The 144,179-nt window shown below is 39.4% G+C and overlaps 2 protein-coding genes across 5 annotated transcripts; one reads left to right on the top strand and one right to left on the bottom strand.

The window, feature by feature from the left end:
• The first annotated feature begins 29,931 nt into the window (after positions 1-29,931).
• On the top strand, positions 29,932-48,505 carry B3GAT2 (beta-1,3-glucuronyltransferase 2). Its single transcript, XM_079330850.1, has 4 exons — positions 29,932-30,555; positions 41,414-41,558; positions 47,926-48,074; positions 48,154-48,505. The coding sequence occupies exons 1-4, from the start codon at positions 30,016-30,018 to the stop codon at positions 48,238-48,240; spliced, it is 921 nt and encodes a 306-aa protein (XP_079186976.1). The 5' UTR covers positions 29,932-30,015; the 3' UTR covers positions 48,241-48,505.
• Positions 48,506-48,703: 198 nt separating this feature from the next.
• On the bottom strand, positions 48,704-133,980 carry SMAP1 (small ArfGAP 1). 4 transcript variants are annotated; one of them, XM_079330809.1, is made up of 11 exons: positions 133,501-133,980; positions 108,295-108,428; positions 107,538-107,623; positions 104,411-104,486; positions 92,234-92,308; positions 88,035-88,115; positions 68,825-68,909; positions 59,585-59,712; positions 52,945-53,113; positions 51,962-52,293; positions 48,704-49,688 (listed from the first exon to the last, which is right to left on the bottom strand). In XM_079330809.1, exons 1-11 carry the CDS (start codon positions 133,616-133,618, stop codon positions 49,554-49,556), a joined length of 1,419 nt encoding a protein of 472 aa, XP_079186935.1. In that variant the 5' UTR covers positions 133,619-133,980; the 3' UTR covers positions 48,704-49,553. The 4 variants fall into 4 exon arrangements, with proteins under 4 accessions (XP_079186935.1, XP_079186936.1, XP_079186938.1 ...); XM_079330810.1 differs by having other exon boundaries at positions 68,825-68,903; positions 133,501-133,846; XM_079330812.1 differs by lacking the exon at positions 92,234-92,308 and having other exon boundaries at positions 68,825-68,903; positions 133,501-133,841.
• Positions 133,981-144,179: the final 10,199 nt, after the last annotated feature.

Raw genomic sequence — 144,179 nt, 5'->3', positions numbered from 1 at the left:
GCTCCCTTCTTTTCCAAGTTAAAATTCTTATCATTGCTTATGTCAGCTTTGAGCCAAGAGGATAGTGTCCCAACTGACAGGCTTTCTACTTCTTACAGTGATACACAGAATCAGACACTCAGCAGATTTTTGTGAATAAAAGACATAAAAATGCACCCAAGTGGGGCTTTTTTTGTTTTCTTGGTTTTGAGTTATTTTTTAAATTCTGGGCACATACCCTAGGAGGACTCTGAAGTCTGTACCATTTCCCTGTGCACCTCTGTAAACATGACCACAATATAGTATTTCATTTGCCTGTGGAATCAAGTGACTCTCAGTCCTGATGAGACTTTTTATGCAACAGCATCAAAGGGAGTTAAAGGGGATGCAAGAAGAGAGGAGCAGTATTTTTAATGCTTATATAATCCAAAGAAATCCTTTAAATTTTTAGACAGATGAATAAAACTCCTGTGAAACTCTAGGGATGCCCATGTGTGTGGTGGGGCTGGCCCAGGCTGACACTTCCAGGTAAAACGGGTGTGAATGTGGAGGGCAAAGAGCAGAGAGACAGTCTTGGGTGACAGCATCGAGTCCTGCACACCTGCATGTTCCAGGGCCTAAGAGGTTCTGGCCAAACCTGGTGGGTGGAAGCAAAACAGCATTTTTGTCTCTGTTATTTGCCTTGAGTAGCTACCATGCTATCCCATCACTGTGACTATTAAGAGAAGAGAGAGAATATGTGAAAGAACTATAAACCCAGCATGCTGTGCTGCAGACACAACTGCCTTTTGTTTGTACATATAGCCACTGTTACTCTTCAGCTAACAAATTTGATTTGTGGCCCTTAATATCTTCAAAGTAATGCTCTTGCTAATGGTAGTCATGTTATTGATTTTCATAGGGGCATTTTACTCCATATGAATCCATTGCTTTTAAGACAATTAATCATGCATCGCTAACTTAACTGCAATGGTGGTTTTAATGTGAATATTTAAGCTGTGCTTCACTTCAGGGTTTGTCAACAGCCACCATCTGAAGGCAATTTCAAAGCCTTAAGAAACTGCTTAATATAGCTATTGGATGCTTACCAGTTCATAAGACCCTGCCCCAGCTGCCTCATATATTTTATGCAGAACAAAATCTTCTAATTAAGTAGATGAAAGAAAAGAATTAACATACCACCTAGGGGACTGAGCATACATGATTATTAAGCACTATAAAAAAAATTAAAAAGACTTGCACAGCTCAAAAAAAAGGGATTAAAAATGAGCTGACTGGGGAAGCAAACCTTCATTACACTGCAACAGTGAAATGAAAGAGTTCAAACACACCTAATATCATAACTGATGTGCTGAAAGTAAGGTACAAGATTTTTTTGAACCAGCTGTATGTGTTTTTAAATTTCCTGAATCCACTTTCATTTCCCTTATTGGGATACCATTATGGAGATTTTCTCAAAGGGCCCCACACAGTTCCCCATGGGTGCAGGGATCCTCCCCACCTGGTGAGATCCTGCATCCCACCCCTGATCTGATTGCTGTAATCCACATTAGAAATGAAAGCCTCCATTTTCAGTCCAGGTCCAACAGCAAAACAAGGCAAAGATGTTCCCCTGACCTTTCACAAAGAGTCTGAACACCTTCTGTTCCTGCTCTGAGCCTAAATACTCCTACTGCTTCAGCAGCAATGTTTGCTACTGCATCAGTGGTAGTCGTGTTGCCTGCACCATCACACCAACCTCCATCCTTCTCCCACGCCGTGTGCACAGGCTGTATGCCTGGGAAGCAGAGGGGTGATGAACAGAGCCAGAGCACTGGTTGCCACCAAACATAGGCAGAGTTATAAAAGAGCTACCTGCCAACTCCTTTGGGATGGGGACCATGGGGAAGAGATATTTTCATTTCAGGTTTAATGTGACAAACTTGACAATAATTACAGGTGTGGTTTGTCCATACCAACTTTCACTACCTCCAGCTTTCATTGTCTGCCTGTAGAAACAATTACCATCATCAGGGCTTTTTCCAGCTTCTCCACAAACAAATAGAAGTCTTTGACTACATCAAGAGACTTGCTTGTTCTTTAATGAGCAACAGGCGCATTAGGGATATGCTTTTGCATACTGGAACTCACATACAGAGAGGGAAGTAGCCATCATCTCAGCATCAGAAGGATAGTCAGAACCAGAGTTAGTCCATGCTAGACTGGGCTCATAGTCACAAGTTTGAGAGTAGAGACCTTAAGCAAACTTAAACAAAAGAGTTGAGAACTTGGAATAATTTTCAAAGAAAAAATAATTAAATGTGCAAAGATGGATGGAAGAGCAATGCAACATATGTCAGATGAACCTAACATCTTTCTCAGAAACTAATTGATATTTTAAACTATAATTGCTATGCAGTACTGAGACCAAAATTTCATTTATCTAAACATCTGCGAAACATCTGCTATACAGCCACAGATGAGATAATTTTATTTTGAGCAGAATGAGTACAAGCTATATAGTGTAAGTATGCTTGAAGGGAGAATGTCAACATGATGGGCTGGAAGATGAGCAAAGTTTTTCAAGAACTGGATCTGGTTTAGTTTTAGCAATATTAATAGTATGAGAAGTGGACAAATGGTAACAAAACTTGCCAAGTACTCTATCCTCAGTATGGAGGAGACTGTCACACAGGGAGAAGGAGTCATAAGGACAGGAGGAATCCCAATGGAGTACCATAATATACAAGGACATGAACTTCAGCAATAGTAATGAAAAAGTGCACTGCAATCTGAGAGTTTCTCAGCTGGTAACAAACACATAAAACAATGTGTGGATGTGTGTGGGTGCACAGGAGTACCTACATGAACATGTACACTTGTATATACACAAAAGCACATGTATATTCACAGATATCTCCACAGCCACCTACATACAAGAAAGCTGAATCTAAACTGGACTAGGCTCAGGAGAGAGCTTTTAGGATGAACAGAGATACTGACTGTGTTTAGTAGAGAGGACTAGGACAGCTTGGTTTGCCTCGCTGAGCAAGACCTGTGGGAAGGACAAGGCTCCTCTACCTCAGATGAGTAAACTCTGGAAAGGGAAAAGCTATTTCAGATAAAATACAACATTGGTACAACAACAACAAAAGGTACGAACCAACCAGGAAAAATGAGATTGGAAAGCAGGAGGTTGTTTCTGACCACTGGAGCCAGCAAAAACCACAAAGTGAGGCCAAGGCTGTCCCAAGGGAGGAGACAATGCAGAGAACCTTTCTGGATTGCACACACAGGAATGTCACAGGCTCAGCAGCCCACTGCACATAATTTAGTGATTACAGGTGGTGATGTCTAGGTGAAGGGTGCTTCGTTATGTGATGATACCAAGGTAAATTTTAAGTGACCCCAACTCCATTGCAAACATCTCATGCAGCTCCATTATGCATAAATCAGTTAGCATACTAAAATATATTACAGGAAGAAATCTGTTTTCTAGGGCCCTTAATAAGGCTTTTAAATGTGCCCTCTTTAGTCCTGTTGCTGCCTGTTTGAAATATAAATATATAAATAAATAATCAGTGCATTATTATTTCTATTTTATAGTCAAAATGTAAAATACCTCTGTCAAATGCCCTCGTTAATTACTTTCTATGTGATGTCTAGAAGGAAATTAGACAACTAATAAAAACTATACTTACTATTTAACAATTATATTGAAGAAAAGTCTTGAGGACTCCACAGCAAACACAAAAAATTACAAAGAGATAAAGGAAGCATAAATAGCACTCTGTTGCAAGGGGCAGTAGTGTTTTCTTCAATACTTGGGAAATAATTAGGGAATCTTACTGAACTCTTTATCAATGGATAATAATACAATATCCATGTTGTATTTGAGGCACATAAATTTAATGTTATCCAGAAATTCTTCTTTCAGATCCACCTTCTTGGACAAAAAGAGGTGTACAAGAATAACTAAGAACTGTTTATCACCACTGACCGTGTCTAGCCCTCTAAAATATTTTTCTTCTGTTGCGAGCATGAGTGACCTAATTCTTTCAGCATTTCTTATTTATTATAATTTAGAATTGTTTTAGCAAGGTTGGTGAGGAAGCTCTAGTTTTACATCCAAGAATGAGAATATAATCAGAATCACTATTTTAAACAGGAAATAATTAAATTAAGGGCATTTCCTTCATGTGAGTTTTCTGTTAATGGATTTAAATGTCCCCCTTTCAGCTTTATTCAAAATTTTCTAGGGATTTTAGTAGATCTGTTTCAAATCAAGGAATTCTGAGTGGTAATTCACCTCTTTCATGGGGGTGTGCAGACACAAAATAATGGCAATATTCTTCTGCAGGCAGAAGAATAAATGGTACCTTCTAAATCCACAAGGAGTGCCTGCAAAGTCTTAATTCCAAGAGAAGTCTAACACACTTATTTAACTATTTCTTCCTAAATTACATTATTATTATTATTATTATTATTATTATTATTATTATTATTATTATTATATTCAAAGACAGTAGAACATTTTTAAAAGAGGAAATTATTTTCACTGAAATGAATTACTACACTTCGATATATATTTCTATGTATATATACATAGATATGTGTGTGTTTTTCTGTTCAGTATCTTCTCAGTGTGAGCAGAGATGGGTGATTCAGTGGAGTCAATTTTTCCTGGAGAGGTAAAATTCTGGCTGTGGGACAGCTAGTAACAATACTGTGCTCTGGAGTGTTATTACAATTACAGGTCTGAAGACGTCATGATAACAAAAGTTAAGATTTTTGTATATATTTATGAAATTCTACTTATCTCTGTGGGTAGTAACATATCCTCAGGTATAGAAGAAAATGTCTTCAGTGCATTAATATTGATGGTATTATTTGTGTCTTAGAATTATGAATGCAGGGTGTTAAAAAAAAATCTTTAGTACTAAGAAGTGGTATGTTGCTTCAAAGATAATCCTCCAGGGATAAATCCCAAATGTCAGCTTTATAAAGCTTCACACAGAGCATCAATGAAGGAGCAGGGGGTCTGCAGTGAATGAGGTAAAGAAGTTGCATTGTAGATACAACTTTGCAAACATGATTCTTATCTAATTTCATTGATTTATTCAGGCTTTGCATTTTGCATCTCTCAAAGGGTGGAAGAAGCTGACACAAGATTTGGTTCCATCTGGCTCAGTCTGTAAAACTGGAGATGTGAGTGCAGATGAAATACAAGGAGGGACCCAAAAGAGATTCTTTTCTATCCTTTGTCTTTTTATTTTTCTCTCTAAAGGGCAATTCAGTGCTGTCTGAGCTGGAGGAGAGTGAACCCCCACAGACATAAGGATCTTCTCACATCTGAAAATACCACTACTTCTACTTATTTTTCTCTACAATTCCCTGTTTTCCTGTTGATCAAGTTGTGCCACAGAGCCGCCAGAGAGAAATGCCACAGCTGGCTAAATTTGGACCACTTGCTGTTCTTCAGATGGAAAAAAAAAATGGGAAAAAATGTGCTCCCAAATTACTGTTTCTTTTTCCATGTGCTGGTCAAATGCAAACAGCTGCACACTGAGAGTCACAACATTATTGTGCACTATTATAGACTAGCAGGAGATGCTGAGATCAGCTCTGGCAGAGCCCCGAGGAGCACACAGGGTGTGACTGCACAAAGCTCTCCATCACCCCAGCACCACTGGGAACACTCTGGGCTGCTTTTGGGCAATGACTGAGACCCAATGGCTGAAATCTCTAAGAAAGAATGAAAAAATAAATGAATAATATCAAGCTGAAAAGGCACTGACACAATTTGGAAAGCAGCAGAGAAGAAAGCATTTCAGAGAAACTGCATGGAAAAGGAATGATTCACATAAAAGCAGAGCACTCTCCTGAAAACAAGTTTAAGGAAAAAAAAATACAAAAATAAGAAAAGGCACAGAAATATTGGATTGAAAACAAATAATCATATCTAGAAATATAGATTACTACTATCTAAACAGGAAGTATATCACTATAAGGGACAGAGAGAAACAGTCATAACAGATCCCCAGTTCTCTAGGAAGCTGCATTCAGAGAGGATCTGAAGCTTATACAGCCTTCCAGGCCAGGGCCATATAACCAACCACCAGTAAACTTGGACCTTTTTAGCTGTAATGCAAACTCTTCTAACAGAGCAAAACGAAGGGTTCATGTCTCCAAAGGTTTTGCCATGGGGAAGTCAGCTGGCAGGAGCCTGGAGTGGACCAGGAGCAGACAGGGAGACCCCCTGCCAGAAGTAAGGGCCCTTCCCAGAGAGGCAGCACACCCGGAGAGCAAGGAGTATGAGCTGATGAACCCTCAGCAGCCAGAAACATGGGCAGTGTCAGCTGTGAGCTTGTCTAGCTCACACAGGGACAGGTAGCCATGGAAACCCAGGAGCACAGCACCCCCATTTAAGCAGCTTTTTGGGACACCCAAAACCACCTGAAGTGAGTACTACCTGATAGTGGTAGCACTAACCAGGGAGATGTCCATCCTGATTAATCAATAACCAGGGAATGGCAAAGAGACTCCAGGCAGATGCCTTGTAGCAGGGGGAGGAGGAGTCACCTTGTTGGGGCACTGCCAGGCATCACCCCAGAGCATCCCCAGAGCATGGGGTGACACAGGGGTGTGCACTCCTCAGGGTGCTCAGGGGGCTGTGAGGGACACTGCCCTGGGCAGGGTGAGGCAGCAGCTCTGCTGTGGGCACGGGGGGTGCACCCTCTGCTCCACAGGAGGGGCTGCACATGGGCACCTGCACCACACACAAAGCATGGGGGTGCAATCCACACTGCCTGGGAGGGGGGCTCTTAAATGCTGGGGCTGTAAGGGCATGCTTAGAAATCTGCAGGCATTGATTAACATTTTTCAAGGGTCTAGTGCTGTGGTTTATGGTGTGTTACTGACAACGGGTTAAATACGCACTGCTAATAAATCAATCGATTGTTTTAATTTCAGTTGCACTCACACCATGTAAGCTGGCCAGTTTTCCCATGCGGTAGGGCTGCATGTGCCATTGATGCTATATGAAGCCAGGACTGCTCACACCACAGTGGCAGTACTAATTGTGACTCTGGGAATATTAACTTCCACAAGCAATTTTAGCATCTAACCTGCCTGAGCTGTGCACAGTGCTCTTCGTGTCAAGCTCCAGGGTCATTCTTTCACAGCTCAGGTTACAAAAAGACATTTTGTCTCTTTCCAGTTTTCTGAAGCAGTTGCACAGTATTGGATTATTTCAGATAAAAGTTTCAGTAGTGAGTAAATGAACTTGTGATTCTTAATGACAGCTGTGAGAGCTCAGATCTTTGCTACTGTCATTGTGTTGCTGGACCATGACTGAAGAAACAACCACAATTTGATCTGTTTGAGAAATGCAGTGAAATGCAGAGTAACAGGGACTGTGTGCACATTGTCAAGGTGCCTAAAACAGACACGAGCCAACCTTCACTCTCTGCTGACTGCTGGACAGCTAAAACTCTGATCCAAAGCAGAACATCTTCTAGATCATTAAAATTATAATTTTCATACTAAAAAGTGTGAAAGAACACTGCCCTGTTTCTATTATGCTGATGCTGACACTCTCCTGGGTAAATGTCAGCATAAGCTCTGCATTGTGGACATATTTCAATTATGTTTTTGAGTATATTACTCAGGGAATTTAGAAAAAATACTACAAAAGAAGAATTTCAGGTCTCACAATGTTGTGTTTCTGGTCAGGTTTCATAAAAAGAATCCCAAATCCCAGTAGCTGGTGATAAAAATCTCCATTACAGACCCAACTAAAATAAATAGGCAGATCTGTATGATCCAGATCAGCACGTTTGCCTGAGTGAACCATCATAATAGATCTATACATAGAAGAAAAACAATCAGAAGACAATATCTCACTCAACACCTTATGAATATTTCTACTGCATTACAAAAAAAAAAAAAAAAAAAAAAAAAAAAAAAAAAAAAAAAAAAAAAAGAAAAGCTTGTTTTCCTAACTGAATTCTATCAGAGGAAAAGGATGCATTTCTCAGGGACACTATGAATTGACTGGAAAACTACCAACATCCACCAAAAATACGTTTTCACATGGAGTTGAAGAGTGTGCCACATCTTCCATTCTCCTGCCCAGTTCAACAGTGAATTTGTTGCCCTAATTTGTTAACTACAAACACAGAATGTACTTCCATGCCCCCTGCAAGCTGGGAGCTGCTCTATTTGAGCAGTGACCCCAGAACACCCTGTAGCTCCCAACATGGATCGAGTCTCTCCTTTGGGCCAGAGGTGCTCCCGGTGGCACTTCACAGTTCAGTGCCTGCCAGCTGCAATGGCTGACTTCCTATTCCATGGAAAGAGCCGCTGGAAAATCAATAGTTCTTTGTTGATTAATAACTGATTTTTCCACTGACCAAAATGTAGCATCGGCCCCACTGTAGCAGGCAGCACAGGTCATGCATGGGGGAAGCTCCATTCTTAATGTGACAGAACTGACAATCCTTCCTTCCTTCCTTCCTTCCTTCCTTCCTTCCTTCCTTCCTTCCTTCCTTCCTTCCTCCTTCCTTCCTTCCTTCCTTCCTTCCTTCCTTCCTTCCTTCCTTCCTCCCTTCCTCCCTTCCTCCCTTCCTCCCTTCCTCCCTTCCTCCCTTCCTCCCTTCCTCCCTTCCTCCCTTCCTCCCTTCCTCCCTTCCTCCCTTCCTCCCTTCCTTCCTTCCTTCCTTCCTTCCTTCTTTCTTTCTTTCCTTCCTTCCTCTCTCTCATTTTCCCTCTCTCCTCACCACTTCCATTCCCACAGCAGAGTTCCAGGAGCGCGGGATTTGCAGGGATTGCAGGCACTAAATGGAGCTGTAGGATTTGCAGAGACGGCAGAAATTGCACAAGGTGCAGGCATTGCAGGGATTGCAGGAGCCGCAGGGATTGCAGGGATTGCAGGAGCCGCAGGGATTGCAGGGATTGCAGGATTTGCAGGGATTGCAGGGATTGCAGGAGCCGCAGGGATTGCAGGGATTGCAGGAGCCGCAGGGATTGCAGGGATTGTAGGAGCCGCAGGGATTGCAGGGATTGCAGGAGCCGCAGGGATTGCAGGGATTGTAGGAGCCGCAGGGATTGCAGGGATTGCAGGAGCCGCAGGGATTGCAGGGATTGCAGGAGCCGCAGGGATTGCAGGGATTGCAGGAGCCGCAGGGATTGCAGGGATTGTAGGAGCCGCAGGGATTGCAGGGATTGCAGGAGCCGCAGGGATCGCAGGGATTGCAGGAGCCGCAGGGATTGCAGGAGCGGCGCCGCTCCCCCGCCCCGCGGCTCCATCGCGGCCGCCAGGTGGCGCTGCAGCCCGCCCTTCGCTCCTCGCCCCGGCCGGGGCTGAGCGCTGAGGGCCGAGGGACGCGAGGCCCTTGCGGACACGGCTCTATTTCGAGCCATCTTATTTACGTTCCCTCCTGTTTCATCTCGCTGTGGCCGTGAGGAAGGGACTGTCAGTAACTCCAGGAAGCTGCAGGGCATCTCCCGGTCAGGCTTCCCGGGGAGATGGTCAAGAGAAGAGGATGGTGCGCCGGAAAATGCCGAAGACCTCTGGTCAGGCGATCTGGGCTCTGGCGCTCCATGCACCCTCGGAAAAATGAGAACTGGTGCTTCTCTTCCATCACAGCAGCGCCCAGGGCCTGGCGAGAATGCTGCCAAGTGCTCTGGCGCCCTGCAGCCCTGAGCAGCCGCAGCGGGTTTGGGCAGGTAACCCTGTGGAGCTCGGCCCTTTGCAGAGCTCTGTGGCAGGATCCTCCCCATTAGGAAGGGCCTGCACACGGTCACACAGCGAGGCTGGAGGCTGCAGGCGGCACCGCTCCCCGCCTGGCGCTAGAGCCTCCCGGAGTGATGGACAGCCAGGGTTAAAGTCAAGGCTGTTAGACCATCCAATCTAATATTTTTAAATATGAGCCCTTTAATTTAATTGCTGAAGGCTTCCTCTTCTGAGCTCTAAATATGTCCATTGCTCAAGTACGTTTTCTTTGAAGGTATCGAGCATAGATAACCAGAAATGGAGAGTTCACAACCCACATCTATCAACCCACATCAACACAAGGTTATTCGCCTTTGCCATTTCAAACATGCTTCAATTTCCATTTGATTTTGTTACATTTTATCCACCTGCCTGTGATTCCTATAATTCCTTTCTCCAGTATTTCAAAGAGCTCTTTAGCACCCAGAATTTTCTCCTCATGAAGGTATTTATGAAACAACTCTGAATCTTTCTCATAACCCCATCAGCAGGAAAGCTTGTCCTGTGCCACAGGGCAATCCCTTGGAGACTTGTTTCTGCTTCATGAAGCTTTCTGCACTGCTTATAATTTTTCAGCAAATGAACGTGACTGCCCTCACTTCTTGCAAACAGTGTTAGTGTGTTACATGCCAAATGGAAACATGCACCGAGATGTAAAATCAAAGGTCTTGATTCCTGTCCACATTGGAGACCTTTAACTAACTCTGGCAAATTACTTTTCATTTAGATCCAATGTACAGCTCCCCTAAAATGTTGGTGTTGGAAAGGAGCCAGACTGTAGATAAGAGATGACTCTGTTATTTTTATTGACTGAATACCAAACCACAGACCGTACCTCTAGGGTTAGGGCACTTTTGCTCCTTTGCATTATTAGACTGGCGCTTGCACACCACGAGTCATCTGTGCACACATCCAAAGTATTTATAGTGAAATACATAGATTTATTTCCATCCTGTCTTATTTAGTGAGAGCAAAGGTGCAGCTCCTGAGGAGGCTGCTGCTCTGTGTTAGATTGGATATGGGAGACCTGACTGACTTCACCCCTACCTTGGCATAACTTCTTTCACTCCTTTAGTGGATACACATGTCTGATTTATGTCCGCATTAATAAAATAAGAATCAGATCTGCTGCTTGTGCCCTAAATTTCCATTGCCCCGGACCACCTGCTAAGGCATCCTTGCTTCTGCATTCAGAAATTTCCTTTGTTCCCTTTCAATACGCCATTAGTAACCGCTAAATAGGGGGGCTGAAAGGCGATAAATACATCTGCATTTCTAAGCATGGCTGATGCTTTCTTTCCTTAGAATTACTTACATGCGGCATCCAGTTGCCTGAGTCATTAATTCCCGTTTTACGGAGACTGCCTCTGTTATTTTTATGCTTTGTCCTTGATGTTTGCTTACACTGTCCCTGTTTTCCATGTCAGAGAGCACAAGGTGCTGTACCCCATTAAGGATGACTAATACACAGAGAGAGAAGAAAAAAGAGAAAGATTAAACCAGAAAGAAATGCATACTAAAACCATCACAGAGTACTTAACTGAAAAACCCTGCTGCTCACATGAAAGCAGTCTGGGAAAGGAGACTATTAGAAAATGAATACACATGACTGAGGTGGAAATACAATTAAACCACCAGAGTAAAATAACAGAAAATGTAGTAGTAAGGTTAATAATAAGCTCCTGTCATGAAAGCACAAAGTGTAGAAGGGAAATTACACTGCCAGTCATCATCTCTTTATTAGGAAACTCGTTAAAAGCAGAGCAGTACCACTCCTTTTAATGGAAAATTTAAATAGGCATGAGCAACATCCAATTGGTAAGAGGCAGCCATGTCCAGGAGAGCTGTACACAAGTGTAAAGAAGGGATGATCCTGCTAATACTGCTAATGCAGTATTTTCATTAATTGGTTTATGCACTTATGGTGCATGTGCCTCACAAGCACAGCTTATTGCTCACTACTACTCCCTTGGCTTCTTTTTATCTCATTCTGCCTCACCTACCTTGCAATTTAAAGTGCTATATTTCAATCATGACAGGACAATCTGTAGCAAAATCTTTGCTCATCTCTGCTTCAATCATCCCGGCTCATCTGATTCCTGCTTCACCAGTATTCAGCTCTCTTCATATTGCCTGTCCCAGTTTCATGCTTTGCGCTCCCAAATCCTCTCCTAGAGTTTATTTTCCCCTGCCTCTACCTTTACTCAGAACCTAACCCAATGCACTTGGCTCCTTGTGCAGATGGATCACGTTGTGTCAGGAGCTGGGGATGTTAATGGACTGGAGAAATCAGGAGCCTTGTGGTGGGCAAGAAGGGGACTAGGGATGGGGATGTGCATAAATGTGGCTGCCTGCACATCTTTTCCCCAATATAAAATTCGATAACAGTGAAATAAAAATTTTGATGAAAACAACACATTTACAAAAGCATTTCAGGTCTGGTTTTTATTGAAAGCGAAAGCTCTGTCAATACAATTTGCTGAGGCTCAGAGACCTTTAAATAATTAGAATAACTCTTCTGCATCTAATTTGAAAAGTGCAAGGGTTGCCAAAATAGATGTTGTTTCCATGTATTCCTCTGTGGGTATATATTATAAGCACACACTCAAATATGCATTCATATTAGGAGCTAGTAATCCTTAGCTGTAATTCTCAAACTACAAATTTCCAAGGTAAGGATATCAGTGCAAAATTTCACAATAATTTTTTTCATTTTTTACCATTACAATAATGTTTTAGAACAATATAGCTACAGTGCCAAATGACAAGTCATCTTCAAATTGCTTTAAACCCTAATGTTAAATATTCAGGGAGACTTAAAAATACAGAGTTGGGGCTGAGTGCACTGAGTCATTCCCAATGACCTTCATAACCCTTCCAAAACCTTGTTCAATGCTGTGAAAAGTGCATCTGCTTTGAGTAGATTCTCACATTCTTTGCACTTTCTAGATGTAGAAAACTACTGCCTCCATGTTTATCTACTGTACCATTCTGTACATTCAGGTGGTGAATAATGTAATTGGCTGTTCCATGTCCACATGCTTTGAGGTGTTCAAGCATGATCTCACTGGTCACAACCAGCAATACTCCCGAGGTGTAGCTTCTCCAGAGTGACATCATCTTCAGCCACCTCCCTTCAGAGGTACAACTACTACAGCACAGATATTTCTGGTGTCCTGCACCCACACTGACTCATCCACTGGTCAGAGTCTCTTCAACTCCAGCTGTCACCAGAATTCCAGCCTGTCCAGTACAGCAGCACAGAAACAGCAGCGATGCCCTGGCCATCAGCCAGCCCAGGCTGTTATCAAAATGTTCCCCAGCACAGCAGAATAAGATGATAAGCAGCACAGCAAGCAGCGAGAGCAGAAACAGCCACTAACGAGCCCTCGGCTCTGATACACAGTCAGGCAAGCGAGTCTGATGGCAAGCACAGAAGCCTGCCCATTAATAGCTAAACAGCAAAAACAGCTACAAATTCAATCCAGCACATTCTAATCAAATCTGTCATTATCATAGACACTTTGAACCCCATGATGGGCACCAAAAAGAAATGTTGTGGTTTAAGCCCAGCCATCAACTAAGTTCCACACAGGTCTGCCCTCTCACCTCAGTGGGATAGGGAAACAATTGGAAGAGTAAAAGTGAGAAAACTCAAGAGTTGAGATAAAGACAGTTTAACGGGTAAAGCAAAAGTCACACATGCAAGCAAAGCAAAACCAGGAATTCATCCACCACTTCCCATGGGCAGGCAGGTGTTCAGACATCCCCAGGAAATCAGGGCTCCATCACACATAACAGTGACTTGGGGAAATAAACCTCATCCCTCTAAAAGTCCTCCTTTGCCTTTTTCTTCCCTTTGCTTTATATACTACTTTATATATAGCATGACATCATATTCAGGGTATGGAATATCCCTTTGGTAGATGGGGTCACCTGTCCTGGCCATATCCCTTCTCACTCTTTGTGGACCTCCAGCCTCCTCACTGGTGGGGTCAGAAAAGGCCTTGACAATGTGCAAGCTCTGCTTGGCAGTAATGAAAATATCCCTATGTTATCAACCCTGTTTCCAGCACAAATCCAAAACACAGCCTTATACTGGCTATTGTAAAGAAAATTAACTCTACCCCAGCCAAAACCAGTACAATGCTTTGAAGAGGGGTCCCATTTATATAAATACATATATATAAATATCATATATGTATATGAACGGAATACTGCATTCAATATGAAAATGGGTAACTTAAGGCATGGACAGTGGTGTTGAATGCCCCCTCAGCAAGTTTGAAGATGATGCCATGTTGAGTGGTGCAGTTGACTCAGTGCAGGTAAGGGATGGCACCCAGAGGGACCTTGACAGGCTTGAGAAGCAGCCCATGCAAACCTCATGAAGTTCAACAAGATCAAGTACAAGGATGATTCATCACTGGAATTGCTCAAAAACAGACTGCATGGGGCTTTGAGCAACACAGTCTAGTGGAAGGTGTCCCTGCCCATTGCAGGAGGGTAGGATCCTTGAAGATCCCTTCCAACACAAATCATTTTATGAACACCAGGGGTGTAATACTCTCTCTCCAGTTGCCTTTCAAATCCTGAAGAGAGAAAGAAATCTGAGTATAAGGATGTGGAAAGCCAGATGGAGCTGTGACCTCCCTAGTGCTTTCACCTCCATTCCTGTCCAGGCTGCTGAGGGAGCATGGACTGGCACATTCCACTGGTGTCCCAGCACAGCAGATCTGATGAGGAGGCTGATAAAGGTTAAAAAAACAGTCAGAGCCAAGAGAAAAGCGAGGGAGAGATTCATGGGAGCAGAACTGTCTAATGTTTCATGGTATCTTGTTTCTCATGTTTCTCAGGAGGGGTGAGGGTAAGCAGCAGCTTTGTTTCTAAGAGCTGCCTTTTGCTCCAGCTGTTTGTTGGACTTGCCTCTGGCAGGATTTGGTCTTGAATGCTGTTTTCTCTTTTGATTTTAGCTCACTGTGCCCTGGGGGAGCCTTGGAGATCTGCATCCCTTCCCCCTGTCTGCCTTTATTGCTGGTGTTCTCTGTTTTCCTGCAAATTGTTTTCCCTGCTGCTGCAATGGGTTTCACTCTTTGAATTTCTTTCTAAGGTTTTCAAGTCTGCGATGGCCCCTAGTAAGAGATCCCTGGAAGCAAATGAGTTTGTATCAAGCAAATGAGTTTGTATCAATCAAACCTGGACAAAGGAAGTGTAACTAGTACTTAAAGACATCAACACACAGCTCATAGCAGTGTGGTGATAAAGCCAGGCCTTTAGTCTCCAGATCACAGGGCTTTGCTCTAGGGCTGACCTAACTGAGCCCCCTCATAGAGTACAAGGATGCCGTCGAGTTGTGCTGACCACGGGGGTCCTGGTACTAGCAGTGGGCCTTGCAGCCAGTGCTGTGGTCACCCTCCTCCTCTGCTGTGCTCCTGGCCAGCCCAGCCCCTCAAATGGCTGGTCATAGAGAAATGGGCAGGGATGTGAAGACACAGGGTGCAAGGCAATGATGCCTCCTTTTAAACAAATTGTAGACATGTGGGCTCCCAAGACAAACACTATTTACTCGTTCATAAACTAAGGGAAAGAACTAAAATGGCTGGAGAAAGCAGGCCCTGTATTTTATTTAATACCCTGGTGGTCAGTGAAACTTCATCTTTAGAAAGAGAGAAATGCAGGGTCAGCACCTCCACAACCTGGAAGAGCTCTGAACAACACTTCCCATCATACCAAGTGGGACCACCAGGTGATAGGAAATTCCTTTCTCCTCTCTCTGGCCCTGTGATTCCTGCCCTCACTGCCTGGCATCACTTCAGTCAGTCAGTCTATAGAAACCACAATTTCTTTCCTTCCCTTCATTTCTGGCATATATCCTCATGGAGAAGACATGCTTCTGGGAGGTGACAAAGGCAGGCTTAAGGCATCTCAGCTGGGTTAGGACTGAGCTACTCAGTCAAAGAGATGCAAGAGCAAAACAGGTTCATTGAATCCTGGAACTGGCACATGGGAACGCATCCTCACTCTAGGTGTCAGCAAGATGGTGCTGAAGCTCAAAAGAAAGGTTTGTGGGTGGCACTGGGTAACAAAATTGAGGTTAGGAGAATCAGCTCTTTCATAACTGCTAGTCCTAATAGTGGAAAAAGGGAAAGTATTTCTGTTGCACATTTCAACTGAGTGTATGGTACGTAGCCTCTACATTTACTTCTCCTTCACTTAAGCTTAAGCTTTAGGAGAAACACTTAAAAACATGTAAATAAGAAGTGACAGAATGCAGAACTTAAACATCTACCCTGATAGCCTGAAAGAAGCTTTTAATAAGGGGAAAATAATCCTCTGACAGAAAATAAACCTTAAGGAGCAAAAATATGCAAAACTTCAATTCAAAGGAGACGAAAAAGGGTATTCCTTTGGGATTGAAATAGGATCCAGAAATCATACTTACAAAAAACCAAACCAAAACAAAAAAACCCCAAAAACTGTCAAACCTAAATTGTGCTAATATTTGCAGTTCCTGAACAGCTCCGTCTTCCCTCTCCTGCCATGGGTGAAGCTCTCACTTCATGGCCTTCTTCTCTATGAAATTTAAATTACTTAACTATAAATTGCTTTCCAAACAGTAGCACCTTGTATTTTAGTCAAAGTCACTGGCGATATTTCTGTGTTTCCTAGAAATGCATTCAGAAAGACTTCTATTGATTTAGACCTCCACACAGATCTATTATTCTCAGCAAAATTCTCCAGGGGGTGAAGTTTGTTTTTCAGACCATGCTCATGCCAAGCAATCCTGCACCAATCAGATAGGGCATTTGACAAAAGTGGCTTGGGGAAGATAGAGGCATGGAGAAAATAATGGAAGAAAATTGTATTATTCTGGATGTTTAATGTGATTTTTTTCCTCCTAGTTTTCCCCTAGACCTTTTTCTGGTGTGAGGATGGAATGAGTAACTGAACCTGACTATGGCACATAGTGGAGATGTGAATTATTTTGGCATCAGCCTTGCAGTGAACCTTGTGCAGGTGTAGAAGTCTGTCTGCATTTATGGACTAATGAGTCCACATAAGGTCAAACCCTCTGCAAGTTGATGCAGGAAGCCTCTCATTTACCTGGGAGAGTCCTCAGCTGCTGGAGAAAAACTGCAGGGTATAGAGGAGCTGTCCAAGGAGCTGCTGGGTATGGAAGTACCTACAGAGGAGGGAGCTCTTTGCCAGCCTCTGCTGCACCTGGAGGAGAAGAAAAGAAGAAGGACTCACTTGCCTGTTTTTTTTATAAGACTCTTGCTTAAGTGCAGATGCATTTTAAATTTGAGGTTAATAAAAGTCTATTTTTCTTTTATGCTCTGCATTAGACAAGAGCACTGAGTTCAACTCTGTTTCGGGAAGGTTTGATAGTGAGACCTCAGGAAAAAAAGAATAGGGAATTGCAAAGGATGAAGCTTCTCATTGGGAAGGTGTGCCTTAGGCAGGGCTGTGTGTGACACAATATGACACAATGACACAATGACACAATAGTAATGTTACATGGAAGGCTTTGCACAAACAGTGTCTGGTGGTCTGACACTATTAAAGTCAGTGGCAATGCCTCCACCAAGCTACCAAATGACAAAAATTTCATTTAGAATTTAAAATTACTCTTGGCACATGACCTGAGATTGTGAATATTCACCTATATGGAGAGCCTGTGTGTGAGCAAAAGGAGCATTCCTATGATGTTTTTCATCTGTCAGAGAAAACAGAAGGAGCTTTGTTTAAAAACTAAAAAAACAGCATAAAAAATGTAGAAGAGTAAAATTTGCATCAGTCACAAAACACCTCACAAGAACATGAGGAATCAAAAAATAGGAATGATCATTGCTATTTGATGCATCCAAGCAGAGATATTAAGTGATTTTCAAAAGTATTTCAATCTTGCTTTCAAATTTAATTCCTCCACACTGTAAATACAGGTAGAAGTGAAGGCAATAAATTATGAGGAGAGAAAGGACTAGCAAACCCAGCTCTTAAAATAACATATATAATTTAATACTTAATCCTTTAAAGGATTCTGAGTAATAATTCAAACTTTAAATAGTGATCTAAAAAGGACTAGTCTCATGGAATTAATTTGGTGACTGTGACTCCATCTCTACATTGTAATCCAGTTATAATAGTGAAATTAACATATCTATCAGACAGAGCTCAGGGTGGAATTTGAAAACAATGAATTGTGTTTGTCCATGGGTGTCTGCATCATAGATGAAGTTTTCTGAAAAATCTACTTAAATATGAATAGTATTTTAAAAGCAATATGATTGATAGACACTCCATGGAGCTCCTTTTTTCCTTTTTTAATCAGAAAATAAAGTTAATTTTGACCAGGTACATCCATGAAATTAATTTCAACAAGAGCACAAGATAGATTATCTAGACAGGCTAGCTGTATTCATGTGAGCTGGTTCTGAGGAAATTTCTCCAAGAGTATTTTAGGATTTATGCTGAACAACGTCTCAACTGTTAATGATCATTTGTGAAAATCACAGGTGGACAAGGAGCTTTTTTACTGTGAAAAGTGAAAAAAAGTCTATATTTAGAGCAAGGTTAGAAAGAAATCCTTGGGATATGCAGTGATGAATGAGTTTAACTTCAGTACCTGGAAATGCTCTCACTGAGCAGTCACTTAGTAGAAAACAAAAACAGAAAATATACAGGTTTTTAAAGAGCAAATCACATGATACCATCCTAGAAAAAAAAATCTGAAACATGGATAGAAACCTAGCAAAACCTTGAGGAACCACAGACAGAATTTATATTGACTGTACCATAGCTTTTTTTAATCCCACACAATGTTTTCAGAAGCAAGCTCAAGAAAAATTATTCAGATAAAATTGTGAGGTGTATGTACAACTGATTGCAAATTACTGTTTGAGTTTGTCATTCAGGGTGTTCTTTTAAATGTGATGAGTCAAGAATTAGGGCCCTGTAGAAGTTCAACCTGATGTACTCATTCTTTTCTGCTGCAGAAAAGGATTCAGAAGATGACAATGCATTGCAATTGGTGCTAAATATAGTGCTGCTGTGAGATATTCAAATGCCCTTCTGGGATGCATAACAGGTATAAAATATAGGAACTTGTTCTTTTACTCAGCTTGGCATTAGTGACCTCAGCTGGAAAATTGTGTCCATTTTTGGGCTAGGTATTTTTAGAAGAATGCAGCTGCATGAATCACAGAGCTCAGAGGTGAGCAACACGTATCGTAAGACATGTGACTTCTTGGGAATGGCTGAAATAATTGACCATGTAGTCTAGAAAGAGAAGGATGCTGTGGATCTTGACGTGTATTAAATATGTACTCTTTCTCCAAAATCATCATGAAAACAGGTAATCTCATTACCTGAGGGAAGGTAATATAGATTAGATGTTTTCCTTTTAATTGAAAGGGCAGCTGAGCACCAGTTACCGCAGAGGTGACCAGCAATGTCATCTTCCCTCACCTAGGAAGGACCAGAGCCATTTAAGAAGGGTGTTGGTTGGAAGCAGGCTGTAGTCAGTGCTATTTGTCTGCTTAGAGCTCATTCTCTCCTCAAGGATCACCTTGAAAATGAAGGAGCCAAGAACAAGTTGCACAAATTACAAAGGTGGCAGCATATACCTAAATCTGCAAGAAGAGGTTATAAGCAGATGTTCCTGGCCTCAAGATACCTGTATTGAGATCTTAGTATACCTGGTGGCCCATGAGCCTGGAGTTCAGTTGCCCATAACTGCCTATAAAACTGTGATGAAGTTATCCCCTACTACTAAAAACGTGGTAATCACTAGATGAAATTATTTCAACTTTACGCTGCAGAGATTTCTATGAAGTAGTGGAACAATTTCACTCCTCTTTGTAATAACAGCAGGACTAAATATAGAAGAACAAAAAATAGATTAAAAAATGATGCAGTTCCAGTATCCAGTATTGATAGTGCAAGTTCATGAGACTTCTCTTTTTATACTATGCATAACAGAATATCAATGCAGATTTGGAAGAGCTGGAGTGCTAAACTGTGCTATTTGAGAATTATACTGTATCTCATCTTTAGGGGAAAATTCAGGCAAATAGCTGAACTATGTTAAGCTGGATTACTTGAGAATTACAAACAGTAATTTGAGAGGAAGGTAGTGACGAATAAAATTTTGCCTTGTTTTCACTAAGGGATGAAATGCTTTTTTCTTCTCAAATGGTAAACCTGGTTAAGGATTTCTGAAGGAATAATATTCCTTAAAACACAAAGACCCACCTGCCAGGGAAGAAAAGACCCTCAAAATTTCTGCATATAGTATCTCAGTGATAACTACTGAAATGCAAGCTTCAGGGCAAGTCTGTAATACCTAATGAAATACCTAATGTTCATGCTTTGAGACTTCACATCTCTGAAAGGTTTGGTATCATTACACTGGCACATGGAGTTGGATGAGGGTATATTTTTATTTGGGACCTGCTGTGTGTGCCTATCAGAGAAGTCCCCGAGCATTCCAGTATCTAGCACAGACCTGTGCTCTGAAGGAGGCACTGATCTGTCTCACAATACGCCCCAAATGCCATCTAAAGTTACAGCCCTACGTGCAAGTCCTGCAGAGCACAGCAGGGGTGGCCCATCCTCAGTGCAGGACTGTGCTTTCATCCAGCCTGCAATAAATTGCAGTAAGTGCTACCACATTTCTGTATACACTCCTCACCCTTAAAAAGATAAGAAATCAAAGTGTTGGAACATGGTGAACGGGAGTGTAAGCTGTTTACATAATCTCTGTTAGCATTCTGTTAGAGGTGACAAAATCATCATGAAAAATCTGTCAGTGTTGATAAAGACCATATCAGTAAACAGCAGATTAAGCAGGACACAGAGAGCCTTACAGACCAATTATACATAATTTGCCATGGACATGGTTTGAGAAAGAAATGCACACAATGACTTAGAGAAAATTGCTTAGCTTGGCTGCATCCTTATTAACAAAACAAAAGTGCCTGAGGGCAAGTTGTCCTTGGAAAAATAACTCCTGGGAATAATAGCATGTCCTCATTCTTTGCCTAGTGATGAAGAAGAGCCTTTTCCTCCCATTCCCCATCCCCTGAAGCTACCCTAAGCCTTTTCACATCTACCTGACTCACGTTTGCCCACAGCTTCTGAGACACCCTCTCACCTTTGGAAAGCCAGAATCTGCATCACTAATCTCACAGGCCTTTGGCAGCTCTTTTGGGGAGATCTGTGCAGGAATTTCCTCCTGCATGACATCCCAGGTACCACAGATTTGGGGGATTGTGGGAGGTCACCCATCCCTGGTCTGCTGTTTCATCCAATGGGCATTCCTGCATCCTGACTAAAGTATTACTCCCACTTTTCCTGCACTCATGTATCAACTGCAAGCCCAAAGTCAAATCAAACCACCAGGGAAGTGAGTGTATGAGCCTATCAGCAGCCTACAGAAAATGTCTCTGCTGCTGTATTTTATCCCAGCTTTTCATGAAAAATGTTCCACCACGCCTTCTGTGATGATCCTGTTGGGAATTTGTTGAACATATTTCAGAGTGACAGTCAGCTTACTACAAGTTTTCAAAATCAGAACTTTTTGAGGAGGAGAAAGTTGATGACTTGTTTTCCACAATTTGCAGGTACTGAAAAGGAGAATTTAGGAAACCTTTAAAATTCCATTAAATTCACACAAGTATTAGATTTTCAAATATAATGGCCTAAATAAGACTGAATTAATCTTTCCTTAAAATATTAACTATGATCCACTGGCTACAAATCTTTAAAATTAATAAGAAAAAAGCTAGGGATAAGAAAATAATCTTTTAAGGAATACTTGGATGAGCTGAAATTACTTTTCCTGTGAAAAAAAAATCACAGAAATCACTGAACATTTTGTGAGTTTGTGAGGAAAGGGGAAAAGTCTAAGGAAAAAGGACATGAACAAGAACAATCCTGAGGAGCACAGCCATATGGTCACCTTGGAAAGGAGGGAGTAGAATTATGTACAGAACACCTGGTTATGGAAGAGTACCGTAGAAATGGACCTATAACAGATAACAAAAAGAATCTAACTCTTCCAGTTATCATATGAAAGGCATGTATGCTAAATATTGTCCTTGATATGGCACTGATTAGATCTTGATCAGAGCAATACTTATTGTATGGAAGTTCACATTTTAAGAAACACACAGATGTAGCAAAAAAACCTTTATTTATTATGAATTTTTATAACAATTTATAGGAAAAAAATGTTTTTTGTAGGGAAGCAGATAGAGGTATTGGTGCTAGTTTTATAAAATGTTGCTATAAATGGGAAAGTGGTCAGCTATTTTTGATTTGCAAGGAGACAGTAACCAGTGAGCATACAGTAGCAGTAAGGCTTGTGTAAAATAGGAGAACTTTCTTACCATCAGCATGGTAGGTACTGCATCAGGAGACTGCTTGATTATTACCATGGGAAGTTTAGACATTTGCTCCTGGCTTGAGACCAGGTTGTCTACATTTCCTTTTGAGTCTGGCATCTTTACGATTTGTTTCTTCCTAGCAACATACCTTAATTTTTTAAGCAATTCAGTTTGTGCTACATTCAAATTCCAGCTGCAAGCTCTTTGTTTTGTTGGCCATATGCTTTCAAGCACCGTGCAGTGTGCTGTGCTTGACAAGCTGGAAGGCTCCAGGGACGTCCTGCTGGGACAGAGAAGAAATACTGGGAAGGTGAGTGAAAGGGGAAAGAACAATATATTGTCTCTGTGGCTCGGTGGCAGTGCTGCAAATACCACCAACACAGAGCTTGTTCCTCAGTGCTGCTGAGCCCAGCTAATCTTGAGATGAGTGTGCAAGCTCAGTGCAAGGGTACTGTGTAACTTTTAGATTTACAGTATCATGGCCACTGCTAGGGTTCAATGAGAATTTCTGTGTGGGAGAAGATGCCATGAACAGATGGAAAGGCAGCAGTAATCCGCAGACATATTGACAAGGCGTATGGGCCAACTGGGTGCTGACCAAGACCAGCTGTCCCCTCTTTTCCATCTAGAGTATTTGAGAGGAAAAAAGAGTCAGAGTTTCAAGTAACACTCCCAGCTCATGAGTTTCAGCTTGGTGTTAATATATTGTGACCCTTTTTTCATGGCCTGTCTTATCCAAGACAAGGATGCCATCTTCACTGCCTTAGAAGCACCACCATTCACAATCTGCACCAGGAGGCAGCAAACTCTTCTTTCCTATTTGTATTTTGTACAGGCAAGCCTGTGTAGAGGAGAAAAATGGGAGCTTAGGGAGGAGATGATTTGAAAAGGTGCCTGCTCTTCCCTAGCCATAATAAATCCTTGGCTGTTTTGGGACTGTAGGGTTATTGGACAGAGATTGCACTTTCATATGTACCTTTTCACATTGCTTAATGTCTCCCAGAATCTGATACAATTACTTGTACCACACACATAAGAGTATAAGGTAAAGAGATACCCCAGTTTTGTCAGCTAGCTCCCCAAACTTCAGGTTTGGGGAGGCAGGTGTATGCCCTGGGTCTCTGAAATGATGTGACAGTGTCCAACTGCTCAAACACTACAGTGCCATAAATCACTCAGAGATGCCATAAACCACTTTTCACCTCCGAGATACATTCTTGACACACATTTTCAAAACACATCTTTATAAAACACAGAGCAGTGTCAGCCAGTTGTTTCCTTATGGTGAGGGCCAACCCAGAAATAAATATTATGTCATGAAATCTGGCCAAGACAAGAAACTTTCCTATCTGTGGGTTCACAATCCGAGGTTTCACCCGGCTGCTTTGCAAGAGAGTTTGCAAGTCTTGTCATATAATACCCACTTACCATGGTGATTGCAAGCTGTCTCAGTGTCACTGCTGTCAGCCCAGATCCGGTTTTGAACAGCGAGATAGAAGATAACAGATTCATGCAGCACTGATTTAGTCCTCAGGCAGGGAGAATCATGCTTGTCAAGAAGTTTGCTTGCATCTGGCAGTGCTGGTTTAAGTCTGTGAATGGTTATGCCAAAACTATTCATTCTGTCAATAAAGCCTCAAGTAGGTCTAAAACACAAAGATGTGGGAGGTTCCTTTGTGATTTCAAGAGAAACTGGAGCAGAATCCTTGACTTCTCAAGGACAAAAAAACTCTATCAAGCCAAACCATGCCAAAACACAAATCATCAGCTTGAGGTCCTTAGAAAAAATCACAACACGGTGAAGGAAAACATTTTCTTCATGAGGAGTAATTCCATTGAGTTTACTGAAACTGTTCCTCTTTAATGGGCTTTTTTCTTTTTTTTTCTTTTTTTTTCTTTTTTTTTTTTTCTTTTTTTTTTTTTTTTTGAGGGTCTTTTGAAACCCAAAGAAAAATTTGTATGCCTGAACACTCATCTGCTTGGGGTTTTTTTACTGTATCATGCAGTCTACTAGATGTCTCCTTAAAAGCTCGCTTGCCATTCGCTAGGACACTGGTGCTACAACAACATGATCTCATTAATATAACATTATATTACAAAAAAACCATGGAATAAAATATTCAGCCCTCTTCTTAGGAAGACCAAAGGTCAAGCAGCATTTTTAAATCATACAGCTTTTACCTTTCATCTCTTCATACCAGGACCTACTCAAAATATGAGCAAACTGAGTTGGTAGCAAAACATGAGGAGAGCTCAGGGGCTCATGATATGAGTTATGTGAACACAGAGGACAGGCAGGCAAACAGTATAAGAATGGCCCTCTTCAATATTATCTAAAAAGGCAGATTTAAAAGAAGATTAAGAGTTTGCATTTCTGCTAATATTCTTGTAACTGGGGGCTGGGGGGGCGGGGGGGTGGGAAAGAGAGGGAAAGTTGGGGGGATGGTTTGTGCATGAATTTTGAATTTTTCTAGGTTGAAAAGTAAAGAAACACTTTAATTTTCATGTAACTATGTTGCCCCTGAGGGTTGTTTCTGGACATCACATTTTGCTCAGCCCCACAAACCTTTGCCACTTGAACAAATGCTGTAGTTGTGAGATGTTACCTGGAATGTGGCTCAGCAGCAGCACGAAGGTCACTGGCACAGGTTTCAGACGTGTTTGCTGTCAGCAGAAGTTTGGTGAGAGTGTTGATTTCCATCCACACCTGTGCCTGCAGAACCTTCTCTGAGCAGGTTATTTGTACATCCATTTCCCACCTCGTCCATTCCTCATCACCAGAGCTCATGTCACAGAAGGATAATTGAATCTTTCCAGGTCAGGATTCAGCTCTGCACTTCAAACTTACTTTGCCTTATGTATAACAGGTTTGTTTTCATTTAAACCAGAAATGTTTAGTTTTGTGATGGCTTCCATCAAGCTGTGCTTAGCCCTGTTTGCTCTGCTCATCCCTTTCACACTGTCACACCCTGTCATGCCTGCCTCACCCTGCTCTTTCCCTGCATGGCATTTCAGAGCTTTGGGGGGCAAGTGTGATACCTTGCTCCTACCAACCACCACAGAGGTCCAAATGGGCATTTGCAGCTCTTCTATCCAGGAATCTGCCACTGGTTGCTATAGTGATAAACAAGTTGACTTATTAGGAAAAGGACTAGAGAAAATTATTTCAAAATGGCCTACATGCATAGGTAAACATGCAATCTCACTTCTCATTGTCAGCTTGGGCAGGTGGTTTCCTGTTTCTGGAGCAGTAAAGATTCCTTATATGTTATTTTAGCAAGTCCAGCCCAGTCTCCACTGCCTGTTTTTTCTGACACACTGTGTCCTATGTGAGGGTGTGGGGCTTTCTCTTCTGAGCTGGATAATTAAACTTCTCAGGGGCTCCCATAACTGGATGGTATAGGAAAATGTGCTTTCTTAGAAAAACTGTTAGGTGGTCTAATGAGGCTGAAATAAGTGTAAAGGAGCAGAAGAGGACAGAGGAAATAATGCTTTTGCTGTATCCTGTGCTGTGGCTTCATTTTTTCTGTACCTTTTTTGCCCCTTGCTGATGCCAAGGTAGCTCTGTGCAGACACTTTGAGTGGTGATCTGTGCCTGTCAGATGGCAGAACATCACCTTCTCTGTAGGATGCCTGGCTTGCACATTGATGTTTTGGGCCTTCACTAATGTGTGATGAATCTGTTCTCATTTGAATCCCTGGATACACTGCGACTCCACTGAGATCAGACTTGTGCCCTTGAGTGTGTGGTACACAGAGGATGTTCTCTGACACTCCTGTGGGATGCAGCCTCAATGCCTTTTTTTTTGGCTAATTACACATTTTGATTGACTGAACAATGCCAAAAGGTGTAAATGCAAACACTAGAAACTAATCTGCCTATATTTCATTCAGACAGGCTGGCTACTCTTTTGCCTGCTGTGATTTGAGTCACCTGGCATCTGGATTTACTCATCACAGAAACCAGGTTGATGAGCCCCCTTTGCATGCCAGAGCTAATTACCCACCTCCAGTCACCACTAGTCATTGCTTTTGAAAGAAAAATATGAAACAGCCCAAAGAAATGAACCATCCTTGGGTTTAATCTATTCAATTACAGCCATGTGAAATAGAAACTATTTCTCTGCAGTGTTTCATCCACTAGTTAAAAATAATTGCACATTTTTATATGTTTATCCAACTGATTTTGCTTCTGCTTCCCATGAGACTGTAATAGTTCTATCAGCTGCAGAACCTATGAAACAATAAATTTTAATAGCTTTATTTCAAATGCTATCTTATAACTCAGACCAACTTTCCAATAACTGGGGGGAAAACCCCAAACAACATAGTTCTTAGTGTACCTAGCTGTAGCAAATCCTGATGTTCAGAAACAGGGGAAATTCAAATGGAGCAAGCAAAAGGTTTGGCCAGCTTGTCCCTTTCCAGGCATAGCCAGCTGAGAGGCTGGATGGGAGTGCTGGGCTGCAGCAGAAGTCTCTACACAGAGCTGCCTGATGGGTGGGTGACCCTGAGTCAGGAGGGGGAGAAAGGCAAAACGAGCTGAATTGTTTTAAGAATGGTGGAACAGTACATCTATTGCACAGCTAAGGCCACTCTCCTGCCTTTTCTTTCTCTCTATCCTTTTCTACAGACATTGTAAAGACTGAAAGCAATGAAGAAAGGAGCCAGGGCACACAATTGCTGGCTAGCATTGCACAACACCTTGTGGCTGCATCCAGCCAACATCTGCTGTGTGTTCCTGTTTGAAACAGGAGGCCTGTAGAGAGTGTTCCTAGGGGTGGGATTTCTTTTGTATGGGTGTGCATATGCACACTTGCACAAACAGGCTGCTTTCTGGGGCTGTGTCAAGCATTCTCCTGCCGGAGTCAGGCCTCCTGTCTTGGGAAGAAGCACCAGAAACTGAGGTAGAGGTAGCTGTTTTTGAAAACAAATGAAAAATTGGATGCCAAGTCCTGACACCTCTCTGAAAAAAATCTTTGGAGAACAGGGGCAGCAATCACAACACCATAATAGATGAGCCAAGCCATAAACTACTGCAAACAAACAATTCTGGACCAGATCCTAAAGAGAAATGCCTGCCCACGCACTCAGATACTACTCAGAATATGCACTGTGCTGCATACTATGTGTGAAACCATAGGAACAGCCTGAGTCACACAGTGATTGGTACCATCCATCACAAGTTAGAAACTCATCCTTTGTTTCAGAGTTGCACCTGAGGCCTCAAATCAAATGTGACAATTTTTATAATAACCAGTGCTAAGGTGTTCAGCTGAAAAAACTATCTCTGTAGATAGTTTGCCCCCACAAATGGAGTGGTAATTTGACTGGGTTCTTCCAATTTCCAGAGGAAAAATGTTCTGCTTTGCTTATCAAGAAGCAACAATTTAATAAATAGCAGTTGGCTTGTATGTAGTGCCTTCATTATGATTTACCATTCCATCTAAAATAATCTGCACGCGAAGCCAACAGAAAATGCTGTTGCATTATTTGATATCACGCCTGATGTACCTGGCTCATGACCTCCCTGCCTGTTCTGCAGCGCCTGAAAACGTTACAGTGGTTCTAAGGGGAAAATATAGTCGTTGCAATTTGTAATCAAATAACCACCACGTGTCTCCTATTGCTCTTACAGCAGCCGTGATAGTAGTAAAGGCAGTAAGTATTTGTTAGCAAGCACAGAGATACAGAGTTACTAGCTTTCAGGAACACAATTAAAGAGATGGAAGATCACCTCAGTTCATCGGGATACCTCCCTGGTGCTGTTTGTGCTCCTTCCTAAACTGCTGCAATTACATTCAGCTATTCCTGTTGCTGCCTTTACTAAGGTCTTATAGGCATAAACTATCAAGTATCCTCTATAGGCTCTGAACACAAGACTCAAGTTAGCTAAAGATAATATTTTGGGAGGAAAGGTAATATAAATGGGAAAAAAAAACAGTATTTAAAAACATTTTAATATGTTTGGCTATAAAGAATGCCAATTAAACATCCATTTGTAACCCTTAGTTTCTAGGTTTAAGAGCCCTGACATGGTATCATAGAGTATCTAGAAGCAGAAAGCTTAGAATTAACTTCTCCAAATGATTGCTGACTTGCAAATGAGAACAAGCAGTATCTACTTGGTATGTTGCTTTGATACACATGTTTACATTATTTGAAAGAATTATCTCTGTAAATAGAACTGTACTGGAAATGAGAAAACAATGGTGTGCTCAGTCACTGGAGAAACACAGTTTAGGTGATCGTCCTCTAGATAAACTGTATCAGCATAAAACTGGCAACCGTAATTTTGTGTCTGAGACGTTCTTGATTTGAATGTATTGACCTAGTTGTGCTTGCTCCATTCCTCTATATTATTTCATTAATCACATAACAACTCTTCCACTCCTCCACTAGACATGCTAACTCTAATTAGCTCTCTGTTACACAGATGTTTCTTCATTCAGATGTTCAGTGCCTGGTCAGGTGTCACCCTCACTTTCTCATGAATTTCAGCTTACATTACATCAGTTCGATGTCCTCTGTGTGCGTGTCCTTCTGAATAACAAATCGATTTGGGATAGATATGAATGATAGATAGACCCAGTGTCCCCGTTATCTACATTTGTTATACACATGCAAATGTGAAGGATGACATCCCCGATTTCTGCTAGCCATGCTATTCCTACCAAAAATCAAAGTATCAGTGACGAATCATTCCATTTCTTATCCCAAATAAGCCAGTGAGAACTTCATTCGATCTCTACGTTTTAATCAGAGAATCGTGGAGAATTCAGTAATTTGCAGACTCTACTGCTGTGCTTCTGTGTCCCTATGCAGCGTGAAGTTCTAAAAGCATAATTCGAGCTGTAAGGAAGTGTTTAGTTATGACAGCAGGGAGTGTTGAAAAATGCATCGGAAACTTCCCTGTGAGGAAAGGATTTGTAAGACGTTTTAGATTGTGCATTTCATGCGTGTAGCAGCAGCACCTGATGAACGTCTTTTTCTCAAAATAAAGACAGGTGGATTATTATGAGATTCTGATAAACGTATACTTTTTACGAAGGAGCTTTCAAGTCGATATGATCTCCGGGAAAGCTGCACTCCCGAACAAGGCGGAGATGCGGTCCAGGGAGCGCGGGCGGTGCGGGAGACGACACCGACTGACGGGCACCGAGGGGAGCTGCGGAAAACCGCCGCCTTATTTACAACTTCTTACTTCGGCCGAGGTAGGGAAAAACCCCCAAACCCAAACCGAAGCAGAAATGAAGCGAGCGGCTCGCCGTCGCTCCGCGGGGTAAGTACCTGTCGGGCTCGGACCGTCCGCCTGCCCCAGCCCTGCCCGGCCCGTCGGTGCTGTCCCGGGGAAGGCGTCCCGGCCACCGGCCGGAGTTGTCGCCCGCCGCGGAGAGGAGCAGCGCCCCGCGGCCACCCGAGTCCCCGAGGGCGCCGAGCCCGGGGGCCGCAGCCGGAGCGGGGCGGGGCGGGAGCACCCCCGGCCCCCGCCCGCGGGGACCCTCCCTCCGCCTCCCGCCCTTCCCTCCCCGCCCCCGCGCACCGCCAGAGCCGCCCGGGGAAGCGCAGGAGAAGCAGCGTCTCCCCAGAGCCCCCGCCGAGCCCCGGTCCGGCGATGCCGAGGGTGAAGCGGGAGGAGGAAGAGGAGGACGAAGGGCGGCCGCTAGCGGAATAGAGGCGCGGCGGGAGCGGGGCCGGCAGCTGCCCCGCTGGGCTGTCGCAGGCACCGCGGGGCTCCCGCCCCGACCCGCGGAGGGGAGCGCCCGGCGCCCGCCCCGGCCGCCGCCCCGGCCGCCCGGGCTGCCCGCGGAGCAGCGCCGTGGGGCAGCCCCGCAGCGCCCGTCTATGGGGCGGCGCTGAGCGGCGGCGCGGCGGGAGGGCGCCGGGGGCAGCATGAAGTCCCTGCTCTTCAGCCGCTTCCTCCTGCTGCTGCCCTGGGTGCTCATCGTCATCATCGTGCTGGACATCGACAGCAGCCGGGCGCCGCTGCCCGCGCTGTCCCCCCGCGGCGGGGCCGAGGGCGGTAGCGGCGGGGCGCGGCCGCCCCCCCCGCGGCGGCGGCCCGAGGCCGCGCTGCCCACCATCTATGCCATCACGCCCACCTACAGCCGCCCGGTGCAGAAGGCCGAGCTCACCCGCCTGGCCAACACCTTCCGGCAGGTGTCGCGGCTCCACTGGATCCTGGTGGAGGACGCGGCGGCGCGCAGCGAGCTGGTGACCCGCTTCGTGGCGGGCGCGGGGCTGCCCTGCACGCACCTGCACGTCCCCACGCCGCGCCGCTACAAGCGCCCGGGGCTGCCCCGCGCCACCGAGCAGCGCAACGCCGGCCTGGCCTGGCTGCGGCAGCGGCACCAGCACCTGCCGCCCCCCCAGCCCGGGGTGCTCTTCTTCGCCGACGACGACAACACCTACAGCCTGGAGCTGTTCCAGGAGGTGCGTGCGGGACGGGAGGGTGTGCTCGGCCGCCGCGCTCCGCCGCTCCCCGCACCGCCCACCGCGTCCCCATCCCCGCTCCCCCTCCTCAGGCTCCCTCGGGGCTGTGTCCCATCCCCGCTTTGCGCCGCTCTTTGTGGCCTTACCCAAAAACTCCGGGTGCGGGGGAGCCAAGCGCGCTCCCCTCCCGTCCCTCCCCTGGGTTCCCCGGGGCTGCCTCCGTGTGACCGCCGCTCTCTTCATTTTACGTTTCTTGTCCCTCCTGTCCATACTCTCCCAACTTTTTACTGCTGTTTTCTCACTTTGCTGCCGAGCGAGGCAAGTTTAAGGTTTATGTTAGGGACCCTCTGTTTTTGTTAGAACTGGGTTGAAAAGTGCTCTTTAGTTTGTTTTTTTTCAAGCTGCATCCCTCCCCCTGTAGGGCAAACTCGCATCAGGAGTCGCCATCCCTCACAGTTTTTTACTTGGCGCTAATGAATTAAGCCAGAGACGGCTTCTTCACGTGGAGTTGCCTTTTTGAAGCCTTTCGCTCTTAAAAGCACAAATTGCTTGTGTAACAACTGAGCGCCTTTCAGGAGTCTCTTTTGTGAAGGGACCTGGTTTTGTCTTCATTGCCTCGCCGTGGTGAAGGACTTTGTTTCATTCTGGTGGGAACTGGCAAGCGCTCGGGACAGAGGGTATCCAGCTTTCTTTCTGGGTTCCCCCTGGCAGGAAGGCGGATGTTTAATAAGTGGACATAAAACAGTAGCAGAAAGATTATGTACATCTTCTGTGACAGCTAGAAGAGTAACCTTGGCAGGGAAATGAGGGAGTGAAACTGGAAAGTGAGTTGGCAGCACGGGACTTGGGACATGCTGCTCTGTGTCCTCCCCGTGGGCAGAGCTGCAGCTCGAGGTGAGCACCCATCCCCTGCCCTGGCTGCCGTGCTCTTGCTCGCCTGCTTCAGTCAGCGAGTTAAAGGGAACGTGATGCACAGAAACGCGAAGCACATGCCATTCCCTAGAGAAAGCTGGTTCAGAAATGCTTAGGTTCGTTTGTGTTTAGGTTCATAATGCCTCCCTTTCCATTTCCAGCGTGTGGGCAGTTGCAGGGTGCCCGTTCAGCAGCGATGTCCTACTTCTTTTGCCCACTTGGCATTCAGCTTTGAAGCCGCTAATTTAAGGACCTCTGCCTAGAGGCTAAACCTTTGTTGCAATTGATTTTTTAAAATTCTCAAAGCTGTGCTCAGTGCATTATAATACAGAGTAATTTCACATACACGTCTTTGATGTTATTGGGAGTGCTCTTGTGTTTTTGTAGAAATAAGGCTAATTTGACCGAATCTTAGAGAGTCTGTTAATTGAAACAGAAAATACAGTTTGGCACAATGAGTAATGGGGGACAAAAGACATTTGGAGACAAATATCTACTGTTTGTTTGGGGGGGGGTTTTGTTTTTTGTTGTTGAGTGCCAACATTAGGGACATGCTAAAGGGACAGTGTTGGCTGGCATTTCTCTTGAGTGCTCCACAGCTGTTGGAAAAAAAATAGCCACATTTGGTCACATTTATTGTTTTAAAATTTCTATTATTATTCTACTAATTGCTGTGAATTATGGAACAGAAAGGTACAAATTACCTCTCTAACTAACTAGGAAATGCAGGAAAGTGAAGGGATAAAGCTGCCTGAAGGGTTAACATTGAAAATAACAAACACAACAGGCAACCTGTGCTTCCTCTTGCTAAAAAGAATTGTAACCTCCAGCATGAACCTCTGCAGCCCTAAGGCTCCCCTTCCCCTGCGTTCAGCTGCTGGGAAAGAGCTGTTTGTTCTGAGCCTGGTGTTTGCAGGCAGACACACATGCATGAATGAGTTTTCCCTGAGAAATGGGGAGCTTGGAAAGCTCAGTTACAGGAGCAGAGAAGGAGCTTTTGCTGTTGCAAGTTCCTGTGGCTGTTTTTTGGGGTCACTAAGGAGCTGCTGGCAGGGTCTCTGGGATGCCGCTGGTGGTTCCACGGGGAATGCCTTGCCGACCTGGCAAAGTGAACGGAAGTGCATTGGCAGGCTCTGCCGGCGGGATGTGCATTTACGTGTGGGAGGTTACATTTAGAGTGAGCCAGGAGCCTGGTTTTTCAGTCAAGAAAAGGGCTGCTAGAGGGCTGGCTGCTTTTTGACTCGATAAAAGAAAATCTATGTATTCATGGATTCTGGCTTGACAGCTCCATGGTAAATCCTGATCTCTCCTTCAGGAACTGATTGATTTATGAGCATAAATTATACTTGTCTTCTCCAAGCATTAAGAGAACAGCTTCAGGATGCATTGTTTGCAGATAAAATCTGGTAGTAATTTCTGTTCTGAAAATCGTGGCAACTATACTTGAGAAGTAGTTTTTTTTTCAGTTTGTTGCCCTGTCAGGAACAATTCTCCAGACCAGCAGTTGCTTTCCCAAGGAAGGTGTGATTAACTGTAGTCTGCTCACCAGCAGGGAATAGTTTAAATGTTGGAGGATGAGACAGGATCTCTGAATGCTCATCCTAGCACTGTGTGCAGGCAGGTGTGTACATTTGCTGGTTTGTGAGGCAGCAGGTCTGCCCCCTCTGTCATGGCTTGCTGCCGAGTCAAAGCTGGCTCAGTATCAGCAGTGAGGCCTCGGGGAGGTGGGAACCAAGGCTAGACAGGGCTGTAAAGCCAGCATGAGAGGAGCATTTGCCTTAGGGATCTGTTTTGCTCAGAGGTCAAACAAGCAGAAGGCGAGCCAGGGAACTGCACATCGTGAAGGATTGTGTTTAAGGCAGCTCTTTTGCTGTGGGTCTCCCTGGTGTCCTTACAGGAGATGGAGCCTTTTAACAAAGCAAGATCAGGAAAGGCTGTGCTGTAAGTTGTAGTGTATAAACCATGAGGTCAAAAAGGAGCATGGTTTGACATGGAATGCCATGGGATACTTCTGAGAGCTTTTGATGAAGAAATTCTAATCTCTGTCTGAAGTACTTCTGCTCAGTGCTTATAGGAATGAGTACTTTATATTTGATGTGGAATGAGCTGGGCCCAATAGACCAGTTTATTTCATGGAAATCAGGAAAAAATGCCCCAGCTTACAGTAGTCTGGAAAACATCACCTTCTGTAGTAAATCTTGAGCCCTTGGGTGCTGTTTATAATTATCTTTTTCCTAAGACATACGATGGCATGTGGATGGATAGGTCAGCTTTCAACTGGTGAAACTACGTCCCCAAAGTCAAACTGGGCAGGGTCTAAACAGTTTTAGTTGTCCTCTCTAGAATAAGGTGGAAAGCCTGGTTTGTCTTTCTGCTGCTACAGCATTGGCTCAGTTTAGTATTTTGTTAGGAAAGGTTTACCTTCTGTTAAAGGCTGCAGGGAAGGAACCAACCTGTGGTTGTGAAATTCTTTAGAGTACTAAATGAGGCTGCATGATGATGAATGGTGAAGAAATATTACCAGGAGTGCAGGTGTGGCTTTTAAGTCCATCTGAACACTTTCTGCTTGAGACTGTAGTGGTGGTGAAAAATCATGCTTTTGCTTTAATGCTTGTAGTTCTGGCATATTGTATTTTGTCATTTATTATTTTGGGATCCAGATCTCAGAAATACTTTATGTATTTTCTGCTCAGGTATGATCTCTTCATCTGGAGGTGCCCTTGTGCATCTCTCCATCCAAAACAAGTCTGCTTTCCAAAAATACCTGTTGAGTTAAAAGTTAGCCTGCATTTGTAAAAAAGCCACTGAGAAGGCTGAAATTCCAACTATTATATTTAAGATGTTTTACAAATGTTTCTACATGACTCACCATAGCTTCTATTTTTTACCACAGGCTGTTCATTTTGGAGTGACTCTTATAGTTTCTGGTGCATTTATGCTTCATCTTATTTTTGAATGCAAGTTATTGTAATATTGTGACTGATGCCTAGCAACTGCTGATATTACACTTTTAAACTTCCAGAGGAAAAGACCTTAGATAATACTGGCATTCCACCTTCACAGAGAGATTTTAAAAACAGGATTAACCTAAGCACTGGAAACTGAAGATAGACAGCTAAGCTCCACTTCCCTTAACTCTTCACAGAATTCCTGTTTCTGTGTCTCCAGCATTTTCTCTGATCTTTCCATATTTTGAGTAGTTGGCCAAAGGCCATCACTTCCATGTCCATGTTTAGCTATGTATGAAAATTGGAGTTGTTGTGTTGGAGATTGTCTCTGCAGTTGATTTCAGACTGCTCTGAAGCCTTTGAAGGTGAGGGGTGAGCAGCATGAGGAGTACAAGAACAAGAGCAAAGGTCTTCAGTATCTGTCTGAAAGTGAGCTTGCTGTGTTCAAAAATGCACTGAGTTTTAGAGATTCTTGTCTAGGTTATTTCTGCCACTTTTGTTTGTGTTTTGTTCAGGCACCTTAACTGAGATTTGAAATCAAAATGCTCTTATCTAAAATGATGTTCTCCCTCCCTGCCACCCCCCGGCCTCTGGTCATCAATGTCCAGAATTTCATAGCAATGTTTGTTGGGTTCCCAGAGCATGCAAGTGTGGCACATTCCACTGTCTTGTCTGAGTGCAAGGAGAGGATTTGCAGACTGGGTCTCCATAGAGAAATCCACACACTAAGGTATGATGTGGATACAGCCTTACTCTGAGCTCAACTGCTCTTGAATTCAGAGTAGCTCACAGCCCTAATTGCCATTTCTAAGGGGTAAAAAAACCCAGCCCAAACTTCAGTAGCTTAGCAGTTAGTCCTTGCCCACTGAGTTGTGGACCAGAATTCAATTTGCTGTAGCTGTTGCCTGCACAAGAGTGCCCTGAATATGATGGTAGAGCTGAAGCTGCAAAGGAGGTATGAGAGGACAGAGCTCATCCTGCTCTCCCTAAGTTGAGGTAGTCTTTACAGGTAGCTTAAGATACAAAGAGCCACAGATTAGGACTGAAAGAATTTTCTTATGTCCCTGCCCTTCTCTATCAAAAGGTGTGTATGGAGGTGGCAGATATTCTAATGGCTTTTAACAGCCATTTCAGTACCCTACAAAAATAATTCCTTGTTATTAAAAATAGAACAGAAATACTTGCAGGCATTGCATATCACACAGGCTTCAGTTTTCCTGTGATCATCTTTGTAAAATATTTTGAGGGGAACTCAGAAAATGTATTATAGAAGAGGAGAATATTCACTATTTATTCCAGCTTCGACTAGGGAAGGGTTAGTGTTCCTTCAATAACACTTACATAACTGTCCTAATCTTTATACACTGTATTAAGCTAACTTCTGTGTTTTTTAAATGGATATATTTATGCAAAAGAATTAAAAGTAGTATAAGTGAGTTGCTTTATGTTTGATAACATGAAGATATTTTGTTGCATCTCTTGGACCTGTTTGGAAAAATCAGATTTTTTTTTTTGTAATAGTCTTAAAAATAATATTCGGCAGTCTAGACAGAATTAAATATTAGCTGGCAGTCATTAGTTATTTTCTTCAGACTAGAAAGTGAACCAAATATGAGTTAGTAGTGCATTAAATACCTTTCTAGTATATAAATGATTTAGGAGTACATGACAGATTTTAAATGCACACTGACATTTTTCTTCCACATAGACATGTAATACCTATGCTAAAGAGCCTGGATTAGAAAAGAGTGGCAGAGAATGAAATAGCTTAAAAATTAGAGGAAGCAGTGACAAAAAAAAAGAAAAAAAAAAAGGCTATTTGAAACAGGTCTATGCTTGGTTACTAAGTACTCTCTGTTTCTGCACTGGCAGCAGCAGCTTTACCTGTGAAACTGATACTGGTACTGTGAAATTAATTACACAGGGTCAGCAGCTCTTCAGAGATACCAGGAACACAACCCTGTAGAATGATACAGAGTAGAATGAGACAATCAGTAAACAGAAGGGTCCAGAAGTAAAGTGAGTAGCAAGTCTTTTGGAAGTTGTCCCAATCCACAGAAATTGGCTGCTAACTGCTTTAGTTAAATTTGGTACAGTTTTCTTCAGCAGGGAAGCAATACTGACATTTGCGCTGGTAAAATTTAGAAACATTAATCATTATACCTTATATACAAAATGTTGCTGGAGAAAAGGGGGAATTAATCCATCCTCCCTCTGCAATGTAGATTGTGTACAAATCAGCAGAAGCAGATGCTTGTAAAGAAAGCTTTCTAGCAGGGAGGATGATGAAGCAGATCACCCTCAGTGAGAGCTGCAGAGGAAGCTGCATCAATGAATGACAATTTTTTTGACTTGTAGATCTCATCTACAAGTGTTCCCATGAAAAATACCCTTCACAGTCAAATTTGCCAACAACAAACCTGCCTTTTGCAGTTCCTAACCCCTAAGCATCCCAGTCCCTGAGCACAAAAGCCACTGGCACAGGTTTTCTTTGCCTCGGTACCTCCTTTGGAAGGATGGTGAGTGGGGGCAGGAGCTCTGTCCAAAGGCTCAGTAAACAGGCACAGCATTGCTCCTGCCCTGTCTGTCTGAGCTGTAGAGCTCTCACATAAGTTTTGTTGAATCAGGATTTGGCTTTAAATGGCCTATGAGTAATGCAGAGAACTGTGTGAGAACTGACAGGGAACCTGGCCATGCTTATGCTTTAACCCATAGAATTTTGTGTGATTGTAGTGAAGGAGCTCTAGATCCTGACTTTTGGTAATAATAAACCAAAATTTTGCATAGAAATCTGCTGGAGTATCACTGTGATGAGCAGGGGTGTGAGATAGGATGGTGAGTTTGGATGTGAACCTGTAGGCTGGCCAGGACAGATCACAAATCACACAGGGGTTGAAATGATGGGGAGAAAAAAGCTCTCAAGGTGTGTCAGATGGTTTGCCCTTGCAGAGGGATTTGGATCCCAAACAAACACATTGACATCATGCTGCAAAAACACCAGGATGGTTGCTCCAGTCTGGAAGCCTTCTTGCTGTAGGAAGTACAGCCACATTTCCTTTCCTCTGTCATTTGCCTTCATTCCCCTTGGGCTTTTTATATTTTGTTACTGGCTTGGTATCTTCCCTATCCATCAGTCCAGTGCATCCCATTAAGCAGCTTTTCTTGATTGACTAATGAGATGCTAAATTTAGCAATGCTTTTATCATGTCTTTTATTGCTCAGCTCCATTTCCTGCATTTTGCTTGCTATTCTTTGGTGATTACTCTGCTGTCACTGTATTTACTGTTCTATGCCCATTACCGCGCTGGCATTTCTTTGGTCAATTGTTACTCATCTCTCCTGTCACTTCCTTGCCCACTCCTTCCCAATTCTCCTCCTCCTCCTACTTCATTCAGGTTTGTTCTGCTATCTTCCCCACCCAGTACATCACTCTCCTATGCCCTAGACTCCCTTCCAAAAAGTAAATAGAGGACAAAAGCATTTCTACCTTAAGAGGCTGTCCAAGCCAGGCTGGATGAATCCTGCCAGTGGGGCCCTGTCTCTGCTCCTTAACTACAGAAGTCTAACTAGGACAGAGCAGATGCTTAACTTGCAGAGAGTGAAGTGTAAGTAAGATAAATACCATTCATGTAAGCTATGAGGACTTAAAATGCTGAGTGTTAACACAGCTTGTGCTACCGTTGTCATTACAATCACAGATAGAAGAGTAATTTAGGAAGCTGTTTGTAAGTCCTAGCATTTTTGGCAGTTGTTTAACCCATGGCACTAAAGCTATTCAGAATTAACGCATTTTTGAATCACTTTTTTGTGCCGTGATGATTAACAGCATAAAATTCCAGGTGCAAGCTGGCCTTTTAATCCAAATAATAGCTTTTCCCCATCACACATAAATACAGCCTTCACATATCAGTATGTTAACTGCAGTAAAGTTATTCTCAAAAGATTAAAAGAAATATTTCAACTTTCATCTGCCTAGCATTTCCCAAGGCTGTGAGGAATTTCAGAATTAGCATAAATACCAGGCTAGATGTGTTCTTTCAGCTTTTACTTAAAGGAATTGCTGTATTCTTGACACCTGCTTATTTCACTCTTCAAAAATGTAACCTGTGAGAGGAAAAAGTCATCCAAGGACAAAAGCAGGAGCTCTGGAAGGAATTACTTGTTTCTGATGTGGGGTGGCTTTACTGATATAACCCACAGACACTGAGATTGACCCAAGATTATTAATTTTAAAATTCTTGGGTCATTTTATGCTGGTTTTATGAGGTGAGATACTTTTCATTGATAAGGTTTTCCAACACATTGTGTATCATAGAATATTAATGGAAATCCATCTAGTTCTGCCAGTGTAGGTGCTGAGGCCACTATTGACCCAGTTCAGAAGTCCTGTGTGATCTGGCTTATTTTGCAGTACAACTTGCCCAAACTTTTACTGTGCACACAGGCAGGGCATGGGTGCACTGTGCTCTGGCTACTCTCTTACAGTCAGAGTCTGCCTGCTCTTGTCCTAGGGCATTTTGAGTTTGGATACAGACAGCTGGCACAGGATGGCCAAAGTACTGCAATTCTGAACATTAATAATTTGTTCATGTGTCCACACTCTCCAAGAGGTATTAATGGCACCATGTCTGTTTATCCTGTGGTATTTACTGGTGTAGCACAGTTGGGTGAATGCAGCTTGATGGTGCTGGGTAGACATGCCCAACAGGATGATTCCCTGTGTCCATGTCTGGTATGTTTGGGTGTTAATATAAATATGCTGTTAGCAAAATAAGCAAAAGAGATGTCATTAAAACCAGAGCTAAAAGATCTCCATGAGAAGGTTTGAGGTCTGTATCCAAATAGCTAACCACTAACTCTGCATTTGCCACACAGAGGAGTGGGAGAGATTGGAAAGCTAAACCTAAGCAGGGAGAACAGTTGCAGGTAAATATGTTTATCAATAACCTTAGATTCATGGCAGTCTCTCACTCCTAATTAACCAGGCCATGGCTTGGACAGAATCCTTATCACAAGAATTCCCTGTATTGCCAGCTGAATACACACCCTGCTCTTATGTGCTATGGGCTGCTGCTACTGTGTGAGCTGTTCCAGCTTGCTGCAACAGTTATTGGGGGGAAGAGAGGAATTTTTGATAAACAAATCTGAAGATATACAAATAATTGGAGGGAGAAGGTGCATGTCGCTCTTCTGTGTGTGTGTCTACATTTTTGTGGATTTTTAAATACGTATTTATACTTTATGTGAAAATTCTACAAAACTGCTAATGTTTCTAGCTTAGAAATGTGAACCAGATGTGACGTCTTTGTTTTTTCTGGTGCAACTCCTGTGAGTCTTGATGATATGCATGATAAATCTTTCACCTTGGCAGAGAGAGAGGAAAATGTTTAATATTTAACCAAGGTTGTCTTTTACTTCAGCATCCATCGATAGGGGACTGCAGTTACAAATATGTAAAACTGTGTTTGTTTTTGCTGAGAGCAGTGCTTGGAAGGAAAAAGGGATAACCTTTCCCCAAGGAGTAAGTTTCAATTACAATAAAAGACGAGACTGTTTTTAGAGTAGATCAAATTAAGCCCACATTACACTGAAATAGTTTAATACTTTAAATAGAATCATATTTAAAGCACAGTAGTTACAGCAGTGGCTTTTGAAGCAGTGAGGTTAAGTTGTGCAAGTAGCTGTGTTGGTGCACTTGCTCGAATTCTCATGCCAGACTGTCTGATTTTCCCACGGGGACCAGTGTGTCAAGATTTGTGTCATATGATCTCTTGTTTACTGAAGAAAATAGACCACTGAACCAGTTAGCTGAAGTCACTGAATCAGATTCATACTCTTTCTTTACGGTTAGAAAAGCCCTCCAGGATCGAGTCCAGCTTTTGCCTGAACACCAATCAATTAAACCATAGCACTAAGTGCCATATCCAGGTCACTGAACACTTCCAGGGATGGTCACTCCATCACTTCTCTGGGCAGCCCATTCCAATGGCTGACAAACCTTTCAGTAAAGAATTTTTTCTTGATGCCAACCTGAACCTTCTCTGTCACAGCCTGTGGCTGTTTCCTAATATTACCTGGGAGAAGAGGCTGACCCCACCTGGCTCCACCCTGCTTTCAGACAGTTGTATCTTGCTTTCCTCCAGGTTAAACACCACCAGCTCCCTCAGCTGCTCCTTTCTAGACCCTTCCCCAGTTAGGCTGCCCTTCTTTGAACATGCCCTAGCATCTCAATGCCCTTCTTAAAGTGACTTTCAGTCACAGACACACTTGCTACAGTAATTTTTTTCATACCTATGGCTTCTTCTATGCTAGATAAGGATCACATTTCCAGTTTTGCATTTAGTTAATTTACACCACTGGGAAAAATTGCTGTTGGTGATAATAAGCATCCTGCCTGGCCTGCTTTTTGTCCTTCTCAGAAATTTAGCAGAGCTTTTAAAGGGAAAATACAGAAGTCAAAAAGAATTAGCCCTAACAATAATTTTTCATGAATCCTTAATAGAGCTGAACTGCATCTCAGGTCGGCTGCAGGTAGGAAAGAGTTGTGTGTCATAATTTTCTCTATGCAATGCATCTTTAACAAGTCCCAAACTAATTGTACTTGTCCTAGTGAAGTGTGTATTAATCATTATTATAACGTTTTCTATCACTGGGTTTCTACAGTATCTCAGCAATCTATAGACATAAGCCCACTACCAGAATGCTGTAGTCTTGCAGATAAAAAAGATCTACTGTGCTTTTGAAAACCTAAACAAGAAAAAACCCTGTTTTCTCACAGCTTTCTCTTGGTATAAAAGGTATTATAGGATATTTAAAGCAGAATTGAGATGTCTATGGACTGAAGAGCTGGAGATTCCACGGAAAATGCTGGGCAGATGCAGCTCTTGGGCTGCAGTCCGTAGGCTGGGATTGCCTCGGAGTTGGTGGTTGGTGATTCGGGTGGTTTCCAGCACTGGGGGAGGGCTGTGCTCCGGGGTGACGCTGTGCTCCTCTTGCAGATGCGGACGACGCGCAAGGTGTCGGTGTGGCCCGTGGGGCTGGTGGGCGGCCGGCGCTACGAGCGGCCGCTCGTGGAGAACGGCAAGGTGGTGGGCTGGTACACGGGCTGGAGAGCTGACAGGCCCTTTGCTATTGACATGGCAGGTGAGGACCTCTTACAAGAGTGCTTCCATTTCTCTGTTTAAGCAGCTTCTTACACTTCCAAAGAGCTGGCAGCGTGTGCAGCCCGTTGGCACTAACTATCCTGCAAGTCTAAGCTTGTACCTCTTGTCTAATTAATTTGCTGCTTGGTGGTATCTGAATTTACTTTAATTTGTTTTTATTTTTATGTGGCAACTTGGCTTTTATGTTGCATGAATTGTCTGTCTGAAACAAGTTAATTGTAAATTAGTTCATCCTAGCAATTCTTGCAAGGAGTCCCTGTCTGTCATTTTGTCATCAATCTAAACCAGGCAGCATAAATGCAGACCTTCTTAGACCTCATGTTGCAAAATGCTATAAAATTATTCATGTTGCATTGGTTATTTGGAATGACAGTGATAACCTTAGATAGATATGGTTTGAAACACTAGGCTTAGGGGAAAAATCACTGACAGCTGTTGCCCAGTAGATGAAGGCAGAAAAGCTTCAATGGATCTAATCAATCTTCTGCAGTGAAGTTTGCACACCAAACAGCTCTGTCTTGCTGACAGTCTATGCTCAGACAATCTTTTGTACACATTCACAGCTGCCACATGAATCACCACTATGCACAGGTCCAATTTCTGATATAGCAGAAGCTGGTTTCCCAGCAAATGATAGGATATTTGCACTTAGAGTGTACTCAGGAGGAAAAGGAGGAATACAAGGGCAAGAATGGGATAGAAATAGACACTTTTTTTTCACTCTGATACCCTTATTTTTTCACTCTGATACCCCCTGTTTTGGGAGAGAGAAAAGGACCATGTACAGTTTTTTCTCATCTTCACAGAGTACTGTATATTAATTGAAATGATTGATAAAATTATGTATGGTATTTGCAGGTGAACTGGGTAAAAAGAGTAAATAAAGGAGGACTAAGAGTTGTTAACACCTCAAAGACAGAAAGGTTACCAGGTGAATTTTTCTGCACTGTAGAGGCATTTCAAGTCAATAGTACCACCTGGCATAAAAATAAGTACTTGGGTACTCAGATGAAGGCATTCCTCAGGGGTGAAGCAGGTATTCAATGCCCAAAAGCATGCAGCGTGTCGAGGATTGCAGCTGTGAAGCTAACAGTCCCTGTGGATTTGCAGATACATATTGATATTGTACTCTAGAAGGGATTACTGATGGCATTATAAAGGTGAGAGCGTGGTTCATAATTCATTAGGAGCAGGCAGAAAGCCATTACACAACATCAGCCAAGGGACTCTAACCCAGACATGAAGATATACATGGAAAGTTCTTAAGCTGTTTACCTTGCAGATGCTGGCTGAATCACTGGCATGAGGGAAAAGCAGCTCCTCCACTAGGAGCATTAGTTGCTTGTGGTTTGACCAAAATCATGTAAGGGATAGAGACAAAAAACACCAAAACTTTTAGAGTACAGTGCACAACCACAAACCAGGAGTTACTACGTTGTGAGAGAACTTTTATTAGTCTTCAAGAAATACTGAAGAAATTTAATTTCATTTTTAATTTCAGCAAGGAGAGAAATGGACCCTGTGTAGACTGCTAAAAATGATGTAAAATTTGCATCTTCATTCCCACCAGGACTATAGTGGCAGGACACAAACAGAACAGAACTGCAAATCCAGAACTCCACAGGTGTCTGAGCAAGTTACAGGATGTGTCAACATGCAGTTTTCCTGCACTTTCCCTTCTCTCCTGACTTCTCAACACACCTCCAGGGACTTGCTACCAAACCTAAGTTCATGCTGTAGTCCATCACTGGCATTTTTCCATTTTCCCATAGACAAGCAACTTAAGTTATATCGAATGCCACACATAAGGAAGATCAAGGATCTCTTTTAAAAATATTGCCATGCAAACAGTATAGGTGCATACAGTAATACTGATATGGAGACCTATCAGCTGTTCATCTTCTGTGCTCATGTCCCAATGCACTGGTAAGGAAGCTTCCTTTGGTTTAGTGAACAATCTTTCACAGTGATTTTCACAAGAATTTGTTCATGAGGCTGGGTATGAACAGAGTGATGGCTTAAAACATGTCTGATTTAACTTGTGGCTGTTCAGAGGAAGCACATCCTTAACTTTAAGCACATAAACTTCTTGTTCTAGACAGCAAAAAAACAAGGCCAAATTCAAATTACTGCAAGTGGAGACAGGTGCTGCTGATTTCATGGGGCTCAGCTGGCCAACCTACCCAGATTCTTTGAAACACACTTGCACATGGCAATCACATCAGGTCAGTTCATTCAACACTGGTTACTTAGCTTGAGAAATTTGTGTCTGACACTGTTATCCTCCAATGCTAAACTGGACTCAGAAAGCAAAGCATCTGTTACCTGTGTTGCTTCTTGGCTGGCAACCAACACACCATACGAATTAGTTATTTCCGATGTTCTGCTTCAGTTCTTACTTGAGGTGGGTTCTAGAGTCTGACACAGACTTGCTTACTGCCTTCAGGGAAGAAAAGTGAGAGACAAGGTGGAAAGCAAAAAGGTGACACTAAGGTAGGCACTGTGTTATTTAGTATGGATCTGATTTCAAGTCTTCTGTATGAAATGTTTATTTCTGGCCTATTCCTAGTGCCAGAATTTTGGATCACTCAAGAAAAAAGTTAGATTGCAATTCTCCTAATGTGAAGGTTGTTCAAGAAGGCAGATGCTTGCATTAGCATTCCAGGAGCTACTTTAGTTACAGAGATGTGACTGTAACTCAAGTCTGTGGCCAGCAGATTTCTGGACTTGGGGTCCAGAACTCACTGTGCCCTAGGACCTCTGTTAGGGCATGAGCATCCACCTTTTTTACGATAATTTAAAAAAAATTTTGCCATAGCCATGAGATTTTCAGTACATCTCATTTTTCTTAGCTTCCCTGAGCAAAATGGCAGTCTATTCATGGCACTGCAAACATGGCATATTTTGACAGAATCTGAGAGAGCCACTGCTGAAAGTCACAAACAAAAAAAAATAATTTAAGTGGCTATGGCAGCCAGCACTCAAAACACCCACAAAACACCAACCTTTCCTCTCATCCAAGGATAAATACTATTTTAAACCTTGAGTTTATAATCAAGTGCCTCCTTCATGATGAATTAATGTCAGCAGCTGCCTTTGTTCCTAACTACAAAACCTCCTGGTTAGACATCTCTGCCTTATTGCAACCCAAAATGTACACCACAGGGAGAACAGAACTTGAAAGCTGCAGAGCCCAAGCCAAAGGTGGGATCTTGATCTATGTGGAAACCAGCACATCTGTTTCAACATCAGCACTGAGCATTAGCATTTATACACTCCAGAAATGATAAACACTCAAGTTTCCAGCTTGCCTTCAGCTACTATCCTATCTAGAACATCCAGGAAGCAATGGCATTAACCATGGCAACAAACCTTTAAACCCTGACTCAAGTTTAACTGGATGAAGAAAAATAGTTCTGCCTCTCAACAGAAGCCATAGATCTAACACAAGTCAAGGTGTGAATTAACAGAAACAGCTTACATTGAAAGAACAGATGTAATATCTGCTATGTCTCCCAGGTATCTTGTCCTCCAACAAATTAATTCCTATCTAGGTGGCTCTTCAGCCAATTAGATTTAATTTACAATCTTGCATTAAACACCAAAAAAACCCCCAAAACACCTCTTCACACTCCAGCTATGAAACCGTCTTGTGGCACTTCAGGTGAAATCATGCCCAGTATGACCTTGGAGGAATAATGACTAAGTACAATAACTGTATGCATGTAACCACTGCTCAGTTATGCTACACTGGAGACAGTAATCCCAAATAAATCCTTGTTTAGTGATAGAATTCAAAACAACTGTGTCTTCTCATCTATTACCACAGGGTCATTATCTACCAAGAGAAATAATTAGTGCCAATCAGGTCAAAACCTGTCTCCTGACACCAAAAAGATACATTTGATAAAGTCAAAGTTGCCACTAGAAAGTGGTTTTCTCCCAAGTCTATCATACAAAATGTCATACATGTGAAAATAAAGCTTTTATAAAGCACAGCTGAAGAACTAGGGAGCCAGGAGATAAGTCTCCTTAAATTATTTTATCTCTTCAAGTTGCAGCTTTTAAAGACTGCCTGGACCCTGACCAAGGAAACAAACCTCAGGCCAGTCAGTGCACATGCTTGTCACCTGCAAGACTTTGTTTATAATTTAACTTTTACATGTTGGCTGAGTTTTGACAGCATCCTCAAATGACAATTTGCAGCAGCATGGTAGCAAGGCCACGTGTCACATGCAGGGGCCATGGCCCACTTGAACATCTGTGTGTAGGAGAAATCCACCCTCAGAACTCAATGCAATTTTCTCAAGAGAGGAGCAAGCCTTGCAACAAGAGGAATTATGAGAAATTAATGTATGGATAAGTATAGCCTATGGGTCCAGGGAGCCACACTGACACCACAAAGATAAACAGTGGAAAATCTATGTCTCTTCTGCTTAGGATTCTTCCTGTGCACTAAAATCTAGGACACTGATTTTGGTGTTTACTTCATTTTCTTCTTTATGCATGAGCAGCTTGAATCTTAAATGTATTTAAAAAGAAAGAGCAGCTCACACAGCTGATCAGGGTTTCAAAAATGCCTTCCCATGCAAAAGAATTATTTTTTTTGTGCCCAAAATTATCAAAGTCCAGTTGCATCCAAAATTTATAGGTTTGGGTTTTTGGTTGTTTTTTTTTTTTTTTTTTTTTTTTTTTTTGTTTGTTTTTTTGACGAAAAAAGGCCAACAAAGCCTAACTAAAACCACTATGCAGACCATTTTGTTCATCAGTAAGTCTCTGGTCCCCTTTTGAGGTGCAGCAAGCTGGCAGTACATACTGTCTGTAGCTGAGGGAGTTAAAACTCTCACCCTCAGCTCTTCCCAAATGATTACACTTGGCTACCAAGAGCATGGGATAGAGCCCACCTTGTGCTCCATCATGCCAAGCAGTAAGAAGCAAGACTGCACTGCAGGGTGTGGGGAAACCCTGTCCATGCAGACACCTATTCTCTACCTCAAGCAGGACAGGATGCATAAAGCTACACAAAAGGTATAATGTATAAAAGTTTTCTGTGTCCATCAGTGAACTGGGACTTCAGTTTACATCCAACCTGTAGCCTTCATAAGGTTCCAAATCCTTATTGAAAACAAAACAAACTTTCTGGTGTCTTCCTTTGCTTTTCTACAAGCAAGAGCAGGATAAAGTGGTTTCAGTGTGCCTTTTTTTTACATGTGATGTAGTAATTACTTCCTTATATTTTCCTCTTCAAGAGGCTCCCCTAAGTCACAGATACTTTCAAGGAAAATACAGTAGGAAGACATTTCTACTAAAAAGGGGGCAGAATTACATTAAGTTTAGAAAGTTATGCTCAATTTTAAACTGATAAAATTTTAACACTGGCTTTAGAATTAAATGTTTTTGGAGTTTTCCAGGACTGATTCAAAACTACTTGTGTGATAAAGGGACAGCTGGAACCACTCTGAACTGATGAAAAAGGATTTCTTTGGTAGGCTTAGCAATCAGACAAAAGGAGTTAGTTACAAACATAATTTTTCTTTACAAGTCTATCAGTGTAGTTTTTGAGTCATAGTTAAAGTAGCATACATATGACTGAGATTGCTGAAAGAAAATGGGAGAGTTCTATAAATAATAGCAAATTAGAGATTCATGGGAGCTTCTTCAGAGAGGGTGAGTTTGTTCAAACCAGTGATTTCTCAGTTTGCAGTCTCCCTTCAAGGAACCTGATGCATGTTAGTAGAGAGAAGAACGGCAGAGAGGTGTGTACACTGAATAAATCCTTTGAGCCATGCTGTGCCAGGCTCAGACCTGCTGAGACTGCCTGGCAGATCACTGGTGCTAAAAGCCTTTCTCAAGGCAGAGCATTAGTATGACTTGTCTTTCCTCAACAAGGATGTTAAAAATCTACAGGCTAAAGCTATATAAATATCACAGTTGTAACATATTTTAACTTTTTTTCCCAACTGTCACCTTGAATTGTAGAACAGTATACATTTAATACATTTTGTTTTACTTATAATTGAGTTTCATTTCTTAATTAAAAGTAGAAAGGAAGAATAACCCCAGATTTTAGCAATACCTGATTTTTCAGGCAAGAAAGCATATTACATGATGGGAAATAGATTAAACATGTTGAAAATATGGTGCAATTAAAAAAATCTGACTGTATCTTAAGGGCAAAACAAAACAAAACAATACAATATAGGATATACAAACCTACCAATTACTGTCTATCCACATAATCAAATGTACACATTTTTAAAAAGAACATGGGAGATTTCTAGGCATAAGTGTTACTGCACAAAAATATAAGGCCTAAAGGTTTTTCTCAAACTTTTTCCCTCTCCAAGGATTTGCAGTGAGTCTCCAAGTGATCCTGTCGCATCCCAAAGCCGTATTCAAGCGTCGTGGCTCTCAACCAGGAATGCAAGAATCTGATTTTCTGAAACAGATAACAACAGTGGAGGAACTGGAGCCAAAAGCAAACAACTGCACAAAGGTACTGATCACCACACTATGTGAAAATCGTTTGTGTCATCTCTGCAGATGACTTTACTGACACACATGGTATTTTCTAGGTTCTTGTATGGCACACCCGAACAGAGAAAGTGAATCTAGCTAACGAGCCAAAGTACCACCTGGACACAGTCAATATTGAGGTATGACATGGGGGGACAGTCCCACGGCAAGGGCAGGACAATGACGCACAGCGCGTGCTCCAGTCCAGACAGCTAAAATCATCTGCTGCTGCCTGAGACCTGACAGACTTCTGTGCAAACAAAAGGAAGATTTCAGACTCTAATAAGCAAATCAAGTGGGTGTGCTTTGTTCTAACTTGTCTGCATGCATTTCTGAACTCTCAGCTTAATAAACTGACACTTACCTTTGTTTTAACGCTGTTTCCACATTAAGAAACATGGCTGCCATGGAGTATTTTCAAAGTCATTATTTATGTATATACTTTTTGTATTTATCCAGCTTAATGGTGTAATTATAAACTGATTTTAACTCACGAACTGTTGGTCTAAATATCTGTATAAATGGATCCCCCAAACTGAACATGTTTCACGTCATGAAAAGTAGCAGTCAAATAGGTCATACAATAATGAAATAAAAAACCCACAATCATTTACGGATTTATCCTTTTAATATAGGGAAATAACATTTTATCATTACGAGGCACCATAAAATGTAAACACAATCACTGTCATAAACCTGGATCTCTCTGCAAGCCAAAATATATCTGTTCACACTGAGTTACCTTGAATGCATATTGTGCTGTCAGTTCTCAGCTTTAACACTGTGCGCCTGCCTCCTGAGCCAGGTTGGAGACCTTACCACAGGAAACTCAAATGCATCAAATGCTTATCTTTAAAAGAATAAACTATTGATTTGTAGAACTACAGTAACATCCAGGTTTATCTTTCTTTCAATAACCACATTCCCTGTTATGCACACCATAACAACATCACAGTGAAATGTATGATGAAACAAAATTTTTTTGATACACTAGAAAACATTGCTCAGTGATACATTTACATTCTATTTATATATGATTAAACATTTGTTCATACAGTACCTTCTACAGGATTACTGGGTAATTTTGGGGGGTTGGGGTTCATATTTTTGGATATTACTAACATGATAGCTACATCCCTTATATGCAAACATTTGATCTAGAATTTTGAGGGAAAAAAATCAGTATGTGGTTAAGCAGCTTCTTAATATGGTCTATGAAATCATACGCATTGTATGAAAATGCTTCCAATGATGTATAAATATATTCTTGATCTGCTTTTCACTACATCAAATTTAAATCAATATAGACCACAACACGGTCAGTCAGTTATATTCTTAATCTGAACAGCTGGGGAAAAAGAAAAAGAATATATATGTACATGGAAGGAACAGCAAAAGTAAATGTATTTGAACAAGGAATGTTAGGTGGCTGTTTGGGGAAAGATTTCTATTGCAACTTTCATTTCCACAGTTGTGTGCTGAGAGTCTGGCCAGAGGAGCTTCCAGTCCATCCTGCAGCTGTGCTGGGGGGCTGGCCAAAGCCCATCACGTTGCTGGAACTGCTGAGGTTCATTCCAGCCATTTGCTGATTCATCTGCAAAGCACACACACAAGCCTGGTTAGCACTGGCACTGAAACACAGCATGCTACTAGCCAAAAGGAGTCCTACCTTCAACCAACTACCCAGTTATATTTCCCTAGAAATACTTCTCATTAAATAAAAAGGACTCCATCTAAGTTTTGAAGCATTTTCTCACATTATCAGCTTTTCTGGCATTTTCCAACCACCAACATATATCACTTGATGGGCTGCAGGACTTGGTGTATGTGTCACATGAAAATTGACAGCATGAGAAGGAGGTGGCCAGTGTGGCTGGTTGATAAAAGTTTATTTTCACAGTTTTAAAGCTAACAAACAAAACTGTAACAACTGTGATAAAGAAACACCAAAGCCAGTAATATAGTCTTGTCTGCACTTGAAGCTCCAGATTTATTTTTTTTTCCAGCAACATTTCTTTGGAGACTTCATAATCTTGATGACACCAGTTTTTACAGAAATTGTCCATTTTGGTGAAAATCAACAAAGGATGATGTGGATTTATAAAATTGAGTATTATCTAACCATTCTTGCTAAAAATCTACTCATGACACTGTAATTCCTTAAAAAATGAGTAAAATAATACACTTGAAATTAAATTCACAGGGATTTAACACCTAGTTAAAGATGGGAAAGAATTCAAAATTCAGCACATTCATTTCATGGATGTTGCAAAATTATTTGTAGTCTTTACAACTATCTAGTTACTGTAATTTTAAGTGCTCAATGTCAAAATGAGTTTGAGAACAAAAGAGCATTTGGAGCAATTAATAATCAGAGCCAATTAATAGAGATGTTGGATAAGTAACATTTGATTCAACCTAAAGGAAGCACTAGGTTAAAGTCAGAGTTCATTTAAACATGAGCAAACAATACCAGGTTGCAAAATGAAACTGAAACACTGGTGAAAAATCTAAGTAAATTGCAAACTAGCGCAAATTAAGTTCTGTGTACTTTCACACAGTGTGTATCTGCAAAAAACAAGCCACCACTGAACTTGGAAGTATAAAAAAGGCTGATGAAAACATGCTTTACCCAGTGGTTCATCCCTTCTGGAGTAGAATTCTTAAGCAGCAGACTATATAAAACACGTTAGTCTGGTAAAGCAAGCTCTCCCCCTTTCAACTAGAGTCAGAGTTCTGCAGACCGTGGAATGTCATCATACTGACAACATCTGATGTGCAAGGGGTACAGGAACATGTGAAGAGCTTGTTCTAGGAGCCAACTTTTAGCATGTAATTGATAAGAGGCAATATTTTAATTTCAAAGCTGGTAAGGTCTTTTCAAAGCTAGCTACCTAGGAAAAGACTGCCACCAGTATAACCACAGGTTTTTTGATCTGACATTTTGAAATTCTCACCTTTAAGAATTACTTTTCAAAGCAGAATGACAGCCTGTATTTTCAACCAGGGGCTGTTTTATCCATGTAGCAAATGCTGTTTACCTTCATAAATGTTCACAGCATAAGATGGAGCAGAACAGTAAATTCATATCATCCAATTTAAGTCAGTCACTAAGGTTCTCTTCCTGCATTACTAAGTGAGCAGCATGGAATTATTATATGGTTATCATAATGCAAACAATAGCATGAAAAAAATAGTTGCTATCATCCATGCCAAACTCCAAGGGAATAACTAAGTTCTGATCCTTCTTCCTCACCCTGCCCCAATAAATGCTCAAATACCCGATTTCAAGATGTTTCCTTGGAAAATACACAAATATGGTACTACATGTACATTAACCCTTCTAGAGAACCTTTTAAACATTTTCAAAAAATATGGTGGAAATGCTACAGATAAATAACAGATGCACCTAAGCAAATAATCTACAGGAAAATGTTAAGAGCACAAAGCACTTCACATTCCACCAAAATTTATCCTGAAATCTGTGAATGAAAGTATTCATTGTTAATAGCTATTCTCAAGCAATTAAATTCCGCTTTTAGCTAAAAGGCTGTGTTTACATTTCAGAACTTTGTAGCTCTAGCTAAACTAAGCTTTTTACCTGGCTGGCTCAAATGACAGGATGAGAAGAGCTATGAAAGAAGAGAACTGAGTTTCGTCTACCTTGGCAAAATTATTCTCTGCTTTTGTAGTAGTTATCTTTCATTGAACTATTTACTGGTTTGTTAACGTGTGTTTCTGAGCAGCTCACAGTCAAGTAGTCTTTAACTTGGCTACATTTGACCTTCCTCCTACAGCCACGCATTTTGTATCTGAAAAACATCATCCTTCCTAAAGCACTCTTGTCTGGGAATGGCCAGTCTTTACCTGAGAGAGGTTCCATTGAGCTTGTTGGTTTTGTTGCAATCCATACTTATTTTGTGGTGGTGTGACCATCTGTCCCACCATTCCACCTTGAGGTCCGACGACAGTTTGAGGAAGTCCCATCACACCAGTAGGTGCAGTACCAGTAAATCCATTGGGCATCCCGACTCCTACCATCACGCCTGTGCTTTGTCCCATGACTGGCACTGATTGTCCCATCATATTTCCCATCATCCCAGTTGCTGCTGGCACAGGAACTCCCATGGCTGGAAAGCCTTGAAAGTGAGTTGATGGTTGTGTGGTAAATGGCATAGAAGACGACCCCATGAACATACCTGTACCAGAGAAGGCAAGATTTTAGTAGAAGTGTCTTGTGATTTTCCTCCCCCATCCCGTAAGTCAGAAGTACACGAAAATCATTGTAAAGATAACTCTGTATACCTGTATGTCAGTGCTGCCAATTTAGCTTTTGGTAAAAGCAAAAAACTGCTTTAAAATTCTTGAAGGAAAGGGCAAGATTAATAAGCACGAGATTAACTGCCAAGAAATGTTTGGCATCCCTGTGGTGGACCAGAACCTTTCAACTGATGTATTGGAGGTCTTTGTATTCACACAAACACAGCTAAACCAAAGCTCTGACAGTTCTGTAGGGATCCTGACAGCCTGCTGGATGCACACTCAGATGTTGCACACTGAAACCCTCACTGATGAATTACATGGCAGAAGCAGACTTCACAAATCTTTCAGTAAATTGTACACTTGATAATTTGAACAGCTATAAATAAATTAAAATCACATACATGTTTTTCTTTAGCATCCATATTACACTTCAGTAATTTTTTTCAATTTTATAAAAGCTGAAAATAAAAACCTTCATTTGTATATAGTTAGCAGGTATCCAACCTTAGCTTTACACTTGTAGAAGATAACTTTTCTAGATAAAGACTAAAATAGGACTGCACAGAAACCTTCACAACATTATTTACCTGGAGCATTTTGCTGCTGCATTGTTCCTGTGCCATACAGTGATAAAATGGAGTCTTTAGAGAGTTGTTTCTTTGCTGACTCTTCGGATTTTGTTGTTTGCTCAGTAAATAGATCAAGATCCCCGGCTGCTCCAGACAAGGTGGCAGCTGCTGGTTTAGTGGAAGTGCTCTGGGAAATAAAAGACAAGACAGACTATTGAAAGAAACCAGCAAAAGATGATGTTAAATATTTACTGCACAGCCTTGCCCCTCAACTTAATAAAACCTCATTAATTTACAGAAACTAAATTTAAATGAATGAAAATTTAAAAATACGTGGTACGACTAAAGACAGAAAAAGGCAGTACAGGCAATATGGAAAGACCCTCAGCCCAGATGGAGGCTACAAAACAAAGAAAACTAAATTGTCAACCAGCTTCAGGGTGTACACATACAGATTATTCATTCCTGTTGCTTCTACATTCTTCATCAGTGAGAAGCATAAATCAAGAGCTGGAGTTAGATTATGAAAAATAATTAGGAAATCAATAAGGAGATTAAAATTCACATCTCATTAATCCTCTCATAGGCAGAAAAGATTAAAGAAGAGCTAAAACAAAAGATTTAGTGATTTGAAATGTATCTTTGGAGAAAAGGCAAATTTTTGGTTATCTGCTTCAAGTAATGAAATTTCTAAAATACATTGTTTATAATTGGCTTAGAGTTCTTTAAGCACGTTTCACTTATTGAGAAAGCATAATTATCTAAAACTTACTGCAATCTACAACTGAAAAACTAAAAGGCAGGCTGGCAGGCTTTGTACTGCTCTTGCAATAGAATGTTTTGTAAACAAATTACATCCAGGTGTCTCTTAGCGCTGTCAGGTTGCTGCTCATACCCATACAGTTCCATATGGGAGCCTTCTCAGGGAGCCAGGCAATACACAGGTTCTTGTTATATTCCTTAAAATACACAACTTATCCTGTTACCAGTGGGAACTTTCAATGCAAATCAACTGCATGCACAGAGAAAAAGAGCCAGGACTACAAATCATACTTGAACTATGGCCTTATTTTAGTCCAGATAAATGATCCCCAACTGCTTAGCATATACCTACTGCACCCACATCTTATGTGAGTTTCAACTCTTTTCCACACTAAAGCAAAATCTTCCTTGCAGTACCACTGTCAATGAACTCAACACATAATCAGGTTTGTTTATTGAGATCCCTTATCCTAGTTTATCAGACAGACAAGAGGACAGTACAAAATACACAGATATGGAATACCCCTGTAATCTTCCTTAAAGCAACTATCTCTGCTGCTTTCGCTGGTGTGCTGCTGACTAAGCCCTGAAAAGTCCACTATGGTCATACTGGATTTGTTACAAACACCACAATACAAATGTTCAATATCCAGCTTCAAAAAACACAAACTCTGTGATTTCTGAAGTGCTAAAACCTCTAGCATGGAGCAATGCCATCGATTAGGAGTAAAAAAAACCCAACAAAGAACAATTCTGTTACCAGCTAAATTTGCCAGAAACCAGAAAGAGAAAGGACTGCATTCACACTGTTGATGGTGAAAAATTTCCAAAACTTCTGTAGAAAGGGAAGAGAAAAAACCAGCAGACAGCAAGGAAGGTGTTTGCTTTTCTCTAGAAGGCAGAGCTGGAAACTGGGAGGTCTGATCATGCTATGCTTACAACCTAAGATTAAATGTTCATTTAATGTCTCTTCATTCGGTTTGGTTTTGGAAGATCCTCAAAGGAGCCAAAGCACCAGAAAAGCACTCCCTGAAGGGCTCATCAGCTGAATAAATGAAAGGTAATGCAAAATACTTGGCAAGAAAACAGCAAGTGGCATCCAAGTTAAAAAACAACCAACATTGACATGATTTTTGTATCTCTAACATTGTCATGCTACCCAAGACCTCTGTAAAAACACACCTGGCATTCATATAATCATTTTCCTACACACAGTACTCTCAGACAGTCATTATGCTAAACCTAAATGCTTATCAGGTGCTTAAGTATCATACTGATAAGCAGTTTCATTATATCAGTGCAACAAATTTTTTCCTACAAATTAAAAGAGAGGTGGTAACAGAGGAAATGAAAGAGGGAAGTAAACAGCGGGACACATGGAGTTGAGAGGACTGCAAGCACATGTGCACTTTTCTACTACCTGCATGTCTCTGCCTGGTATTTAGAAAAGCAGGGATGACCTGTAGAAAAGCCAGGCCTCTACTGCTTTCCATTTGTATGGTGATAAATAATGGCCCCACACAACATTTTCTATTTCCCCCTCCTGACTGGAAGAGTTACCTGCATAAGGAAAATACAACCTAGCACAAAATTATTCTTATGTAAGCAAGGTACTAAGTACACTATTAAGGTCTTAAATCCTGTATACAATGCTTACTCTTTTATCTTTGCACTGTAAATTGACTTGATGTTTATTTCAAGTCTTCCTGGTTTTGATTTTGCGTATTTTGTTTTCTAGACATCTACACAGTTCCATTAAAAATAATCAACTGTTATTTCCTGGTATGTAAGTGATGAGGAAATGAGCACTCAACTATATTCAGTTCACTAAGAAAAACACTAAGATCTCATCTGCTCCCTCGCTTTTTGGAATTATCAGCAACATCTGAAAAAGTCAAGATTAAGATTTCCATCACTTTCTCAAATCACATCCAAGAACATAATTAACCTTACAATACGATTAAAAATTCAACTTTATTTTTTGATGCATGTCCAGTACTCACAACAAGCAACACAGTGTTTCCATTGCAATTATTCTATCTAGGCTTGAAAAATATTTATGTTCCTTGCAGTCCCACCTCTAACTCTTTCAGATTTCTCTTCTCTAGAACTCAAAATAAATTTCTGTTCATCTAGACTCTGTTTAGCTGACTCCTTTTGATTCTAGAGTACGATGCCAGCTCTTCCACTGTGCTCCACCTAAAGCATTTGAAGAACCAAAGAGAGTATAATCATGGGTTCATAAATGGTTTGGGTTGGAAGGGACCTTAGAGGTCACCAAGTTCTAACCCCCTGACATGGGCAGGTCACCTTTCACCAGATCAGGCTGCTCAGAGTCCTGTCCAATCTGGCCTTGAACACTGCCAAGGATGGGGGCATCCATAACTTCTCTGGGCAACCTGTTTCAGAGTCTCACCACCCAAACAGTAAAGAACTTATTCCTAATACTTAAAATAAAACTACCCTTGTTCAGTTGGAAGCCATTTTCCCTTGTCCTGTCACTAGAATCCCAGAAAAAGAGTCCCTCCTCATCTTTCCTGTAGTCCACCTTCAAACACTGCAAGTCACTATATTGTGTCTCCAGAACCTTCCCTCTTCTCCAAGTTAAACAATCCCAGCTGTCTCAGCCTCACTTCACAGGATCAGTGCTCCATCCCTCTGAGCATCTTTGTGGCCCCCTCTGGACCTGCTCCAACAGGTCCATGTCCTTCCTATGTTGGGAACCCCAGAGCTGGATTCAGCACTGCAGGTGGGGGTCTCATGAGAGTGGAACAGAGGTGGGGAATCACCTTCCTTGACCTGCTGGTCACAATTCTCCTGATGCAGCCCAGGATTCTGCTGGGTTTCCAGGCTGAAAGTGCACATTGCCAGCTCATATTCAGATCTGCATCCACCAATTCCCCCAAGTCCTTCTGTGCACTTCCTTCAACCCACTTACTGCCCAGCCTGTAGTCACTTTTGGAATTGCTCTAGCTCCATTTGAAGGAGTGAAACTTTTGCTTTCACATACCTGAAAATACAGACAGGGGTAAAATAAACATAAGCAGAAGCTACAACCATTTAAAGTGATCATATTGGAATAGCTCTCCAGTAAGACCCTGCTTAAACAATACTCATGATAAAGCATATTTCTGAAATAATACATTTTTACATAAAATCTGAGGACTTTGACATATTAACATCACCAAAACTGATTAATAAGTTGAAGCTTGTTGGCCAATCTATGGCAACCATATGACCTCAGGGAAAAATGAATATTTATGAACATCTCTATCTAAAATACGCCATCGAAGTTTTTCAGATATGAATCATGAAAAACATACACCCTTTCTATGAAACCATACTTTTGTAGCCACAGAATTGATTCTCAGCTCCCAACGCATTACAATTCAAATCAGGCCCACACAGACACATATACACACAAAAAAATCTAAAAAAGTTTAAGTTGACTGATTTTAGTATCCTCCTTGGAAAAAGACTTGTAATAAACATTTCACTGAATCAATACTTCCAAACTTAATACCTCCCAGTTCTTTCCTTCTCTTCCTCCCTACAAATTTCATGGAAGAATGAAGATCACACTTTTGCTGGAATAAAATATAATATAATACAAAAAATATAATATAATACAAAAATTTGAAATTAACATCTGGCTAAAACAATTTAGGAAATCATTTTAAGTATAGGTAAAAATTATAGACCTAAAATTGTAGACCTAAAACTAATAGACCAGTTCCTATACAATGTCTGACAACAAACCCTATTCTAATATCTATAATTTAGCTATGCCCACTTCACATGAAAAAACATCATTAAACATATGAAATGTTCTTCCTCCCTTTCTGTGTCCATGAATGATGCATAATTTATAACACATGCCTTTTATCTAGTTCTACCACAGGAGCTGCTTCAGGTAACGCTTCTTAAACCCTCCTGAGTTTGCTAATAGGCATAATTCTATTTAAAAAATTACTCTGTCACATATGATTCTTTACCAGCCCTTTACAAATTCAACAGTTTGCATTAGCATCCAGCTATGCAGAACAGTGGGAAGAAACATTTAAAATGCTTTTGAAAATTGTGATAAAGACACATATCTGAAAGCAGTGTCAAAGTGCTCATGATCATCAATGTTCGAGTCACATTTCAAAAAGGAGAAACAAATGCTTTTTTTTGACTTGAAAAACATGTCTTGGCTATGACAATGGACATAAATCCTAAATTTTGCAGACATCATGATGTTTCAGTTGCATAATAAAACATTCAAACAGACATTTCTGTCCTCCACAGTGCCATAAAATAGAGTGCATTTAGCATTAAATGCTGCCTTTCTGGTTAAAATGGAGAAGAGAAGTAGTCTTGTGAAAACTCAAGGGTCATACAGATCAGTTTGAGGAGCACCAATAAACTCCCTTCTTTTTCAGAAGGAAAGCTCTCAAATCCCACTATGGCACTTCAGACAGACCTACAATGCAGAACATAATAGTAAATATCTCAGTGAGAATGCAAGCTATGCTATTCCACATTTGATCCCCTTCTTCTACTTTATTTTGAAAAAATTTTGTGAATAGATATTCAAACAAGTTCAAGTTAAGGTTTGGTCATGGACTTCTACTTTGAATTTTCCAATTTCAAGCACAGGAACTGAATGTCAGGGTTACTCAACTGCTGATCTGAGTTTATGCCCACTTGATCAATTGCAGCCTCACACAAAATAATTCCACATTATAATCACACCTCTTATTTACTTCAAGAAATTTAAACAAACCAAGACCTTAAACCCTCTCTTAGTAAGCCACCCTATATTCTGTTACCTCTTCTCTGAATCCCATACAACTTTTATCCATGTTGCAAGGTGAAAAATCTTACAAAATACTCATAGCACTGCCAAATGAGAGGCAACTCTTGCCCAGCCTCAGTTCCCAGACTAGACACCACCATCCTGAAACAGAACACGTGCAAGGTCTTGGTAATCCTGAAGAAAAATAGAATAATATTCTTTGTGCCACTTGCTAAAGCAAGCATCCCACATAATCACCATCAGAAACCTGTCTTCTGCTACCTACCCATGTTCCTGTCTGTTACCTGTAGAGATTATCTCATTACATTTTCTTTGAGATTACTGATTAAAAATGGAAGATAACCAAGAAATATATCTTGCAGTACACCATAGGGATCATGTGCTTGATAAAAAAATACTTGATAAGAGTTCTGCTTGTTTCTCCTGATTACAGCATTCAGAAGAAAGAAAAATGTCACAACAAATCTGGACAGGTTTGTTTACAGCAAGTGAATATAGTCATGCTTTCTAGTATAAAAACAAGATGATACCAGATATTGAGAACAGTATTTTCCTTTCTACCATTTTAAAATCAATTTAGTAAGTACCATACTTAGTCTAGAAACTAGCACAAACCTGAACATGTCAAAAAACTCCTCTCACAAAAGGTCCAACTCCTCTCACAAAAGGTCCAGTGACCAAATCTTTATCATAGAAAGGCATTTAAAATGTTATCTATACATACAATTCAGTACACTTTAGCAGCTACTCCATTATTTAACCAATCACTAGTCATCATCACCTATGGCATCACCCTTTACTTTGCTTTTTTTCCCCTCTTAAATATTTAGCCTTCTTTTGGATTTTCTGCATGCTACAGCTAAATAATTCTTTAACCAGCAGGTCACATCACATATCCATGGAATAAAAGCAAAAGAAGGCTTTCTTTTCTCTTCTTTCTCTTCTCCTGAGCACACAGAATCTACATTCAGAGGTCATCATTTCCAGCTTCAGAATAGCTGGAAAGGGGGGAAAACCAGAATTCAGTGCTACCTGTTATGTATGGGTGCACATATTTATACATAGATACAACTAAATACACTTATTAAATTTTACCTGAGCAGGAGGTACTGCAGCTGCTGGTAAAGGATTAGAGATCATTGGGCCAAAGATATCCAGGTCATCATTCAGTGCTGTGACAGCAGCAGTGCCTCCATTTGTAACAGATGCTTCAGCTGGACCATCTAAAAAAGCAACAGAATCACTTTTAAAGTGAAAATTATTAATATCTTAACACCATGAGAAAAATTAAAGCTGTCTATTCCCTCCTACCCTGCCCCCATCAAAGATGTACTCTATTTCTGAGATATTTTTCAGACTGTTCAGATTTTGTGAAGACTTCTTTCCAGAAAAAGATGGCACATTAATGTCCTTCAGAAAACAAACGCAAAACAACCAATGACAAAAAACCCACTTAAAAGTTCTCTAAGGACAATCACACCAATTTAGAAGTACACACTACCCATTTCTCAGGATTCTCTGCACACCAACATTTTTAGTCAGAATTTAAATAGATGTCTTACTGAGAAGGCCCAAATTTGGCAGCTGTGTATCAGATAAAATACACTCATCTGTGCTCTGGAATTAAAATTTGCATTTTAGAATCCATGAAGTTATTCTTGATATGCTAATTCACTCAAGAGTACATAAACAGACTTGGCATTAGGGAAGAAGTCCATTCTTTCCCATTTTCAAAAGTACTTTGCACAGACTTAATTCTATCCATATGAACACACCTGCCAGGCACACTGAGCTAATTATTCATAAGAACCTATGGCTCTTGCCCTGAGCCTTGGTGTCTGTATGAACAAGAACAAATTTACCCATCTAGGTGAAAGTGGATGACACAAAAAGAATTATGCTTTAAAGAGAATTTGCAAAAAAACACTTTAAAAGGTACAAGGACAAAAATATCACAAAAGTGTTTTTAAGGAACAGAGCAATCCCTTCTCTTTTGATTTTAAGCTGCTCAGGAAAAAGTGGTAAAAATTGGCTAATAAATTTATACCTAAGCATATCACAAGTGGGTTGCCATTACTTAGAGCCTGACAAATACAAAGGTGACTCTAGATTCTGCTGAACTTTCTAATGAATGGTTTCAGCAGCAAGTTTAAGAAAGTTTTTACAGGCAATAGAAGATGTTAAGTCTAAAATTAACCAATCTCAGCACAGAAGTCAGACATCTCTGGTAAAATAAACTAGCTGAATTAAGTAAAAATTTTCTCTGCAAAAGAAACACTGCCATGACTGGTACAGCTGTTCATACATGGCAGGAGGGTCAATATTCCAAAATCCCTAGATTACAGTACACTGAAAACAGTACACTGCTACTAACATCATAAGACTGCATTCTGAAACCATCTACTCAGAAGACCATTATCCACAGATGCTGTGCTGGTTTCGGCTGGGATAGAGTTAATGTTCCTCTCAGTAGACAGCATAGGGCTGTGCTTTGGATTTGTGCTGCAAACAGAGTTGATAACACAGGGATATTTTCATTATCACCAAGCAGAGCTTGCATAGTGTCAAAGACTTTTCTGACTCCATCCCACCAGTGAGGAGGCTGGGGGTGCACAAGAAGTTATGAGGGGACACAGCCAGGACAGGACAGGTGACCCCAGCTACAAAAGGATAATCCATATCCTGAATATGATGCCATGCTCAGTATATAAAGCAGTGGGAAGAAGGAAGAGGAAGACTTTTGGAGTAATGGTGTTTGTCTTCCCAAATCACTGTTACATGGGATGAAGCCCTGATTTCCTGGGGATGTCTGAACACCTGCCTGCCCATGGGAAGTGGTGGATGAATTCCTAGTTTTCCTTTCTTACATGCACAGCTTTTGCTTTACCTGTTGAACTATTTTTATCTCACCAACAAGTTTTCTCATCATTTTTGCCCTCCTGATTCTCTTCCTCATCCCACGGAGGGAGTGAGCAAGTGGCTGTGTGGGGCTTAGCTGCCAGCTGGGGTCAAACCATGACAGATGCCTTATTTCTGCCTGCCTTCCATGAAGGCCCAGTGGCAATAGAAATGAGCTGACACTACTAGATCTTCTATGCTGAGTAAAAAGTGAATGGCTTGAGGAATGTGAAGTAGCCACCTCAGTCAGTTTTATTACACTGCTGTGATTTGACTTTGCTGGGGGACTGCTGTTGCAATGATTCTGGAAAACAAAGTTAGAAACGCAGCTAGGATTATGACAGAGCTACTTATACCTTAATGCAAAGGTCTCCTTCTTCCCTTACTTCTGATGAATGGAAGCCATGGACAGCAAAATGACCATATCTATAATCTGCTGCACCATTTGATGCACACTAGTGCTTTAAGGTGTGTGTAAATAAATGTACTGGTCATTTAAGCATAAGCTTCTTTTGAGGTCATTCTGCAGACTGGCAGTTCCAAAAACATCTCCCCAAAGGTTCACTGTTTCAGATAAATTTAGGAATGAACTGTGCATAATTTTCAAGCAAAAGTACTGTCAGGAATTAATAATTTAATGTTCTCATTTTCTCAGTCAGGCACATGTATTAAAAAAAAGAAAAAAAAAAAAATCTATCTTGTTATATTCCAAAGTAGTTTAGATTCCCTGAATGTAAAGACGTTTAACATAGAAGACTGAAAATTTAAATGCAATCATTTACTGAAACAAGCATTTCACATATTTAGAACATTCATGATAGAACCTATTTGCAAAAATATAATATTTTTCAAGTATTTAATACGCTGCTTGTGAACTAATATTATGAAAACACAGATTTTTTTGGTAAGAAAAAAACTAGATTTGTTCTGTAAGAATGTTGTTTGGTAATGCACATGCCTTACGTCTCTTACTGAATAAATACTTCCCTATCTCCACTAGTGCAGAAACCAAGCATTCTGAATTACTGTTTAAAATAGTGTTTTAAGCCTGTATAAATAGTATTAATAGACGATCCTGTTATACTGATCTCTCAAAATGTAATAGTTGGAATATATATAGCTATTAAAAAAAGACTCCAAAAACCTTCCCTCTTCCCTAACGAAAGAACTAAGTTTCAGAATATAGAAAAAAACTAACAGTGTTTACACTCCAGTTTACTTGTAGCAATATTAGTGTTTCCATTTAAACATATTTCCATGCAGGCATGCACAGTCTTGTTCTTCAATATAATTTACAGTTCTTATACAGAGATTATAGACAGTCTCAACTTCAACACACAAGGTCATGGATTAGGATGTATTTCCTCCTTTCCCTTCTCATCTTAAAATATTTCTGTAATATAAGAAAGATACTCAGCAGAGTTCTCAGTTCTAATTTATTCTAAGTATATCACTATTCATTCAGCTTGTGCCACCTACTATTCAAACCCAATTAGAAGAGGTGTTGTGTATGTGATAGAAGGAAACATATCTCCAGGGAGCAGGTAAACACCAGATTAAGTTACATGCGCCTGTCTGAGTATTTTGAGAAATTTATAGCTTCAACCATCATAGGATTACTTAGCTAGGAATGAAATGTTAGATGTAGCAAAAATCACTGCAATGACAGCAGATGCAAAGCAGAGCTTCCATGCTCAGTCAGAGAAGGGAACGTGAAGAATCAGTAGATGTTGTTCTTCACCCTTGCTCCTAGGTGTGGATCCAAAACTTCTCTTCTTACAGTTTATGACAATATGAGTTTATTAGTTTAAAACAATACAGTTTATGACAATTATAGATAATATCTGACTGCTGTATGCCACACTGTTACAGCAGATGATGCTTCTGGTTTCAGATTAGGCAATCTTGTTTCAGTTTGATAGCCGAAACAAAAACTATTTACTAGGATGTATTTAATAATATACTGAAGGGTTCAGTGCTGCTTTCTATTATTCATATATATTGTAGCTTTCATATACATCATCAATCCTTGGTATATTTATCTGCACCAATAGTGAGAAAGACCAGCAGAAGGGCTTCAAAGGGACAGCAGGAGAGGAGCAGCAAAAAAGCAGATGTGGTCTTTAACTCTGCACTTCTGAAACTCAATTTTTATGGACAAAACTGTTTACAAGAACCTTGTTACTACACAGCCATATATTTTTACATATACAATCATTTATGACAGTCATACCAAGACTTTCAATAAAGGGAACATGCATATGCTTATTTTTTACACCAAATTACTAGAAAGGCAGAACTGAGAGAAATAGGTCAATAGTTCCAACAAAAATCTGGGGCAAAGATTCAAACAAGGTTTGCCTGGATAAAATTATTGCAGAATTATTTAATGCACTAGTAAAATTTTATTTACTACTGAAATCTTTGCAGAAGGGAAAAAGCATTCACAGGGAGGCGATTTCTATCTAATGCTTCTGCAGATAAGATGTGGAAAGCCAGAAAGCTAGCAATGCCTCAAGTGGTTATAAATGTTTTCCTTTTGGGTAGATATATTGCTTACCTAAGCATAATCTGGACATTGCAGCAATACTATAAATGTTAACATAGTTACAAGTTCAATAAATGGGGCCATGCAAACCTCATGAGGTTCAAGCAGGCCAAGTGCACAGTCCTGCACTAGGTCAGGGCAATCCATAGTATAAATACAGGCTTGAGGACGAATGGATTGAGAATAGTCCTGCAGAGTAGGACCTATGGATCCTGGAGGATGAAAATCTGGACATGAGCAGGCAATGTGCACTTGCAGCCCAGAAACTCAACTGCTTTCTGGGCTGCATCCAAAGCAGCATGGGCAGTGTGTTGAGGGAAGGGATTCTATTTCTCCACTCAACTCTGCTGAGACCCCACCTGGAGTGCTACATCCATCTCAGTGACCCCCAGCATAGGAAAGACATGGACCTATTGCAGTAGGTCCAGAGAAAGGCTATGAAGGTGATCAGAGGGATTGTTCCTATATGGAAAGTCTGAGATAGTTGGGACTGTTCAGCCTAGAGAAGAGAAGGTTCCAGAGAGACCTTATTGTGGCCTTCCAGTACTTCAAAATCTACAGGAAAGATCAGGACAGACTTTTTTTTAGGGTCTGTAGTGATTCAACAAGGGGTGATGGTTCTAAACTGACAAAGAATAGATTCAGACTAGATATAAGAAAGAATTTTGTCACAGCGAGGGCTGTGAAAGGTTGCCCTGAGAGGTGGTAGCTGCCCCTTCCCTACACCTACTTAAGGCTGGGTTGGATGGGGCTCTGAGTAACCTGATCTAGTTGAAGATGCCACTACTTATGGCAGGGGAGTTGGACTAGATGACCTATAAAGGTCCCCCCTTAACCCTAACTATTCTATGATTCTAGGAGTCTTTGATCTATATTTGCATACATGATATTCATGTACTTATGAAAGTATCTTTACCATTTCTTAAATGAAACTTTCCGACTTGGGACCAACCATGCTTCTTTGCTGCTTACCCAACAGTCCTGACAAAAGTATATTTCTCAGTTATGCAACGGTGATATTTCATATAATGATCTCAAAACTTCAGAGAACTCTTTCAGAGAATATTTCCCATGCAGAAGCAGATAAGCAGCTTTTAGCATATTATATTTTACCTCCAACCATGCCAGATGAATGCCTCACACATCAAATTCAGTAAATAACAACATAACGAATCAGTTTTCTTCTAGTTATTCATTGTAGCCACAGTGGTTAATCCAGGATATGCAATTGTTTATTTTATGAAGGGTGCATCTAAACAAGGCAAATGATGCAGAATATGTAAAATGCACTTTTCTTCTTTCTGGTAATTCTGTAAGTTAATATGATTTTAAAATACTGTTTTTTCCTTTATATGTCAAGGCAATTTTTAAGTGGCATACCTTGGCAAACACAGTATCACAAACTGCCTGTGTAACATTCCAATATACCATTTGTACACAGCTATCACACCATTTTTTACTAAATATTAAGAAATCATTCACATCAACCAACCTGGCATAAGTGGAGACAGCTACCTTGTAAGAACAAAAAAGAACACAGAGCACAAGGTTAACATCAGAGAGATGAAAATACAGCGTTGCCAATCACTTAAGTGCTGAAGAACTGTGGTTTACACACTGTGACTTTCAAACAAAGGACTGTTTCCCATAATTACCCTATTAAAAATTAATTTTATAAAATCCTGCATTATTGATTTTAGTGTCAATTTTAGGTCTCCACATTTTCAACAGGGCACTCTTCCTGCATGAGTAACATCCAAATAATTGTAGAGATGACTAAAAAAGCAAGTTCAGGCTTGGCCTACAGAAACAGGCTGTTATTTCCCACTTCTTGGGAAGAGAAGGAAGGAATCTGGGATTGCACAGCAAGAACACTAACACTACTGCTTGTAGAGACCATAACAATATTTACCTTGTACATGCCCATTTCTCCACATTTCTGGATGTGGAGTTCTGAAGTAAAATCTATCCTGAATCAAAAAGCCAAAGCCCACAAATGTTTTTGCATCATCAAAAAGTGAGTATCTAAACAGCATCTCAATTATAACCTCTGACTAGGAGGTCAAGGGAAACACATGAATCTATTTAAAAGGGCTCAGAACAAACACAAATGTAATAGTACTTTCACTGAGGATATTATGCCTTTTCTCCTATTACAAGATTTAAAGGTACAATTTGCCAAGGCATGTTTTCTTGAAAATTCTGCAATTTTTAAAGAAAAGTGAAAGAGTTTCCTTTTAGAAAATTACCTAGCTACAGCTTTCATAGCATAAGTCCTATCTAAGGAAGTTTACCTTCTGATGAGGTTGTTACTACAAAACCAACCGAGACAAAAAGAACAATGATCCAGAGACTAACACCATTCCTAAAGCTGGCAGTGAAGGTTACTCAAGAAAATACATTGCAAAGAAGCTGGGCTGCTCTAAAAGCCAAAATTACCCTAGCATGAATTCTGATCCGTTAAAATTACTTAACCTGCTATCACAGTGATTTTGAGCTGCCCTACTAAAAGCTAGTACTATTCTTCACTTGCAGAAATGAAGTCCTAAGAGAATGAATCCTCATTAGAAAAATGTCTGCTCAGTAAGAAGAACGAGCTAAGCAATCATATTCATTTTAATAATATTTGATATGACATATCAAACATTTTAATCAGCAGTGCATCACTGCAGCAAAAAAGGTGAGTGAAATTCTGGAATGTATCCACAGAGGTGCTACTTGCTGAGGCAAAGGCTTCACCTGGAGTTTGAGTTCAGTTCTGGCTCCTGCAATTCAAGACAAATATAGACTGGAGCGGGTCCAAAGGAGAGGCATGAAGAGGCCAAAGGGCTGCAGGACCTGCTCTATGAGCAAAGAGTGAAGGAGGTCAGTCTTGACTCCCTGGAGAAGGGAAGGCTCAGCACGACTCTCATCGCAGTATGCCAGTACTTTCAGGGCAGCTATGAAGAGGACACAGCCTCTCTTCACAACACACAGAGCCACACAGGGGGCAACAGGTACAAGTTTGTCAACATAAGAAAGAAATCTTTTACCATGAGATCAATTACAGAACAACTCCACAGATGTGGCAGAGCTCCCAGCACTGGAGGTCTGCAGGCTGTGCCCAGACAGGATGCTAGATAATCTCTACCCTCCCCTTCCCATGGACTCCCTGGACCAGAAGGTCATTTGAGGTGCCTTCTACCCTTGACTACTCCATGGTTCTGTGATAGATTGGGTTGGCATGACCTCTGTTTTAATACTATTTGAAGTCTTCTCTTGTAGGTGCTAATTAAAAGACAACTCTTCAAATGAAATATGCAGGTCTGTTCTCATTAACACATATCTCATTTGCAGCTCAGTGGATTCCAAGTGCTACTGGCTTATTATACTGCTTTCTAATTTGTTATTTAAAAAATCTTTAAGCACTCCCTCCTCTAAAATGATGGTGTTTTAACATACGTATTATAAACTTTGCCCTTTTTATATCTCACTGAACAAGCAGAGCTGTTGAACACCAATTATAATATTATTTTCATTGCATATTACACCTCAAGTTAGCCAATGTAATCTGAGTTCATTATTGTATCATAAGACAGTGTTACCAAGATTCTTTTCAAATCATGACCAAAAGAATATAGAAGCTTAGCAATCTCAAAACCACATATTGATTAAATTCTAGTTTTACTTAGGTTGTTGTTCTGCTAAAGGATAATAAAGGAGAATCAGCATTCCATTAAGTCTAAATACCTTTTTCCTTTTTTTTTTTTTTTCTAAATAGGCTCATTCTACATTCATTCTACAGTGTTAATTAAGATTTGCATGCCTATAGTAGCAATTACTTGGAATGAGATATGGACAACATACACATAACCCATGCAAAAATGGTACTTTACAGTTAGCTCTACATCAGAGGGAAAAAACCATGCATTTTGGATGAGAGCGTGAATTTTAAAACAGAGAAAACATTCACTGTTTTGTCACATAATTTATATATACCTTGAAACAAAAAAATAAAAAAACCTCAACATTCTTCCAAAATGAAATTTTTAGAATTGCATTTAAAAGACTTATTAGCCCACTCCAATATAATGTAGAAATTATGTAGAAAATTAAGAGTAACTATTATTACACTGATAGAAAGTGAATACTCTTAATACCCACTCACAATTTGTAGAAGATTTTCATAACACTGAATTTCAAAAGGAAATAAAAATACTGAAATATTTTACTCTCCTATTTCCATGTTAAGATTACATCAAATGGAAAAAGCACATTTAGAGCAACACTAGATAAATAAAAGACACATTTTATAAGACTGGCCTGTACACAACAGTACAAGTAGACAGTGTCAATTAAATTATTTTACTATGAACTATTTTATTTACAGGACAAACACAGTTGCCTGCCAGTCAGAAAACAAAACAGTACATTAGATAAAAATGAATGATGTTTGCAGTCGGTACAGAATACTGAAATGCCATTATGTTAAGTTTTACAAGGTATTAGTCAGGTGTGGTCTGACAGTTTACCATTCTTTTAACTAATATAAGAATGGTGTGATATAATGCATTTTACATATACATAATCCAGATGACCTCAGCATTTTCATTAAAAAGTACACTTGCACCATAAACAATGAAATATTACAATCCACAAGCCTTTGAAGATCACTTTGATAACTTCCCCTTCCCACAGGATCTCATTACTCTTACTAGCAAAACATTAGTATTGATATACCCACATTCCAATGGCATTTTCCTTTATAGTTTTAAATTGATGCATGCAATCTTATGATTTTCAAATTAATCTTCAGTAATCACAGAAAAAATAAAAGTATATAATCTATTGATAATATAAAATTACACATCTATGTGTGATTTAAAACCAAGTAATTATGTATTGCTTACCAAGTCCTAAAAGGTCGATTGTAGGCTCTGATGACTTTTTTGGACTTGCTTTAGCTTCTGATTGCTGATCCTCTTTCTTCTGTGGCTTGTAAGGGAAAAAAATAAACACAAGTAAACACATCTGAAAAGACTCAGTGCTTAAAAAATTCTCATTAAAGACGCTGATTCAGTATCAGAAGTAAAAGTCCTTTTCCATATTTGTTTATCATAATGAATTTTATTTGTAATGAAATATGTAGCAGTTCTAGTCAAAAGGGTCATGGCACGACTGTAAAAAATTACTGCTGTACTTTCACTGGTATGTAGTAAATCTTAAAATAAATCTAAGTTTGAGCATAGCTCAAAATAAACTGAAGCCTTAAATTGAACCAACGCATATCATGAGCTGGCAAAAAGCTGTCTATAATTTATCAACTCATTTTAGCAACCAAAGTACACAGTTCTTCAGCATTAAAGAAAAAGTTTTTAAAAGCTTAACTTTAAAAATTAGAAGCACATTAATGACATCAATTTGCTTTTCTGCAAAGAACATCTGCAGAAGGTGCAGAATTTACAGAAGCTGACAACAATGCACACAACCTGAATTCATGACCTTTCCTTTATAAACCAGAATGCTAGTAACAGCATTCTTCTCCTTCTGAAAACAGAACTCCTAGTCTTTTCTTGCCTAGAGGCTTCAAAATGTATGATGGTATTGATGTGAAATTTGATTATGAAAATTACTTCATAAATCTGTTTATAGTTCTTCTCACACAAGTATCAAGCTGATCCCTTGAATCCATCAAAACATCAGTTTCTAAAATGAAGACCAACTGGTTAATAGTAGTGACATGACAGATGCATTTCTTCACATTAAGGCATTTAATGTGCCTTTGCTCCATATTTATCACAAAGCCCTGAAGTGGACTGGATGATCAATGAGTACAGCCTTTAACTAGAAGATATTACCCAATAACAGTAGCAGGACACTGTCAGGCTAGGCACTGGGCTGACACCAACAGAACCTGCTTCACTCACACCTTTATCACATACATAATGTGGCTTTCACAGGTCACTGAGGCTCCTGAGGCTGCTGAAGTCACTGAATCTTAGTATTTAGCATCAGGAGAGCTTTAAATGTCAACACAATCTTATAAAGATCTGTTTTAGGTAATCCTTTACTTTCTTCCTCTCCTGCAAAAGGGGGATAAAGAGTAAGGAGCTTGGTTGCAAAGAGTAGTGAGGGAACTCAAGAGTATTCAAAGGCAGCCCAAGTGAACAGAAGCCTCTTACACTGCAGATACTCCTCTTGCATGAGCAAATCCCCCCTGGAAACCTTCAGCAAAGAGATCCAGTTACTGAACTCCATTCCTGCAGCTACTGTGAACAGGTATCATCACACTCATCTCTCAGAGAAATACTTGCTCCCTCTTGCCAAAAAATCCTTAGGTTGACTTTACATAGCTTACTCAAGATCCAGCTGTGTTTGGGAAAGAACCTGATGAAAAAAGAGTCCATGAATTCCCTGATTCTACACTGTATTATAACTTCCAACATTGTGTTTACAATCTGGAGCATAGCACACCAATTCCAAATGCTCAAAGTATCATTTTTTAAAGTAAACCATGACAACATATCAATATTTTTTTAAGAGTGACAATTCAAAATGAAGTTTTCTACAACTGACCCTATCTCTGTAAATATGCCAATGTTAATATGTAAATAAACCAACATTATTATTATCATCATCATCATTATTATTAACACTGACCAGAATTAAAAGTGAGTACTTCAGAACAGAATGCACCATAAAACCTTGAACATTTGAGTTTTCTCCATCTCAGTAAGAAACACTGTGGGTCACAGAAGCTGTAAAAAGAAGTATTTCTGACATGCTCCTTTATTTCATGAAATTGGCTTTTTTCCCTTTTGTTTAAACAGCTTAAAAATTCTGAATATAGAATTATCTCTTTCAGCTGAAAAGAAAAACCATTAGAATGATATTAAATGTACAAATTTTCATTACACTGTATTAGATTTCTGATAGCTACCTAAAAACCACAAGTTTGAAATAATTTAAAGCTTAACAGGTTAGTCTTGAATGCAAACTTTTCACAAAAGTCAAACACTTCTGCATACATTAATAAGAAATAAATAGGAAGAGTTCAAATAGCACTTTCTTTTTATTTGGTACTTACTGCTGTGGCAAATTAATTTCATTATCTAGACTAAAAATTAAAAAATATGGGAGGAATAATCCATTTAGGTCCTCTGCTTTGGAAAATAAACATTTTTGATAAATGATAAATGCATATTTCTGTTTCATCACTCTCTATATAAGAAAGGCAATGAAGAGACAAGGTATAAAAATATGAATTTCTATAAAAATATGATTCCTTAAGATGCTCTTTTAAAATATTGTAACCATTATTTCTTGATCAAAAGTTTCTGTCCTATTTTGCTCCACTTGCCAGTATGTAAACTACTAGATTTTAAGGTCACTTCATATTTAATTACTTTTAAGAAAAGCTCCAAAATTATTCTTGACCTCATTTTTACATAAAATATTTCTAGCCATTAATACTTCATTTGTTTCCTTGGTGAAGATTTTCTCCTTAAAGCACTATTCAACATCTTTGCAGCTACACAGTTTTCACCAACATTCTAACCTTCAGTTTAAAAAATGATAAAACATGTTAGTCACCTAACGTTTACCAATAATTCATCTGTCTAACAGCAAACACACCAATATTCAGCATCTATCTGGAACAAAGGATCTTCCTCTTTAATTTTACCTGCAAAATTACTTTGTTGCCCCCATTCTCTCACCATAACAAGCACCATTTCCTGGAATTTCCTATCCCTCTGTCTGAGATTTCAATCAATTCTGTAATTTGGTATGCCTTTATTTCTGTTTAAAATGCATCATGGCACACTGGAAGGTTTTTGTACAAATTCAGAAGACATTTGTTTGGTGCTTAAGGTCTGCCATGATTCACAGATAGGGACTTCTCTAAAGTCACCTGCACTTAGGCATAAATTAGGTAAGGCTGGCACCAGTGGGACGAGTTATAACAAGAAACTTGCATGCACACAATTACTCTGAAGAACACCTAAATGACCCTCACTACCACGCTGCTTCTGGAGAGAGTTTTGTTGTCTGTTCAGTCTCATGGATTCTGCACTGTGGTCCACCTGAAGTAGACACAAGGAAAAGCAATGGCTCACTTCAGTATTCTGCAGCAGAGATCATGCCGTATTCCTGGGTTGAGGAGAGAACCTCAAGAGGTCTCTTCCAGCCCATATAATTCTGGCATAAACAAGATATTGAAACTTTTGGACAAGAACAAAAAAGAAAGCCACACTGGAGTCACGAGAAAATTTTATTTCAAATCATTAAGAGAAATGTAATGTTTAATTTCTTTTCAGCAGTTTTGCCCCAATAGGACTCATTCATGACTAAGCTTTATGTAGAGAGTGGCCTTTCAAGAGGTTAAGTACTGCACTCAGTAAGCACAGAAGTGTGCAACAGCATAAAAGCCTGCATAACAAGGCAGTGACATTTCTTAAACTTATTGTTTAATTTAGTGTTGTGTTTTATCTCAAAAATACCACATTTTGTAGAGATGCAAGGTAGCATGACAAATGCTTGGGAGTCTTGCTGCACTAAGATTCATCTCAGTTTCTAACACTAGTCACCTTGACTCCCACAGCAATTATTTTTAAATATTGACACCAGTAATAGATAACCTATTCCTTGTTATGCCCTTTGGAATATGACCACATTAAAAACAGCAGACTAAGCAGCATTAAGTAAACTAAAAATAGCATTAAGAATCTGATATGAAAAAGGCAAGTAGAAGGAACAGGTACACAATTTTGTGCACTTATTTCCAAGTGGAGCCTCCAAGGTTACTGGGGCTACTATTCTTTATAACATTCAGAATTGTCTTAGTAATATATGTGGGTTTAGTGAACTAAGTACATGGTTATAGCAATTTCTAGATATATTTACTTCAGGTCATGTATTAACAGTTTCTCATTCAGAATCATTTTTATGCTACTAGTACATTCTTCTGAAATACTGTCCTTGCAAACAGCAGAACATCAAGACATCTTTGATATGCAGGTCTTACATGGCCATTTTTCACAGTTGCCACTAATGGCCACTACATTACCCTTCAGGGTACTTCTCATGTTGGGGACCTACAGCAATGCCTGCTGCCTTCCATTATTCTGAGATTATTGAAAACTATTTGCAAATATCACTGAAAGAAACTGAAGCCAGAACAAGCCTCCAGGGAATTGATTCCTTTCACATCCTTCATGTGATCAGCTTATTTTCTACCATAATTTGGAATTTTTCACCTAAAAAAACCTTGAGTCCTTGTTATGAAAAGAGCCACAAAATCTAATTTCAATCATCCCTTGTTCAGTAGGAATTAGATTACCTTGGCCAAACTGAGGAGGCAAAAAAAGAATTAACCTTGCAATCTCTTACAAATATTTTCACCCATACAGCACGTCTTTTCAGTACAGTAACAGGGACACACTCATTACCTAGATCCAGTATGGGCACTATAAATTTTTGCAATCCTGCAGATGACAGGTAACTGACATACAATAATCTTTCATTGATTCATTTTCCAATGCTGTCCTTTTAACCTTTTACTCTTCTTATGCTCTTCTGTCAGTCCTTTCTTCAGGGGCAAGAAGCAAGACCCAGGGAACAATTGGCTGCTCAGTCTCACCTCAATACCTAGGAAGGTGATTCAACAACTAACTTGGAAACCAATTCCAGGTACATGAAGAACAATAATCTTAATGGGAGTAATCAGCATGGCTTCATCAAGAGGAAGTCATGCTTGACCAAACCAACCACTTTTAACAGTGCCACGACAGGCTTGGCAGACAAGGGTAGAGTACCACAGGATGTCTTCCTTTACTGCAATATGGTTGAATGGACTTGATAACTGATAAAAATGCCATCATGGAAACAATTCCCTCTTCAAGCTCCTGCTCTCATTTAATTCTTAGTATCCAGGGATGAATGACTCCCAATTTTATAGGTTTTATTTATATATATATTTATAATTTTATAGTATGGTGTTAATACAACATCTGTAAATAGTTCTTACATAACAAGATTAATCATCTTTCAGTATCTAAAAAGCATATATTTAAAAATATTTATGAATGCCTCATAACTTTACACATAAGAAGCAGCATCTCTTTCTCATTTCATTAAAATGGAAATGCATAAATGACTATTTGGACCTTCACTTAATTTCCCACACACTGTCACTGTAAATCAACTTGCTTGAAATTACTGGATAGAAATTTATATGCTGGTGATCTCCATATACCTCCACAGTGCACCTTGGCCCATTGTAATGTTCTGTGCTAAGAAACCATCACAAACAAAATCCAAAAGCACGCAACAGTGGAGAAGACCAGGTCACCTCTAACTTATCTGGTTTCAATGCAACCAAGTGCACAAGCCTACTTTAATCCCACACTGAGATGATGCCTTCATTAGTAGAAGCTACATCAGCCAGTCTTGCAATTCACCGAGATACTGTTTATGATTTAATTCATCTTGTTCATTTTCCTACCATTAGAAAATGCAAGGTTAGTCACTGATCAATCTTGTTCATTTATCCAATATCAGCCCTAAGATTTTGAGATCATTTCCGGTCTATCAGGTTTTGATGGAAAAGCTACAAAAATTTATACCAAAGTTTTGAGGTTTATTCTTCTGCAGTTCTGGTTACTTCCTTAAAGATGAAAAGAACATTGTCAAAACCTTCTCAATTTAAACAGAGTGTTTTCCCTTACATCATGAAAAGCATCTTTTGCCTCAGCATCTGGCATTTAATGTCGCATTACTGTGCCACCCTCTTTCATTCTTTCTTTACTAATTTTGTGCAACAACAGAAGTTATCTGAGGTTCAGTTTTTAATAAATGGGTAAGAACACCAGGTTAAGCCAAGAAAAAAAAAAAAAGGCTCTGCTAGATCTCAAATTAAAAAAGAAAGCTCAATTTTACAGAAATCAATATTGGCCTTTATTGAGCTTTCACAACGTATTGCCCTCAATATACTACTAGCTACACCATTCTAGTTCAATCTAATTTACGTGAAATACTTTCTTGAGTTAAACGAAACCAAATAAATCAGCAAGTAAAAGTGTAAACTATTCTATTCACACCTTAAGTTCTAGAGTTGATTTTACAGACTTGTTTCTCTCTTTTATATGTTACTCGAAAGCAAATTATTAGTGAATAAAGATGTTTCTTTGACATGGACAAGGGAACTGATAGGCACTTTATACTGTATATTTATCAAACAATTGCCTGTAAGGTCTGGCTGGGATGGAGTTCACACTTCACAGCACTCGACACAATGCTATACTTCAGATTTGTGGTCATAACACTGTTGATAACACACCTGTGTTTTGGCTATTGCTGAGTGGTGATACTTTGGTAACTGCATCATTTTAGTTTTGCTGGCCTTGCAATTATATTTGTTGTTTTGCTAATTTCAGTGAGACAACCTCCAAGCACCTCGTTCAGTGAATTCAAGGACTACACACCCACAGACATGCATAAGAGTCAGCAGCACTACCCTATTGGTAGATTTTCTTCACAACCACCGTCTCTTCCCTTTTTCAGCACTCTGTAAACTTTGTCAAACAGATGCAAGGACCACATGAGCCATGTGAATCAATCTGTACACAAACCTTATTCAACAAACTACAGTGAATTCCCAAATTCAGTTTTCCCACTGAAGCTCAGAGTACACAACCTTTGAAGATATGAATCTGAGTATTACAGTTTTGCAGTTGACTCATCCAAAGGTAAACCCTAAGTCCCTGGAATGGGCAGAATGCTTTTTCTCAGAAACTTGGACTGCAAGTCTGCAGGAGATGGCAATAAAATGGAGAGAGAATGTGGATAATGTGGATAATGGAGGAGATGTGAATAAAATTGAGTAACACCCAAAGCATAAGTCACATACTGTAGGAAGTCCAGTGTGGCAGTGGGGTATTTAATCAAATTTTCTTCAGTCAGCTATTTTTGGAGATAACCATTAAATGAGTGATTCACTCTGCCTCAGAAAAATAAAAAATAAAAAATGAGAGCATTGCCATGTCAATTCTCCTCCTTCCTCTGTACAAAGATTATAGTACAGCACACAGGATGTTGCCTACAGCGGATATGGTTATATAGAGCAAGACAAAAAGGAGGGTCAGTACCACCATGACTGACTGACACACATCTATTAAATTCACATATGTAAGAGGATGCTATGAGGTCTATGGGTACTGCAACTGATTCTCCCTTTCTGCAAAACAAGCTTGTCCTTTCCCAACTTTCAGCACACATCTGGCTATTAGGTGCACAAGATGGGAAGGGAAAGAAAAGAGGAAAGTAGAAAGCTTTAGACCAGCTTACTTGGTTGACAGAATAGACAACATATGTGAGGTCTTCTGATAAATGTTACACTTCGAAGGGTAAAACAGTAAGAATATTCAGATCTAGCATAATACATTGGTCTGCAGTCAAACCCACTGCCTTTTTTTTAATTACTCTTGTAGTGAAATAGGAAAATAGTACAAGTTTGTTAAATGAGAAAAGACACTGGTATCCTTTCAGAATATTGTTTAATATAATTACACATTCCAGGGCCTATGGTCTTAATTTATGGGCTACTCTTCTGCACATCCCTGTTTCCCAGAATACTCTCCTTTGACAGGCAGCTGAGGGCATTTTGCACTGGAACTGACAGTTGTGAACAAACCTTTTTGGTAAGGCCTGGTCCAGAAGTGGTAGCTCATAGTGAAAATACTGTGATTATCTTTCCTTATCAATGAGAGATTCAAGTTTCCTTCTTCTGCTTCTGTAACCTTATGCAAGTTACCACCATATGTACAGATTTTAAGGGTTTAACAGTTCTAAAAGATATGACATCCAGTAAAAAGGCAGACCGCAACAAATACTTTAAACACAAGCCAAATTTTGCCAAATTCCCTACTGCAAGATAATAACATAAATAATGTAGCAGATTTCAACACCAGCATTTAGGATTATATTTACACTGTGAGAGCATTTAAAGGGGTAGCATACGTAGTGCAGGACATAAGCCACATGATTAATTGCTCTAAAGTAGAAAAATACTACAGTCAGGGAAGACAGAAGTTACTAATCTAAAAATCTCTCCTGCTCTCAAGCAAGATACCAGCCACTGTCAGAAATCTGATTCAACAGCCACCCAGTTCACTTATCTGCTCCCATTTTCCTTCACATTTTTTCCTCAATTTTCCACTTTAATGAAAAATTCACATGAATCTAGAATTCAGTCTGTTTAAAACACATCTGACTACCAATACATTTCTAACTCATATTTCCTACCTTAACTACAAGAAGCCTTATGAAAGCTGAAGATACATCAAGTAATTTTGTGAAAAGCACTTCTAAGTTACTTAAAAGCAATTTCCAGTTTACTCACTAGTGTTCATATACGCCTCTACAGTTACTGAACAAAACCTTTCCTTTGCATACACAGGAATTCTATGCCTTATGCATAAAGCAATTGGATTCCTTCCCTCTTCATTATCTGCTTGCAATAAAACTTGCAGAAGAGCATAAACATTTGAGAATTGCCATATGAGAAAATAATGTTACTAATTTACTGTATCTTGCAATAGGTTTGTAGATATGATTTTTCCTGACACTTATGCTCTAAGTTTAGTCTGTATCCATTTATGACATTACTCACGTAGCCACATCCTAGAATTTTTAAAGAATACTTTTATAGCTTTCATACCTGACCTGAAAATAAGCACAAACTGATCTTTTCATAATATTTAATTTAAATACCATTAAAGATGAAATTTGTTATTTTGTTTACCCTCCTATAAAATACCAGCACTTGTTTTTTCATACTTGCAACTAAAGATGAAGAAATTTAGAAATCAGACTAACTCTTCAGAACTGAGGACACTTTTAGCAAGTGAGGAACTCCAGTTTTGCTTAACTAGCAAAAAAATCAGGAAACCAATGTGCTTTATTGAAACACAAGCAAAACTATGGTGGTATCACTGTGAAGTTGTACAGACTACAGCAACTCCACAATCAAACTTTGATGCAGTTCTAATCAAGAGAAAAACCCTGCATGTCAACAACAAAAAAGCCACCATTCTTATTTATCAAAATAGAATTACCTTGAACTGAACAGCCAAGCCAAGGGGAAAATGTAAATTCATTATTTAAGAGTCTATTGTGATTATTTCAGTGAATCACTCACAGACACTCTCACTCACACTCACCTGGCTAAGCCTATTTAAGGCATTCACATTAAGCAAACAAAAAACCCCAAATTGCCTGTTACTAAATATGATTCTGTACACATGAAGGTCCTTCAGTCAAAACACACACTCAAAGGAAAACTTTTTGAAGTGGTCCTTGATCTACATCTTCATTAGAAAACCTGGATATGTGGATTTCATTAGATTTCACAGTTAGAGCAAGATACTTGAGCAAGATTATGTAAAATGCACTGTATCTTCAGTCATTTGAATTAAAAACTTCATGGCAGAAATAATGGACCCTGCATCATAATCTTATTCCATTAATATGATTTTATCTGGGCCTAGTCTAATACACTAATAATTTCTGTGAAAATGGATTAAGACTATTCCTTTGTTCTTACTTACTGACCAAGCAGTATCAACATTGTATTTTAACTGAATTTAAAATGTTGGCTTAGATCTCATTTACTTTAGTCAATGTATTCCAAGAAGGCTTAAAGCCTTTTGTCTTGTACTTAGCTAAATACTTAGCTCCTTTCTAAAGCATCAGACAATCTCAGAGGCCCTTTTACCTTGCTCAAAATGACATATGAACCATGTAGAAGCACAATTTCCTAAAATTAAGTTGGCTTTCTTTTTACACTTACTGCTGAGATTACAGCAAATGATCAGAGATAAATCCTTATTTTTATATTAATGCATTAAATATGTACAATAACAGCCACACTTGAAATAATAGTTCTATGCATTCAGATTCAAATATATTAAGTTCTTAGAGTGGAAAAGTTCAGATAAGGTCTGAAAAAACAGAAGAAAACTCTTTTTCCTACATTTGATACTTGGAAAAAGCATCAAAAGACAGCAAGATGATTGCTAGGTAATGGACACAACTCTTGTTGTGTAAGTTGAAGCTGAGCTAGGGATGGCAAGACTGCAGAACAGGAGAGGCACACATTCTGAGTGCAGAGGTATTCCAAGTCTTCCAGAGATTCTGGGAGCAAAGATTTGAGCAGAGTTTCCTGCAGCTGTAAATCTTTGAAACTACTGCATTTGAGCACAAAAGCAAGGACCTGTTTACAAGGACAGAAAAGGCAGAGGAAAAGCTGTTTATCAAACCTTTTCCTATTTTGTATTATCTTGTAATGGAACTTGATTTAGATAAAATGGAAGAATTCTGCTTTTAATCCAATAAAACCTGGGGCATGCATCTTATAGAACTCACTATGAAGCAGAAAACCTAGACAAATCCATTTTATAGCTAATCCAGTGTCCTGTTATGAGATCTAAAAATTGGGTTAGGGTCTAAGTGTTGTAACGCATCTCAGTTTGCAAGCTGTGAAATGCAATAAACACGGTTTGTATTTTTATAAGCCTTTTTAAATACACCTTCAGTTTTCAAATCACATATTATGGTTATATGAACTCAGCTTACACATTTCTACTTGACTTCTATTGAGCTCATTAGATTAAAATAATGCAGCTATATTAGTTCCAGTTCCTCATTAAACTATTTTCTTTTATAACTTTCCTTTCAGAAACCTTTCAAGTAATACATAATACAACATCATTGTACTTAATCAGAACTAAAGGGCATTTATTTGTAATTCCTTCTTCATATATTTCCAGACAAGAAAAAGCTGTTTCAGGCACGGCAACTGACTGAGCTCAAAGTAAAAAAACAATTAAAGAAATGCCTTCTATCCCTATTCATGAAGGTATGCTTCTCAGTTTTTTCCTTAACAAAAGTGCTTTTTTTTCCTGAAAAATGTTTTTTACGTGAAACTTCCTTCAATATCAAGACCCTACAACCTTAGCCAGCAATCAGCTCGTACCTTAGAACTTTCCAGGTGCTTGTATTTTACTCACTGGTTAGTCCAATATGAAATGTGCTAGCTGTTAATACAAATGAGTGTGATCACACTATGTCTGTCTCCAGCAGCTGGTGTTACACATGCTGCCTTTGCAAATAGCTGACTTCTAGATACTGGACTCTGCAGGTGCCAACCCTGAAATTCCTTAGGCCTGCAGCCTCTTTCTAGTGGCTAGCACCAGCCTCTTACCACACTCATCTGGTACCTGAACTTGAAGTTTGCAATTGTTTGCTCACACAGAGACAAGGAAGAGACAATGCACTCACGTTCCATAGTTGCAAATAGCACTGGCAAGAATACAGAATAGCCTGCAGAGATCGAGTGAAGGCTCAGACAATCCTACAGCCCAGCAACCTGCCCAGCTACCAGCATGTATGTGACTGCCCCTTTTTATCTACTTTCCCCTGCTTTATCATTGTTACACCCCAATCCACCTTGATTTCTGTACTTCTCTAGTTTGGTCTCTGTCACTAAAACATCCCATAATAAGCTGCGTACAATATTCTCTGTTCCATCTACAAATTCTTTTCTTTCTGCATTCCACAACAAGTCCTATAACCAATCATGCAATCACCCATTATTTGCCTGGTATTCCTGGGAGAGAAATCTTTTTCCTTGACCCATCTCACTACTTTCCTTTGATGTACTAGAAGCTTTTTCCTGATTAGATTACTCCACTTTCGGCTCTCTGTTATTGTTCTTCTGATTCTTACAATCTTTATGTTTTAGTCAGTCTTACAGCATCACACTGAATAGTGTTTCATATAAACAACCTCTGAGTCAGGACATTTTACTCAGTGTTGGATTCATACTCTGTGCTGGTATTGTTTCTGTCATAATCACAAACAGAATACTACAAATACTTTATGGAGTCTAAGCATACTATTTCTCTAGAGATGCATTTGAAAAAGCCTCTCAATTAGCTCCACATAAATTCAATCCTCCCAGTGACAGCTAATCAGACTGAAATAGGCCCACAGGTTAATTTTTTCTTACTTCTGTATCAGCTTGTTGCTTTCTTTAACTACTAGAGAAGTTAGGAGAGAACTGATGAGTACTTTATCATCCTCATGTATACATATATATAATTCTGCTTCACAAATACAGCACTTAGTATGAGGGACAAATGTTTAATAAATACTTATGCATTATTAGCTACACTAGTTTTTTCTGCCAGTCAGGATATTTCTTCCTTAGTTTTGTTCTAATTTCAAAGTTAATTACTTTGAAACAATTACTTTAAAAGCTAAGTAATTTTAACCTATCATATGCAATACCAAAATGGATTTTGCTTTACTTGGGCAAGCTCCATTTTCTTTGTCTTCATCCTTCATATCACCATAATCTTTAACATGAACTATCAATAAGCACTGCAGCCTCCATCTCAAGTGGAAATAAGTCAAGCTTTTTTCTGCTTCTAATCCTCCAGATTAAATAAATGTGAAATTCCTGTGTATTCTGAAATAGAGTATTTAAACCATCCTTACAACATGCAAAAGTCTTTTCTAGCTTTTATCCTCACAGCTTCAAAGCCTTCACAGTTTCAAAGACGCTAAGTTTTAAAACTGGTCCTTCAGAGTGATATTACAAGGCTTCCTGTTTGTTCAGTCATCCATTTCAACATTTATGCTAAAATTCAGCCCAACCTCTTTCATTTACACTAAAATAAACCACTTTTAAACAAAGGGAAAAATACACTGATATCTACTTAGAGTGTAAACTGAGAGTTAAATAGGTAAGACAAAAAATCTGTATGTTCTCTTGAGCAGAAGTCATCCTTGTTACTACACAGTGTAAAATAGACTTTCTGCCTAGAAACAAGACTGCAGTACCTTACTCTGACATGAAGTAGAATATTTTCAAGTTGAGAGACAATACTTGCTGAGCAGAGAGCCAGGACAGATTTATTGTACAATAGTATAATGAATGGCATGCCTGGGGACCAAACGCAAATCTGCACCCTTTTCTTCTAACTGCAGGTACCAATTTTGTAAAGGAAAAATTTCAAGTAAAACTGGAACACAAGCTCACCCAGTTGCAATTCTTTACTCAGCAGAACCAAGAGGCATTAATTGCAGATAGATTAACATTTCTGAGTGATATATGTAAGGAAATTAGCATTAAAAAGCTGCCAGTTATTTGAACAACTAGACAACTGGTAACTTAATTTTACATCATAATTATCATCTGAAAAAAATCTAGTGAGAAACTTGTCCATTTTCTTCAAATTGTGTTGAAAGACCCTGCTCCTTTTTCTTGCTTCAACCCCTACCACAGCTACAGTGCTATTTTCTAACTACCATTGAGTTAACTTTGAGAAGATATAATTATGCAACAGTATGAATGCCAGAGTCATAAAAGGTTCCATGCAACTGTTCTAGTGTCAAAAGCAACTATCAAAATGCAATAAATTCAACAGTCCAAAGAAATACTCATTTTAGCAAAACAGCACACAATACCTATGCCAACTACAAATTTAAACTGGAAGATGGACAAAGTTGTTGCATGACACTGGAAGATTGCTGAAACATCTTTTGGCATATTATTATTATCATCATCGTCATCATCCATTTAAAGCTTAAGTTCATGTTGGAGATTTAGTTTTGCCAGTGACATCTAAAGGAATTTTTAATTAAAAAAAGTCAGTGTCTTTTCAGTGAGATTTGCACATCTGACAGGTTTTCCCACTACACCATTGCCCTATCTTGATGGTAGCACACCAGTGTGAGATTAAGCACGTTCTAGTTTAAGCATGGTAAAGTTAAACAGAACACACAAAAGCACTTGATTGCTTTGCCCATGCTCCAGTACTTGCATTATTTTAGAAAAACAGAAGAAGCCTATTGTTCAAAACAAGATAAGATTATTATTTAGAGCAACATTATTTAAATTAAAGTCTTTCTCCTCTTATCAGCTTCATCTTATCCAATCCTTATTCTCCTTTACATTCAGTTCCATGTTTCAGTACCACTTAGGCAAATGCATTGTGCATTTTGTTCCTGCACATTTGATTGATTGTACACAATCTCCAAACTAGCACTGTAATTTTTATAAACTTTTTAGATGAGATTGTATATTTGCAGTTTTAATCATGCATGGTCTTGTTGTTTCAAATGTCTCAGAATGTCTTTTTTCTAAAGCATCCACCCATGAGTAAGGCTGTTTTAGTACATGCTTGCTTAAATATGTACACTTAATTTTGTTCAATATACAAATAAGCATATGTAATGCTGTCTCAATTGTCTCAAAGCCACCTGGAAAAAAGATGAAGCTTAGCACAAGCTGAAAATGCCATATGATAAGAAGTATTATCCACTGAAACCCAAGGCAGTACTATGTTTCGAACCTGCATGGAGCAAAAGCGCAATGAAGGATGAATTAAAACTAAGCAAACTTCAAAAACCTCTCTGGTAAAAACAGTTTGGCAAGTTAAACAAAGGCAAATTTAACCAAAGCAGCCCCTATTCAAGTTTTTACTCATTTTTTTTTAGATTCTACTGGCATAGAATTGTTAAAAATTGCATTAAAATACTGCTCTGCTGCAGACCAGAGTTGAGAGGATCAAGCCAATACAGCAAACATACAGTGGGCTGAATAAAAAAAGTGATACCTTTCCCAAACGCTGACTCCTTTTCCAACATTAAAAAGATAAAAACAATTCTTTTTTTCTGACAACAAAGAGGTTTCTTTCATTGCTTCTACCTGCAATATCAATTTCTTAATTTCTTTGTCTTCAACTGCAAATATGTAATAAGAGCCATGACAGATTAATTTCATTAAGTAAGCCATTTTTCATGGCAATCCTCAAACAGAAGAAGTCCTTTGTTACCAGCAAAAGGAATGAATATCATAGTTTCAGAAAGAATCTAATTTGATTTGCTTTCCTCCAGACTAGCTTTAAAAACAACCAAAGAACCCAAAATAATCTGATCTCTTCCGTAAGACTGAGAAGGTATGATTAGAAATGTAAAACCAGGCTGGGAGAGGTCCACAGACCATAAAATGCAGACTGAGAGAAGAAGCCTTAAAACTCTTCACCCTTTTTGTGGGGGGTAGGAGGCAGGGAAACAGGTTTCCTTATGTGTTATCACATACTCCTAAATCCTGAACTTTCATTCTGATCTGCTTAGTCTGAATTTAGGAACATAAGGACTAAGAGTATAAATAAGACTATGTATTCAACCAGAGAGCTAAATAGGTTTCTATTTTTCTGTTCCCACGATATACATGACTAGTTTTTTATTACAAGTAATATTTCATTTTATATAAAAATCAAAAGGAAAATATATTTTAAAAAGAAATAAGGCAAACCACACTAAGGCATCTATTGAAAAGTTATTATCAACTGTTCAAGTGATTTAGCAAATTATCAACAATACAGTATTAAAACAAAGGAAACATTTAGAATATTGATAACGGGATTCTGAATTTAAATTATCATTCAGGTCAATATTTGTGAATCCACTCACTCCCACAAGTTAAAAGTAATAACTTAAATCACTTAAATCACTTTCACCAAACACTTAGATCACTTTCACCAAACTGATGTTTAGGAGAACATTAAATATTCTGTAGGCTTTCATTTCTTCCATGTATTCTTACAGTATTACCCAGTTTTAAAGAAGTGAAGAACACTAAACACTATTTGCTCCAACTAATTTCTCCTTGTAAAAAGTTATTAGGATGATAACTTTAAATACTTCGGATAAGCAAATTACATCCCAGAGAAAGAAGGGGGACTGATAGTTCCTCTTGCCTCAATTGTCCAGGCAGGTTGATTTTTGTGAATTTTAAGTGTCTTTGGGGGAAAACAAACACAACATCCTAACAAGCTATGTAAAGTTCTTCCTATTATAAATGAGTATTTGACATATTGTTCTCTCCTGTATGAAGAGGAAAGGCTGCTAGTATGACCTGTCCCCACTTCTGAGGGGTTCTCCAGTATGTTTTAAATGCAAATAAACTGATGTCTGTACCTCTGTAACACAGGCCATCTGGTGCTGCCTGGTACCAGCTGACTGAGAGGCAGCAGCTCACTGTTACTGCCAACTTTAATCTGCCAATTCAGTCTTTGTTTTGGGGAAGAAAAACAGCATTTGATATACTACCTATACTGACCTACTCCTGTCACTTGAAATAACTCTATACAAAATCAAGAGCCAGTTTCAAATTCAAAATGCAATACAATAAAACAAACTAACTCAACAGTGTCATATTGAACTTCAGTTAATCAAGTGTAACTACTGCAGTCCTTCAGAACCATTCATCATCCTGATATGTTCAGCAGAATCAAAAAATCTTTGAGTGTTGATATTAGTTTGCAAATGCACAAGTACTTAGTGGAAAGAAAAATAGTAGTTTATTCTTTATAACCTAACCATTTGACTTTACTGTCCCAGTACAACACAATTTTCTATTAAAGGGGTTTACTTCCATAGCTTAGATGGTCCTCAACATGCAGTATTTTACAGTGAAAACATCACAGTATTTTCATGACATTACTCAACCCATGTGAAACCTCTAAATTAAACAGTGAAGAAAGCTGCACAGCACTGAACCCAAACACTTCCAAAGCATTCAGTGTCACAGACTTAACTGAACTTTCTAATTTTGGATATTAGAAATATTTACCAAGTTTTCTACAAACAGTTTTCCAAATAACTTCTGGGCTGTTAGCACTGCTGCATACCATGTTTTCTTCATTTAAACTTAAGACTACATAAAAAGTTAAAAACTACAAAAATCTTAACATTTAGGCCCTCCAATTTTTTTTTTTTTTTTTTACTCTGGGAGCCTCAATAGCATCATATCTAGTGATGTCTTTTTTATTTCAATTTGTACTGCAGAAGTACATAAACAGACATGTCTTGAAAAAAACTAAACAGTCCTAGTTGCTCTGAAATTCAAGAAGTCATACAGCTCAGTCCAACTTGTCTGTTCTAAACAGTGCAAAGCAAATGCCTTTACAAAATGAAGTATTATTCCTTATACTCTTTGATTGCTTGTGAACAATATTCCTCAGTTCACTCTGCAGTTCTTGTTTATCCTTGGGGCACACAGTCTTCCCAGTTCACACACTGGCCATGTCCTAGGCATGCCCCTGATTGCTCATCCTAAATGATTTTAATGCACCTCATTTCCTTTCAGGGGAAAGCAGGTAAAAGGCAGATGGAGTGCATACAGAGCCTGCTCCAACCTGCTGCATGAAGAATAGCATGGAGCTTACTTAAAGTGCTCCTCTGTGCTCCAAAGAAACTTTACCTAAACTATCTACACAGGTAAAATTTTATTTCAGAAAACTACTATGAGAATGATCCCTTAAAAACCCAAGCTTGAAGAATGTCTTAAATTAAAAAGATGACACACAGATGAGTTCCATATGAGCAGACAACGCTGACACATTAATAATGAAATAAAATATGCTGCAGTACTTCAAACATTTTGCAGCTGTTACAACAACACGATTATCTAATAGAGATATATTTACCAAATTCCACATTTTGTAGAACAAGCATTTAAAATCAAAATACTTCTTTTTATTTGCCTAATCATTAACTGGTAATCCAATGACTTTTCAAATGCAAATCTAATCAGTGGCATTAGAATTGTTTTTTATTTCAAGTGATAGGATAATCCCTCAGCTGTAACTATCTTCTGCTGTCACTTTCCCTCAACCAAATATTCCCAGCCACATAACAAGATTCACATATCCTTTCAAAGGGAAACCCTCTCTCCCAGTTCAGAAGTAGATCTTTGGGCTCTAGAAAGTTAACCTTTCCATACCACAGAAATATTTTTAACCTTTACAATTGAAGTATATTATTATAAGGACCAAAAATAAAAAAATTAACTTGGCTGGACACCCTCATAAAGCTTCAGTAATCAACAATTCTAATGTTTTTATTGTCATCCATAAACTTACTTTAACCTCATACCATATCAACAACAACAGCTCAGCGAAGCTTCACGAATTGTCATAACAAAATCTGCTTCTGCACTAACTTATTCCGAACTTGCTTTCTAATCTAAGAGAAATTATATTTGTATTGGGGAAATCATATTTGTATTTTCCCCCTCCAAGTATACATGTATATATTTTTGTATCTTCTTTCATTATGCAAAATGAAAAAATACTCTATCTGAAAGCTAGAATCATAGTCTGTGAACACATAATGCTTTTCATAATCGTAACACAGCACTGATAGATGGACACTCCAATGCATTCTGCAGATTACACTACCTGAGCATATTCATGGATTCACAAGATTGAAGAGACAATATCTGTATTAAAAGAAATTAATACATTTAATACTAAAATTACCTATTTCATTTTTGTTTAGTATTAACTCTCTGCAGAAGTGCACATGAAATTTTAATTGCACCTACACTGCTAAGGCTGCTCATTATGCTTTGACAAAGCTGTGGAAAGAAGCACCCTTAAGCTGCTTGCTTGTCATGCTTTGTGACATGATATTAGTTGCAAATATTCAAGTTACTTAGAGTTAGTAACTAAATTCTACAGATTATACATTCATGTTTAGAATGGATTCATTTATCAAAGACAGCATTAGATGATAATACAGGACTCAATATAACTGACAATTTCCTATGCAAGAATAGTAGTGGTTCATGACCCTGAGGTTAGCTCAGCTGGTGAGAGCAGGGTGCCACCAAAACCAAGACTGGGGGTTCAACCCCCATATGGGCTGTGTACTTAACAGCTGGCCTTGGTAATCCTTGTGGGTCCCCCCTTCCACCTCAAGGTTCTTCTGTGATATTAAAAAACCTTAATGAGATTTATGGTCTGAGCCTAAACTTTAACAAAGCTTAACCCATTTTCCTCTTCTCCTAAACACATTCCTCATTATATGGTCAACCAACCTTTGCATGCAAGTAAAAGCACAAACAATTTACACAGATTAACCAGATTACAACTCATATACAGATATATACACACACACACATTAATTTTTTTCCCCAAATCTCTGAACATATCTAATATTATGTGCCATTTTTAAATAACTGGAAAAAAGAGAAACTCTTATTACCTTTTCAGCTGTCAACTGTTTTGATGGTTTTTCTGATTCTCTCTCTTTCTTTTTCTCTTCTTTCTTTTTTTCTTTTTCCTTCTGCAAAAAGAAAAAGCATTTCACTAGTAACTAATTTGCAAACATATTGAATGTCTACAGCCATACAGACTATAAACAGATATTTTCAGTTATTCCCTTTTAAATCAGAGTTTATGCTTCTATCTGCTCTCCTTCCAGACGGACTCATTTTCCTCAAATACTAATACTAAAAATACTGTGACTTTTAGATTAAATTCAAGAAATTCCCTTTTCACCTGTTCAACTGCTTTTGTTAATAAGCAGACAGAAAAAGAACCAGTATTGCTTCTCCTAAGCTAAACAGAGCTGAAGAGAAAAAAACATGTACAAGTGTAAGTATCTCCTTTAGCTCTGTCATTGAGGGTGGATGTCAGCTGCTTTGACCAAACAACTAGACTAAGGTAAATTGCACACTACTTCCTGCAAAAAGGGACTAATTTTAAAAGCGAATCTAGAAGTCTTAAAAAATACTTCTGAACATAAAAATATTGCCTTGGCCCATCTGACAGGCTAGCTGAGTCATGAGACATTATGTTGTTCCAGAATGTGAAAATATAAAGAGCCCTTTACTTTGAATGCACCATAACGACACCACAGAAATTTCTTCATTTTAGCTTTTAATGAATGAATGTGCCAAAATTACTGACCCATCTGACTGAAGCAAAGCATAAAATATTCCTTAAGCAATAACATGAAGAAGATACAGATTTTCTAGGTCAGCAATTGCTTTGACAAAGTGCCTGCCTGCATTTACCTCCTACAACTACAGCATAGTACTAGTGAGTATATTTGAACACTAAATGGATGAAACAAGAGTTTTCCATCTGTAATAAAGACAATGAAACAGTAGCTCCTAAATGTTCTTTTAGCCATTAGACTTGTACCCATTTGTTCAAAGCTTCGAAACATCCTTGTATCAGAAAACACTACTTTTTATAAATTTCCCAATATTAGGAGGAAAGTTGAGATGCTACATCTGCCCATGCAGCTCCAGTATTAAAAATAAAACAGTTAATAGTTTAGGTCAATAAGGAATGTGGTTTGTGGTTTTTTCCTTCTTGTTTTTTAACATTCAGTATATATATGCTAATTTTTTTATAACATGGCATTTACTTAATATAATTCTAACACTCAGATGAAGTTTTTTGTCTCTTTTTGTTTGGGTTTTTTTTGGAGGTGACTGGGCACATGGGGATCCAAGTAACACATTTTTCAAAACTTCCAGTAATCCATTTTCAAACCTTTCACCAATTTACCAGATGGATGGGGGCTACTCAAGTCCCAACTAAACCATGTGAATTATTTCATAAGGCATTAACCTGAACACTCAGCTCCTGGAAAATCAGACTATCACACCAAGGAACAACTTACAAGTAATGAAAGTAATGACCATAGTCATGAAATGCCAGTAGGGGAATTTGGAACATCTGTTTTGATGAAAAGAAACAGAGAGTAACTTAAATTTCAGTGAATATAAGAACACAGATGTGAACAAGTGGTCCAAACTAGAGGCCTTGCCAATACTGTATCTTAGCTGTGGTAGTGCAAGGTATTCAAGAAATGTCTGTATCACATGGACAAGTATAGAGCAGTACTTTATTTTGAGGTCACATAATAACCTGAGACTTGCAGTGTTATTGAACTAGGATTACAAATGCATAGCCATGCCTTTCAATGAAGCTCAGCCTTTCTTCCACTACCGCTTCAATGACCCTGGTACCAACCTGCATTGTAATATACAGACAAGTTACACTGTCAGAGTAACAACTTTTCGAAAACTCTTTCACTTTTTGTTCCCACATCCCACTCCAACCTTCCCAAGTTCAATAATTTAAATAAACATAATCTCTTCTTGCATGGAAACTAGACAACTGCACCAAAAGAAGTGTGACCAGCAGGTCAAGGGACATGATTCTCCTCCTCTCTCTGCTCTGACAGACCCACCCTCTGCAGCTGGGGCCCCCAACATCAGAAGGACATGGATGCACTGCAGCCCAGAGAAGGGCCACAAAAATGAATGGGGGCTGGAGCACCTCTCTCTGAAGACAGGCTGAAAAAATTAGGGTTGTCTGGAGAAGAAAGAAGACTCCAGGGACATGTTATAGCAGTCTTCCTATAATAGCACCTAAAGGAGGCTTCAGGAACAATGGGTAAGGACCCCACCAGGACAATGACAGAACAGGGAATGGCTGTAAACTGAAAGAGGGAAGGTTTAGATAGATACTAGGAAGAAATTCTTTACTGTGAGGATGATGAGGAACCAGAACAGACTGCCCAAGGAGGCTGTGTTTCCCCTATATCTGGATGTCAATTTGGATGGAGTTTTGAGCAATGTGGTCTACTGGATGGTGTGTGCCCCTGTTCATAGCAGGGGTTGGAACTACATGATCTTTAAGGGCCCTTCCAACCAAACCATTCTATGACTCCACAATTCTATGATCTGATTCCTCTCCTCCTGGGAAAGGTGGTTTGAAGAGTCATGTAAGTACTCTTACTTTTCAATCACAGTACCTTAAATTTCCTTCAATACATTTAAGTGAAAGCAGAGTTAAAGTTTCTGCATTTTTTCAGTATGTCCTGATTTCCAATTTGACTTCAGCATTTTTTAAAGTATGTTTTGTCAAAGAAACCCTTCTTCTGGAGTACATCTGGAAACATTTATTTTTCAAGACTTCAAGAACAAGAAGGGTTTGCAGCAAGTTTCATATAGCAAACACTCCATAAAGGTGACTAAATATAAATATATGCCTTTTGTTGCCCTTAATAAATCTCTGAAAGCTTAAAAGTGAATATATTAAGACTTAAAATAAACTGTTCTCCCGTGTTTCTATCTCCACACCTCACAGAGTCAACAGAAACAGTCTTGATTCCCAGCAACTTTATTTTCATTAATTTAATTTTCACTGTGGACTTGAAAACTCACAAGCCCTTCATCTTCACACTTCCTGATTTCAATATTCAAGCTTTCTGTCTCAGCTCCATTAGATAAAAACTAATTCAGACTAAATAAAAACATTTCTCAAATGTTGCATTCATGCCAGAACTTCAACTCAAGTGTTTCATTACTTGCAAAAGCAGTCAAAAAGCACTATGAAGATAATAAAATTAAATTGACTTTATTAAATTGGTCTTAAATTCTAACCAAAGATTATTAATTTTTTTCCAAGTTCTATTTCTTATAACATGGCATACTAGCTACACAGAAGAACTTTCAAATGTGAATACACCAATAGAAATGGACAAGAAAGTAAAGGCAAGTTTTATTCTTGGTGGCTGCTGCTACTCCTGGTACAACTTCAAACACTTCAACAAGGCTTGTGGTCTTAGTCCATGACACTGTCATTTAAATTTTAATTAATGTTTAAATATAGCTGAACCAAAATAATTTATAACTTCTATCCAAATTTTCTGTATTTAAAAGGAAAAAGCTTGATTTATGTTCACATCATAAATTATTCAATATACTGTAGAGTCTCAATTTAAAGTGAAGTATCCAAAAGAACCTAACACTGGACATTCACATTCTAAAAATGCATTTTATTTTTTTTCCAAATTATGACATTTACTGAAAGTTGACATAAATGATGCCTCATCTTTGATGCCCACTTGCTTGTGTGTTATGTTTTTCAAAGATCCATCTAAACAGTAAATGTGTTAGCATACACACATATCCCAGCCAAAAGAGATATTAAAACCAGTATGAGTCAAATTAATTCTGTATTTATCTCCAAGGAGAATGAAGTAAATGGATGGAACAATACTGATAATTTAGAATCTGTAACAAGCAAGCAATACAAAAAAATATATCAGAAATCATACCTGATGAGACAGGACAGTGTCATTCATGCCCATTAGCTGGGAATTAAGTGGGTTTTCCACAGTTTTGTGACAATAAAACAGACAAGAACCAGAATTTTGGCATATAAACACCAAGAGGTAACAACCACACATATACTTTGCAGTTGTACTGGCTCTTTTCATTTAGCCAGTCCAAGAAAAAAGGAGAGACATATTTCAAATGTGTGAAGTATTAACAGCAAGTCAACCTCTCAAGTGACCTCAGTAAAATTACTCCATAGAGATGTAAACATTTGTGCAAAGCAGTAACCTGATAAGAGTTACACCCAAAAACAATATACCTCTGCTTTGCTCTTCTCAGCAGCAGCTTGCAGAGAAGGAGAAGATGCCAAAGGCTGAGCAGCATCAGATGATATCTGTACAAAACAAGAGGAAAGAAACGAGAAAGAAAATAAGCAAGAACAGCTGGGAAGGGAGGCAGAAGAGGCCGCTAAGAGACATGATTTTAATTCCTTTTTTTTCCCCAATAATCTCGGTGGTAGCAGATACACAGCATAGAAGAAACATAAAGAAGAGACAAAGAGTTGTGGGTTTTTCCTGAGTACAAGGAAATTTTTTAAAGGAAATTTTTCAGGTAGGAAAATGTGACTTATAATGAAATTCACTAGGACAGAATGTAAGAAAATGAACCTGGATAAGATCATATCAAAGCCCTAAGAAAAATAATTAGGTTTCATCTATTGTTTAATTTTTATCCAGTGTAACTACTGAAATATTAATGTCCTGAAGCATGAAGGCAGACTGTCCCAGAGGATGGGGAGAGAAAAGAGTGCCTTTGTTCTTGTTCAATGTAACAGAATATTTTTATTAAGAGGAATTCAAACTAACTCTGAAAGTTATACATTAATTAAAGTTCTAATTAACTTTTCTCTAAGAGCACTCCAAGTACATAAAGAGCTTAGGGTTAATATAAAGCCACATCTTAGCAGCAGGTTGAAGGATCAGAAAAGTGACACTTCTTTTCTAGGAACTGGTATGTAAAATTGCTATTAACACCACTAAACTTCCAGAATTCTCCAAAAGATGTAAGTTAAATATGCAACACATACAGTTTGCTGAAAAAAATAGAATTTCTCTAAAGGCATTTTCATACATCTTCCTATCCAAATTTTATGCATAGCTGATCACTTTAATGGAAACATTATCTTTCTATTCCCCTTATTATAAAAATGCAACTAAAATACATTTTCCAAATGTATAGAAGATCTTCAGAGGTATAAAGCTGACACTTCTACATTGTTTTGTATCACCTCTATTATACAGAAGGAAAATTTAGAAATAAATGAAGCTATAATAGAGTAGGTCATTATGTTGGACCAAAATAAGCAATTTAAATGACACGTTTTTACCTAGTTAAAAAAAAATAGCATGCACTAAATGGAAACTGAAAGCTGATAAAAATCCTCATCATATCTCATGTCTAAATACCCCATAATTTCTGTAAGAAATTCCTACCAATTTCTTTACTTATACAGCTGGAATATTCATGGAATTTATATATTTAGTATTTTTACAAAGTCAGAAACTATGTCTATGCTGGAGGAAAAATATTTATAAGGTTTAATTTTAAAACCAAATTTTACCTGCAGAAATATGAAACAGAATTCTTATGTCTAAATTTACTGTTTTAAAATCCTTGGGTTGTTAGCAGAGTTATGGATACACCTGCTGCAATGATGCAGTTTTGCAAACAGTAGCATTCTGTTGCTATAGGAACATTGGAATCCTATTTATTCCAACTGCACCATATTGTAACCAAATAATGTTGGAAAAATTATTAGCTAACTACACAATATATCAAACTATGTACTCGAACATTATGCTCCTTATTGAGCTTTCAATTAGATATAAAAGTGTAAAATTCTGATAATGAATCATCTTAAGTATACTTTCAACCTGCTAACAAGTGGGATTTTTGGTTTGTATTTGGAGGTTTTTTCATTCTTTTGTATGCTTCAGATTTTAGGAGAATTTAAGCTTGATAGCTCTCACAGGTGAACAGCAGGTGACAGCTACTTGCCACACAGAAGAAGGAAAGCAAAATTTCATTTGGGAGTAAGGGAGAAAATCAGCACTGTAGGTGTTTGTCAATTTCCATCCTCCCATAATAGCTCTCAATCTTCAAATCCTCTTCATAATATAAAGGATTATCTAACCTAGAAGAAGACAATCCTATGAAGGCCTGAAGGCAATTATTATAGTTTTGCCAATCAAGTAATGGAATCATAGAACCAATGAAGAAGTGTCATGCAAGCTATAAGCATGAGACAGAGTGAAAAGCAGTCGCTGTTTAGCCTTGGATATGGAACAAGATTTACAAGTTGAGAAATGCTCAAGCATAATATTTAAAGACAATCAACAGCACTACAAAAGAGAGCACTTGAAAGCACACTTTACACATGCAAATATTCAGCTAAGCAAGGGAACAAAAGACATATGACTGAAGCTAATCTTTAAGAGAAAACACATTACAATGTATAAAGAACAGATTAAGTTTATATAATGAAAGCAACAGTACAAGGTTGAGCTGCTGAACAGCTTTATCATCACTGCATCGTGTTGAATTTGTTATCTACCAGAAAGCTGAATGAAAAAAATCAAACCAAACTGAGTGGCTAGACAAAGCTAAACAGGTAAATATTGTCAACTTAGAATTTTGCAAAGACTTTGACTTCCATTTTCCAGAGCATTCTCCTGGAGGAAGTTGCTGCTCAGGACTTAAACAGGTACACTATTCTCACACGGGCTGGGTGGCCAGGCCCAGAGAGCAGCAGTGAATGAAGTCACAACCAACGAGTGGGGCTCCCCATGGTTTAGTATTGGGGCCAGGATATATCTTTAATATCTTTCTTTACCCAGGATCTGGATGAGGGGATGGAGTGCATCATCATTCAGTTTACAGATTTCACCAAGCTGGGCAGGATGTTGATCTCCTGAAGGACAGGAAGGCTCCACAGAGGGATCTGGACAAGCTGCATCAATGGCCTGAGGCCAATAGTATAAGATTCAACACGGTGAAGTCCCAGGTCTTGCACTTAGGACTCCTGGGGATGAGTGACTGGAAAACTGCCCTGGGAGTAAAGGATCTGGCGATGCTGGCTGACAGCCACCTAAATTTCTCCATCAAAATCCAAAAGCAATTTCCAACCCTATTCCAGAATCCAAGTGAAAAAGCATACACTGATCTACTCTGACAACACATTTGCATTATGCTCTGGAAAGCAGTCAACTAAAGACATCTTTGATTACTGGCACCTTAAAGTATCAAACAAAATCAGACCTCTGTAACTAACATTAAGTACCGCTAGAAAAAGAATAAAGTTGGGTGATTGTGTGTATTATCAATGTACTGCAGAATTACAACTAGCATATGAATACATCATTTTAACTTAGGAGTATTTACACCTTTTGATTAAGAAATTATTTCCAAATTGCCTTAAACAAAATAATGGCAAGGAGCTGTTTCTTAAGTTTTCACATTTCTCATTTTTCCACAAAATTTTGATCACATTTCCGACCAGAAGACTGCAATCATTTAATTTTTAGCAATTCTTGAATCTCCTTCCATTGTTTGTGTTTTGTGACTCCTTTTTAGAAAGACTATACAACAAAAATAACCATTTTGCATAAGGAAATTCAACACTCTCTTTAAAGCATCTGGTACCTTTAGTGCTGAGCAGGAAATTACATACATGCACAACAGTACTGTAAGATTTCAGTTTCACCTGTGCTCTGAGAAACCCTTTGGTGCATAAAAAAATATAAGATCAGAAAAGAAAGAATCTGCAGATTTACAGTATTAGTCTCGTTCCCAGCACCTTTTACATGCAAATGTGTTACCTGTCCCCATTTTCCTCCCCATTATCCTTAACAGATAAAACACTTCTGTATTATCTGTTAAGTTACTGCTTAGTGGTGGCACTACTCAAATACATGCAAAGTTAGCAGTAGTTGGCCCAATGTCTTGGTGTAGTCTGTTGACCAGACTACTATACCAAGTAAAAAAAGTAAGCTTTAAAAAAGAACTAAATGAAGTTATCAGAAAACATAACATACAAAAACTAAGAATGATTTTACTTCAGCTTGTACTGACAATTTTTTGATGCTACATAACAGTCATACAAACACTATTGGTCATTAAGGTGTAAGTACATAATCAAGTTTTCACCTGGTTTTATTTGTAGTTTTTCCAAAATCCTACACTGATGTCAATATTTAGCCTTTCATTAACAAGGATTCAAGCTGAAGCTTTATAAGCCTACACTAAGCTTCCATTTTAATATGAAATGCAGGGTGCTAGCACATGGAAGATTCAAGACATTAAAGAATGAGCGTTTTATCAAACCACTCAGGAAGTTCACAGTTGAATCAAATAATACAAAAGTGCCCTCGAGTGGCCAGTTCATACACATGCAATATGCAGGGAAATAGACTAAATGAAGAGGACTATTCTGCTTTCATTTTACAGGTTTTAAGTTTAGCTGCTACATATGTTTTTTCTTATTTCAGCAGACTTTTGACTTTACCACTATGTATCTCCAACAAATGTTGACAATACTAAAATCAGTAATTTATCCTAACGTAGCAATTATAGACTGCTAGTAGATGGATATAAACACACAAATCAATTGCTAGACATTTTTAAAAGAAATCTATTCTTGAAATACTGGAAGGAACATAAGAATACTAATGCACTATTAGCAATATTTACCTATGAAGTTTTGGAATTTCTTAAGGGTAACTGGCAAGGCATGTTTTAAACTACTAAAATGTTTCCCTGTGATGGTTTTGGTTGGGGTAGAGCTAATTTTCTTCACAGTGGCTGGCATGAGGTTGTGTTTTGGATTTGTGCTGAACATGGGGTTGATTAATTATAGAAATGTTTTGCTATTGCTGAGCGGGGCTTGCACAGAGCCAAAGCCTTTTCTGCTTTTTGCACTGCCAGTCTGGTGAGGAAGTTGGAGGTGCATAGAAAGTTGGGAGGAGACACAGCCCAGACAGGTGACCCAAACTGACCAAAGGGATATTCCAGAACGTGTGACATCATGCTAGGTATGTAATGTGTAGGGAAGAAGGATGAAGGAGGATATTTAGAGTGATGTTATGTCTTCCCAAGTCACCATTACACATGAGATGGCTGAACACCCATCTGCCCTTGAGAAGCAGTGAATTAATTCCTTGTTTTGCTTTGCTTCACTTGTGTACACAGCTTTTATCTTCCCTATTCAGGTGTCTTTATCTCAACCCACAAGTTTTCTGGCTTTTACCCTTTTCAATTCTCTTCCCAACCCTGCTGGTGGCAGAGTGAGCAAACAGCTCCATAGCACTTGGCTGCTGACTGGGGTGAAACCACAACACTCCCCTATTCTATGCTGTAACACTGGACACCCATAAGAGAAATTCAGTCCTGTGTTTCACAAAACAGAGCAGTAGTTGGCCATGAAAGAAGCCAGTACTGCTCTTCTGTCAATACTGTGAACACACTCAGCACACCTCTATCTCTTCAGAGTTACCATCCTAATTACAGGAATAGACAAAGCTTTTACATAAGCCAGTTGTAGTTCTGAACACATGCAGAGCTATGGACATTTGCCACATTTACATCAAACAGATGCAATTATACACTGTTCTGGGAAAATACAGATATATTTTATAGACTTAAAATCAAATTATTTTTTCCCAGCTCTAACCCAGAACATCTACAGCTAGTGTTGCCCACTATTTTTTAAATTATTTATCTTCTCCTTTCAATAACCACCTCTGTGAGATACTGCAGAGAATCACCATGGCTTAGTTAAATGTTGACACTGGATAAACAAAACAGATGCTTTTACTCTCTTACTGATTTGCCCTCCATTTCTCCTGTCCAGTCTAACCAGTGTTTTCTGCATTTGTTCCAGGGAAAATTGTCTTTAGTGAGAAATTCCCTGAACTTCAGAACAACACCTTCTCTTCTCCTTAGTGGCATGTTCTGCTGCATGCAAGATCATTTACATTTTCATGATCCATGTTAAACTGGCAAGGTATTCACTAGAGATTTTCTCTTTGGCAAAGTTTTGTTTACTTGGACATAGGAACTTGTAGCTATGTGGTCCTTGGACATCATCCATCGTTCGTGTCCAAGGTCCTATGTGTGAAGTACTCCTTGATGTACTTATGGAAGTGGGGAAAAAGGATCCTGTATGTGGCACGTACTGGGAATACAGCTGGCTTACTGAAAATCCAGTCTAGCTTCTCCAACTCCTTCATGTATTCCACTGCTTGGCAATGTGCAGCTGAAGGGCTGTCACTTGTGGTACACCCAGGCACTGATACTAGGGCAAACACTATTTAACTTCTCCAGGATTGAGCTGTGCAGTGGGGAAGAGTACAGGCTTGCAAAAAGTGGAAAAGTGGTTCATGCACTGTATAGGTGTACTGCCATTCAGAGTACCACTGACAGGATGGGAAGCACCTGATGATCTGAGGAAAGTGCCAAGTCTCACACCATGCACCAGTATGGGTTCAGTAGCAAGTGGATGGAAAGCAGATTTATGGAAAAGGATGTGGAGGTCATGGTTGACAAGCTGGACACCAGCTTGCACCATGGCTAATTCTGGGCTCACAAGTACAACAGAGACAAGGGCACATGAAGTAAGCCCACCTAATATGATTAAAAGACTGGAGTACCTTTCAGACAAGGAAAGGCTTAGTGAGTTCAGATTGCTTAGTCTGGGGAAAAGCAAACTGGGAGGTGGAGAATGAGCAGGGAACAATGATTAAGGCAGACAGACTGTGGCCTGTGACATCCAGAAACAGGACCAAAAGGCACTGAACATAAACTGAAAGTCAGGAAACTCCACTGAAACATAAGAATAAATTTCTTTATTTCTTTTACTGTGGAGATGGTTGAATACTGGAACAGGTTACCCAGAGATGTCAGGGAGCCTCCAGCCCTGGAGACATTCAAACTCAATTGTACATGAGATTCAACAACCTGTTCTAGATGATCCTTACTTGGAGCAGGATGATGTCCAAGGGTACTTCCAACCCTTGTTATTCTGGAAATCTATAATTTAACCCATTCTAACAAAAGGATCTTGAAAATGATTAACCCTCCTTTCTCTATTGCTGCCTCCAAGCCATAATTCCTGTAGGGTACTTCAGTGGTCCCTATTGATGCCTATCTTGAATAGTATATTTTAAAAACACTTCTCATCACTTGATTCCAAAGTTGTTCACAGACCACAAAAAAGCCCAGTAGGCTTACTGCACTTTTGGAAGGGGTAACTGATAACCATTCCTTCCACAACTGAAGCATTCCATAACAACTGAATGCTTCTGAATGCTGGCTACTATAAACTGAAATGTTCATGTACCCTTCCATACTCTGCTTTGTATATCTTAGGATGCCTACCTAACATATTTTTGTGCAGTAAATGCATTACAGATTTAATCTTCTTTAAGATAACTTTCTGGAAAGTGTGCCATCACAATCTCTAAATGCACATTACATTTTAGCCACTTGCCTAGGTTCATACTTCTTAAATTATACACAATGTCTTAGGAAAACATGAAAAATGTAGACCCATAACTCATTTTTTTCAGTGAACTTAAGACTTACATGAAACTTCTGCTCCATACATAATTCACGCCCCTTCCTAAATACAGAAACTTTGTTTCCTATTCTCTAAACATTGTCAGGATGTGGCAATATATTCCCACTTTATGTAGTGGAATAGATTGTACCAGTTCATAATTTTTGAGACAAAGTATTTGAAATCTACTTCAGCTGAATCATCATCCACCCTGAATAAGGTAATTCCTAAACATTCTCCTATTTACTTATTTTTATTAAAAACTGCAGAGATTGTTTATTATGATACCTACATAGTTAACCTTTATCCTTACTCAACACATTGACTTCACTGCTGTTCCTCATTACTTGTATGGCATAAGGGTCATTGTATTAGATAAAAAAATACACAATACTTGAAAGATGGTCTTTTTATAGGTTTTATTTTACATGAAAGAGGAGTGCTAATTTTTTTTTTAATTGGGAAAGTATTGCTGCTTCAGACCTGATTTCCTGAGTCTCTGTGTAACTTTACTAAACTTTTAACTTAGCAGCATGTATACAGGATCAAATTCAATTATTAGGGTTGTGAACCAAAAAAAAATTTCTTTAGTACAGTCCTGTGCCTCTAGGAGTAACCTCAGCAGTTTCTTACTGCATATTCTAGACAGATTTACTCTTTCTGAAGCTTGGTTCTAAAAATTACACATTTCTTCTTTATTTATTGTTAAACTGTAATCATCTACTTCAGTTCTGAAGTCCTCTAGGCTAGCAGATATGGAAGATTCTTATTAACTCCAAAAAACCTAAAGCAAGCAGGATTTGCCACTTTTCCTGGCCACTGCATCTAAGATTATGACCCTCATTAACAACTGTTCCTCCACACAACCAGTTGCATAGCTCTGATAAGTATTTGGGACTCAACAGAGAGACTGTCAGTCAAGATGAATACTCTGTTCAAACATTACTTCCATAAAACCCTCACTCCAGAGTATTTCTCCATGGCTCATATTTGCATCATTTACATTTACTGCAACCATTCTGAAAAAGTCCATCAAGTCATTTATTTAAGCATACAACTTCAGATTCTTGGGGAAAGGTGTTTGTATAATTGTAAGCTGTGCTCTCTTTTAAGAGTGTTCCAGGAGACAATGAACTAAAGAAACATAAGCAGCTTAATGACAGTCCAAAGCAAACTAAAGATTTATCAGTCTTCAGGACTAAGATGGTTATAGATCCATGCTTTACTCTTTCATTCTAGGATTGCTGCATACAAAAAAACCCACCCTATGATGAATATAAAAGGATTTTCATATGCTTGAAAGTACAATTTTAAACTGGAAGAACAATATTCCCAGTTTCACATCTGTACTACCTGAAGGACAGTTTTACCATTCAAAATCACCTCCAGTTACTTGACCTATGGCAATTGACTGTTGCTAACTGCAAAAACACTGCAACCTCCCACTTGCATTTTAGAAACTTTCAAGAATAAATGAAGTCAAACATCACAGCATATTGCACAGGAAACTGATCCTGTATCTTAGATGCACAACTTACAAAGACACTCTCATTGTTTCACTGCTATGTGAAGTTCAATTTACTGGATCCTTTCTATACTTTACATCATTCATAGCTTACGTATGCCTAAAAATCGAGAATGTGTGTGCTGGTTTCACATGGAGGGGGTAGGGGAGGAGCCGCCCGAGGGAAGCCACCCCAGTAAAGCAGCAGGAGGCCCGGAAAACAGGAGGGCTGTCCCCTCTCTGGGAACCTCCCTTGTGGGCTGTGGGGACCAGTCAGAGAGCTGATTTAGTAGTGGACAGCTCAAATAACCAATTAAAAAGTTACTTCACAATATTTCACAAATCACATTGGTAAAAGCTGAATCGGTCCTCGCTGTTCCGGCAGGAAGACAAGCAGCAACCTGCGGGGCTCCGGCCCCAGGGCCCGGCGAGGCCCCGGCTCTGCGGGGAGCCCCTGGCCCAGCTCAGCTCAGCTCTCCCTCTCCATGAGGCATGGATAAGGGGAGATGGGAGAGACACCAAGACTCTCCCTTCCCCCTGTTCTGAGAGGCCCCCAGCTGACCACGTGGCTTCTTCACCTTCTGGATGCAATTGTAACTCTTTTAATGCCTGGATATCTCCTGAGTTCCCCTGAATGAGAAGAATAAAGCATGGAGTCTACAGAAGTCAGTGACATAAAGTTCCTGATGGGAAGAGATTGAAAAGATCCTGATAAGTACTGATAAGTAGCTGAAAACTTTTTTTTTTTTTTTTTTTTTTTTGCTATGAGGGGACTATGACTACACTGAAATTTCTTTAAACTGTTAAATACACTTGGGGAGGTTGGGTGCTTGAGAGGAGGACCTCTTGCCTTGAGAAAATGGGGCTCTCTGTTTTGGGAATGGAAATATGGACAGCGACATTTAATAGAAAAAGAGATGAAGAGAATTTTGTTTTTCAGCAGCTTGTCTTTAAAGGTAATACCCCAAGTGCATCATAACCTGTAACAGCTCTGGAAGGACTGTGGGAACAGGGGGATATTCATAATTTGCGTTGTTCTTCAGGTGGACACGGATTTTGATAGTGAAGACACACCCCAAGCATAAACCAAAAAAAGGAACTTTTCTCTCCAGAGTGAGCTGAAATGATTATTTAAGTAAATAACTGATTGAAGTGTTCTCTGTAAGTTACTGTTAAGAAATGTGAAAAATGAGGGAAGGCGGAATGAGGGAATAATCTAAAAAATCTTATTCTGAATTTCTTTTCTTTTTGTGTTATTAAAAAATAATGCTAATATTGATTAAAACAGTGTACAAGGTGCTCTTTGCAAAACTAAGTACAATAAAGAAATTTTCCAGAAGAGTTTATCGTGGTGTAGCACTGATACCCCATGGGAACAGTTCACAAGAATTGTTTTTCATTCACTATTATTCATCTAAGTATCGTATTAGCAAGTGCTTTGATGCTACCAAAACATTTGGTAGGGGCTGAAGGCTACAAGCAAATTCCCCCTTTCTCCACAGCTGCCCCTCAGTTCCCAGGGAATTTCATCCACCTTTTACCAGGATAGAAAGAGGGAAGGCAGCTCAGATGTCATTACGAGTGTAAAACAAAAGCTTTAAATGCTGTCACCAAACCCCTGCAGAGGGGTGTGGAAATGCATTTCTTTCTCACTTACTGCTCAAACCTCCTGCAGACACCCATGAGCTGGAAGAACAGGGTAACCTGACCTCTTGCCTGCCAACAGTACCCAGAAGCAGAAATGCAGAGCACCAGACAAGCAGAACAGAGGCTTAGCTTCACCATTTCTTCTTCCTTGTCAGCCCCACGCCTGATAGAAAGACAATCACTGAACACCAGTTGCAGCACTACTGGCACACATGAGCTGGGCCAGAGCCAGACTCAGGGAGGATAACCCAGCACAAGCATCAGACAACAACTGTAGGTGCTACACTAGTTCAGCTCATTTACTGTTGTGTACTTTTAGGATCTGCCATAACTGTGACAAGAGATTGTCCACTTCAAACCTGATGTCCTGTGGTCTTGAAGAAACACAGGTGACTCCAAATGTGCACAACTCATTTATTGCTAAAATACTGTACAACCACATTTTGTTCCCAAAATGATGATGCCATTTACACTGGTCAGTGAAAGAAAAGCCCAAGGAGGAAGAAAGTACTCAGCAGTAACATGTTTCTCTTCAGCTTGTCTGGATTCTATCCTTGCTGCTATGGATAAGTGATTCATCTTACTCTGCAGTATGATAAAGCAAAATCTGATTACTCTTTCAAACACAAGGTTCTCTGTTTAGAAAGATCTTGAGTGTCTTTAGAACTTTTAAAAATAGTATAAAATTAAACTCTCTTCCTACTTTCTATTTTGGAATAACAGTAAAGAAGGGTAACCAATTTGTAATTCAAACCACAATCATACTTTCCATCTTAAGAAAAGCAGTTTTCCCCCATTTCAACAGTACTTAATGAAATACCCTTCTGTACTTCCAAGGCTTGCTTTTTTTAACCCTTCTAAAATGAAACCATCATTCAAAGATCCATTTTCTCAAATGGGAAATGCAGCATAAACTTTCATGCTTTAAACCTACACTTGCAATTTTCCCTGTCAAAACTCACTGCCTATTAAGGTAAAGCAGTAAAGATACATGTTAGGCCATACTTAAATAAAGCAGGCACTGAACTGTGTATGTTTAAGCACAAATACAACTATATAAAGAAAAATATATGAGCTAGATTATATATCCCAGAAACAGATGTATCAAAAACCAAACAAATCTAACAAGATTGAACTTCAGTAAAGGTTCAAAATCTCAAAACTCCTTTGCCAGAGAAGCACTCCATAAAATGTGTTTACTGTACTGAACACACAGCTATACAGGATTTAACTGCAGACTCATCATATTGCCAGTATTTGCTACTACAATGCACCTCACCACATGCAACAGTCTGGAATTCAGCAGAAGGAGGGCTCAAAACACCATAAGATTTCTTCTCAAGGATTACAGAGAATGAGGGAAGACCATGTCACCAGAAAGAGCAATCCTATCTTACCCCTGTAACATGGAAAAAGATCAACAAAAAAGATTCCAACTATACTATTAAAGAACTACCCATGAATGAAAAACACAATGTAAAGGTTCATAAATAAGATCACAATGCTTTGCTGATGTAAATGTAATAGAAAACATACATAAAATTTATGGAACCTAGGAATAGTCTTCAAAAGATAGAGGCATGTACTGGTTTGAAGAAAGCACTTAGCTCTGAGTCAAAAGGTTTTCAACTGTAAAAGACATTTTAACATGCATAATGTTTGCTACATTTCTCTTACATAGCTTTCAAAAGAAAAAAAAGACCAAATTCTTGGTTAAAGTGTTTACTTACATTGAAGGCATTAACTGCGTTTTTATCATAATACTTCTTCTTTTCATACTTATCCCTGATGAAAAATTCCACAGCTCTGGAAGCAGCTAGTTTAAGGAAAACATGCATTCATATAAATAATAACATCAATCTAAAAGCTTACTGGTGATTCAAATTAAAACATTTCACTTGATTTATCTTAGTGTGTATTTTTAAAACACAGAGCAAACCACTCTACAGAATAACTGCTGCTGCAGTGCCCAAAGTGAGCTTCTTTGTACTGTACCAATTTAATCAGTTTAATCTCTGAAGAAAACAATACAATAAAGAGAGTATAAGTAACTCCATGTTTCAGGATTAGGACATTTTCTCATGGTATTTATAATCTACATGGCTGTAGTACTGAAAATACTTGAACAATGATATTCATTTATGGTAAATAATTATAGTTTACCATCTCAACTGGGAAAAAAATACCTCCTCTTCAAAAAAGGTGAAATGCATGTACCTGTTCTCTGATTTGCACATTATACCATTTATCAAATGCTGATCATAATCACTTCTTTGAGATCATTAAGTCCTCCATGAGAGTCTCCTGTTAAAACAAACATCCCTGTGGAAGGGGAAAAAAAAGCCAAAACAACTAGTGATAAAAAGATATTGAAGCAAAGATGGAAATAGCAGCAAGAATATTGCTGTAGAAAACCAGAACTGACAACTCAGTAGGTCAAATGCAAAAAGTAAAGCCAGTTGTTTTCCTCAGTTATTTTCTCAGCTTCATAAAGCAGCTCATCCAGTGTGAAGACTTTTAATTTTAGTAAAGCTGACTCTCTAGGATCTGAAGAATAAATGTTAACTACTTTTTCCAGCAATGTGATTATTCATTCAAAAACTGATATTGCAACTGTGGAAGCTCAGACTCATTGCCTCAAACTTCCAAAGCAATTTTTCCTCAAGTCAATGGAAAGATACCCTCAGCTCCACATACTATGTCATAAGATTGACACTGAATTCAAAGCACTCAGTCTCTTCATTCTGGTCATCAAATTATATTGTCAAAAACATAGTTTCAAACTGTATACAAGTGTCACCTGAAGATAGTTTCACAAAAATTACAAAAATCAAAACACTGCTTTCCACCTCTTTCCAAATATATAGAAATTGTAAAGAGCATCCTGAGCACTTTGAAGGTACAACAATCTTAGTACTAATAGTGCAAAAAAATTATTCACTGTTGTTGGAAAAAATATTTTTCAACAGGAAACTAATGCTACCATACAAAAAAAAAAACCAAACCAACAAAAAACAAGAATCACAATGATCCTAAAAGTTAGCTTCTACACTACAGATTCCCTGCCAAGTAAAAGGGAAGAAAAAAAAGTGTTTAGAAAGGTCACTCTCGTGACTAAGAAGCAAAAATGAGGAGGGATCTTCAGCAGGAAATTTTGGGCAGATCCCACATACACATTTCTCCTGTGTCTCCACTTTACTACCTTAAAGCTAAAAGTATATGACAGTGCTACAGGAAGTTAAACACTAATATAGATGAACATATGCAAAATTGATCATCACATGCAAAATATTTTCATTGTTAATCCAAAAGAATGTTCAGAACATAAGAATATTCACAAGCAGAACACTGTGATGACATACTAAGCTGATTTGGTAGTGATACAATGGGCAAAGAAAAAAGGCAAAAAATATCCATAACACAACAGCTTGCCATGAATGCCAAGTAGGTAAGTAGCTGCCAAAGTTATGGGAAAATTGAGAAATAAATCAGAAAATATTGGAATCACCTCTCTTGACAATACAGTGTTAATAAAGAAAACACAGGCAATGAAATACATTCAGTTGACTAAGTCCACCAGTTAGAAGCTAACAATTATTCAAAAGGGTATGTAGTTAGTTCAAGGCATACGGTGTGAAAAAAACTAATTATTTTGAAAGCCTAAAAATTACACTTTTGGTCTGATCTGACAAGAAAAGCTTAAAGCATTATTACTTCTCCTGCAGTAGCACCAGTGAATTTATGTTAGCTGCAGCAAGAACTAAATATACATCTTCCAGATCCATTTTTTAATAAGTTTAGATAAAATATTTTGATCATATGGTAAAATAAAGTTCTACAATATTACAACTGGAATACTATGGTGCTAGCAGGTTCCAGTTACCATTTTCTTATGAGGATGTATGCTTAACTTAAAAGCTAATAGCATATGAAAAACGTATGTTTTGCTCAAGAGCATTTTATAATGAGAAGTGTAACCCTTAAAAAAAAACCAAAAAACTTCTGTCATAACATATTGAGTGTAGTATCGAATAAACAGAAGAACCAGAATCACCTTTATATATAGCAAATTTAGATCAAGTTACAAATAAGTCTGTTTATCAGCTCCTGTAGCTGGGGAGACTCAGCTCACTTAAGACTAGGTGTTTAGGATCATTATAATTTAATTAGTTACAATAAGATCAGGTGAAGCAAATCCTTCCTATGGAGTAACTTCATTAAACCAAGCAAAAAAAGTCAGACCTAAATAATACCATTATATATTATCCTAGTGATTCAGTAAAGGTATTTTGTAAGAAAAACTACTTCTTGCCAGCAGACAATTTTCCTTCCAACCCTTCCTCTCCAGGTACACAGTGATAACCACATACAAACACACCTGGTGGCCCTCAGAGAGCTTGGGTTTATCTATGTATTCCCATGCTAGTCACCTAGAGAAAGAAATCCATGCTTCACTGGAGTAAGATGCAATGGCTTATTTTACTTTGCCATTTAGCTCTTTATTTCCTGATCAAATGCTTCTAAACTTCAGATGGCAGTAACTCAAGATAAAGAAAATATTCAAGAGCTTCTAGTATCACTCTAACTTCCTACATGCAGGGAATTTATGAAGTCACCTCTTCTGAAATGCAAAAATAAATGGTGCTTGCCAAATCTCATTACGAAGTAGATTTGCTGTGACTGAAGTAATTTAAATCTTTTCTGAACTGTTCTCAACTTCCACTGTCATTTCTTATACAACAATATCAATGAAATAAATAACATAAGCTGACAAATGTAGCAGCTCCTTGAAACAGTCATAACATCTCAATTGCATTAAAAGTCATTTCAATGTGAAAGCCAAAACAAAAAGGATACTGATCTGTTTGAGGTCTTCGGAAGTTCTCTGGCAGATTAGCTTCATAGAGTAGTCTTGCTTTAGTATTTCCCATTTCTTGCATGCACTAGGGAAAAGTGGTAGAAAACAGCTGGTTCATGCCTGTCAGTACTTTAAACTCTGAAACATGAGTGCTTAAATGACATTACAAGTTTTTAACTTGGAGACCTTCCTGTTGTCATACGTCTTGGAAGATATGACCATGGCACAGGAGGGCTGCCTGCCCAGACTTGATGGTCAAAGCTAGCAACATGGATGCTGTTTGCAGTGTAAACTAACCCATCCTGGGAAAGACAAGCTTTGATCTCTCAGGATGGCTCTTCAGACCAGGAAGACAAACAGTAATAAAATTTGCCTGATGGCAGGAAGAGGCTTCAGACTGGAGTACACCTGGAAGAGTCAGTGCTTGATGCACCAAAAGAACACAACTATCACACAGATATGAGTGCTACTGTCTCGTCCCTTATAAAAAGGCTTACAACACTTTTTCTACAGACACAACCAAGTAGCCTTCAGAGGCCCTAGGGCAAAGCAGAATACCTCTAAAATGGCACAGAAATGAGAGGTAAACCAACTTCTCAAGTGAGGTTTATAAACTCAGGTTCACTATAGTAAAAGTATGATACATGCAGTAAAAGTATGATACATGTAACATCTAAGCTGGACATTATGATAAATGCTTTCAGAAGTACTCCTGATATCCCTTCCAAACTGGAAACATATTTGAAGATATTTTACCTGTATTTGCTCTGGTGTCCATTGATCCAAGTTGACAGACTTGACCCTTGATATATGAACCCCAAGATTTCGATGTATTCCAGCACATCTGATGCAGATAAAAACACCAGTGTTCCAAGAAGCCCATCTTGGTCCTAAAAGGAATGAGGAAATAAATAAATTATTTTCAAAATTACCCATACTGTGAAGACTGTCTGTTGGCATAATTCTATACCAACAACATGAATGAACAGGCCTGAATAAAGGCTTGCCTCTGCTTCTCTAGAATATCTATCACTTTGTTAACAATTTCATTCACAGATTTCTACTTCTAAATAACATCACTAAATATTAACTACTCAGATTTATCTAGAAAATCTTATGCTGTGTCCACTTCCCCAACTCCAGAACAATACAATAAACAAACTTTCTAAAGTTGGCTTACTAGCAACAAGATTTTTGCTTGCATCTTGAATAATCAGATGAAGCATCAACAGAAACCAGTAGAAGTGTTTTTTTTCCTCCTTTTAAAGTCTTAAGACATGCATCTGAACTTAACTTGAAATTAAATGCAGGGCAATCTTATATTAATGCAACAAATACATCATATAGCTCAGAATCTATAAAAGTAGCATTCAAGCTCGTAGGGAATGATTATGCAGAGACTTGCAAAACCAACTGATAAAAATATCCATCTGAGAATGGTGGAAAACTGAGTATGTTCAGTATCCTTGATTTCTGAATTGCCATTCATAGCCAAATGAATTTTCTAACAGAATCAGGCTGATTTATTAACCACCACTGTTTCTCAGCTGTGCTGACACGTTTAGACAGTTGAAGTATGCTGGCCTGAATTACCACAGCGACTCTTAAGATTTTTCATTCATTCTCTAATTAAACACATTTATATGATTTTATTGCAGCCCAATGTATCACCACTATTAAAAGTACTACTTTGAAGCCCATCTAGTTCTGAGCTCTAAGGAGTTCAAAGATTAAATAATTACCATCAAAAGCAAGAAGGCATACTGAAAAGCTGGAAAACATTTCAAGCACTTATTTTCAGCTTTTGTACGACACATATGCACCTAGACCACTCCTACAACTGCAGTTGTTTGTATTTCAATATCAATATATGTATGAACACTTTCCTGGGACCTACAAAAGAGCTTTATGCTTCCCTCTCCTGATCTTTAGCTTAGGATTGTGCTGGTTTGACCTGGCAAACACCTACAGAGCTGCTCACTCACTCTCCTCTCCTACAGGACAGGGAGAAAAGAGCAGGAAGGTGAGAAGACAGAACAAAAAAAAAAAAAAAAAAAAAAAAAAAGCAGCTCTGATAGTGTTCAAGCAATAACCAAAACAAGGAAGCAGGAGAAATCCTTTCAGTTCGACTCCATTCTTTAAAACTGGTATTTGAAAATCCCAAGACACATTCACAGATCAGCACATTTGCTGCAGGAAGCATTACTCTTAATGGTGGAAATACTGGCAATATTTTAAGTAATCACCTTGCCTTTCATTTATCTTGTTCAATATCAGAACATGTAAGAGCACTTGATGTCCACTGCTTCACCTTTAAGACTATAATCATTAGAATAACTGGCAGTTTTCAAATTAAATGCTACTACCATAAAATTAGATTTCAAGGATCAAAATATCTAGGAATTACTCTCCAAAACTAACACATCTCTTCTCACATGGCAACTTTACTTTAGAACTACTACTAGTCAGATAAGAACAGTCAGACTGTTTGTACTGTGTTTTAAATACTTCAAGAACTAGCAACCTATTGATCTGCCTTTTTATTTCCCCCTATAAAATACTTCACACACAAAATACTCACTCTTGCACTTGGTAGATTTATATTATGTGAAGGCCTCACTTAAAATTTATACCACTTTTAGTTTGAGTGCTCCAGGATACAGTTTTGCAGGTCATTTGCCTCAACCTATCAATCAAGTATCAGCTAAAACAGTGTACTAGAAGAAACTTAATAAAAAAACCTTCTTAGCCACTCCACTAAGGTAGATCAAGTTCCTCAGTTTATGCAAAAGATTAATCTAGCCATGACAATTTAGAAATAGATAAAGTCTTTTGTACCCAACAACTTCTCTGGTTTATCTCCTGAAGTATTACCTCTGTGTCTTTTAAAAACTGGAGCCAGTTTTGATCAGGTTACCACAGGGTCAGAAGGTGTTTAACTATAGTATCTGTATGCTGTCCAAGTTCTTATCCCTACAGGGTGTTTACACAACCACTATGAACTTTTTACCACAGATGAGTTTGTACGACTACACATCACATGAGTTTCCTATTGTTCAGGTACCGCCTCAGTTATGAGATCCCAGATAGGCAAATTCTACATTAATGAGACAAGACTGGAAGGAGGACCTCACATGACTGAAGAACAAATAAATTAAGAGGAGATTAACATTGTTGTTAAAATATTACACTTGAAACTTTGTTTACAAAAAGTAAAACAACTTTTTAAGAAGATGGCTTTCTCATGAAAAAGAACAGTTTTCTGTTTTCCCCAAAAGTTCAGGTTTCATTAATTTGTACTTATTTAAGAAATAAATCTGGGAAATCAAATATATTTAAGCAATGAAGGAACAAATTAAACAGTGAATAACGGGCAAACCTGAGGCCAGACAAAAATATTCATGTGTAACCTCTGAATTTAATTCCAAGTAATGACAATATGCAATATTAAACACTTCAAATGAAAAATGTTTTCATTAATTCAAATCAATCATAACCACAGTTAAGCACCAGGCAAGAAAAGTCAGAAAATATTTTCTATGTGTGCATCAAACCAACTATGCTTGACTTAATCCAGCAGTCAACTAAAGCCTAGGTGGCAAACCTTTCTGTGTGAAAAATATTTATTTGGAGTGATTCAATAAACAATTCCCAGTTTTGTCAATTCTGCATGAAGTCAGGATCCTTATTTCTGTACACAGGAAATATTTTGCACTAATAGAAATATTTACAGGTTTCTTTTTGTTGGGTCCTTAAAGACACAGTTTCCTTCAGAAAAAAATTCAAGAGTAGCCTGGTTTAACTGCTGTATATGTTTTTGCTAGCCAATAAAGAAGATTGATATCTGGCTTCAGAAATGAAGAATCTTAATGACTGCTATTGTATACTTTTTAAAACACCTTTACATTACTAATGCTATCTTACCTACCAAGAACTGCACTATACACTGCAACTTCAGTCAGCCAATAATACCAAATACTTGTCATGTTTGTAAGTTTTAATAGAATTATAATTTTGTTCTTCTGAAAGCTATTTGAATTTTTACTAGAAGTGCCAATGTGCACTTCAGTAGCTTGCTGCACCACTCCAATGTAAAAATACACTTGAAGTTATTTCTTCAGTCATCTAAGATATAGATAACTGCTTGAAAATATTTTCAGTCTCTTTCATCCTTTACCGAAGTTAACCTTGGGGAAAAAAGCCATAGGACTGAAAATGGCTGATATTTACACTAGACCATACACACAAGAGTACTGTGAAGTCCCTGGAACACTGCCCAGCTGAACAAAGGAAAAAACTTCATCAACTCTAAGACAGATTGCTGCTTCCAAGATAAGAATAAATTTTTTCTTCTTCACTCTAAACTTTCTTTTCCATATTTTGATACATCATCTACTGGTTAGCCCTAAATTTCCATTTCAGTTCTTAGCAGGCGGCTGTGAAGGTGTGTGTGCTGTCTTCCATAGAAATCATGACAAGATTATGTATGCATTAGGTCATGCACAATTTAAGGAATCATTAAAATAACCAGGTTATTTTTTTAGATCCACAAGATTTATTGTGTGTTTAGTCTTACTGACAATTTAATTGTCAGTAATTTAGCTCCCTTCATAAAAAGGAGTGATTCGTTTTGGCTGGAAATTTAAACACAGCACAGGTGCAAGTTTCTTCTAAGAGCTAAACAGAAAGGTGGATTTGAGCCATCATATGGCTTCACAAAAATTAATTTGGAGTCTTGGCTATTACATATTAAATGGAAAACACCAAGCAACATTTCCCAATATTGGGCTTGGCTGGGATGGAGTTAACTTGCTGCATGGCATTCTCCTATGAAAATGTGCTTTGGATTTGTGACCAGAACAGTGCTGGTAGCAGTAATGCTTTGGCTACAGGTGGATGGTGTTTGCACCGAGACAAGGATCACTTTTCCATCCCCACCCAGCAAGCAGGAAGCAGCCAAGAGGCCAGGAGGGGAGAGACAGGGACATCAACTCCAACTGACCAAAGGAACATCCCAAATATATGTTAGAATTCTATCAGGTGTATGGAAACGGCCCTAACTGTGACAGACTTATGGTATTTAAGCAGTCCTTTACTAGAGACCATCTGGGCTCTAAGAATGAAAAAAATATGTAGCCACCAGGAAACAATGTAGCCTGTTACATCTCTAAGTTTTCAGAGGTTTTAGATAACTCATGAATTTAAGAAAAAGCCTGGAGAGTTTATTTCCAGTTACAGTAGACATCCATACCAGTATAGTTATTGTATAGAACCAACATTCTCGTCACTCACAAAAATATCTACAGCTACTAAAAAACTGTGAACATTTCAAAAACCAACTCCAGCTGTTTAAATCTTAAGCAATAAAAAGCTTGAAAGCAATTTACATAATTTTAGAGAAAAGTCTTCAGATAAGTTGATTTCAAGCCAATTTTTAAATTGCTGAAATAGTTATCCAATCTCACATGCCATTCTTTCATTCTAAAGTGCACATCAAAGTGTGAATTTTGTGAAAAAGGCATCATTTTTACATATTCTCTGGTGAGGCAAAAGTTTTTCTCTCAATGTATTTCAAAATCTTTCCCACTTTTCCCCTCACACTCTTTTTTCAGGATACAATTTTGATGACAGATTTCTCCATATTATTTAAACTGGACTCATTCCTCGCACGTGTTTAATGTTTGCACATGTACTCCCAAATACCACTTTCTTCTCTGTCCCCATTAACTCACTGAGTAAGGACCATGTGTTCTGCTCCACTATTTTAGACAGAAGCTGACTGAAGAAGGCACAAAAATTCATACATTGCTGACAAACTCTCCTAATGCACTTCTACATGATACAACCATCTATTTGTCAACATGACCTTTAAATAAGGTTTGCATGATAGAGGCACATAAACACAAAGTTAGCTTTCACTTTATATTCTTGCAATTATCAGTTAAAAATTCTTCCAAGGAAGGAAGTAAAGTATTAACATAACAGAGTACTAACTTTGCATTTCTAATATTATCTGTAGCAAACTTATCTTGGGCAAACATCTTTAAAGACTTTTCACAGACTACAATTCCTTTTTTCTCTCAACAGCACCCTGCCTGTCCTTTACCCATAAAACACAGTGAAGTTACTTTAATTCCCATTTGTTTCCCCAAATCCTGCTGCTGTTTGACAGACTTGATTTGCCAAAGAACTGGCTCCATCTTGTGGAACAGAGAATTAACTACAAGGACAGCTACACACCTGACTCATTCTGAGTGGTTGATAGCCAGTTCCCAAAAGCTACCACTTTTGGCCAGAGAAAGCCTCAGTCGTTGCATCAATCCGAGCCTACCCATGCAATGCTCCCTCTTTGCAGTACTCCCACACCCAATTCATACTGCTCAAGTGCTCCGATACTCAAGATTTCAACTAAGTTAGGAAAGAAAATCTTTAGGAAACATCTGTAACTTCTCCAAGCTGAGATACAAATAAAGATTGTGAACAGGAGACAAGCGCCCTTACATAGCAGGTGGAGAGAAAAGAAAGAAAAACATGTAAGCAGCAGTTGTATTTTACATAATTCAATTCAATACAAGAAGATCAGAATCAACACAAAACAGTCCCTTCTCCAGTGACTACTCAGTGAAGAACAAAAGAACAAGGCAGAACTTACAGAGATTCCTCCAAGTTTCTCTCCTCAAAACATACCACACTAGAAACAGTGATTAAGTCAAAATAATACTGAAGTGCTCCAAACAAATAATTTACTATCAGGCATTTTCAGTCTAATCCTGCTGGTTCAAAGACCATCTCTTACTAATTTCATTGGCGGTCGCTTCATTTTTCATACGCAAGACAGATCCACCATCTCCGGTTCACAGACTCCTGGGCTGGATGGGGTGGGAGGATTGAAACAAATCCTTTAAGAAAACAGCACTCACCCACCACCAACATGAAAAGCTTAATTGCAATGTTAATGTCCACTGAAACAGACTTTGTGAATTAAGCAAATCTTTTGAAAGAATAAAAGATCTTGCATAAAGATCTTCGAGCAAAGGAAATCATGCAAGAACCACAGTACAAGAATCTTTATTCTATGAAATGTTCTTCAAGGCCCTTGAACCTTAAGTCTTTTGAGACTACTGATAAAGGGCTATTTACTTTTCACTTGATCCACTGAATTATTTTCTGATTAAACAGAACAAATAGCCTGAAGCATGTTCTCATGTCACTCCCCACATTAAGCATAATTTCCTTCACAGTAGAAGAGGCTTCCTTGTTTTATCTCCATACCCATTACTGGGAAAATCACACAAGCTCAGTCTTTACAGCCTTTTAAGGTGCCAAAGTATGCAGCAAATGGCATAAATGGTAGTTGTTAGCAGTCTCTTACAGCTGGCTTAGTAAGCCTGTGTTAGAGTCAAGACCAGAATTTGAGAACATTAAATTTACCACATTTAGAAAAGCATGACAGGAGTTCAAACAAGAACTGTTTGTAACACAGTGTTTTCATATTTTTAAATAAAATCAGACTCAACAGCATGAAGTTGCACTGAATGCAGCCAACTCAAGTACACCGTTTCAGAGCCCAGCTCAATAGCAGCTAGATTCATATGGTTCAAGGTATATTGCAGGAACAGTGGGAAAACAAATCTTAGAGGCATTGCTTAGCTATTTTTAGCCCGTGTCTTGTAGGTGGTAAAGAGTTCCATGGACAGAATTCTTCCAAGTTTGTCTTCTGGTTTGGACAACCATTTTTCAAGAAAGCTATCAAAAAATTAATTAAGTGCAGCCTATTCACAACTCCAAAGAGGCTCTAGAGAAGTATAATGAATGCAACTCTACCCCTGCACAACCCTGTCCCAGTCAGAGAGAAATATGTATCAGTTTCAATTATTCCTTCAGCTTACTTGCCCATTTGCTTCTGCAGCATCAAAAACTGCTAAAAGCATTTCAAAGGAAATTACAAGGGTTGTATCAAGCCTCGACTAGAAAAGAATTACAGTGACATGAATGTTCCTTCAATTCTATGTTTAAGCCACAAAATCAAGTGGCTGGCTTCATAACAACTTGAATTCTGGAATGAATCCAAGTAATTTCAAACAGCAAAAGCTTTAAACAGAAAATTAAGCATGGAATATGAAAGTGCACTTTGTAAATCAGAGGACTGGTTGGTTACATCAGCTATTGGAGATACACAGGTAATGTCAGTTTATTCTTGTAATGAAAAGGTCTTTTTCTTGTCTAACAGCCACTTCGCACAAGCAATCTTATAAGGTGACAAAGTGAAATTTTTTTTTGCCTTTTATTAATAAATAGTCAGTTACTAAAAATCTTTGACTGTAAGAATATAAACTTCCTTTTCCAAAATAAAGTAATTTCATCAAATATTAGGTGATTATAGGACATAAAAGCTAAGTTGTGAAATAAAATACAATATTTAGAGTTCATCATAAATTGAGAATATTGAGATTATGTTAGTTTTTTGAGATTTGTTCCCTAAGACATCACCAAGACCTCCTATTATCTTAGAAATGAGATGACAGGATCTAAAAAGAACACCTACTTAATTAAAACACTTAGTTTTAAAGGAAAAATGCTAAGTTAAACGGATGTTTTCATTAAAAATATCTCCCAAAGGTTGCATTCCTGATTTGGAAGTACTCCACACCTCAGATTTCACCCATCCTCACACCACCCAGGCAAGCAGAATCATAATCAACTTCTGAACTGTCACAAGAGCAGCTCCTGACCCTTGGCTGGCAACCACGCCCGGAGAGCCTGAGCACGCGACTGTGACTGTGCAGGGAGAACAGGTGCAGAGGACACAGGACACAGTCACAGCACTCCCACCAGCCTTGTGGGAGCTACAGCACCCTCTGGAAAGTAAAGTCAGTGTCCCAGGTATCAGAGATGACAGTGGTGTCAACACTGGAACATTCAATAACCTAATGGCTTCAGAAATAAAATTTCAATTTGGCTAAGGGGTAGTGCTACAATTTTATCCTGCCTGTTCACTCGTGACAAGAAAGACTGATGTGTCAGAGTTCAGGCTGCAAGAATAAGGTGTGCAAGCTGTCATTTCTTGGTAGCAGCATTTGGTACTTTCTAAAAAAGACAAGGTTATGTAGCATATTACAGTATTAGTAGAAAGCTTCTGGAGCAGGTCTTGACTGCAATTTTTCCCTTGTCAGCAAGAAAATGCTGAAACACTGTCTTAACTTTGCAATTTGTATTTCTTTTATCTGCAGAAATAAAAGGAAACTGGGGAACTGCGAGATCCTACAAAATGTTTTTATAAGCTGATAACTAAGCATTAAGTAAAAGCATCACTGAAAAGTATAAATCTACATTGCTCTGTTAGATGTAATAACCCCTTTCATTACCCAGGCAAAAGATAAATATTACATAAACACCTGCTTTAAAAAAACCCTTCAGTCAATAATTGAAGTTCTTCCTTTAACTACCACAAAAATCTCAGAGAAGATTTATTTGCAAGACAGGCTTCTAATGTATCTTGTTTGCCATTAACAAGAACAAACCTTTCTCTACAACAAGCATCATCTAGCCATCACATTAATCAGCTTCCCTTTACCATTCTTCCTTAAATATTACAGAAGAGATCCTTAAGTACACACTCCACAAACAGTACTACCTCCGTGCAGTCCTCAGGACTCCAGAGATGTGCTTTCTCGTACATAACAAAAAAGGTAAATGCACTTCTATAATCCTTCCAACAAGAACCTAAATCTGCAGATGCAGAGAAACCAGAGATTCAAGCCTCTTTATCCAAGAGCCATAGAATCTGTCTGGAAAAGACATCTTAGATCCTAAATTTCTACCATTAACCAAACATGGCCAAGTAGTATATCTACCCATTCTTTAATACTTCCAGGGATAGTGCACTTCAGGCAGTGGAGCTGGGCAGCCTGTTCCAACGTCTGACCAATTCTTCTGTGAAGAAATCTTTCCCAATATCTAATCTATACCTTCACTGGCACAATTTGAAGCCATTTCCTCCTGTCCTGTCACTGGCTACCTGTGAGAAAAGGCCAACCTCCACCTAGCTACATCTTTTCAGGGAGTTTTAGAGACTGATAAGAGCTCCCCTGAGCCTCCTCCTCTCCAACCCCAGCTCCCTCAGCTGCTCCTCACAGGACTTGCATTCCAGACCCTTCACCAGCTCCACTGCCCTTCACTGGACTCACTCCAGCACCTCAGTGTCTTTCCTGCAGTGAGGGGTCCAGAACTGGACACAGAATGTGAGGTGCAGCCCCACCAGTGCCAGGCACAGAGGGACAATCCCTGCCCTGCTCCTGCTGGCCACACTACTGCTGATACAGGCCAGGATGCCATTGGCCTTCTTGGCTACCTGGGTGCATTCTGACTCACACTCAGCTGTTATCACCAGCACCTCCAGGTCCTTTCAGGCAGCTTTCTAACCACTCTGCTCCCACACTGCAGGGTATTGTTGTCACCCAGGTGCAGGACCCAGCTCTTGGCCTTGTTGAACCCCATACAACTGACCTCAGCCATCAATAGAGCCTGTTGGGATCCCTCTGTGGAGCCTTCCTGCCCCCTCCAGCAAATCAACAGTCCCACCCAGCTTGGGATCATCTGTAAATTGACTGAGGGTACACTCAACCCATTCATCCAGATCACTGATAAGAGGTATTAAACAGGACTGACCAAAGACTGAGCCCTGGGGAGCCCCACTAGTGACCAGACAGATGTGACTCCATTCACTAGTCTATGGGCCTGGCCACCCAGCCAGTTTATACTGAGCAAAAAGCCCACCTGTCCAAGCCATGAGCAAAGTGCCAAATTTCAGGCTCTAGACAGTAGAAATACACTGAAATAATCTGTAATGACCAGCCAGATTGTTTCTTGTTCTAATCCTTTCTGCTATATTCATTGTGTGGGGATGTAGTTTATTTTCTTCACAGAAAGCCATATGGTGGTGTGTTCTGAATCTGTGACCAAAACGGTGTCAATAACACACCAATGTTTTAGCTATTGCTGAACAGTGCTTACATAACTCTGAGGCCTTTTCTGCTCTTCAGACTGTCCTACCAATGAGGAGGGTGAGGGTGGGCAAGAGGACAGAAGGGGACACAGTTGAGACACCTGACCCCATCTGACCAAAGGGACATCACATACACTGTGCTCAACAATAAAAGCTGGAGTAAGAAGGAGAAAGGAGAGACAGCTGAATTAAGTACAGAACTGTTGCATGTGACAGAACCCTGCTTTTCCTGGAGAAGGCTGAACACCCACCTGCTGATGCTAAGTAGTGAATTAATTCCCCATTTTGCTTTGCTTGTGGGCACAACTTTACCTGTCTGTATCTCAACCCATGAGTTCTTGCATTTACTCTTCCGAGTCTCTCTGCCATCCCACTGGCATCCACATCCATAAAATCCACATTCACTGCAGACAGTCACCTACACTCCTCCTCTACATGCTGTCTGATCCTCTTCAGGTCATGTAGATCAGATCAAATAGATTTTTAGGCTGCATCATTCATCTCACTTACTTACAGAGAGCCTATAACCCTCAAACACTACTATACCACAGTGTTTAGACACAGGAATGGCCTACAAATGCAACTCTAGTCTTGACCCTCATGTTTACTGTCATGATATATATAATAATATAATATATATATTATTATATATTATATATAATATATAATATAGATATATTATATAGATATATCTATATATACCTTCAGAGCTGGACTTTCAGTGGAGCTCAGGAAACTGAATTAAAAGTCCAGGAGAAAAGAGAAAGCCAAAGAGGACAGGCAGAATCACACCTCTTCTCCACTTGAAGCTCCAGTGTCATAGACACAAACCCTTCCCACAAATGCCCAGGACCTGCATGCCAGGGTAGCTACACCCCCATTATTGCACTCTGCCCAAGTCTCAGCAAACAGATCACACCTTAGAGTGCTTAAACACCCCTCCCTGAAGCTGGCTTTGAGCCAATACACACAACAGAAGGTATTTATGCTCTGTGAGATGCATCTTTTAAAGATCAGGTGCTAAACAACTTCTGTATTTCCTCAGTCAGTGAACAAAAAAATCTATCATCTAGGCATAAATGAACTTCCTGAGGTCACCTGGATTAACCTGATGTTTCAGTCAGATCTAATTAGATCACACCGCTTAGGGCTTTGTTCAGTTGTTCTGAACAGCTCCAAGGTATATTGTACCATCTCTTTGAGGAAAAATTAAATCCAGTATTTGAAAATTTTGCCTTTTTTTAACCACAAAGTAACTTCTTTATATCCAAGTCAAATGCATCATGCCACACGTTAAAGGCATAAGTGTGCTTTGCATTTTTCTAAAAAGATCTTCTTGCTTCCAAAATCTATGCTGGTCTCCTGCACGATGATAAATTAAATATAATTCAAACTAACACAGTTAAACATTCCAGCATGACAATCATCAATACTCAGACATCATTATATCACCTAAATGTGACTGAGAAAGGAAAGACCAAATTTACTTTTAAGTAGAGTTCTTCACAGCTGATTTAACTAGATTTGCATTTCAAAAAACTTGAGAGAAAATTGAGAGCTTTTTTTGGGGAAGTTATTTTTCCAAAGTGATCTTCCATACTTTGAGTAGAAAATAAGTTGTGGCTGTACAGTATTTTTCCTCAAAATACCATTTTCTTCAGATGCCAGAAGAGAAATGGAATACAATATCAAAGCTGTCAGCTGCATTCATTCTGGAATACAGAATTATGAGTATGAGTTCAAAGTAGGATTAAGGTTGCTTGAAAAGTTACCAATTCTCCAAGTGTGCTCTCAAAACTCTGCAAGACTCTCAAGCATGAGATCTTGGATCTGTTGTATTTTTAAATTCTCACTTAAGACCAAACACTGGACAGAATCTTTTCATTCTATAAATATATTTTTGGAGTAACTTTTATAAGCAAGGACTCCATGAACACTCAAGCTTCACAGAAATCATACTGAACAAGGCAAGTGTCAAGGGGTATTTAGAAGCACTTCTTTCAGAAGTTGCTTGGTCTATGCTGCAGAACACCTAGAAAATTGAACCAAGGCTTCATAGTCTACCAATGAGAATGACAGTTACTCTGTACTTAGAACACACAAGAAACCCTCATCAGTTGTGATGGATAACCACATCTGGTCATCATGCACCCACCAAAGAGGAGAAAATAAGAAACCCCATGGGTCAAGATAAAGGCAGTTTAATAAAGAAAAGCAAAGACCATGTGCAGAAGTAAGAAGAAAAATATTTGTTCTCCTGTCAGCAGGTGATATCCAGTAAGGTCTCAGTACACAGTTGGTTGCTCTGGAAGACAAACACCCTAACAACAAAACCTCCCCATCCCCCTGCTTTCTCTTAGCTTTTACTAATTTTACTTTGCACTTGCCTATCCCTTAGGTTTGTTTGGGTCAGCTGCCCTGGCTACATCCCCTTGCAAACTTTTGTCCACCTCTGGTTCAGTGGCCTTTGGGGGGAGGATGAAGAGACAGCCTTGATACTGCACTTTCACTGCTAAGCACCACCTGAAACACTGGTTTGTCATCAACATCCCTCTAGAGCTGCAAAGCACATCACCATGAGTGCTGCTATGGAAAGTTAGGCCCCTCTCAGACAACACTAGTACAGCAGCTAATGCATTTAACATTGAGGATAACCCAGGTATCACTTGGCAATGAGAACAAAGACCAAAAAATGCCTGTACTCAGTGTCTTACTGACACGTCTCTCTGGCTTCACCCCTGCCTGAGTGTGTGAGCACGCTTCCTCTGAAGATCTGCACATAAACTGCGACATTTGCCATGTTTAAAGGGATATTTCTGCCATTCTACAGATAACAGGCAACTGAACAAATACCCCATATATACACACTTTAATGGGATAATCAATCCCTATATTATAAAAGCATCATTACTTATCAATACACTGGTTGCTTGTATAAATTGTTACAAATGACAAATTTAAACCCAAATTACTTCAGCACACATTGCCAGGATCTTATTTCAAATGATCATTCGTTCCTGATTGTCCCTCACTGCCATGTTTTGAATCCACCTTCAAGTTCAGCTGTATTCAGAAATAACAAGTTACAGGATAAATCACTTCCATTGTCTTTTGCAGTATTTCTTATAGGACTACTACTAATCCTACCAATGAAGTCCTGTACTATGAAACTTTACTAATTTCCATTTGAAGACTTCAGTAAAAATGCACTGGATTACTGTACAGCAATCAATAGCTGAATGTGGAATATTGCATTCCTTTCTTCATCCATGCAAGAGAGAAAGCTACCTACTCTTTTTTTTTTCCCCCTTCTTTTTTAAACACAAAATCATAGCCTGGCACAGCTTCTGGAGAAAGAACTGCTCCTTTACCACACCACACCTGCAAAGTCAGTTGCTCAGCAACATTGCCTCCCACTATCACACATGGCTGACCACAGCTCCACTCTTACAGGACTGAGCTGCAGTCACTACCTCCTTTTCCTCCATCATCTACCTGAAACAAACACCTTTCCTGAAGGAAGGAAAGGAGAAATTGGCAGTTTAAGACTACTGAGACAGGCAGAACACAAAAACCACACAGATCAGCTTCCCCCATAAATCTTGCCACTGAGTCCATAACCTACAACATTATCACTCTCTATATCCACATGTACCACAGACTTGCAGAACAGGGATGTCCTCCATTCCTCCAAGTTCCTCCTCCTCTTCAGACCATTATCTCAGAGCAGAAAAGCATCTGGCTTCTCTGGTCAGAGAACGACAAATCTCATCAGTATTTTGGATGAGCAGGAAACAAGCCAGGAACTCAGCTTCTCTTGATTGGATCATTTCATAGCACTGGGCAGGAGCTCCTTGAGAATATACACTGAGACACACAAGTTTACAACGTAATGGAAAGCAACAAGTGATCAAGACAAGACAACAGAAAATAAGGAGTTAGGAATATATCACATAGTCAGAGTCTACTGTAAATGAAGATATATAGGTATCATTCAAATTTTAAATTTGTCAAGTTATCACAAAGACAATAAAGCAGTTTTGAATGGATTTTTGTGAAGCCATTCAAGAGAGAAATGCAAGAGAACTAATACTGCTCAAGCTCTCAGCAAACATTAATCAAATAAGAAGCCAGAATAGAAGAAAAACAGGAATCTGTAGGAAACAGGAAACTTTTTTGCCCCAGTCTTCCAGAAGATACCATTGTTAGTTATAACATGGAATTCAAACCAGCAGTTTTAAGATCCAAGGAAATTTTTTGACACAAGGGACACTTGCTCTAAGCAACTTTCTACCAGCTCTACAGAGTAGTTAAAGTTGTGAAGGTTGTCCTGTCAAGGCTTAAACATTTCGGTCACCACAAGATATGAGTAACCCTTTTACCACAGCATGTCCATTCCCAGTTGCTTCAAGTGGCTAGATTTGGTTCTTTTTGTCTCTGGATGCATAAACAACAGCAAGATTTCTGTATTTCTTGAAAACTCAAAGCTCTGCTACAGTGTTTTTACTACTGTTTAACCACTTCCTCATAAAGGACTTCAACTTTAAACAAAGAATCTACTTTGAATTGACATGACTGATACTTGCACACTGGGGAGAAAGGAAACAAATTACATGGTATCTGCAATGGGACTCCCTATCAGCTTGTAAGTGATTCAACAAGTGAAATAGATCTGAAGTAGCAGAGACTGGAAGGGACACTGGAAGATCAGCTAGTCCAAGACCTGGTGCTCAGAGCACAGAAAACACAGAAGGTTGCTTAGCACTGTTCCCAGTCAGAGTTTTGGTGCTTGCACGCTGCATGCTCCACAGCTTCTCCAGGCAACTTGATTCTATTCAGCCTTTCCTAGAGTAAAAAAAACCAAAACCAAAATAAAACAAACCAACAAAAACCTAAACCAAAGCAACTTATCTTTCAGTGGAATTTCCTGTGTTTTCACTTGCATTTATTGCCTTTTGGTCCTATCATTAGATATCACAGACAAGTCTGCCTCCATCATCTTTATTTTGTATCACCAGAAAGGTATTTATTACACACAAGCATAAGAACCCTCGAGCAGGCTTCTCCAGGTTAAAGAATCTCAGTGCTCTCAGCCTTCACTTGACTGTAAGGAACACTGACTTTCCCTTCATGCCACTTTGCTACACTTACTCTAGTCTGTCCATGTTTCTTTGTGGAGGCAAGAACAGGACAGCACTACAGAAACAGTCTCAGCAATGCTGAGGAAAGGATCTCCTCCCCCAGACATTGACCATGCTCTTCTGGAAATTCAGTCCAAGATGTTGTTTGTCTTCTTTGTGGCAAGGGTGCTCTACTGATCCATGACCAATTTTTGATCCACAGCATGTCTTTTGCACTGCCAACACGCCCTCCCTGGGGGCAGAGCTATGCATTTCCCTTTGTTGAACTTCACAACATTCCTGCTGGCCCATTTCTTCCACTTGTTCACTTGCCTGCTCCCGAGTAGCAGCACATCCATCTGGTTTATCAACCACTCCTCCCAGTTTTGCATCCCATCAAGTTTGCCAAGGGAGGAGTCTATCCTGTCACACAAGTTATTAATGAAGATGTTAAACAGTGCTGGCCTCAATAACAACCCCTGAGCTACACCAAAAGGGACTGGCCTCCCACTCACCTTTAGTATGTTGATCACTACCCTGAGCCTGGCATTTTAGCCTCTAAGCTATTTTCAATCCACCCCACTGTGCCTTTATTCAGAAAGCATTTCATCAACATACCCAAGAAGGAGTTACAAGACAGTTTCCAAAACCTCACAAAAGCCCAAGGTAAGAAAACATGCATCGTTCCCATCCACCAGGCAGTCATCTTGCTCAGTTCAGTGTGGAAGGCTGTTATCAGGCTGGTCACACATCATAGCCCCTTGATTAATCCATACCAACTACTGCCCACCATTATTCTTCATATGTATTTTCAGGATAATTTGGCCTGTCACTTTTTCAGGAACAGAGGCAATGCTGACTGCAGTTCCCCAGATGTTCCTTCTTGCCCACTTCAGAGACAGTAAGGACATTTGCTTGAGTTCAGCCCCCAAAACACATCCCCCCAGTCACCATGACCTTAGTTAAGTCACCACAAAATTACCTTGGCCACCCCATCTCACTCCTGGCTCCATCCTATCAGAGCTCACAGACTTGTGTACATCCAGTTTCTACAAGCAATTCCAAACTTGATCCTTCTCTACTAACAGAATACACTTCCCTTGCCAACAGTTGCTGAAAGCAAGTCTTACTAGTAAAGAACAAAGTGAAACATTAGATGTCTCAGTTTTTCCCACATCTCTTATGAGCATTTTCCCTCCATGTTCAGCAGTAGGCCTACATACACTCCTTTTTCTGCCAGTTATCTGTAAATGTCTCCCTTGTTGCCAGTCACATCTACCTTGTAAGATTAAACTCCACATGGACATTGGCTTTCTGATCTAGACACATTTGTGTTCTTGGATGATGTCTCCAGGCTCTCCCTGGGCCACATGTTTCTGCTTCCACCTATTACATGCTTCCTTTTTCTGTCTGAGCCTTTTCAGCTCATTCATTCAAGCAGGACACCTGGTGCCTTTATACCATTTCCTATTTATTGCAATATGCCACACTAGAGCTTAAAGAAGTAGTCAACCAGATTTCCTAGCTCTGCTCAGAACCACCTTCCAAACGATTCTTACAATAAGACCCTTGAAAAGAAGAAAATCTTCCTCTCTGAAGATTATAGTTGCAATCCTACTCTTTGCTTTGCTGTCTCCAATTCAGAACTCTTCTACCTCATGACCAGTGCAGCCAAGACTACTAACCTTTACATCCTCAACCTGTCATTGCTTGTTTGCAAGAAACAGGCCCTCAGCTAAGTAGCTGAGTATTGAGATATAGTCATCAATGCATTCCAGAAGCTTCCTTGATTACTTATTCCCTGCTTTGCTTTCCCCCCAGAAAATAATAAGGGTGGTCCAAGCACCCTATAAGCAAGAAAGCCTGTGAACATTGGGCTTGAGCTGTCTGAGGAAATCCTCATTACTACTCCTGACCCATAAGCTCTCAACTGGCTCATCCATCTCCAGGTAAAGCTGCAGGCAGCCCCACTTCTCTCACAGCAGATTACCACCATCCCAGCCTGCCCTTCCTAAGCACCTGTATTTACCCATTGCAGTCCTCCAGCTGTGAGCTATGCCACTCAGCAATGCCAATAAAAATCATAGCTCAGTCCTAACTCATTTTACTCTGCCATAGTACCAGAAAAATACTTGCTGACAGTACAGTGAAGACAGATTTAACTAGTCATGGGTTCATCAGCCTAACTTCAGAACCACTTCAGCATGAAAGTAAGATATCACCAAACAACTTTACCTGCTCATAAGGCAAAGTCATTATGCCTTGGAGAATTTAGCTGTGGCCACAAGAGACACTGTGAAGCACCAGAATTCCTAAAGTGAAGCTGAATCATTCTAAATGAACCTTACAGAGCCAGTCTAAGACAATGTGACACCTGAGCTAAATCAACTGCTGACTACTCCCTAAGTAATGTCTGATAATTGACTCTGTTAAATCCTACGGAATGCATGCATTAAAGAGGGAGTCACCTTTCCAGGAAAGGGTACCTGCCTAAAAGTGTGCTTTTCACATAGATATATCTAATTGCTTCCTCTGTATCATGTACAAGGACCTCTTAAGGCTGCTGGACAGTTGTTCTTTCTTCTTTATAGCATCCAGACCAATGAAGGAAGACAACATTTCATTCTACAAAATGAAATTCAGGAACAAAGCAAAGATCAAGTGATATAAACAGCATCCTGCAGCAGCAGCTTTTTCTTGTCACTCAAGAGCAGCAGAACTGCAGCTTCAGGACCACTTCAAGACACATGCCTGCAGCCCCAATCAAAAGAACTGGGGTGTTTTGCACTTTAAAAAGGCAAGAAAATGGTCTCATCAATAGCAATAACCACTTTTCATTCTTACAGTCCACACAACAGAAACAGCTTAGACTGCCAGCAACTTCTGAACACAGGGCAGCAAACTAAGCACGTAAGGATTTCTGCATCTGTATAACACACCTCAGAGTATCTAAAGATTTGCAATATAGAAATATTCGAGGGAATTGTTTGGGGTTTTTTTTATTATTATAAGTAGTCACAGAATTAATCAGGTTGAAAGAGATCTTTGGAGGTCACCTAGTCCAGCCTCTTGTCAGAACAATGCTAATTTCAAAGTTACATTATGCTGCTTTGAGTCTCATCTAGTCAAGTTCGTTCAAGTCCTGAAGAAGAGATTGCACCCACATGGGTATAAAGCCTTCAACTTTACAAATAATCCTGTTCTATTAAAAGCTAAACATATTTTCTGTAACTTATTTGAAAATAGTTTTCTGCACTGTAAGAGTCAGGAGATGGAAACAACCCCTTTCCTTATAGGGACCACTAGTGTCACCCAACACTGCAACACCCCACTCAGAAGTCTGAAGTTAAGGCTGCCATACTTTTTTCCCCCCATCAAATGAGATATGTTAAGGGCTCTTTTCTTGGGGGAGACAATTATCCTTCTCAGGGCTACAACAGCAACTAATTCCTAAGTTTCAATCTCATCCAAACAGCATCAGCAAACAGATAAGAGCACACAGAATGAGAGCATTGGGGTAGTTTTATTTAGTAGCAGAAAATCAGGAAAAAAATCCTGGTTATACAGCCCTAAGAGACTGAAGTGAGTTTCTGGTCCTGAAGGGTCTCTGAAGGCACTATCTGTGACAAAAAGTCCAGAAAACTACCACCTAAGTACCAGATTATCACTAGGATTTCCAATGATATAGTTCCTTACTCTTATTAGAGTTCAAGATATATCACTCCATTTGCTAAGCTTAAGTACGAACAACCCAGAATCAAAATGCTTTGCCTTATTATTCCTTATGGAAAGATATTGCACAGCCTCACTGGACAGCCAGAGGCCTCCAGTTGTATCTGTCAATTCATATTCAGTCTGTTACACTCACATGATCTTTACAAATCTTATCTTGCAGAAGCAATGTGAATCCTGCAACAGAAACACACAAAGAAATACCAGCAATTTCTTAAATCAAGTGACCTGCATTAACATGTGATATTTGCAACAACTGGTACAGAATATCCATACAGCACAATCACCTATTAGTAAGCTAGTACTTTGTGCTTGAACTTCAATAAAGGGCTAGAATTTGCACCAGAGAGGATGTGTGAAACTGACCTCCAGCATAATCCAATTGTGTTCCATTCCCCCTAGTGTCCTCCCAGAGATTTCTTCACCTCCAGAGGAAGACAGGAAAGATTTCACCTGAGGAAGTACAGCAACCAGTGCCTCGCCCAAGTGTGAGCTCAGTCAATGAGCTGTCACAAAGCTTTCTTACACTGACAGTGAGGCAAAAGCTGATGCCTTGCACAGGCTGAGGGCAGTGAGCTCTAAGAGTCATCCATCTGCTCAAGAAAGAAACACACCAAGATTAAGACAGTTAAAACATCAGACATCAAACAAGTAAAGGAGCATCACAAAAAGTGATGACACACAAGTATTTAAGTTGGTCTCCCAGCCATAGAAGAGATTGTATGCAAGACCTGAATGTCTACACAAAAGAATCTGAACAACTGTAAACATATCTGGAATATTCCAGATTTCTTTCCATAGCTAGTTTGCCCCCTTAAACTATATTTTTGTCTCTCCCACTGCTAAGAGATAGCATGTTTGGGATTGGTTAGTTGTTTGCTAAGTTAAAGTTAAGTTCTAGCTACATAAATGTTGGTACCACAATCCTTCCTGTCCAATCTCTCTCAATACTCCCAAGTGCCTGTACTTGTCACTCTTAAGAGGAAAAGGCCAAGTCTTCAGCTGCATACAGTCAATGACTGTACAGTACAACTATAAACACTGAAAAGCATTTTCATTATTATAACCAAAGTAAACCAATTTTAATCTGGTTGAACAAGCAACAGTGTCAATGTGCTTCTTTGTACTAGGATTTTGGTAACAGATCATTTAAACAGGCATCAAGCACTATCAGACATGAAGCAAGTAAACATTAAAAAAACAAACCCAGGACACCTCCTCTGATACAGAAATTTATCCACCTTTTCTGAAGGCCCAAAACATCTACAATTGTTTACACTAAGGCTGCAAGTTTTCAATTATGTCCTTTTAACTTGATTACAGTTTAAAAAAAAACTAAAGCAGATTTTCATCTTGGGTAATTGCCTTCTTGATTATTCTCGAGATGAATTTACAGACTTCAGTAGTCAATACATTGGTATTACAGACAGCATCCAAATACAAGCACAACAGACAGAAAAGGTATGTCAGAACATTCACACTGTTTTTTCTTAGAAGTGGATAAGATATTCAGCAGAATCAAAGGGCTGTCCATCTAAGCAAGCAAGCCTGTAAACTGAAGGTCATCCCTCTTGGTCTAGTCTGACTGTCCCTGTAAATGGGAGCATAAGACTGATAACTGATCCTAATGATGTTTGAAACTAATCTCCTTTTGTGCTTCATCACACACTTCAACTTCTAAGTACTTGATTTAGTATTTAATATCAGCATCCTAACACCAGCCTTGCTGCCAAGCAGTAAGAACACAAGTCTAGGAGACTTCCAGCATGTTATAAGTAGGTACAAACTATAAAAATACTTAGAAATAGCAAATTACAGCCCTGCAGCCAAAGGGTCCCCGACTGATGTTAACAGTTACAGGATTTTTTCTTTTTTTTTTGCTTGATTTGACAGATTTCTAAGAGGTGTTATTGCTTAAGGGATTCAAATATCAGTATTGAAACAATAACTTAAAAAATGCATTACCCTCCCTCTACAATGAAAAGTAAGAAAAATTCAAATGCAAAGGAATTTCAGTTTCCTCTCTTTCAAAGCTTTGGGATGGCTTAAGGTACTGCCAACACACCCTACTATTTCCTACAAACAAAAAAACCCACTAGTTTAACTTCTTCCTAGTAATACAACTCTGGGAAGACATCTATTGCCTTATGCAGACAGCTGTTCAGATAGGGATGTAAAGAACAGACAGTACACAGACAAGAACTGCCTTGTCAAATGTCATCCCAACCTCCTCACTCTTTCAAAAGTCTCAGTGATTGCAAAGACAGTTCCAGAACCTTTTAATTTTCAGGCTTCTTCCCCACAGAAGTATCATCTAGTCTGACAGCTGCAAGATTTACAATTTGAAGGTGACATATGGCAACTACCGTATGGCCCTACAACAGGTAGTTTCCAACATATTTTAGCAGCAACAGTCAGATTCATAGCAGCTATTTAAACAGTCAAAAGGCAAATACAGAATAAAAATCGCTTCTAGACATTGTTGCCAGGGTCAGCAATCCTAATTATTACTTAATGTTACTCTGGCAGATGTGTCCTCATATGCATTCTTCACCTTACAAAGCCAGCCAATGTATCTGCATACCTCACACTTGAAGAAGTAGACCACAAGTCAAAGGATGGATTTGCTCTTGATACAAGACCACTGCTAATGACAGAAAGATTATTTTGAGGATGACCAAGAAATAGCTTTTCTAATTCTTACATAGAGCAAAGCATGCAATAAGTACTGAAAAGGTGCATGCTTCAAACTTCTTTTCAGGCAATGCATATGGCAGCCCTATACCTGGGCAAGGAAAGCTAACTCAGCAACTTAGGAGTGACAGGATAATAGTAAGATCCTGTATCACCTTTTTGATGCAAGAAGTACAAGCCAGCAGAACAGCCTTATTGATACAGAGGAAGAGCTCAACAGCAGCATTACAGCAGATGCAATGAAAATAATGAGTGGTAAATATGCTAATAGGACCACAATACATTTTTGGGGGTCAAAATAATATTTATAAGATTTTAAATTATATCTAGCTACTTAAAAATTGCCAGAGCCTCAAAGAATAGCAGTTAAAACAGATATAATCTGCAAGATTTCCACAACCTTTGGATGTGACTATCTGAAAAGAAGCCTAGGGTAAATATAATACTTCAGGTTTAAGAGACACTATAATACTAGAGTGAGAGAAAGGAATCAATTTCAATTAAGTGCCCATGATGAACCGACAGGTCTCAGAAAGACCACACTGAAAACAATGTTTTTAAGTACTGCCAGAATAAGATCCAAGACAATTGCAACTTAGTTAAAACAACTAGAGTTAATAATGATGATGTTAGCCCACAATTAGATGAACAGAAAAAGAAAACACAGAACTTGGAGGGTCCTACTGAGCAACACAAAGGAGAAGGACAGACAAAGAGAGGAAAGTAACAAACTAAAGAGGACAACATTTCAAAGAAAAAAACCAAACATTACATTAAGAAAACTAAAAACATGCTGAACTACGACTAAATGGCTTCATGTTAATTTTTGCAGAATCCAGGATAAGGAGACTCTCCAGTGGAGCTGACCATAGGGAACTCCAGACAATGACAAACATGACCAGAGGCAAAAGGGATGCTGGTAGTGCTGCAAGAGGTGAAGGAGACCCCACTGGCTGAGGAACACCAGACAGCTGCCAGGCTCTAGTTAGTTAACAGAGCCACGTTAATAGCTGCTGCCTCAGACAGCTCTGCATTCCAGGACTAGTAAAACTACAGCTTTGCCAGACAGCAGCAAGTCATGAGCACCCAAACACCATGGATTAAACATGAAACACTTTAGGAAAAACAGCTGGCTGCAGCCTTGTCACTTTTTTTGGTAAATAAGTTTCAACAAACTAATATAAGCAAGAGTTCAAGAGTGGCATTGCACGCTTATGACAAACTTGATTTTCAACTTAACAACAGATAATGTTTCCTTTTTTCTGAGCTGTCTTCTGGAAGTATATAGGAATCCAGACTTCAGGGTATAGTGGAGGCATCTCAAAATTGTCCACACAACTCTCCTTCCCAGAAGGAAACTTCCTAAACTTCAAGTAAGAAATCTCGACAAACTGTGTATATATGACCACAAGTCAAGTACCTTTAGAACAGCTGCAACTAAAGCAAGTTTATCATTCCACACTCCTCCTTCCAACTATAAAAAAAACACAAAAGTCAGGCAAAGTCAAATAACACTACAAAGCTAGTATGAAACAAGATTTAAAATAAAAATTGCTACAACAGGATGAAGCAAATACAAATTAAACTTGAAGGGAAGACTAGAATAAACAAAAAAGAAACCGCCAAACCACAAGTCCCTCACATTGCATCACCCAGTACTTTCATGCCAGCTTTCCTGGGGACAGGGTGAAAGCAAGCCATGCTTCCGGCATACAGAGACAGCAAAGGAGAAGTTAAGCAGAAGAGAAAAGCAAGAGGCTTGCAAAAATGCCACCAGATTTTAGTAGGTACCTAAGTAAAACAGTCTACCAGAAATCGAGAAAGAACTAGCAGAAGACAGTCTGGTCAAGATATTAGCAGGTCCTCTAGAACGTGAACAGAAAAAAAAAACAAAACAAAACAAATTCAAGATACACCAAAGCTTGATCTTATGAAAGAAGGCACCAAAGAAAAGAACAGTAAATAAAAACACTCATTAATGTAAATAAAAGGAAAAGGAAGTTGAAAGTGTCAGCACTGCTGAACTGAAAAGGGCAAAAGATATGGAGCACTGAGGGCTACAGAAACTTATAAACATTTTGACTAAGCGAGAATTAGAAAGAGAAAACTCGGAAGAGAGGACAACTAATCAGAGAATTGTGGACTCTGTAATCTTGAGCAACAGCCCTCAGGACGATGTTATAAAACAACATCAGAACAACTTAGATACGGAACTCATCTGCAAATAACACCAAGCAGCATTCAGCACAGAAATACAAAGTGTCAATAATACATAAAACATATAAAGGTGCTTTTGCCAGTAAGTGACTGGTTACTGTAAAGAGTCATTGACATGGTAACCAGCTGTCAGGGGGCAAGAGGAGCTCTGCTAGGAAACAGTTCAACAGAATTATTTACAAAATATAAAGACCATTGTCTTTGGTTTAATCCATATCATCTACTTCTACGAGTTTAGATTAGAACAACACAGTCTTGTTCCTGAATGTGCACAGCTTGACTTGCACAGTGAAAAAAAGTAGCACAGATGGGAAGAGAATTTACAAACACAGCGCCATTTCTGGTTGCTCAAACGAAGCTCACTCACACTTCACCTCCACTTTATGTGGACAAGGACTGAACGAAGCAGCTCTGTAATCATACAGTGTGAACTCACAGTTGCTATTCAGGAAGCATTGCACTTAATAACTTACTGTGGAGTCACCTTACCTAGAGTAAGATCTTAATAAATTGACCCTAGATGAAAGAGGGATGTGATTCAATTTTTCATTCGAAAGCACAGAATCCAAGGTAAATACAAATGCAAATATTGTGCAGGGGGAAAAAAACTAGACTAAAGCACTGTAAGACTTGCCAGCGATATAACCTTTAAAATTCTATTCATCGCCAAAGCCACATCTGTGACATATTTAACCAGTCTCAGACATCCAGATTCACAGAGCCTGGTATTCCGACTGAGTCAGCATGGCAGGGTGCATTGTTTTGGACACCCGACATCCAGCTCATCTGGCAGCTACCCCTGGCATCGGCCAGTCCCTTCCCGAAGGCCACAGCCCGCTCCGGATCGATACCTGGCAGCGCAGGAAGCGGCCGCGGCCGTGAAACTTCAGGAAAGGGCTGGGCCAGTCATTGCATAAAGCCGGCCGGGGGTTCCCGGCTGGAGGACACGGCGGCTGCAGCCCGGCCGGCTCCCCGGCAGAGCGGAGCGCGGCTCGCACGGAAAGGTCAGGCTGTCTGTCCGTCTGTCTGCCTGCCCGACCCGCTGCCGCCCCCGGGCCCGCTGTCGGGAGGAGCCGCCCGCGGACCCGCCGCCCTGCGGACGTGGCGCGGCCCCGAGCCGGGCCCGCAGCCTGCCCGAGCGGGACCCGCCGGGGCAGCGCCGCGCCTGGGCCCCGCGCCCCCCGCCCCGCGTACCCTTGGCCTCGCAGTCCGCGCAGTACTTGTTGTCCTCCTCCCGCAGCAGCTTGGCCAGGATGGCCTGGTGCTGCTCGTTCTGCTTCTGCGCCTTCTCGCGGCAGGAGCGGGTGGCCATGGCGGGGCTGGAGCGGGGCTGGAGCGGGGCCGGGAGCGCTCCTGCCCTGGCGCGGCCACGGGAACCGGCGGCCGCGAGCGCCGACTTCCTCAACCGGATCTACTTGCGGCGCGGACGCCTCCGCCTCTCTCCCCGCCCGCTACCGGCTGGCGCGCGCACACGCCCACCCGGCCACCACAGTCCCTATTCCGGAGGTGACAAATAGTCCGCCGGGTCCTTAGGGCAGCGCCGCGGCACCGCCCCTTTGCGGAGCCTCCCAAAGAGCAAAAACCGCCGTCCTGGCTTTAGGAGGGCTCGGAGCGGTGCCTGGGGATGAGGGGTCACCTGGCGACAGCAGGTGGTGTATCCATCCGCCGCGCGTGACCCCGCCCCTCAGGTGGTGCCCGCGGGAAGGGCGGGGCCCGGCGCGAGCCGCCGCACCTGTGCGCGCGCCCGGCCCCGCCCCGCCCCGCCCCGGCCCTGAGGGAGTGGGCCCGCACCTCTGCGCCAGGTAAATACCCCAAAACACAGAGCCGGGGGGCTTGCCCGCGTCCCTAGGACACCCTGCCTCCTTGGGATCCCCTGTATCCTTGGGACAGCTGTCTCCATCTCCAGGCCACTGCTGGTGGAGAAAAAAAAAAGCCTTTTGATTGAATGGACACTGCCATAGCCGGAACTTGCCTTCTGAAGTTTCTCCAAGAATGCGTGTTTCTGTCTGAAATAAAGCTTTGCAGGCAGCAGAGACCTTACAGTGAGGAAACTGGTGCTCTCCCACTCTCGTGTGGGTGATAAGATGCTCTGGAGAAATCAGAGTTGGATCCAAAGTACCTCCATAAAAGCATAGGCCGGGATGATTTTCTGGGACTAAGATTGCACCTCTACACTTTGCCCCTCAAAATGTCTCTGTTGTCCCTTTCTTCCATTTTGTCCCTTTGCCTCTGCTGAGTACTCTATTCCAGAGTCTGTTTGCCAGTAACATCCTTTTTGTCAGATCAATTCTAGCTTGCTGCATTTTTTTGCCTCTAATCCAAGCCTTCTGGAAAGAGCTGAAGCCTATATATAGCCTATGAAATGCTTATGTGAGGCAGATGGAAATTCAGGTCTTTTCCCTCTCAGCCACTAAATTACTGAATCATTCTCTGTATCTTTCTTTTTCTCAGAGACAACAGTGAATTAAAAATCCCCTAAGTGTGGAAGAGTCGCAACAGAAAAAAAAAAAAAAGAAAATACTGCACATCAAGTTAATTGGTAGTTAAACTAGCACCTAACATGGCAAAATGTGTTTAGATCTTCCTCAAATAGATATTTAAGGTCTGGCTATACACTGGGAGTCTTCTGGCCAGTGAGTTACTGAGTATGAACTTGCAAAATGAGGATATGGTATAAATACATGATTCTAATAGAGGGTTTAGCATCCTACTCAGGGCAGGTATTAAGGGTTAAAACCAGAAATAGAGAATGGCACAGCAAAGTTGTGCTCCAGCTGCCTTACAGTGCCAAAATACAAAGACCTGCTGCAGCAGAAGGTGTGTAACACAAATGTTACTGTATTCTAATATTTGCCATGGGCCCTTGCCTAGAGACTGGATTATTGAAGCACAATAGTTCTGGCTGCTTAAACATGACATTAAGCAGGACTTCTTCCAGCTGAATACTTTATCTACAAGCATATGTTTTCTAGCCCAAAGTGGTTTTAATTACTGCCTTTTTTGGTGGTTTTTTTGGTTTTTTGTGTTTTTTTTTTTTTTTTACAAGAAAACCAGCTTCAGCTAGAAAGGGAGCTTCTACTCCTTGCAGTTATCCTAGGACTCTGGGAAACAATGTTTGTCAGAAAGGTGAGAGCTATGGGTAGAGACAAGAAAGGCCATGAACTTGATTCTCATGTGCTAGGTAAGCAGCAGCATTGGCATTTTAGAAGAAAGTAGTAGTTGCTTTTCTCTGTGACACACTTGACCTGTAGATTACACGTTGTTTGAAACTCTCTGCCATATTGCTACAAGGTGCCAAATGGCTTTAAGCAATTGGTTTAATGTGCATCAGTCTCTCAGATTCTAAAACAAATACAGAAATGTTTCCATGAAAAGTGGCTATTCATCCAGTTCCTTGGCTTGAAAAAACCTACACAAGTGCAGACTGTTTTGTTTAGCATGTGCTTTTGCCCTTAGTACCTTAAAACTAGATGTTATGTCTTGATTGATGTGGGATAGCATCTTCTAACTGTTGAGCATGAAGATGTGCTTCTTGTGTTCAGCTCTGAAAATTATCGAAGTACTTCTGCTTCTGTAATGTAGTAGAAATATGAAATCACCTGTTTCACCATGGGGTGAGAATAAGTTAATATTTGAATAGATAGTGCTTTGAAAACAGCATGCCATAAATACATCATTAGGTGTTTCCCTCAGAGCACAAATGAATTGAAGTAGGACAGAAATCTGTCCCTTCTGTGCCTTTGCTTCTTTTCCCAGATCCTAAAGAGTAGCAGAATGCTGCAGATGTGAAGTTATTGCCAAAAGCATTTTTCAGAGGGGGGAAAGAAGGAAGAAAAGATGCTTTTCAGGATACAGTATGAGTTATAGAATGAGTTCAGGTCTGCCCATATGATACCATGACATGTAGTGCAGAGGCCAGAGATGCTGCTCCTTCAAAAGAAGATGCACAGTTGTCCATGCTGAGCCTGTCAGCTCGGTGCCCTTTGCTTCACCCTCCATTAAACCCTGTAGTGCACAGCCTATGCAATCCAATTATAGAACTGTTTAAAGAACATGCCTTGTATTTCAAGGCCTGTGTCTTCAGAACTGAGTGAGTTTTACAAGGCTAATTGAATTTTTCATAAAGTAACTTTAACACTGGACTTCTGTGGTTTGCAATACTATAGACTGTGTTGTGTTCAGTAAAAGCAAAGATTTACCCAGCATGAGAAAAATCTCTCCCTAATTGTCACTGCTGGTCATCCTGCAGGCTATTCCACTCTTCTGCAGAGATACCTATAGATAGTTCGTAAACTTCATATCTGATAGCTGAAATTCACCAAATCTAGGCACCTACCTTATTCAGAAATCATCCCATAAACCAGCTTTAAATAGTATCTGCTAATCAGGACAGTATTAGCATAAATTTGACTTAATGGGAAAGAATGTATCAGGTGCAAAGTTATTAACTGGATTAAAAGCAGGTGTTAAAATAGCTGTGTTTCTCTAATGCCTCATCTTCAAAAATCAAAGTCCAGAAATAAATGGTCTTCCAGTTAGAGTTGTTGAGTTGAAAATTTGACTCACAAGAAAGCTTGGTGCTTCATATATTTTCTTAAGAAAAAGTTATACATATGCACACATTATACATACACACATACATTGTGTATATATATATATATATATTTACATATATAACTTCCTGGGAAATGGTCATTTCAGTAATGTTTCTGACACTCAGCTCTTCCAAGCTGACTCCCTATGCTGCAGTCTGAGCAGCCCACAGGGTCAGATAATGTGGTACCTGTGATCCTTGGCTGGTGGAGAATGGCAGAACCTGAGAAGGTTACCTTAACTACTGTGTTTCAGCAAACACTTCAGATGCAATTTCTATCACAAACTTAAGAAAATCTTGAGCTATGAGCCTGTCACCCTGTCTACCCTTGCTGCCAGTAGAGAGAAACAGACATTGGTGAAGGTGGTTTGCTGTGTCCTCAGACAGGAGTCTGACTGGGGTGAGCTGAATCACCATCTGGAAGGGCCTGTGTTAGAAGGAGGGGAATGACTTCCTTAATCATTTGTGTCTCCTAATTGAGGATAAAGGGGAGAGAGGGTGATTATCTCCTACCCAACTGGTAAAAGACACTTAAGAAATGAATTCTCAGCATTGGTTTTAATGAGATTTCTTTCAGCAATGTATTTTGTGTAGGACAATTCCTGCCCAGCTCTAGCTCATTGTAATGGTTTGAAAGCAAAACCAGTAAGAGACTCAAAGTCAGAAATACAATTTAATAGGAAACAAGAGAAAAATAAAATATATGCAATAGTACAAAAGAAAAGCACTGACAGAGTCAGAATACAACCTGACACCCTGCTAGTCAGGGTGGTGGTAGCAGTCCAGATGAAGTGGTCTTGTTGAAGAAGTCATTCTGTAGAAAGGTCTGGAAACTCTTATCCTCTGGAAACTAGTTGGTAAGGGCTGCCCTGGTGTTCAAAATCTCAGTTTTTATCTAGGTAGGAAATGTTTGGCTCCTCCCCCTGGGTGGAGCATCTCCCAATGGGATGACGTAATTTTATCAGTCATGCAGTGGGACTCAATGACCAGATGATCCTGGAAGAAGAAGGGTTGTGGAAAAGGTAAAGATGACTGCCCCACCTAGTTTTTAACAAATGGCCCATTAGCAGAGGATATCTCTTACAGAGATAAGAATCACTGCCCCACCTGGTTTCAGCAGATGGTGATGGAATACATACTTTTGGGTACATCTTTACATTGTAACATAGGACACTCTGGTAATTTTCAATCAGAAAAAAAAAAAAAAAAAAAGCTATAGTAACATTGCATTACATGCAATAAGATCTCTATCAGAGAGTCTACAACTATACTAAGAGTTTCCACATATTTTTATTCTTTGTTTAAAAATAAACAGACAGCCCTGAAAACAAATTCAATAGTATTAAAAAATTCAGTATTTTTTTACAAAAAAAAACCTCAACAAAACATAACAAACCCCAGTCTTGGAGAATCAAAGTTTAGTTTTCAAAGCCTAATTTTAAATCTGACTTGATAAACCTTTTTAATGTTACTATACAAACTATATGTATATTTGAACACAATACAGTAATTTATGCCTTACAAGCCTAAGCTATCTTGGACAGAATATATTGCAATAAAAAGAATCCTTATAGAATGCAAAAGTTACTGGGGACATGACTTTTGAAACTATAGTTGAATATACTGTGTACACAGGGGTAAAAGATCATCTCTCATCATCCCCAAAATGAGTATTATGTGTTTGACAGCCTTGTAGGGTCACTGCAATGGGAACTCTGATCGATAAGCACTATGGGCTTGCCCCAGGAGTGGCATGAGTCTTGTCATTACCATTTGAGCACTTACTGCCTGGCCAATGAACAATTGACAGTGCCAATTCTAAGGTGGTTAAAAAGTATTGAAGGACCAAGATTTATAGGTGAGGCTGCATTTTCAATGAATTCTACTTTCTGTACAGCAGCTTGACTGGAAAGATGAGATATTAGAGGCAGTAAATCTTTCCTTCAGTTTCTTGGTCCTTCCTTTTCTTCTTTTCAGAGACCAAGCACCTGGTATTAGATGAATTATTGACATTGTAACATCCCAGATAAGGCAGTCTAATTTCTATAGCTGCTGAGCATTTGCAATGCACCAAAACAGAAAGATTATGATGTGACTGCAATTGTGAAAATTGATACAGAAATTCCGATGCTTCACCAACAGTCTTGTTTTCTTGAGAATTATTAGTAAATCTGAATTTTAATTGTAAATACAAATTAGTGCCTGAGAGGGAAACTGCAAATTAAATAGAAGGATGACAGAATACATTTCAATGACCTTGCTGTCAGTCATAATTGTGTAAGTTCAGGACAAAAAATACCATACCATACTGTACAGCTAATATGCTCTATTATGTTTTGAACTAGTGCATGTATTAGGCCACTATGTTCTCATGTGAACTATAATATAGGATGGTGTAGGTGTGGAATATAAGGAAATGTAAGCTCCATATGGTTCCAGTGGAAGCATGGAAGTGATCTTAAAAATTAAATGCTTTGCACTTTCCAAGCTCGTGGTGTATTTTCAGTTATTTAGGGCTGTTTGTATGTTTCACTCAGAGTTTTCTCATTTCAATTAATCTCATTTTGAGACTGGATTTTCTGAACAGAGAGACTGTTGGATGGAACTTTGTGAGTCATGCACTTGGCTCAGTTGGGCTTTGAGGATAAGAATACCAGCCTTAGGTATCAGCAGTCATTGATATCTAGCCAAGATGAAGAGCAGTAATCAGATGTAAAATCAGTTGCAAAATCATAAATTTGAAATACTATGGGAAAATATGAAAAGAAAATACAAAGAGGGGGAGATGAGCTCCATTGTTATTACTATCTGATGTCCTAGTGTGCAAAAGGTAGTCTTTGAAGCTTAAAAATGTTTTATTGATGGGTAAATGACTAGATAGAAACTAAACTAGGACAGTTTTGGATTTTCACAAATCTTAATTTTAGCTCTTCAATAGGAACTGTGATTCATGTAGTCCATTTTTTCCCTCCAATGAAGTCAGGAACTTGCAGAGAGTGTGGGTTAAGGATTAGTTGATGAATTGCAAGCTTCAGACTGTTGCAGACAAAATAGAATCTAGATATACATAGCATTTGAGATGTTTTTTACTCTATAAGGTTACGCTTTTCCTTCTTTTTTCTGCAACACTCTTTAAATACTAGTGTGAATAAATTACTGTTTATCTTGTCAGTGCCCTTTATGATAAGGAGTAATTAATAATTGTGTGATATATCTTATCTCTTTGGAAATCTGCAGTGGCCTTGCAAATTCTACCTATTTTTGTCTTAGAATCATCCTCAGAAAAGTGGAAGAGTTGAGGACAAACATTTTAAATACTTTTTTTTTTACTTTTTCTCCTTTCAGATAATTTCACGCTGGGGGAGACTGAGGGGATAAGGTTACAACAAATCATACTGGCTTCTGAGTGTCTCTGCAGTCCAGAGATGCTGAAAGAGAATAATTTCTACTTCAAAAGTTGGATATTTTTAGTGAGTCTTTTATCAATAAAAGAATGTCCATAGCACTTACAAGCTGAGCTTGTATCTGCAGGAAAACATTTTTCCTCAGCTACTGGATACTCAAGAAATGAGAAAAGTGATTTGCTGGACAAAAGGAAAAAAAAAGAAGCTCTTCCTTCAGTCCCTCTGTGATCTATCACTTGAGGAGAAACATATTTGGATGTGTTCCCAGGGCAGTGGCTACATCTGGCAGGAAAAAATCTCCTATGTTTCTGCCTCTGGAAGCATGAAGCCTGTGATGGTTGATGTGATGTTTTCCTTGGGTTTTGTACAAAACTTGCAGTTATACTGCACAGGAAGCGTGATGTCAGGAGAATATGAGCTCTGACTCCAAGAATTTGCAGTTCTCAAAGAGTTTCATGGCCCTGCACAGCATGTGCAGGAGAACAGGAAATCTCTGGACAGGCATCTGACTGGAACTCTCCTCAGCTGACTAGTTTGCTTCAACATTTTACTCCTGGCTTTAGGCTGACTCTGGAATTCTCTCCAGATCAGATCAAGTTTTCACAGAATAGGAAATATTTTGTGGAAAGTCCCTATAACTGCATTGCTTTTCAGGAAGGAGTTTTTCTCTCCACACAAAAACTATCCTTCCCTTCCCTTCCTCTTTCTTTACTGACACAGATACACACACACACATCATGTGAAAAAGAAAAATTACCATTGCAGTGTCTGTGCTTTTATTACTACAGCATCTTTGATACCAAAGTGCTGCTCAAAATACTTGTACAGAAAAGCAACAGGGATTTTCTAAATGCAGTACTATTTTGATAGTTAAAAAATAGGCTTCTATCTTTAGGAAGAATATTGAATTTTGTCTTTTATAGCTTTGTGATTCGTTGTTATGACAGACTTAATCAATCTGATGAGTCCATGTTCAGTGTTCTGGCAAATATAATCAGCCCTGAGTGTTTTCTTACTCCCCCAAAGGCACATTGTTTCTGTGTTTATTTCATTCTGATGTTTTATCTGGAAAACATATTTCATTTTCTTGCAGTGTACTGTTCTGAGACATACATTGAAAGGCATGTGCTTAATTTACTGAATATGAAATTATCTTTTTATTTAGGAAGTCAAAGGAGAAGGTTATTGAACAAAAAGTCTAGTAAGGTAATAGGCACAGAAGCCACAGAGAGAAAAGACTGATCTTGCAGGAATCACAGAGAAGATTTAAAGATGGTTTGTAGTAATAAAAAAAGACTTAGAGACTTCAAGACAAATCTTATGCCTCATTTCTAAAAATTGTCTACAAAATGTACACTTGTATTGAAGCAAGATCAAGATCTACTCTTCACAACTCATTTCTTGCTTCTGAATCTTCATTTTGTTTTCTTTAATGTCACTTGTCTGCCAGATTATTATAGGGCCTGTGAAGTGCAGAAAGATGGTCTATTCTATTTTCAGGCTTTACTCCCTTGCACAGTTCCAGCATGCATTGCAAGTCTTTAAGGGTGGGATTTGTCTCCTAAAAATATGAAGCTTGTAACAGAGTACTATAAAATAATAAAATAGCAGAGATATTCAAGACTATATATATATATATATATATATATATATATATATATATATATATGTATGTATAAAATGTATCTTATATGTTGAGACTACTAAAGAGGATCATATAACAAGCAAACACTGCTTTCTTTGCTTTTTAATTTAAATTTCAGCACCTATCTCTGTGAAGGCAGGTGTAAGTGCACGGAGTAGCAGAGCTGACCATTTCTTTTCCTCAGCAAGTGCAGAACAGAGCCTGTTCTGTGGTAGAGTGGGGTGTACCTTTCCAATTGCAGGAAAGGCAAGAAAAATCTATGCTGTGTGGTAGCAACTGCTGCTTCATACCAATAGCTTTAGTACATTGCTACACCCTGCTTGTTTCTTGTTATGCACAAGGGTCTTAATTAATCAGATCAGTTGCAAGAATGACCTGGAACATGCAGAGTATTGAAATAAGGTATTCTACATAACACATGAATACTTTGTGTGTCATGGTAATTTAGACTCAGGGCTCTATTTAAATGTTGTAACACTGCTCACTTAATAACAGTCTAGTGCTAGGCAGATCATAATTACTTGCTCTCTAAAGCACAATTTGTAATAAGCAAAGTTGCCCTTACACATCTGATGACTGAGATCATCTCTGAATCTTCAGTTGAAATGACACACCCAAGGTCAGTCATTATCTCCATGTGTTCTTACTATCATAGTCTGATAGGAGTTGTCTTTAATATCCATGCATAGAGCATTCAAGTCCATGACGGCTCTTTAATGCCAGATAAGACTTTTGGTATTCTCTTTACTAGGCAGTAAAAGTGGTTAGCCTTAGCAAGAGGCTCTTGATAAGTGAACTAACAACAGTTAAGGTTAAAATAAAATGATAGTATACTTTAAGTAATGTCAATTAATTTAAATTTATAGTTCTAACAAACCCTAGATGTTTGCAAACTGCAGAAGTTTTTTAATTCTGGTAATCATGCAGCTATGTAAAATGTCATCCTTTTAACATACTATTTCATAGAAATCTGAATCAGAATGCTGAAATAGACAGCTGAACTCCTTCAACTCAGGGGAGACTATGATGGTAGTATGACTTTTAACCAATGGAAAAATGCAGACCAAATATTTGTTTAAATTGCATCTGATGGAAAGGTACTGATGGACAGGTGTCTTCCTGTCCTATTTCCATGGGAGGTGGTTTTTTGATTGATTACATTTGTATGTTAATAAACATTTAATTTCATTTCTAGTTTGGGGCTGTTTTCCATAAAATCTCTCAAGATCAGCAGTAAGTATGGTTTTTCTGTGTCTCTGGTGATTCTGAACTCCTGACAGTCAAAACGCTGCAAACAAATCACAGCTTTCTCTGGTTTTAGCTGAATTTCACTACCTGAGCCTCAGATAGCCAAGCAGCAAATTTCCCTGGGTGTCACTGAAATTTATCCATGTCAGTATTATACAAGTTCCTTATATTGTTGGTGACTTTCTCACTTTGCATTTCAACAGTTAAAGGAAGACTTTATGTCCTGTGAGTTACAGCCTTCAGAGACAGAAGATTAACTAGCAGATTAACTAAGCTGTATAGGTGACTCTTTAATTTCATAGTGAGTTGCACGACATTGACAGTATAAATTGAAAATTCTGAGCTTTTTAAATTTTGTTTTTTCTAGCACACATTTCCATAAGCTACATGTATCATGTGAGAGGAAAGAATAATAATTTCCTGTGCCGTTTTTTTTTAACTGAAGATTTAACCAACTTTAACCGATTGCATGAGCCTCCCTTCTGCACCTCAGAATAATGTAACCAGGTAGATTTGTCATGTAAGTGACATGTAAATGGGTTTTCTTATACTTTCCTGTGATGTATCTGGTGGCTGTAGTCAGAGACAGCATATTTTCTGGACAATACAGGTAGACTCAGATATGGTTTTGACCGAGTCATTTCACCTCCAACGGCTTAGTTTCCCCATTAATACAATGAACTTACAATGTACTGGTCTCCTTTTAATGTGATACCAGATTTAGAGAGGTGAAGTGCTGCTTAATAACATTTTATCATTAAGTCCTGCATTCCTGGAGCTTGGATTAAAGTGAAGGTGTTTGTTTGGTGTTCATTTGTTCTTTCTGAATAATCTATCTGCTTTGCATTTGCTTTTAGAAGACGGCATGGATTTTGAGGTTCAAGGAAATGCTTCCTGCACTTGAGAGCAGCTGCCTCACTTTGTTCATCCTTTACAGCCTTAAGATGTCTTAGCTACAGGAGAGTTTCTGGCATGACTCATC

Source organism: Erithacus rubecula, assembly GCF_903797595.1.
Source record: "Erithacus rubecula genome assembly, chromosome: 2".
NCBI lineage: Eukaryota > Metazoa > Chordata > Aves > Passeriformes > Muscicapidae > Erithacus > Erithacus rubecula.
Note: the sequence above shows the minus strand (reverse complement) of the source record. Positions and strands in the feature narration are given on the sequence as shown.

What these genes read in the sequence shown, in the direction of transcription:
- B3GAT2 (XM_079330850.1), top strand. Translation starts at nt 30,016, where the DNA reads ATGAAGTCCCTGCTCTTCAGCCGCTTCCTCCTGCTGCTGCCCTGGGTG. An exon ending in CTTTGCTATTGACATGGCAG is followed by an intron (nt 41,559 to 47,925) that starts GTGAGGACCTCT and finishes TCCCTCTCCAAG; the next exon opens with GATTTGCAGTGAGTCTCCAA. An exon ending in AAGCAAACAACTGCACAAAG is followed by an intron (nt 48,075 to 48,153) that starts GTACTGATCACC and finishes GGTATTTTCTAG; the next exon opens with GTTCTTGTATGGCACACCCG.
- SMAP1 (XM_079330809.1), bottom strand. Translation starts at nt 133,618, where the DNA reads ATGGCCACCCGCTCCTGCCGCGAGAAGGCGCAGAAGCAGAACGAGCAG. An exon ending in CGCGGACTGCGAGGCCAAGG is followed by an intron (nt 108,429 to 133,500) that starts GTACGCGGGGCG and finishes CATTCCTTTTAG; the next exon opens with GACCAAGATGGGCTTCTTGG. An exon ending in AACAGTTGACAGCTGAAAAG is followed by an intron (nt 68,910 to 88,034) that starts GTAATAAGAGTT and finishes TTCCCTTACAAG; the next exon opens with CCACAGAAGAAAGAGGATCA.